The sequence below is a fragment of the Hibiscus syriacus genome, unplaced genomic scaffold, assembly GCF_006381635.1.
Source record: "Hibiscus syriacus cultivar Baekdansim isolate YM2019G1 unplaced genomic scaffold, ASM638163v2 tig00111166_pilon, whole genome shotgun sequence".
NCBI lineage: Eukaryota > Viridiplantae > Streptophyta > Magnoliopsida > Malvales > Malvaceae > Hibiscus > Hibiscus syriacus.
In genome coordinates, this window is record NW_024063008.1 from 1135622 (window position 1) to 1279649 (window position 144028).

At 34.3% G+C, this 144028-nt stretch overlaps 4 protein-coding genes, 1 non-coding gene and 3 pseudogenes across 7 annotated transcripts; 2 read left to right on the top strand and 6 right to left on the bottom strand.

Moving 5' to 3' along the window:
- Positions 1 to 272: 272 nt before the first annotated feature.
- On the bottom strand, positions 273 to 635 carry LOC120155292. The gene has a single exon (XM_039166855.1). It carries the CDS (start codon positions 633 to 635, stop codon positions 273 to 275), a length of 363 nt encoding a protein of 120 aa, XP_039022786.1.
- A 512-nt stretch (positions 636 to 1147) lies between these two features.
- LOC120155293 lies at positions 1148 to 12559 on the bottom strand (annotated as a pseudogene).
- On the top strand, positions 12001 to 19023 carry LOC120155336 (annotated as a pseudogene).
- A 3924-nt stretch (positions 19024 to 22947) lies between these two features.
- Positions 22948 to 42707, bottom strand: LOC120155295. Its single transcript, XM_039166856.1, has 5 exons — positions 42606 to 42707; positions 34965 to 35591; positions 33177 to 33812; positions 30233 to 32233; positions 22948 to 23016 (listed from the first exon to the last, which is right to left on the bottom strand). Exons 1-5 carry the CDS (start codon positions 42705 to 42707, stop codon positions 22948 to 22950), a joined length of 3435 nt encoding a protein of 1144 aa, XP_039022787.1.
- Positions 42708 to 91824: 49117 nt separating this feature from the next.
- LOC120155182 (ethylene-responsive transcription factor CRF2-like) lies at positions 91825 to 93463 on the bottom strand. The gene has a single exon (XM_039166765.1). The coding sequence runs from the start codon at positions 92904 to 92906 to the stop codon at positions 91902 to 91904; it is 1005 nt and encodes a 334-aa protein (XP_039022696.1). The 5' UTR covers positions 92907 to 93463; the 3' UTR covers positions 91825 to 91901.
- A 19874-nt stretch (positions 93464 to 113337) lies between these two features.
- Positions 113338 to 126446, bottom strand: LOC120155171 (ubiquitin-conjugating enzyme E2 28-like). Of its 3 annotated transcripts, none has more exons than XM_039166756.1 (5): positions 126433 to 126446; positions 115459 to 115539; positions 114744 to 114871; positions 113701 to 113805; positions 113338 to 113570 (listed from the first exon to the last, which is right to left on the bottom strand). In XM_039166756.1, the coding sequence occupies exons 2-5, from the start codon at positions 115526 to 115528 to the stop codon at positions 113427 to 113429; spliced, it is 447 nt and encodes a 148-aa protein (XP_039022687.1). In that variant the 5' UTR covers positions 115529 to 115539; positions 126433 to 126446; the 3' UTR covers positions 113338 to 113426. The 3 variants fall into 3 exon arrangements, with proteins under 3 accessions (XP_039022687.1, XP_039022685.1, XP_039022686.1); XM_039166754.1 differs by lacking the exon at positions 126433 to 126446 and adding an exon at positions 115678 to 115737; XM_039166755.1 differs by lacking the exon at positions 126433 to 126446 and adding an exon at positions 115678 to 115710 and having other exon boundaries at positions 113339 to 113570; positions 115459 to 115531.
- Positions 116055 to 116126, top strand: TRNAM-CAU. Its single transcript has one exon. It is a non-coding gene; the product is annotated as a tRNA-Met (tRNA).
- Positions 116203 to 118202, bottom strand: LOC120155172 (annotated as a pseudogene).
- Positions 126447 to 144028: the final 17582 nt, after the last annotated feature.

The window sequence follows — 144028 nt, forward strand, 5'->3', positions numbered from 1 at the left end:
CTAGTAAATAAATGATATAAAAAAGTATACAAAGGAAAAAATTATACTACCAAAAAAAAAAAGAATAATGGAACATCTTAAACAGTAACTCCATACATAAAGCAAAGTGCATCAGCTTGATTGTAACCCTAAAAGAGAATAATGCATCAGCTTGATTGTAACCTTAAAGATAAAACATGCATCCTAAGAATACCGACTATTTGATCGCATCGTCGTTATTCATATACATATCTAATATTTCTGTAAAATCGGCTTCTTTTATGCTTAGTGTATCAAGCACATGAAATACCGACGGTGGAGGCAGCAGTGAATATTTCCGATTCGCTTCTCTCGATAACCAATGAGTTAATCTCTGGCGAAAGCCCTCCGAAATCGATCTCGGGAACCTCAGGGATCGTGGTCAGTGCACCCGTCTTGTCGTAGATCACGTAGTACTCCTCGAGTGATCTTTGTTTCAGCCACAAAACCGAATGTCTCGAGCTTTGTCTGGACTTGAACATGGACTTGAAGAGTTTAACGATGGAGCGGGAGAATTTAGAAGGCTGCTTCTTGGAAACGGGTGGAGGAAGGGTAGTCGAGTACTCTAATGGAGGATGAGCTCCAGTGGTGTCGACGATAAATTCAGGCATAGACATGGTTTGTAAATGGAAAGCTGAGTCGAGTTGGCGTTTGAAAGATTTGAGTTCCAACGAGTCATAAGGAGTGTCACCTTTGAGCCGAGTTGAACGAAGGCCTTTTATAAATGGGAAGATCTGAGATAACAATTTACCATAAAAAATCCAAAAGAAGGAAAAGAAAGGAGATCGTTATAACGCTCACGGTCTCTTCATTATGGACCATTCAATTTGGGAGATTTTTTTTTTCTTTCTATTTTAAACATCTAATTTCGTTGCATTTTGCATGGTGAAGTAAAAGGAAACACACACACACACATATATATATTTTACGTCAGCTGTCCAAAGATCAAGCTTCATGCGTGGAAAAGAATACTTAAACTCATAATATTAAATAGTGACCATTAAATTGTGACCGCAACAAAATGTAAGGATAAAATCCTTTACTGTCTTGGAACATTGCTCCCTTCGATCTCAGCCCCATGCCACCCTGATGAAGCATTCCACAACATAAAAACATTTCAGCTGCTTAAACAACGGGATTGCTTCAGACTTGTTTAATGCTCTGTGCATATGATTTAATCAACCACATCACTGCTAAAGAGCTTGAAACTGGTGGCATCAAGAACCAACTTCCTGATCGAGGAGAAAGCGCCCATGATTCTGACGCCGGTGAAGACGACCATGATAAACAGATTGAACCAGTAGGTGAAGGACGAATTCGAGAGCTTGTGGGTCATGTTGTAGAGAAGCATAGGGAGGACAAATTCCAGTGGGATAAAGCCAATGGCGCCTACTGCTCCATTGATGTCACCAAAAAAAGGAATCATTGCAGCTATAAACCCACTGAATATGACATACAGAGTCTCAAGAATTAGCCTGGGGATGAGATTCCTCTTTGAAAACATCCCTTGGTTTACATCAGCTGTTTGCTGTTCCATGAGCTCATATGCAACTTGAGAATAGACCTTTGTTACATATATTGGAGAAATGTCAATGGAAAACAGAACTCGGATCATGCAAGATAATAATATCATACCAGGCCAATGGCGAATAGCTGCACAAGAATGAAACTAATTGCAACGCCAATAACCATTGGTGGGGCCAATGATGGTCCATCATCAGGCATTAGACTCTTGAGAATGTTTGAATGATGGTCCATCATCAGGCATTAGAAAGTGACAAAAATTACACTGTATAACAGTAGGAGTCCTTTAAACATCTTCTCTGTAGCAGGTGGAGCCAGTGTTGCCTGTATCAGAGACAATTTCGTTGAAACGAAAAACGAAGAAGCATCTGTGGACGAACGATAGTTCAAATTTGCTCTTTAGGAATTCGAAACTTACTTGTATTTCCGGAAGTATTCCGTTCCCGAAAATGGCAGCTATTATGGAGATAGAAGTGAAGGCATTAAACATCCGTGATGAACTATTAGATTCCAAAGAATAGTCTCTGTGAGGGGGACTTTTAGACAGACCTGATGAACTAGTAGAAGTTGTTTCGTGGTTCCATAGGACTTAAACACAAGGAAACTGAATTCAACTATGATCTTCAAACAACATGATTAAAAGATGGAACCAATGGTTTAAACACAACCTGTTCATGTATGGTTATTTCATATTCCGGTGGAAGATTACATATATGGACTGCAAGATATGTAGCTGAATGATCTGTATACCTGCGTGGATACAAGCTCCAACCAGAAGGAATGTGTAGCCCAAGCTGAGAATCAGAGAAGTAAAATTGAGGTGTATGAGGGAATGGAATGATGGCATCAGAGAGAGAACATCATCACCCCTGTTACTATTGCTATGAACTCATACAGTTTCAAGGATCCCTAGGGAGAAAGGTTCGAATACATGATCTTAGAAAATAACCTCAGTGACAAAAAATGCCTTATAATATACGATTTTAACCAACTTTTTTTGGATTTGCCAAAATGACCAATTAAATCGCAATGCGATCGATAATTCGCAACGCGATCTCCGGTATCGCAAATCAGTTTCCAGATTCGCAACGCGATTCTGACTATCGCATTGCGATTTTCCAAATTCGCGTTGCGATTTTCCTAATTCGCAATGCGAATACGTAAATCGTAACGCGAATTTAGAAAATCGCAATGCGATTACGTAAATCGCAATGCGAATCTGACTATCACAACGAGATTCTGACTATCGCAATACTGAATTTCAAATTCGCAACTTGATTTCTGAATTCGCAACAGGTTTTAGTTTCGCAACACAAATGTTTTGGGTATATAACTACGCAGCAGCAGCAACTCATAACCTAAATCCCTAAATCGTAACTCATTTCATCTCCATCTATCACTCTCTCCGGCGACATCCGTTCCTATATCCAATGAGATCCTTCCCCATCCGGCAACAGGTTTTAGTTTCGCAGCTCGTTTGTTTAGTAAATTAATTTACAATAATGAAATCATCTAATGTTGATCATGTTTGGATAGATTTGTGTTTTGGAGGATCATGGGAGAATGCTCATGGTGTTTTACAATATATGCCTTTACCCATGAATCTTCAACTAAAACTATCATTAAAAAAGTTAACTTGTGAAACTCTAATGTTACGTGTTGCAAATAAATTGAATTTAGAGCCCCTAAGTGGATTTAGGCTATTTTATCATAGAAATGATAAAGTTTATTTGTTAACCGACAATGAAGATGTTGAACGATTCATTGCTTACATTAGTGTTTCAAGTAATGATGTTACATTGTATGTTGTTGAACCTAGAAGTAGTGAAGTTGGGTCAGTAGCGGGTAGTAATCAACTAAGTTTTTCAACCCCAGTTTATGGTGCTCAAAATTTAATGGTTCCACCACAATTTCATCACCAAGCAAATATTGTTTCACCACATTTCCAATACCAAACACAATCTCAAAAACCACAACATTTCCCTAATCCAAATCCCAATCAACTTTCAGCACCAAATTTCGGTTTTCGTATTGACCAGTTAGACGATGATGAGCCAACAAAAAAATTGTGAGTACTAGTCAGTATTCGAAATTTGATCTTGGTCAATACCCGGACTTTGATCTTGGTCAATACTCGGATTTTGATGATTTTTCAGAAGAAGAAACAGACCCTGCGTGTAATGATTTTGATATTGGTCAATACCCGAATTTTGATGATGAAACAGCCGTTACCGAGAAAGATGTTGTTGATGATAATGAGGAGGAAGTTACGACTGTAAATGAATATGTTGAACATCCATTCTGTAATTCATATAACCCTGAAGAAGAAGAAGAAGAAGAAATCCCCAAAGAAAAGTCCCCGAAGAAAATGCCACGGGAGTATAACTGAAATATGCCAGAATTATTTCAGATACCGGAAGAAGAGTTGGTAAAGATAGCAGTTGATTGTTACACAAAAATTATTCGTATCAAGAAATATGATTGTTTTGATACAAAGGAAGACTTGAAGATAGCTTTGTATACGAAATGTGTGGAAGATGGCTATCAACTAAAAGTTAACAAATCAAGCAAAGATCGTTTCGAAACAAGGTGTATGATTGACAAAAACTGTACGTGGCGTATGATTGCAAAGAGGATAAAAGATTGCGAAATATTTCAAGTTAGGACTTTTATTGATAAACATACATGTTCAAGAACCCAAGTTTTTCCTCACCATAGACAGGCAAACAAAAAGGTGTTGGGTGGTTTTCTGGCTGAGTTAATGTTTTTGAATGACATGGTATATCGGGGACATGAAATTATGACTGACATGAATGCTCGGTTCAAGATTAGTATCTCATATTTTCAAGCTTGGAGAGCCAAATGTTATGCCTTGGAATTGTTGAGGGGGTCGCCAGAAGCATCGTTTGCCCAACTGCCGGCTTATTGTCACAATTTAAAGCTGAAAAATCATGGGTCGGTAACTCATATCAAAACAGATAGAGATGGACGCTTTGAGTTGTTGTTTATCGCCATTGGTGCTGCTGTTAGTAAATCAATATAATTTCGTTGACTCATTTTTGTTAGTTACATGCATTTCACATTTAAATGATTATATTTCTTGTGTATATGATTTTGTAGATTCGTTCGTTTATTACTTGCATGCGCTTAGTTATTATAGTTGACGAAACACATTTAAAAGGTCGATACCTTGGAGTAAACTTATTAGCAGTAACCATGGATGCTGACAATGGGATACTGCCAATAGCTTACAGGGTTGGCAAATATGAAACCTCTGATTCATGGACATGGTTTATGGGGCATCTTAGGGATTGCATAGGTCCTATTAGCAATCTGACAATCATATCCGATAGGGAAAACTCAATTGACAACGCTGTTAGAAGGTGTTTCCCAGATGCTTTTCATGGACTTTGTGGTGTTCATTTGTATAGAAATATAAAATCAAGGTCTGCTGGTATAAAAAATCACAAATGGACATACTGGAAGGCTGTAAAAGCTTATCGAGAAGTGGATTTTAATAAGCATATAAACTGTTTAAGACGTGTTTTGCCTCAGTGTGCTCAAACACTAGAAGATGTCGGGTTTGAAAGATGGTCAAGAGTACATCAACTTAGAGCAGATATGGTTTCATGACGTCTAATAGTGCAGAATCAATCAACGCTCTAAGTCGTCATTCCCGAAAATTACCCATTACTATGTTAATGGAGTTTTTTCGAGCCTCTATTCAACAGTGGTACTACAAGAAAAGAAACTATGCATGTATTATTTCTTTAAATTCGTAACTTATCATATATTTTACTAAGTATTATTTATTTAAATTTACAGGAACATTGGAACATCGTGTTACACCATGGACTGAAAAAAGATAACGAAAAGTGTTGTGAAGTCAACGTCATGGAGAGTTGAACCATGTTCAAACACTTTGTTTGAAGTACTGGATAATAACTTAAATGGGCTTGTCGATTTAAATGCAAATACGTGTAGTTGTATGAAATGACAAACATCTGGTTATCCGTGTGGCCATGTTATAAAAGTTTCTCTTCATCTAAACCAAGATGATTCAAGCGCATACGCTATGGATTGCTACACTACAAAAGTATATCGACAAACTTATTTCGAGATTGTCTACCCTATTCCACATCCTTCTGAGTAGGACATACCAGATGACTTATAAACAGTTTTGCCACCAGCCATGGACAGAAGGCTACCTGGCCGACCAAAAAGTCACGATCGTATACCGTTTAAGGGTGAAGAGAAAAAGAGATCGACATGTAGTCGGTGCAAGAAAAGTGGTCATACAAGGTTGACATGTGGATCACCAGTGCCATCACAATCATCTTTTCCTCTACCAAAATATGGATCCTCATCAAAATCTCAATCACAACCTGCTTCACCTTTTGGGACTGTTAACTTAGGTGATTTTTAAATGCAAACGTTGTATTATGTGTATATTATGTGTGAACTTTTAACATTTTCAGTTAGGCATGTATTAGTAACTTGAGTTTGAACATTGCTATGATAAGTTCAGTTGTTATCACTTATTAGACATTCATTTGACTATCGCAACGCGAATATGACTATCGCAACACAGAAATGACTATCGCAACGCGGAATTTACTATCGCAACGCGGAAATGACTATCGCAAAGAGAGAATCGCAATGCGAAATAAAAATCACAATGAGTGAATCGCAATGCGAAAATGAAAATCGCAACGCGAATTTAGTTTCGGGTTGCGATTTTCATTTTTGCTTTGCGATTCTCTCGTTGCGATTTTCATTTCGCATTGCGATTCTCTCGTTGCGATAGTCATTTCCGCGTTACGATAGTCTGTTTTGCATTCAACATAATACATATTGAAAATCAATAAATCAACTATTACATTTCAATCAATTAAACAAGCACAAATAATAATTATGTACACATCAATTAAACAAATCAACATTTACAAATCATCTTTTACAAATCAATTAAACAATCAAAAAATAATAATGAATTATTTCCTCATCAATTATTGAATCAACTTTTGCACCCATACATCCATTTCACGCAGCTCACTTCAGGATTAACCTGCAGAAACCAAACATTGAATCAACAACACTTTCTACACATCTAAAACCTACAAACATCAAATTATTGAATTCTAGCTACTTAACCAAACATTTTCAAACCAAAAAGAGTACATATGTTTAACAACACTTGCATTTGACTTACAAATTGTTTATGAGCACTTTCATAACGCGGATGCAGGTAGGCAGCGTCTCGCATATATCGCTCTAGCCATAAAATGCCGAAACTACAAGCCTACTGCACCTCTATCTCTATCGGTGGGAGGTAGAAACTGTGTACTTCCTGTCGTCAAACGCTTCAAGCACATGCATACGAGAGGACCACAATCCCCTATGGCTTCATTCGTTTGTTGTGGCGATGTCTCGTCTCTGATAACTGTAACATTGAACTTCTTTGGCTTCTTGTTTCCAGACTTAGTCCAATAATTAATTGCATCAAAGAATTTAGCCAAATGAGAGCTCCGTCCCTTAATAATATCTCTCAAATTAGACAATGATATGTAATTTATCATGCTGTCATATACTATTATCTTTAAGGATGGGAGCTGAAGCTCGACGAGAAGCCAATGAGTACGGTCCAAAACAGGGATAAACACCTACATCGAAATGTAATAATTCAAATTGCGCACTTATTTATGAACACCTTTAAAATATTTAAACAAATATACTAACCTTATCGACCTCCCACCATGCATGATAAAGTTTAGCTTGTCCATTAGCCAACACATATGATTCCTGTCGTTGATTCTTCAAGTGAACTACGTGAAAAGACGTCGACATAATTGTATATCGCGTTTTTTTATATTTTTCTTCAATTTCCTTACAATTAGAAGACGTGTCACCCATGCATCAATATGTTGTTTTACAAAAAAAGACATATATTAGTGAATTACATAAATTTTAAAAAAAATTAATCAAACTGAAATATAAGAAGAAATATAAGACTTACCTCACCAAGACCGTTCAATCAACAAATGCATATCATCGTTGAGTTTGTATATGTCAGCGTAACACCCTTGGCTCCGCTCATGTAGATAAAAATCAACTGCGGTCTTAGCCCAAAGGGTATTATCCAGAATTATTTCCGGTAGTTGTTTCCTCTCCACTTCATCTACCGGAATGGTACTGGCCGGTAACTTATACGAAAGCCAACAGTCATCCATCATGTCCGGCACGTGAGGGGGCTTCTCAATAATTCGATATATTACGCCGTGTGAATCGGGCTCTAGAATGTTGGGAGGGACCTCTTCAACGATGACAGTGGCCTCTTGAACGGTGGGAGGGGACTCTTGAGGGATGATAGGGGCCTCTTGAACGATAGGGGAGGCCTCTTGAACGATGACAGGTGAGTCGGGTTTTTTCTTACGGATTCTTCGTACTATTGGGGTGGACAAAGACGTAATGGCACGTGCACGCCGTCTGATGCGTGAACTCCGTCTTGCAAGAAAAGCCCGACGTAGAGTATCCACCTTAGCGGGCCACTAAAAATAAATTAATACATAAATCAGTAAATAAACAGACATGATATTAAACAGTGAAAAAAAGACAAATATATTTCAAACTTGCACGGTATTAACCCAAGTCATTATTATATCATTGTTCACAAAATGCATCAGATAACATTCCAGAAGTAAGCACTTATATAAACATTTAAAAGGACAAAATATAGGTTTAGTGCAGGTTCAATGACAACATAAAGAGTAGTAGTTTATTCTTGAAACTTAAATTTTCAACACTGTGAAGTTAGTATTTATCTTTTGGTTGAAGTAATGCAATTCATTCAAGTTTCAATTTGCAAATGAAGAATAGAATCTGAAACTTAAAATCGCAACGCGAAAATGACTATCGCAATGCGAATTTGACTATCGCAATGTGAATTTAACTATCGCAACGAGAGAATCGCAATGCGATTTTCATTTCGCATTGCGATTCTTTCGTTGCGATAATCAAATTCGCATTGCGATAGTCATTTTCGCATTGCGATAGTCATTTTCGCATTGCGATAGTCATTTTCGCGTTGCAATTTTGTTGTTGCGATTTTCATTTCGCATTGCGATTCTCTCGTTGCGATAGTCATTTTCGCATTGCGATAATAAACTATTCTTCTTCTGCAAATTGAAACTTGAATGGATTGCATTACTTCAACCAAAAAGACAACCAAAAACAAATACTAACTTCACAGGGTTAAAGAATAAACAGTTAAACAATATTGGAAGCAACCGAATGAATTTACTAAGCAATCTAAGTGAAATTACGAGTAAATTTATCATCAAGTTAAATATGAAAAATATTAAACTTACCTCGTTGCGTAGAGTATGAACCTCGTTCTATAACGATGCTACAATCTCACGTAGAGCTGCTACCTCACCACGTAAAGTAGACACCTCAACACGCCATGCACCATTGTCAACGCGTAAAGTACCGACCTCCTCACGCAAGGCATTGACCTCATTACGTAACTCCCCTAACTCATCCCGTGGAGGTGGAGAACAGGGAGATAAACGTCGTGGCATCTTTGCCAGTCGCCTATCATGAGGTGATGGTGGAGAAGAGGCTCGATGATGTGATAGAATAGGTGATGACTCTCGTTGTGGAGGTGTATATTCGGGTCGATCAGGTGATGGCTCTGGGTGAGGTGATGGCTCTCGAAGTGGTGGCTGCTCATCATCCGTGCCTCTGTAATAGAGTGTTGGCCTCCTAACAATATAAAAGCTCAAACAAAGTTAAACGTGTACTATTAATAACTTATTTATAAACATATGGTAGTATTTGTGTTAACTTACATTATTTATTGTAGTATACGGTAGTAAATCTTCCCATTGCTGCAAGGACCGTTTCCTCTTCCAGGAAATAGCCCTAGAAATATCATTAGAAGTTTTTAATGCATATGTCTGCATGGCGGGAAAGGCCTCAAATATCCAAATCTACAAACAATATAATAACAAACATTAGTAATTGTTAAAGAATTAATTATAATTTTGGAAACATTATATAAAAAATTATTACCTTAAAGGCCCAAATAAAGCCTGACAAAGTGTATTTGGAACCATCGCCACGCAAACTTTTCCGATCATTAAAGGCAGACGACAACTTATTCCATGTAGCTCTCCATAGATACGAACCCCACGGAAATAGGTTCAATGCATTTAGGTCCTCTACCAATTTAATTAGATCATTAGGAATAGGTTGTCGGGCCTCTCTGCCTAAAAAGCCGACTTGCAAAAGTATTAGAAGGCATACTCGGACAACATCGACGTCATCCATCCGAGTAAAACCATCTTTCTTATTCAATAATCTCGTCAAGTCTTCCACGTGTAAATTCGACTTCTCTGTTGACAGCTCAGGAAAAACCCGGGAAAACCATGATAGGCGGGTAATATGTCTAGTGTACCGATCTACATCATCGTGTCCGAAGCGTAGACCGGTGATTAAGCAAAACTCCTCCCGCCCAAAACACGTATACGCCGGTGGAAAATCAAATCATATCTCTTCATCACGACGTTGTATAGTCTCTGGTAGATCGCTAGTCACGGTTTGAAGAAACAGATGGGTCAACATAGCATCTCCACCCGGATGTTGTACTTTCAGCCATGGCCCGAAGCAAGTATCCTCAAATATTTTTCTTTGTGCAGGTGAAAGCTTCGACGCAATTGTTTTGGCCAGGCTTACTTTATTTCTTAAGGTCAATTGAGCCGAATAAAAGTTCTGCAAAAAAAAAATAAACATACCAATTTAGATATACCAAAAACTACACTGTGAAGATATGAACAATAAACATAAAGAGTAGTAGTTTATTCTTCAAACTTAAATTTGCAACACTGTGAATTTAGTATTTGTTTTTTGGTTGAAGTAATGCAATTCATTCAAGTTTCAATTTGCAGAAGAAGAATAGTTTCTGAAACTTTAAATCGCAACACGAAAATGAAAATCGCAACACGAAAATGACTATCGCAACGCGAATTTGACTATCGCAACGCAAGAATCGCAACGCGAAATGAAAATCGCAACGACAGAATCACATTGCGATAGTCATTCTCGGTTTCAAATACTAAAATTGAAAGAAAATTGAATGGATTGCATTACTTCAACCAAAAGACAAAACAAAGACAAATACTAACTTCACAGGGTTAAAGACTAAACAGTTAGCAGTATTGGCAGCAATCGAATGAATATAATAAGCAATCTAAGTGAAATGGTTAATCTATTATTGAAAACACCAGTAAACTTATCATCAATTTCAATATGAAAAACCTAATAATAATGCAAAAATTTCAAAACAAAAATAATTAAAAAAACTAACCCTCGGTGGTTGATTTGGTTGATTTTCCATTTCTGACCGTGAATAATTTCGCCGGAGATGGAGATTGATATCGTCGGAGATGGGGACTGATTTCGTCGGAGATAGGGACGGATGTCGCCTTAGAGAGTGAGAGATGGAGATGAGACTGAGTTGTGATTTAGGGTTTTAGGTTATGAGTTGCGATTACGAGATATACCGTGGACGGTTCAGTGTTCCTATATATTAATATATTCGTGTTTGAAATTTGAAAAAAGAATACGCGTTGGATACGAATGGCGCTATGTAAATCGCATTGCGATTTACGTATTCGCATTGCGATTTACGTATTCGCATTGCGATTTTCCAAATTCGCGTTGCGATTTACGTAATCGCATTACGATTTTCCAAATTCGTGTTGCGATTTACGTATTCGCATTGCGAATTAGGAAAATCGCAACGCGAATTTGGAAAATCACAATGCGATAGTCAGAATCGCGTTGTGAATCTGGAAACTGATTTGCGATATCGGAGATCGCGTTGCGAATTATAGATCGCATTGCGATTTAGTTGGTCATTTTGACAAATCTAAAAAAAATTAGTTAAAATCGTATATTATAAGACATTTTTTGCCACTGAGGTTATTTTCTCTTATTTATTTGATTATAATTACTTTTACACATTTTATCAATTTAATTTAAAAAATAACTATTGATATTAATAAAATTATCTAATATATTTTTACAATTATTGTTCAATTCAATATTGAAAAATTCATCCGTATTGAATTTATTTATTTTATTTTATACTAAATGCAAAAAGGACCCTTAAATTTTTAAAGATTATATAAATATAAAATATTAAAAATATTATTTATATAATATTAAAAAATAATTTAATAAATTTTAATTGAATTAAATAGTTCTTAAAATCAAACTCAATAAGGAGATCATGATTTTAGTAGTATAAAGTAAGTGTAATAAATATATTTAAAATAAAAGAATGATAGTAGAACCGTCAATCACCGACGTGGCGGGGCCAAATTCCAGTAACTTTTAAATTTTGCTTCTATAACCGAAGATATTAAATTTTCCAAAATTCAGGCAAAATTGCCTAATCTATTCAACCTTTTCGTTTCTTCAAGGGTTCTAAAATTTCTAGGGTTTCACGATTGTTATTTCTTTTGATCTCCAGCTTTAGTTTCTCTTTTTGTACTTCACGGATTGTGAGCTCTGCACTTGGGCGGGTCAAGTTCTTCGAGTTTTCAGTTCCAATAATTGGTGCGGTATGTTTTTCTTCTTCTTCTTCTTCTTCTTCTTCTTCTCTCTTTGCATCTTGTTTTAGTTTCCTTTTTGTTGCCAGGAAAAAAATGATGGACAAGATAATTAAGACTTTGAATAGAATAAAATAAGAGATGAAATGATCCTTACTTATTATTGTTTTTGCTGGGGATGGGGTTCGGAATTGGTTGAAAATAACGAAATAATTTAGAATTTGAAATTTTAATTTTAATTTTATGCGTTTTAGAGAAACGTTATTAAGTTTTAGGAAATTGGGAAATTGGTCCGTACCGTTAGGTAGAAGGAAAAAAATGGTGGTGGCTTTGCTTTAATGGAAGTTGTGGTCTGTTTGTGTTACCTTAGGTTTCGGAATTTCACGAATTTGATTACTCATTTACGCTCTTGCCTGTGTTTTTAGCAGTGGTTAGACGTTTTGGTTCTTAATTTCAACAAATGAGAAGTTAACTGGTTAATATGTGTACTTATTTTCCCATTGGCTACTCAAACTCAATACGTCAAGAAAATTGAGGAATTGCGTATCTTTTATCAGCCCATTTGGGCAAAATTTTAAACCATAGGAATATGCTATTGGCACTAACCTCAAGTTTGTGTTTTGATGATGACAGTTGCAAACATGATTGTGATGGTTTCTCACTAGGAAGCAATATGCATTGAAAGAAGAATATTTCATCGGATGAAGTTTGCAACTAAAGTATGGATGAAGAAATAGCTGAAGAAGTAGCTCAAATGGGTGCAGCTGAGGGGACTCACCTTCAGGGCAAAGAGGTTGACCAATTGGTGAAATCTGACAACTGCAACTTGTTGGTGTCCCAAGAAACGGTGATACCAGGTGACAGTAATGCTCTTGAGAGTTCATTCAGTGTTCTTGGAGATGTGTTGGAAGGTAAAAATGTGTTGGAACATGGGTGTACTAGCTCATGCACTTTTAATGATAACCATGACATGGTCGAGGAGTTAACTTTGGGAAATTATAATGGCTCTAACATACCCATCGTAGGTACATCGAATAATAGAGAAAGAATGCAGATGAGGCAGGGCCAGTGGCTACATCTTTATCAGGTAGGTGGATCAGGAAGTGGGGGTTCATGTGGCAACACAGACAATAGTCAGGCGATGCCAAGTATGCCACCGGAAGTAGGTTGTGCATCTTTTTCTGAATTTTTGGGTTATAAACCTTCGAGTGATGAGCGGACTCAAGCAACAGAACAATTGATGAGTGGTGAAAATAATGAGGTTTCAGGCAGTCGGCAGTCTGATCGAGGTATCAAGACGAAGATTATTTCAAAATCAGGATTTTCTGAATTTTTTGTTAAAACTACATTGAAAGGTAAGGGTGTTATATGTAGAGGTCCATCTCGTGATGCCTCTAAAGTTGAGCTTAGACATCAAAATAGCACGAAATGTACTGGACAAACTATGGTGGCACCTATTCCTCCAGTGAAAGCTGCTGGTAGTCCTGTGGTGGTTTCTAATACATCACTAATCTTGGGTAATAGTGTTGTTTTGACTTCTTCCAATGGGAACATAGTGCGAAGGGCTGGTGAGCACGATCATGATGGAATAAACTTGAGAGAGTGGCTGAAAGTTCAGTCTCATAAAGCAAAAAAGGCTGAGCGCTTGTATATATTTAGACAAATTGTGGACCTGGTTGATTATTCTCATTCTCAAGGGGCCATCTTCCAGGATCTGCAGCCTTCTTGCTTCATGTTGTTGCAAGCTAATCAGGTTAAATATATTGGATCAGGTGCCCAGAAAGGTCTTCTAGATTCTCTCTCGGATAAAGATTTCCCCCCTTCAGAAAACATTATGACTAGGAGAAGGCCAATGACGCAGGGGGTGAGTTCCGCAATTGGTCTTTGTGCTAAAAAGCAGAAGATCAATGAGAACCCAAACTTAACTCGGTGGCCTCTGTTTCATTCTAGATCTAAACTCAAAATTGAAACCATAAACACCCAATTTTCTCGCAATCAATCTAGTGAACATTGCCCAAATACACAATTTCGCAATTCTGGGAGCTCTCATTCTTCTATTTCAGCTAAGCATCAGTCTATGTATGTGAATGAGCAGTTGGAAGAGAAGTGGTATGCTAGTCCAGAGGAATCTAATGAAGGTGTTTGCACAATTTTATCAAATATATACAGTTTGGGTGTTCTTCTTTTTGAGGTACAGAAACCAATTGTGCTGATATCTTTTATCTGTTTTCTTATCTATTTTTGGTCTGCGTTGAAGAGATTGGATAGTTTGTGTTCATTCTGAAAAGCAATTTGATTGTTTCTTTCAGTTGCTTTGTCATTTTGAATCTGAGAGAGCACATGCTGCAGCAATGTTAGATCTACGAAATAGAATTTTTCCTCCAACTTTTCTGTCAGAAAATCTCAAGGAAGCTGGATTTTGTCTTAGGCTACTTTACCCAGAACCTTCTTTTCGTCCAACAACCAGGTAGTACAAACTGTTCATCGGTGCTAAATGTCAAGCTCTCAAATCTTATAACTGATGTTGCATATGGTGATTTTGAAGAAGAAATAATGCTAGTGTGTGAGATGGAGTTTTAAATGTACTAGTTATTAGACTATGATAATTATAGATATATATTGTAAACTAATATCTCTATAATAACCTTGGCATCTTGCAAAAAGCATGAGTGAGTCAGATGAACTGATTGGAGAATTATATCCTAGTTACTATTGGTGAAAAGAGAAAAGACTAGAAAAATAACAAACTATAAAAACAAAAATGCAGTTGTTAAAATTCACCTTAATAAGGCCCATCTTTGAAATCTGCATGGAATTAAATTCCAGGTAATGGTATCTTGATGAAACATTTTCTGTTTTGTTTTATATTCCTGAATCTTAAAGATCAATGCTATGTTACTATGAACTTGCTTCCTTTGTGCTTGGATTTCTAAATGTTAAGACCCTGATGTCCATTAATAATTCAGTATATGATTCTAAGTTTATGATTGTTGATATTTATCAGGGATATCCTACAATCTGAAGTACTTAGTGGATTCCAGGATGTATTTGCTGAAGAATTGGCGTCATCCATTGACCAAGATGGTGCTGAATCGGAGCTACTATTGCATTTCCTTAGTTTATCGAAAGAGCAAAAGCAGAAGCATGCCGCAAAATTAATGGAAAATATTGCTTGTTTAGAAGCAGATCTTGAAGAGGTTGAGAAAAGAAGGCACTTTTCTAGAAAACCTTCAACTTATTCTTCCGTTAAAGTGAGGGAATCTAGGCACCTTAGTAAAGAATCTCCAATTTCAGAGATGCATTCTAGTTTATACACCTTGTCCAGTGACAGTGATATGGGTTAATGAGAAATATAGATCAGCTTGAAGCTGCCTATTTCGCTATGAGATCAAGAGTCCATTCTCATGAGACTGGTGCTATGAGACGGCCAGATAAGGATTTACTGAAAGATCGTGAAAAGTGGCATTTGGCAGCAAACAATGAGGAAATACCAAATCCTACTGATAGCCTTGGGGCATTCTTTGATGGTTTGTGCAAGTATGCTAGATATAGCAAGTTTGAAGTCCGTGGGATAATGAAAGTGGGGAGTTTAACAACTTAGCAAATGTAATCTGTTCTTTAAGTTTTGATCGTGACAAGGATCATTTTGCTGCTGCTGGGATCTCTAAGAAGATAAAGATATATGACTTTAATTCACTCTTTGATGACTCTGTTGATGTACATTATCCGGTTGTTGAGATGCCAAACAGATCAAAACTTAGCTGTGTTTGCTGGAATAATTATATCAAGAACTATCTGGCTTCAACTGACTACGACGGTCTGGTCAAGGTTTGTATATCTTCACAGACTCGTGAGATTTTCTAGTTTAAGGAACTTTTGTTTATATGAATGTGATGAACTGAATGCATGTGGCAACTTTGTCATTAGATTGCAACTTGACAGAAGCTGCCTGTATCTTACCTGTTCTTACCTCAAAACTTTCGTTGTCATTGGTTCTTATGACATTTCCATCAAATCTCTTTAGTTCTAAGTTGGTTGAACTTCTAATAAATTTGGATCTTCTTTTTCTATTTCCTCTTGGCTATTCTGAAATTAGTCACTTTTCCTTATGCTACTGATTATAGCCTGTAGGTAATGATTGTTGCTGAACAGAAATAGTTGGACAAAAAACAGAAATCTATCACTTGACGAATTGAACTGTTCTAGTCCTTATGGATTTAGAAGCCAAGTGGATTAATACCTTGTCTAACACTACAGTACTTCACAATGACATCATATGTTATTTAACTTCTGATAGTAAGTTTAATCCAAAGCATCGTTGGACATAATTTTGAACCATAGGCTTTAAAATAATGGATATACAATTTGAAATCATGTTCAATGCTTCGGTGTTCGTGATGCTTTTGGAGGTTCATTTGTTCAACCCTGTGTTATACGGGGATACTGCTAGTGAATTTATTTTTTGATCTAGAAGTCTTATTCTTTTAAATAATGTTTGTGGGTTTAGCTTGTGGTATGTTGATCTTCTTATGGCACAATATACCTGAAATGCCAAGCTCTTTGCTCTTGGAATATATACCATTCTATTTTTGACGTGCTTTTTACGCAGCTCAGTCATTTCCTTATCTGTCATAAGCTATTCTATTAGAATTACATTTTAGTATTTGTCATGAAATTCATGCATGGCTCATTGATACCATTTGCTTGGATGAGATCCAGTTATGGGATGCAAGCACCGGTCAAGCCATCTCTCATTACATTGAACATGAAAAGAGAGCCTGGTCTGTTGACTTCTCTCAGGTGTATCCAACCAAATTAGCTAGTGGCAGCGATGATTGCACCGTGAAACTATGGAGCATTAATGAGGTATGTTCTTCCGTATTTTATGGCTTTCATAGCAGAAAATAGCAGGTACATCTTTCTCTAAAAACTAATCAACGTAGGTAGAGCGACAGACAGTATGAATGCCAATGCTGGATCATATACCCAGGCTAAGCTAAGCACACTGGTGCTAGACATACTCTAGCCCCTTGATTGTACATGCTTAGTTACTTTCAACACATCAAAGAAACAACTTGTACGAGAATGTCTACAACTCACTGCTCTTGTTGATAATTACTAAAACCATTTTCTTGCCTTGTGTGTCAGTTGAAGGCAATTAATAGGAAGGATTGCATATGGTCATATTTGTGCATTGGATGTTGCAATTCTCTATCTGTAACCCAATTGTTGATTAGAAAAAAAGGATCATTTGCTCATCGTATCATAAAAAAAAAATAAAATTAAGATTACAGGAAACTGTCCTTGTCTGTGTATGCATGTTGTGCAGGTGGGAAAACGAATGTAAACTCTTTTTGTTTAGATATAATGATCTGCCATCATTCAATGTGCCTTGAAAGAACTACTCAAAGTTCCCCAATTTTATGAAATTAACCTTCATCCCCCTCCTTTATGGGTCTAGAAAAACTGCTTGGGCACCATCAGGAACATTGCAAATGTCTGCTGCGTTCAGTTTTCTGCTCACTCCACTCATTTACTGGCGTTTGGATCGTCGGATTACAAACATATTGCTATGATCTTCGAAATGCCAGAGCCCCATGGTGCATTCTTGATGGTCATGATAAAACTGTGAGCTATGTGAAATTTCTGGACTCGGGAACTGTAGTTACTGCTTCTACTGATAACACATTAAAGCTTTGGGACCTTAATAAAACTAGTAGCGGTGGCCTGTCCTCTAATGCTTGCAGCTTAACCTTTCAAGGACATACGAATGAGAAGGTTGGCATTCCTTTTCTTAAAAAATAGTTTTCAATTGGAAGTTCTTATTAGATCTTGACTCTGGCAAGTCTTTTTGCTTTTTTGGTTTGGTTTGACTTTTCACTTGGTTCTCCAGAATTTTGTTGGATTATCCGTTGCTGATGGTTATATAGCTTGTGGTTCGGAGACAAATGAGGTATTAACTTAAGCTGGGTTTTCTTCAGCTTTTTGTGGGCAGGGAATGAGGGATCTAATATCACTTAACAAATGCATTATCTTTCTTTCGACTCAAGGCATTAACTTATTGAAATGTCATGTCCAGGTCTATGCTTACTATAGATCAATGTCTATGCCAATAACGTCGCACAAATTTGGTTCCATTGATCCTATTTCTGGCAAGAGACTGATGACGTCAACGGGCTGTTTGTATCAAGTGTTTGCTGGAGAGGGAAATCGGACATGGCTGTTGCTGCAAGTTCTAGTGGATGTATTAAAGTATTGCAGATGGTTTAAGGAGAAGGTTAATTGCTAAGTATCATCAATCACTGGCGTCATTTTTGGAATCTGAGGGTTCTGGAGGCCATCTTGGGGTTCAGGCAAATATGCCATGCATGGATGACTCGGTCTTCTCGGTGGCCCGTTGTAATAGGCTTTGGTGCATAGTTTATTCTATGCGGAGTAATGTGAAGCCGAGCTGGAGTTATGACTCCAGATTATCAAAATTAGCTAGAATCAGATTCCAGTTAAACCTTTTACAGGCTTAAGAATCCGGAATATCACACGCCTCCAGGGTGTTGAGATAGGGAATGGAATTAAAACCAGAAATATCGAATGCGAAATCGAGATTGAGATAACTCTTGTATAAGAGGCTTTCCATCATGGTGGTTGGAGAAAGTGGTATTAGCATGCCTTACTTCTGTTATTGATCCTTGAAACAAATGTGAAGCCCTTATAAGTTTTTTTTAATAATATAAATATAGAGCTTATAGGTATAATTGATGATTTTACTCAGATTCTAGGGAAGTTCTTCATTGAGATGTAACTAAGCATTCTATCACATTCTATGTAACTGATATTTTTACCTCTGTAAATCTGTATTTTTTTATGTGATGATTTGGCTTTTAATATCATCGTGCAGCAATAAGTTGTATATCTTTCTATCTAGGGATGGGCACGGGTGGAGCGGGACAGGTTTCTGGCCGCCCGATCTCGACTTGAAAATTTTATTAATGTCTAACTTGGACCTGTCCATAATTTTTACATTTTTTTTGCCTTGAACCTGTCTCGATTTGTAGACTCGACTCGAATATATTAATATTTTAAAAGTTAAAATAATATATTTTATAATAATATATTTATAATCATTTATTATATTTTAATTTATTAAAATAATTTTTTTATAATAATACTATATTTTTAATAATTAAATAATAAATTAAAAATAAAATATTTAAAATTTTAAATATATTATATATTTTTTATCGTGTCAAGTCAGGTTAATGATTTTTCATCTTAAATCCATGCCCGTCTCGGCCCGAACCTACTTAGTATATAACTCCTCGCTTCACCCTGAATCCTAAAAATTCAAAAATAATCCGCCCTTATAAAATCAGATTAGATCAAAACTCGTCGATTCAATTATTTTAGCCATCCCTATTTCTATCTTAACTTCAAGTAATCCAAAGCATTGCGTGCCGAGGAATAATGCATCATACACTGCTATTCGGAAGCAAATATCCTGTAAAAAGAGTTTATTGAGCCGCCTAGTGATGTTTTCTTTAAAAGTATTAGATTTTATCAATTACATTTGTAGGATGGGTATATTATTAATGATTAAAAAAAACATGCGCAAAAGGGTCACCTTTGCCTCTATTGTAGACTAAATTTTTCATTTTTGCTCATATCATATTTTCGTATCAATTTAATCTACTAAGTTGTTTAATTGCATCAATCTATATCATACCCTTAATTTAAAACCCTAAATTAATAACCCTAAACTATAACATCTAAACCTTAAACCTTTAACTTAAAGCCCTCAGTTTAGGGTTTTAAGTTAGAGGTTCTATGTAGAATGATGCAATTAAACAACTTCAAGGGCTAAATTGTTGCCAAAATACGATAGGGGCGAAAATGATAAATTGGATTCACTACAGGGGCAAAGATGACCCTTCCACCGTAAGAAAATTTAAAATAGATACTACATTATTTTCAGGGTTAATGATTAAGAAAATTTAAAATAGATACTTGTAATCATGTTTAAAACTATTCTACTTATTGCATTTAATTCTCCCCATGCTTATGTCCTATATTCAATGCATCGGCTGCTTAGTTTAAGATGAGAATGCAAAATCATAATCTGGCATTGAAGTTTCAAACACAGTTGAGATGAAACCAAAAACAAATTCGGTTCCATTGGATGTACCTAATTCTATCTTTAACATTTGTTTTTTGTGGGATCAGACCCTACTTATTAAATTCTAAGCTTCTGAACCCATTTTATTAATGTATTAAACTGTCATATTTTAGTATGAAAGAATTACCAAAGTCTTTGTGAGTTGTAATTAACTTGAACATGGGAGATTATCATTGAATGAAGGGCTTCTAACACCCCTTTAGAGTCCTTAGATGACTTCATCAACCACGAATACAATTATATATGTATGAAGATTTGAATTTGAATTTATATACCGAACATTGTTATAAATATATTAAGAAATTCGAATTTCTAACCATAACTTTAACGTGGAACGTAGGTCCATGATCTGACGATGACTCAAAATCAAGTTTTATCCTTCAAAGCATATTTTTGACTAAATTAATTAGGATAAATTATATTAGTAGTCAATGAACTTTTAGGATGTTTTCTTTTTGATAATCAAACTTTTAATTCGCTTTTATTACAGTCACTATCATTAGTCGTTAAATATTTTTCCTTAAAAAAACTAATTTTCCAAATTGACAATCGTTGCAAAAGTTGAACTTCCAATGAAGGGAATAGTCGTTGATTAATCTCAACAATGAAAAGGTTTCGTTCGACCAAAATATTAACATAGATTTATTTTAGGTTGATATAACGCTCAATAGTGTCGGGTCAAATAATTTTAGTTTTTAGTTTCTGTCGGAGCATCACTCTTTCATTGTCGTTTCTATTGTTGTTCAGTGGTTCCTCCGGATGAAAAGATCATCAAACTACTACTATGTTTCTTCTTTTTCTTTCATTAAGTTCAAACTTGTTGGAAAACCTTTCAATCTCCTCAAGCACTAAGTAAATCTTAATCAAAATTAAAAGTTAAAACTTTCTGATCTACCATTGTCAACCATCAGATTAGCTTGAAACTAAACTATGTTAATCTTTTAGCCGAATGAATCCTTCCCACAATTGGGATTTGATCGGCGACCCCTTCGTTCATCCAGAATTTTGCCTTGGTGGAGGCTGCAAATTTGAAACTTGAAGAGTTTTTTTAGGGGGAAAATACATTAACGTACCATATCAGCTCTCTTAACGGCAATTAATGACAGTGACCATAATGAAAATGAATTACAAGTTTTAAAAGTTTAGTGATAAGAAAATGAATGTGCCTTAAAAGTTCAATGTCTAGTAGTGTAGTTTACCCTTAATGTTATTATTAACAAGTTATATGATACCAATTCGATCTAAGAAAATCATGTAGAATTGTCAGACGTTAATCTTTTAGCCGAATGAATCCTTCCCACAATTGGGATTGATCGGCGACCCCTTCGTTCATCCAGAATTTTGCCTTGGTGGAGGCTGCAAATTTGAAACTTGAAGAGTTTTTTTAGGGGGAAAATACATTAACGTACCATATCAGCTCTCTTAACGGCAGTTAATGACAGTGACCATAATGAAAATGAATTACAAGTTTTAAAAGTTTAGTGATAAGAAAATGAATGTGCCTTAAAAGTTCAATGTCTAGTAGTGTAGTTTACCCTTAATGTTATTATTAACAAGTTATATGATACCAATTCGATCTAAGAAAATCATATAGAATTGTCAGACGTGCATTGAATGGCGACTCCTAGTGTCTATCATCCCCGTATCATAAAGCTGGTAAAGACAAAACAGAATCCAGCCTGCCTGTAGTACTGAGTACTCTATATCTTGAACCTTTCATTGCCTATAAAAAGGCTCAACTTCGTCATCATTTCTATGCACTAGCTTCAACACACTGGTTCTTCAAAGGGGGAAGAAGAAGAAGATGAGTGAAACAAGTAGCGCCAAGGTCTTGGACATGGGCAATGGGAAGCATCAGCAAGCATCAAGGAACGACAAGTATTGTTCCTTTAAGATGCCACTTCATTATCCCAGGTACAACAAAAGTGACTACGAGAACATGCCCGAGTGCCAACTCGACTGCCTGCTTCATCAGTATGGCCTATCTGTCAATGGAGATGTTAAGCAAAAGAGAAAGTATGCAATGGGTGCCTTCCTTTGGCCTTCTTAGCTTGAATAAAAATATTGTTGCCCACTTAACTGATAAAATACTTGGCTTATATATTATATAGTAGCTTTCAGTTGTTATCACTGTTGTATTACATTGTTTACTTTAATATAATGTTTAATTATCAGTAAGTACCAGTTTAATATAATGTTGTGTTACAAAAATTGTTAAGCCTTGTGTTAAAGATCGAACAAGAGACATTTTTGACATTTAACACAAGGATTAAGGCGTATATTTCTCATTATGAGGTTTGACATTAAATATGTAAGTTGTATCTTACCTCTTATACACTGCAGGTAGTGACTAACACAGTTGCGATTAAAGAAATCACTGTAAATAATAAATATAAAATGTTTGTTTACGTCATTCAGATCATTCTATGTGAAGTCTTGTTTATAGGGTAATTCATTATAAATAACGTTTTAAGCTTAAACTCGATATAAGTTTGTTGCATTTGTCTTTTGATACAATTACATATATCTTTCCTAATGTATATTCAGGGTCTACTTGTTTCGCTGAAAACAATGTCGAATAAAATATATCATTTAAGTTTAAACAAATTTATGTTTTACTCATTTCCCCGCGGTTGCAAGAGCAAACAAGTACAAAACAATGCCGATAACAGTTACAGCTTTCTGTAACTGTGTCAATATGAGCATAAGAAGAAGAAGAAAAACTCGCGCAAGACTGCTTCAAATATGCAGATAGAGCTTGACGATGATGCACATGAATGTTTCATAACACCCCCAGTTGTTTGATGGGTCCAATGTCAGAGACGAAACATGTGGTGTTGAAGCAGCCAATCATTGTCGTAACCGGTTTTCGTCCGGGCACGAAATATTAAATTTGGCGGGGAAATTGATGTGAATAAATAATTTTTAAAATAATTTGTGAGTCGCCATCGACCTTTTGGATCAGGTAGGTCAAATACCTAAAAATTATTTTTTTTTAAAAGAGTTTTAAAGAAAACACTAATAAAAAATGAACTGATCTGCGTTTATAACCAAAAATTCATTCTTTTTAATAATAAAAAGGGATTCGTGGTCGGTTACGTTTAGGGAAGGATTAGCACCCCTACAACGCCCAAAATTGGTACTTTTTAATTATAAATTGTCTCTATTATTAAAATTTTAAAAATTCAAAAATATATTTAATTTATAATTCTATTATTTCAAAATTATAAAAAATATTTATTTATTTAAAAATATCCAAAAAGAACTTCTAGGTGCCTTAAGACAGCTCTTTTCTTTGATATTGAGAAATATTAATTTAAATAATATTGTTTACTTTTTAATTTTTTAAAATATAAGAATAGGACATCCAGTTGTATTAAGACTGTCCTTTTCTTCGATATTAAAAATAAATATTTAAAAATTATTATTTATTATATATATTTATGAATATATAAAAATATTTAACCATATAATATAAAAATATCACTAAAACAATGTATTTTAAGCAGTAAAATGAAAACATATAAATAACTAAATTATAATAAAAATAAAATTAAATCTAATTCCTAATTAATCAAAATTATAGGGATTAAATATGTTATTTCTTTATTTAATAATTTAGTGACTAAAATAAAATGATCTAAAATTCGGATATAATAATAAAATAAATTAAAAATATAAACTAAGAATTAAAATATTATTTATTAAAATTAATGGATTAAATCTGTAATTTATCCTAAACATATTATTTTAATAAAAAGGACTAAAATAAATAAAATTAAAATTCAAAGACTGAATTAAAATTATTATAAATTCAGTTTAGTGACCAAAATGTAAAATTTACAAATACGAAGGACTGCGGACGGGGTTTAACTATTTCATAATTACGCGCATAGTCCTTCCCGAAACGACGTCGTTCGGGAAGGACTATAAGAGTCCAAATCGGCTGGCCCGAAGGGCCAGCCATTTCATTTCTTCCTTTTTTTTTTCTTTTTCTTAAACAGAGAGAGAGAGAGAGAGAATTCTCTCTGGCCTCTCTCTAGATTCCCTCACCGGAGGGAATCCGGCAGCCGTCTGCCGCCGTGAGTTTTGCCGCCGACCACCGCCGCCGGTCACCGTATTCGGTGGCCGGAAAAATATTTTTTATCCTAAATGTAGATCGGACCGTCCTAATGACGGTTCCGATGTTTTTTTCCGTTAAACGGCTCCTAATCGGAGCAAATCTACAATAATACCTTCGGCTTTTCGAAGTTTTGGTGAGATCCGGTGACGGTTGGGGCTCTCTGTTGACAGGGTAAGCTTTTTCCTCTCTTCTCTCTTTTTTCCTTGCTGCGTTGATGCTGACTGAGATCGTTGGTTTAGTTGTTGTTATTTTTTTTTCCTTTCTCTGTGTTTTTTTTCTTCTCCGTTTTCTGTTTCTGTCTCTGGTTTCTGTCCCCCGGTTTTTTTTTTTTTTCGCAGATGGGGTGGTGGCTTTTATAGCCACCACCGGTGTTCGTCTCAGACCGGTCCGAAGAGGGGGCCTTGGTGAGTCACCGGACTACCAGTGGTGACTCACCCCGTAGCCTTGCATGGACGGCTGGTATATGATTTTCTGGAGCCTTCATTCGGGACGTGGCAGCGGCGGAGGCGGTGAGGGCTTCTGGAAGCAGCAGCGGCGGCGCTGGGACGTGTACCCTAGGGTTTCCTCTGGCAAATGGTGGACCGTTGGATCAAAACAGATCCAACGGTTGAGATTGAAGATGGCGGCTGGCTAGATTAGGGTTAGGAAACCCTAATTGGAAACCCAAATATTTAGGGTTTCTGGTTGGATTTGGACCGGTTCTGGTTGGTTTGTAACTGGGCCGGTCCAATTGTAATTGGGCTGTAATTTATTATTTATTTAATATATATTTAATAATAATAATAATAATGATAATAATAATAATAATAATAATGATAATAATAATAATGATAATAATAATAATAATAATAATGATAATAATAATAATAATAATAATAATAATGATAATAATATTAATAATAATAAGGATAATAATAATATGGATAAAAAAAAAATTTAGTATCTTCAGCTGCCCCTCTTTGCTCATTCTTGTGTTAACAAGAATAGGGCAAAGATGAAAAGATAATAAAATTTTTTATCCATTTGACTTTACTTTGATCATAATGGAGATATTGAATAAATTCTTCTTTCTCTCCAAATAAGTTCTTCTTATTATGAACTTTCTGCTGGGGATGATGATGACCTCCTTTTTGTGATAGAGTCATTCAAAAGGTTGAATAAGCTCTTGATGAGTTCTTCTCATTATGAACTTTTTCTTCCTTCTTCAGATGAGTTCTTCTCATTATGAATTTTACCTGGCAATGTTGATCCATCAAATGATGAATTCAAGCAAAAGGTTGAACAAATTCTTCTCATTATGAACTTCTTCTTCCTTCTTCAGATGAGTTCTTCTCATTATGAACCTTCTCTGGCAAAAATAATCCATCAAGTGATGAATTCAGGTAAAAGGTTGAACAAATTCTTCTCATTATGAATTTCTTCTTCCTTCTTCAGATGAGTTCTTCTCATTATGAACTTTTTCTGGAAAAGATGATCCACCAAATGATGGATTCAGGTAAAAGGTTGAACAAATTCTTCTCATTATGAACTTCTTCTTCCTTCTTCAGATGAGTTCTTCTCATTACGAACTCGAACTGGAAAAGATGATCCACCTAATGATGGATTTAGGTAAAAGGTTGAACAAATTCTTCTCATTATGAACTTCTTCTTCCTTCTTCAGATGAGTTCTTCTCATTACGAACTCGAACTGGAAAAGATGATCCACCTAATGATGGATTCAGGTAAAAGGTTGAACAAATTCTTCTCATTACGAACTTCTTCTTCCTTCTTCAGATGAGTTCTTCTCATTATGAACTCGAACTGGAAAAACTGATCCACCAGATGATGGATTTGAGCAAAAGGTTGAACAAATTCTTCTCATTATGAATTTTTCTTCCTTCTTCAGATGAGTTCTTCTCATTATGAACTCGAACTAGTACTGTTGATCCATTGAATGATGGATTTAAATCTTTGCTAAAATCTTTGAAATTTCTGTTAAAAATTTAACAAGAATAAAAATGAATGAAAATGCATCTATTTTTGCAAATGCCTAAATATGATGCATGAATATTAAGTTGTTTGATTTCAGACTGGTGAATTGAGTATTTCTTCAATTGTAAAAACTCAATATATCTGTCTTCTTCAAATCAGAGAATCTAGCATCTTTGACAAATGTAGATGTAGATATAACGTCACAAAACCTCTTGAGAATAAAACTCAATAGTATAGGCTCTTGAAAAGCTTGCATTCAGGCAACATGTTGATTCTGATAACAACTCATCTGATTATGAAGTGACCTTTCAAGATGATTTCACAGATATCGATAGTTCTTCTAATACCGAGAAATCTTGAATTATGATTCTGATGAGGAGAATAACTGTTATACTTGACAAAAATGTGATTCTCAGAAGCTGAAACTTCAATAGCCCTGGAGAAATGTGGTCCAGATTCATCAATTGCAGAATTGGCAAATTTTATATGTGCTGTTCAAATGACTAAAAATGCTGACGTACTTCTTCCGGTAAAAGATGGGAAGCCATTATGTGATAATCCCAGTTACAAGCAAAGACGAAACTTATGCTATGATTTTTGAAAAGGAAGAAGCATAAGAAACTTGAAAATAAGCTTCTTAATGAAGATGATCATGCAGTTCATCTTTCAATTCCAACGATCAGTTCTGGGGTTCCTACTGAATCAGATCAGATAACTCAAAGAACACTTCCAGAAGATGCTATTGACACATTCATCTTCCAAATTCAATGATCGTTCTGTCCAACCAGATCAGATAACTCAAAGAACACTTCCAGAAGATGCTATTGACATTCATCTTCTAAACTCACTGCTTGATTCTGTTCAACCAGATCAGATAACTCAAAGAACACTTCCAGAAGATGTTATGGACATTCATCTTCTAAACTCACTGATTGATTCTGTTCAACCAGATCAGATAACTCAAAGAACACTTCCAGAAGATGCTATGGACATTCATCTTCTAAATTCACTGATTGATTCTGTTCAACCAGATCAGATAACTCAAAGAACACTTCCAGAAGATGCTATGGACATTCATCTTCTAAACTCACTGATTGATTCTGTTCAACCAGATCAGATAACTCAAAGAACACTTCCAGAAGATGCTATGGACATTCATCTTCTAAACTCACTGATTGATTCTGTTCAACCAGATCAGATAACTCAAAGAACACTTCCAGAAGATGCTATGGACATTCATCTTCTAAATTCACTGATTGATTCTGTTCAACCAGATCAGATAACTCAAAGAACACTTCCAGAAGATGCTATGGACATTCATCTTCTAAATTCACTGATTGATTCTGTTCAACCAGATCAGATAACTCAAAGAACACTTCCAGAAGATGCTTGGTTCTGTCTAATCAGATCAGATAACTCAAAGAACACTTCCAGTAGATGCTATTGAGCCCATATAAAAGGTTGGATTGTTTATAAACATGTACAGGAAGTGCCAAATTGACAGAAAGGATCTGTAAGGCTCTTGAAGCTTATGACAATGAGACACCTTCGATTGTCCAGAAGTATGTTCTTAATGAGTACTGAAAATGGAATCTAGTATGGGTTGGAAGGAATAAAGTTACTCCACTTGAACCTGATGAAGTGGAAATGCTTCTAGATTTCCTTAAAGACCATACACAAGGATCTGTATAGAAACGTATTTCCCAGTGATATCAATGTCTTGTTTCCTTTTGTTGGAATTAGTGCTGCAAAGATCACCTTCTATTGTCTTGGTATTTTTGAAAACAGATGTGTAAGAACTGAATGGTGATCGGTTGGAGCAATTTGATGAGTAGATTTGGCGGATTCGACCTCGTTGTTGGTAGCATGCCGTGTAACAATCTTGATGTTCATGGCTTTTAAGATGGTGATGATTTGCTTACTTTGTATTCTATGTATTCAAAAGTATTAATCATAAAATGATATTCAGAAATCTTTAAATTATTTCAAAATTATGTTAAGTCAATAGAAAAGAATAAATTGAATTTCCAAAAATAAATTGAATCTCAAATAAATTGAACTTGAAATAGATAGAATTGTATTCAAAGTTATGGCAAGCATAAGAATAATAAAAATTCAAATGTCTCAACAAATTATAAGCATAAGTATTTCTAAATTAATCAAGTTGACACAATTTAGAGTAATGATGTAAGCTTTTGTCTGGAAGATCTCAAACGTTGTTAAAATGCTTGTAGATGTGAAGTTTCTTCCAAACTATCAAAATCTTAAGAGAGTTCGATTGCCAGATGCCTAATATCAACCTGCATTTGAGCCGCCTTTTCAGGTTTTCAACTCAAATCCTTCCTTTGATTACAAGATGCCCTTTTCGGGTTTTCACCTTGACCCCCTTTTCTTTTTTCCCTCTTTTTTTTTCTTTTTTTTCTTTTTTTTTCTTTTTTTTTTCTTTTTTTTTCTTCAAGCATAATATTTCTTGACAGAATCTGAGTTTATTGGATTTTTCAGAATTTTTCCATCAATTTCTGCCAAGATCAACGCTCCTCCGGAAAAGGCCTTTTTCACAACGTATGGCCCTTCCCAATTAGGCATCCATTTCCCACGGAAATCTTTATGTATAGGCAAGATCTTTTTTAGTACTAGATCATCCTCTTGGAATTCTCTTGGATGTACTTTCTTATCATGAGACTTCATCATCCGTTTTTGATACATCTGTCCATGGCAAATAGCTTTCAATCTTTTCTCTTCAATAAGGTTCAATTGATCAAATCTAGCTTGGATCCATTCAGATTCATCCAATTTTATTTCTCTCAATATTCGGAGCGATGGAATCTCAACTTCAATTGGTAAGACTGCTTCCATTCCGTAGAATAGAGAAAACGGCGTTGCCCCAGTAGATGTTCGAACAGTAGTTCGGTATGCATATAGAGCAAAAGATAACTTCTCGTGCCAATCTTTGTAAGTTTCAGTGGTCTTTGTAATGATTCTCTTGATGTTCTTATTTGCTGCTTCAACTGCCCCATTCATCTTTGGACGATAGGCCACTGAATTTGCATGTTTGATCTTAAACTGTGCACAAAGTTCAGTCATCATTTTGTTGTTCAGGTTTAGGGCATTATCTGTAATGATCCTCTCTGGTAGACCATATCGACAAACTATCTCTTTCTTTATGAACTTGCAGACTGTGGATCTCTTAATATTGGTATATGAAGCAGCTTCAACCCATTTGGTAAAATAATCAATTGCCACAAGGATGAAGCAATGTCCATTCGATGCTTTTGGTGTGATTGCCCCAATGACATCTATTCCCCACATAGAAAATGGCCAGGGTGCTGTCATTACATGTAAAGGAGATGGGGGTACATGAATCTTGTCTGCATATATCTGGCATTTATGACATTTTCTTGCGTAATCAATGCAATCTGTGTACATGGTAGCCCAATAGTATCCATATCTCATTATTTTTCTGGCCATAGAAAGACCATTTGCATGTGTTCCACATATTCCACTGTGTACTTCTTTAATGACATTTCGAGCTTCGCTGGTATTTAAACATCTCAATAGCATTTGATCATTGCTTCTTCTATATATAATCTCTCCATCAAGAAAATATCCAGCAGCCATTCTTCTCAAGGTTCTTTTATCAATTTCCGATGCATTTGGTGGATAACTTTGATTTTTGATATATTGCAGGATATCATGATACCATGGTTTACCATCTACCTCTTCTTCCACACTATAACAATGTGCATGAATTTCATACACTTGCATTTTGATTGGCATCATATCAACTTTCTGAGTTGCCTGAAACATAGCAGCTAATGTAGCCAAAGCATCTGCCATTTGATTTTCTTCTCGAGGGAGATAATCGAAGGTAACCCTCTCAAATTCTTTCAATAATTCGAGGGTAAAATTTCGATATTCCAATAATTTGGGATCTTTTGTTTCCCATTCTCCTCGCAATTGATACACCACTAAAGATGAATCTCCATATATTTTGAGAAATTTGATTTTTCTTTCTATAGCTGCTTTCAATCCCATGACACAAGCTTCATATTCCGCCATGTTATTGGTGCAAAAGAACTCCAGTCTACTTGTAAAGGGATAATAAACACTTTCTGGAGAAATCAACACTGCCCCGATTCCTCGTCCCAAAGCATTAGATGCTCCATCAAAATAAAGCTTCCAAGTTGCAAATTCATCATTTGTTCTGACTTCTTCATTCATGGATATGCACAACAAATCTTCATCGGGAAAATTGAAGTTCAAAGGCTGATAATCATTTGATACACGACTGGCCAGAAAATCAGCTATGACACTTCCTTTTATCGCTTTTTGGTTGACATATACAATATCAAACTCAGATAATAACATCTGCCATCTAGCCATTCTGCCTGTCAAAGCTGGTGATTCCATTAAGAATTTCAAAGGATCAAGTTTGGATATCAACCAAGTAGTATGGTATAACATATATTGTCTGAGTCTTCGAGTAGCCCACACCAAAGCACAACATAATTTTTGTATTGGTGGATATCGAACTTCACAATCAGTAAATTTCTTGCTCAGATAATAAATAGCTTTTTCTTTCCTTCCTGATTCATCATGCTGTCCTAGTACACATCCCATCGAATTTTCGAAGACCGTCAAGTAGAGAATTAATGGTCTATCAGGCATTGGTGATACTAAAATTGGGGCATTGGATAAATATTTCTTAATAATATCCAAAGTTTCTTGACATTCTTCATTCCAGACTTCAGGATTGTTCTTTCGAAGTAATTTGAACACTGGATCACATTTGTCAGTTAATTGAGAAATGAACCGAGATATATAATTTAATCTCCCCAAAAAGCCTCGAACTTCTTTTTTTGTATTGGGTGGTGGAAGATCTTGAATTGCTTTGACTTTATCTGGATCAATCTCGATTCCTTTTTTGCTGACCACAAATCCCAAAAGTTTCCCAGAAGTTACCCCAAAAGTGCATTTTGCGGGGTTGAGCTTTAATTGATATTTCCTCAATCTCTGGAAAAGCTTCCTCAGATTTTGAATATGTTCTTCTTCCGTTCTGGATTTGGCAATCATGTCATCTACATATACTTCAATCTCTTTATGCATCATGTCATGAAACAAAGTTACCATGGCTCTTTGATATGTTGCCCCTGCATTTTTCAATCCAAATGGCATCACTTTATAACAGAATGTGCCCCACATGGTTATAAATGTTGTTTTCTCCATGTCTTCAGGATTCATTTTTATCTGATTATATCCTGAAAATCCATCCATAAATGAAAACCATGCATGTCCTGCAGTATTGTCCACCAATGTGTCTATGTGGGGTAATGGAAAACTATCTTTTGGACTAGCTTTGTTGAGATCTCTGTAATCCACACACATTCGAACTTTTCCATTCTTCTTTGGTACGGGAACAATGTTGGCTACCCATTCTGGGTATTTAGATGCTTGTAGGAAACCTGCATTGATTTGTTTCATTACTTCTTCTTTGATTTGCAACAACATTTCTGGCCTCATTCTTCTGAGCTTTTGTTGAACCGGTTTATATTCTGGATTGATTGGAAGCTTGTGTATCACTATATCTGTGCTCAAACCAGGCATATCTTGATAGGACCAGGCAAATATATCTTTGAACTCTTGAAGGAGATTTATCAATTCTTGTTTTATCTGGACTGTCAGAGTGGTACCAATTTTCACCTCTTTTATTTCTTCATCTGTTCCCAAATTCACAGTCTCAACCTCTTCTTTGTGTGGTAGAATTTGTTTGTCCTCTTTTTCTACCAATCTTAATAATTCAGTAGGAACATCACATTCCAGTTCATCTTCACAACCATTGATTTCTTCCAGACATATAGGCTGCTCTAAATTTATCACTGGATTAAATCTAGGAATAAACATGCTATTAACACTGTGACACCTGCAAATTTAAGTCGGACATATTTCCGAAAGAATATAGTAAATTTATGAAATAAATGTAAAAATGTAAAGAAAATGTAAAGAATGATTGCCATCTGAAAATTTTAAAGAAAGTTCCTTATATTTAACATAATTTCTTTTACAAGATAACAAAAAGTTTTCATATTTTTGAGCTAAACATAAAGATTAGTTCTGAATATTACTCTGTATTAATATTAAAAACTATGGGAAGATCTTCAGCGGTCCAATTGATGAGTGTTTCTCCAGGAAGACATGGGCGAATCCTATCCAAATACTTGCCAGTCTTGTTGTCATTCATGATCATGTTGACAAATAATCCATTCATAGCTTCTTCAACTATGGCTTGATCTTTCGTCAACTTTTCTTCTTTAAAGGCTTCAACAAGCTGCTGTTCCACATTAATTGTTCCCCCTGATCTGAATGTGGTCTTCAACTGTGGGAAAGACATGTGTTTCCAAAGGATTTCTCCCCCTTTCAATTTTGTCTTTCTGTCTTCACATCTTCTTTTCATCTCTTTGTTCTTTTGCTGAAAATTGGGCTTAAACCCTAGCCCAAAACGGTCTTTTTTCATCTTTATACTGATAGGAACTGAAATCCCTTGAAGATTCTTTCCTAGACCTCTCCCAGCTTTAGCTCCGATGCCTAAAGTTTGTTGTACCGTCATCTTGGTACAATCAGACAATCTGGGATATGGGATTTTGCTTCCTTCTGGAGTAAAGGTTGCATTTACAAATTCAAGAGCTCGGAAAGAGCATTCAAGAGCCTCATCATTGGTGTCGATATATGGAACATCGCTTGTTACAGACGCAATGATTTCTTCTTCAGCACTGACGCATATTAATTGTCCATCCACAACAAATTTCAATTTTTGATGTAATGAAGAAGGAACGGCTCCTGCTGAATGAATCCATGGCCTCCCTAATAGACAATTATATGTGGGGTGGATGTCCATTACCACAAAGTCAATATTGTACACGACTGGGCCAATTAACAAAGGTATTTCCATTTTCCCAAGCACTTCTTTTTGAGTACCATCAAATGCTCGTACCACATTCTGATAACTCTTCATGTGTGATTGATCCAGAGGCATTCTTTGAAGTGTAACTAGAGGCATCAAATTGAGAGCGGATCCATTGTCAATCAATACTCCTGGCAACACATGACCATGACAATGTGTCGTGATGTTCAAAGCTTTTACTGACCCCATTCCACCTTCTGGTATTTCATCATCTGTGAAAGTTATGTAATTGTCAGCGGCTATATGTCCCACAATTCTGTCAAGTTTATTGAGGGATATATCTTCGGGGATAAATGTTTGATTGAGGATTTTCATCAAAGCATTTCTATGTGCTTCTGAATTCATCAAGAGATCAAGAATAGAAATTCTCGCTTGTTGTTTGTGTAGTTGTTCAACCACACTATACTCACTATGTTTCAGGAATTTCAAAAATTCTTGAGCTTGTTTTTCTGTCACAGGCTCATTGAATGCTGGAAGGGATTCATCTTCAAATACCTTCTGAGGTATTGCCATGGCTTTTCCTTTTGCTTTCACTTGTTCTGAAGCATTGGATGTCTCAGGAGAATAACATCTCCCACTTCTTGTAAAGAAACCGACCTCGCTCACTGCTTCAGACGTCGATGTGGTACCCAAACTCTGTATTTTCTCTTCTGTTTTATCTATAGAAACAGATCCTCCTACCATTGAAACATTGGTAGTATAATTCCAAGGTACCCTGCGGGTATCTTTGTATGGAAATGGTAGAGGAGTGGTAATAACTACTTTTGGCTTTATTGGTGCAGGAATCACCGTGGATGATTTCACATTAATGATCACAGGATCATTTATTCTTTGACTTGGTTTAGAATCCTCTGATGAACAAATATCATTTTCTTTTTTTCCGGGTTCTTCTTCAAAGAATTCTATTTCTCTGTTGTTCATCAATTTCTGCACCAAATCCCTAAACTCAGGACATAGTTGAATTTTATGCCCCTTCTCCTGATGATATTCACAATAATTCTTGCCTTCATTCTGCTTTGGCCTGAATTGTTGTGGAATTATACCGGCTAAAGATAGTTGTTGGAATACCCAAACAAACGGAGATTTTATTTCAGAAATGTCAGTTTTTGCTTTCTTTCTGTTCTCTTCCTGAATTGCATTCACGTTTTTATCTCCATGATTTGGCAATGGATGATTTGATGCAGATGGTGTATTGAATTCCAGCTTCCCAGTGTTGATCAAATTTTGAACCACCCTTTTGAATGCTAAACAGTTTTCAATGGAATGACCCGTAATTCCTTCATGGTAAACACAGTGTGCCTTTGTATCATACCAAGGAGGGAATGGTGGTTGCATGGGAACCAAGGGATAAGGCCGTATAACATCTGCTTTTAACAGTGAATCATAGATCTCAGCATATGGTACGGGTAAAGGTGTAAAAGACAACCTTTCATTTTCCTTTCGAGATCCTCTGGAATCTGCTCGATTAGTGTTTGTTTCCTCTTTCTTAACTCTTGGCTGGGTTATTGTAACACTTTTCGATGAATCCTTGCTGTAAGAATTGGCATTGTTGACCTCATTCTCCTTTTTCCGGTATGTAGGTCTTTTGGAACTAGACCCATCATTTGATTCAATCTTGCCACTTTTCAAGACATTTTCAATTAATTCTCCAGAAATGACCAAATCTGCAAAATTTCTGGTTGCATTCCCCATTAAATGGTTTAAATAAGGAGCCTTCAATGTATGGACAAACATCACTGTGGCCTCTTTTTCTGACAAAGGTGGTTGAACTTGGGCCGCAGTGTCACGCCATCTCTGGGCATACTGTCTGAATGTTTCATTATTCTTTTTCTCCAAATTTTGGAGAGTCCATCTATCAGGGACCATGTCTGTCACATGGCGGTACTGCTCTAAAAATGCTTTAGCCAAATCTTTCCAAGATCTAATGTTGGCTTTGGTCAATTGAGTATACCATTTTAAAGCCGGTCCTGTCAAACTATCCTGGAAGCAGTGAATTAACAATTTTTCGTCTTTCACATACCCTGCCATTCTTCGACAAAACATAGTAATGTGGGATGAAGGGCATGTAGTACCATTATATTTATCAAATTCGGGAGCTTTAAACTTGATAGGGAGGATTAGGTCTGGAACCAAACTCAACTCACTAGCATCAAACCCATAGAATGATTCAGTTATTTCTACAGATTTCATTCGTTCTTCTAAGCTCTTGATCTGTCTGGTCAGTTCTTCATTTGCTTTTTGTTTCTCATTCAGCTCATTCAAATCCGGGATCAAATGATCAGTATTAAGATCCCCTATTTTCACATCTGATATAAGCGGATTTTTGCTTGAAGATGCAGGATCCACTTGTTGATCTTCATGTGGTTTGACTTCTTGTAATGCAGATGTACGAGCATTGATTTGTATAGGTGTAGTACCAGAATGATAAATTGGTTCTGGTGGAAAACCTAGAGGATACATAGGATCTTGGTCAAAAGATACAGGATTTTCATGCATTTTTCCACTGATAGCCTGCCTTTTAAACATGTCCTCTATCTTCTTCATCATACTGTCTTGTGAACTTGCAATACTGGCTTCAATTTTTTCCAGCTTCATTCTCATTTCCTCTTGTTCTTTATGATGTTGTTCCTCAATACGCTGTATTTTATCCTCCATAATTCTCTTAGTAGATTGTCTAGTACCGTAGTGATGTAGTATTTCTCTTTTGGCCAGAGTAACTGCGATTGAAAAATCTTTTAATATTATTTTTTCAAATTTTAATTAATGAATTTTAACTTAATAAAAATAATAATAATTCATAGCGAAAATTAATGAAATGAATGATGAATGTATGCAAAATGCATGTATGTAAAAACATTGATCCCAAAAAGTTAACTGTCATAGAACAACTTTCATCGGCATACAAAAGTTTCTTTATAATAGTTCAGAACTACAGATAAGGCATAGCTTTCCTATTAAGCTCTATAATTTCTTTCATTAACCATGACACCTTCTTTCCACATCTAGAAACTGGATCAACTTGATGCTCAATTATTTTGGCTTCGACAGCTAGTTCCCCAACATATCTGGCAACTTCGCTCATTTGAACCATGGCCTCGAACACCATATTGCTTCTTTCTTCACTTCTTTCGACATAGAACTCAGTTGACTTTTGCCATTGTTCATTTGTTCCTTCAAGAGTCTGCTCTAACTCAGTGATCCTGACTTGACAATTGTGCAGAATTTTTTCAAGATCTCTAATGCGTCTTCGCAGTGAAGCATTTTCTTCATTACTTTCTTTGAGGTCATTAGGTCCTAGACGAACCTTTTCTTGAAACAATGATTCCTCAAGTTGCAAAATGTAAGCATTAAACTCTGAATTTTTGTTTCTAGACTGATCCAGATCTTCTTCCAGTTTTGTTCGTGCTTCTTGCGTTCTTTGATTAAGCTTCTGGATCTGAACATCTTTGTTTCTGCATCTTTGCATCCAATTGTTAGCCACTTCTTGTTCTACCTCAAGTCTGGTGTTGAAATTTTTTCTTTCTAATTCCCATTTTTCTTTTTCAATATTGGATTCTTCCATCTTTTGGTCTCTGACTTCAAGCTCAGCAATCAACTGGTTCATTTCAGATTCAAATCCCTTGAACATGATACTTTTTTCGCTTTCAAATTTAACAAAGATGTCATTCTTCATCTCTTCTAAATCTTTGGCTTGATCTCTTTCTCTTTGCATTTCATTCATGATCTCACGGTGCTCAGCCTTGTGTTTTATAATTCGCTCTCTTCTGTCGACCTCAAAATCTTCCATTTTTTGCTTTCCTTTTTCCAGGCTTTTGAGTAGACGGCTATTCTTTCCTTTCAGATCTTCAACTCGTCTTTTTTCCATGTTCAATTCTCTGGTCATCTGTACCGTCGATTGGCTGGGTCCTGATGCTTTTCGGGATTTATATAACTCCTGATAATCTTTCTGTAAGGCTCTGTACTCATCCTCACCTTTTTCTTTATCTTTTCTCAACATTGCACATTGTGATGAATGAAAGTCAATGTCAACCCCCAACATAGCTTTATCTTGTCTCATTTGCTCTAATTCTTTCGACCAGTCTTCTCTTTCTGTTTCAAACTCAGCTCTCAGAATTTCAATCTCTGATGGAACCACCTTGATGCGATCATCCATAGAAATATCCTCATTTTGATCTGGTAGAGGAATATTTTCATTTTTCCTGACAGATCTCCATTCTTCATAATCAGGAGTTAACATTTCTTTTGCTGCTTTAGCTCGGATGCAAAAAGTTGTTTTCCAAGCTGTAACGGCTTCCATGATGTTTCTTTTATAATTTTTGCTGTGGAATGCAAACTCAGATGACTGTAGTCCAGCAGTGACAGGTACAAATTGACGACCTTCATACTGTCTTATAACCAGAAGTGGTGCATATCCAATTCCTCCCCATAATCCAAGCAACATTATCCAGTTGTAATCACCACATTTGTAAAAGAATTCCCTTTGGATTTGCCACGGGACGCGCCAAACAACGTCATTGCTTTGCAGATTTCGAAAGGCATTAATCCACATATCTTTCTTAATTTCTTTCGGCCATTCCTGCTCTAGAAATTCTTTTAATGGTGAGTAATCCGTATTAAAGCGTCGGTATGAAACCTTTTCTGTCCTCCAGAAATGACTACGGATCCAAACATATAACAACTGGGTACACCCTGAGAATCGTCCACCTCCTATCCTTCTGCAAGCATTTAACGATCTGAAGGTCTCTGCTAGGATGGCAGAAACAGGATTAATCTTTTTCGATAGCTGTTCAAACAAGTCTACCACTGCAGCTTCAACATATCCCAATACCTTTGGGAAGATGACCATACCATATATACCCAGAGCAAATAGATCGAATCGTACTTTAATATCTGGATGGCTCTGAATAAGTTCTCTGATGTTGGTCCAAGCAATGCCTTCGCTTTCGCCTTTTTGTTTTGTACGGGATGCTACCCATTCTTCTCGTACTCCGGCAATTTTTTCTAATTTAACTCGGAAGGGTTGAGTTTTAATTGACTTTGAATAGATTCGATTCTCCAAAGCCCCTTCGATATGTAACAAAATTGTGTATTCTTCAATAGTAGGGACCAAATCCTCCTTATTGAAAGTGAAGCAATTGTACCCTGGATTCCAGAATTGAACTAGGGCTCGGAGTAATTCATCATCAACTTCTACATAGAGCAGATATGGGATGTCTCCATAAGTCTGATAAAACTGCAATTTTTTGTTTGAATCCCAACTTTCCCAAATGCTTCGCAAATCTTGCATATCATTTCTTTTTAATGAAACTGGAGCATAACTGGCCAAGTCAGATACATAATCATCCTGCAGGCTGTCTCCTTCTTGTCTTTGTAAGTCTTCAGCCCACTGCCTTACTTCTGAGTTTAGAATTACTTGACTTGAACACTTTTTATCCATAGATGAAGGCTTTCCAATGAGACAATTAACACAAGGATCAATGTCTTTTATCCTGTATGATGCAATGCAAACAGAAAAATAAAGAACACACAAAAAGAAAATAAATTAGTTTACATAATAAAGAAATTTAATAATAATATTTACATAAATATTCTTTATTTAAACATGCTTTTCTGAATTTAAATAATTTAAATAAACATGTAATTTAAACAATAAATAAATTAACAGAAAAGACAGAATTCATTTCTCCTGTGTGTACACCTATTTTGGACAAAATTTCGGCATGACTTCGAATTGGAAGAGTTTCTAAGGTTTTTTTTATATGCAAGGTTTCAGATCTAGGAGTAAAAGGTACCCGAATTGTCCTTGTTAATGCCCCCTTGGGTTGCTAACCCTCAATCCTAGTCCATTACAGACTAAATTGGATCGAGTTCAATTCGAGGGGATACATTTCTCTATGCATGACACGGAGAATAAATTCTCACGAAGACATAGAGCATATGAACCCAGAAAGTTACTTGCTAGGTCTGACACGGAGAATAAATTCTCACGAAGACGTTGCTTTCACTCTCACTTAAAAAGGACAACTCAATTATAGAGCTTTATGTAATGCAATGCAAGTGTTGTGTGTGAGGAGAAATGTTCAAACCTTAGACAGAAAAAATAAATACTGAAATAAAATACTTGCAAATAAAATAAAACATATAAATATTATAAAAATAATAAATAAATAAAAATTTGAAAAGAAAGAATTAAAAATTAAATATATAAATTTTTAATTAATAGAGACAATTTATAATTGATTTTTTTTTTTAAAGTTTGACCAGGCTCCCCAGCAGAGTCGCCAAGCTGTCGTAACCGGTTTTCGTCCGGGCACGAAATATTAAATTTGGCGGGGAAATTGATGTGAATAAATAATTTTTAAAATAATTTGTGAGTCGCCATCGACCTTTTGGATCAGGTAGGTCAAATACCTAAAAATTATTTTTTTTTAAAAGAGTTTTAAAGAAAACACTAATAAAAAATGAACTGATCTGCGTTTATAACCAAAAATTCATTCTTTTTAATAATAAAAAGGGATTCGTGGTCGGTTACGTTTAGGGAAGGATTAGCACCCCTACAACGCCCAAAATTGGTACTTTTTAATTATAAATTGTCTCTATTATTAAAATTTTAAAAATTCAAAAATATATTTAATTTATAATTCTATTATTTCAAAATTATAAAAAATATTTATTTATTTAAAAATATCCAAAAAGAACTTCTAGGTGCCTTAAGACAGCTCTTTTCTTTGATATTGAGAAATATTAATTTAAATAATATTGTTTACTTTTTAATTTTTTAAAATATAAGAATAGGACATCCAGTTGTATTAAGACTGTCCTTTTCTTCGATATTAAAAATAAATATTTAAAAATTATTATTTATTATATATATTTATGAATATAAAAATATTTAACCATATAATATAAAAATATCACTAAAACAATGTATTTTAAGCAGTAAAATGAAAACATATAAATAACTAAATTATAATAAAAATAAAATTAAATCTAATTCCTAATTAATCAAAATTATAGGGATTAAATATGTTATTTCTTTATTTAATAATTTAGTGACTAAAATAAAATGATCTAAAATTCGGATATAATAATAAAATAAATTAAAAATATAAACTAAGAATTAAAATATTATTTATTAAAATTAATGGATTAAATCTGTAATTTATCCTAAACATATTATTTTAATAAAAAGGACTAAAATAAATAAAATTAAAATTCAAAGACTGAATTAAAATTATTATAAATTCAGTTTAGTGACCAAAATGTAAAATTTACAAATACGAAGGACTGCGGACGGGGTTTAACTATTTCATAATTACGCGCATAGTCCTTCCCGAAACGACGTCGTTCGGGAAGGACTATAAGAGTCCAAATCGGCTGGCCCGAAGGGCCAGCCATTTCATTTCTTCCTTTTTTTTTCTTTTCTTAAGCAGAGAGAGAGAGAGAGAGAATTCTCTCTGGCCTCTCTCTAGATTCCCTCACCGGAGGGAATCCGGCAGCCGTCTGCCGCCGTGAGTTTTGCCGCCGACCACCGCCGCCGGCCACCGTATTCGGTGGCCGGAAAAATATTTTTATCCTAAATGTAGATCGGACCGTCCTAATGACGGTTCCGATGTTTTTTTCCGTTAAACGGCTCCTAATCGGAGCAAATCTACAATAATACCTTCGGCTTTTCGAAGTTTTGGTGAGATCCGGTGACGGTTGGGGCTCTCCGTTGACAGGGTAAGCTTTTTCCTCTCTTCTCTCTTTTTTCCTTGCTGCGTTGATGCTGACTGAGATCGTTGGTTTAGTTGTTGTTATTTTTTTTCCTTTCTCTGTGTTTTTTTTCTTTTCCGTTTTCTGTTTCTGTCTCTGGTTTCTGTCCCCCGATTTTTTTTTTTTTCGCAGATGGGGTGGTGGCTTTTATAGCCACCACCGGTGTTCGTCTCAGACCGGTCCGAAGAGGGGGCCTTGGTGAGTCACCGGACTACCAGTGGTGACTCACCCCGTAGCCTTGCATGGACGGCTGGTATATGATTTTCTGGAGCCTTCATTCGGGACGTGGCAGCGGCGGAGGCGGTGAGGGCTTCTGGAAGCAGCAGCGGCGGCGCTGGGACATGTCCCTAGGGTATAGATACCCTAGGGTTTCCTCTGGCAAATGGTGGACCGTTGGATCAAAACAGATCCAACGGTTGAGATTGAAGATGGCGGCTGGCTAGATTAGGGTTAGGAAACCCTAACTGGAAACCCAAATATTTAGGGTTTCTGGTTGGATTTGGACCGGTTCTGGTTGGTTTGTAACTGGGCCGGTCCAATTGTAATTGGGCTGTAATTTATTATTTATTTAATATATATTTAATAATAATAATAATAATGATAATAATAATAATAATAATGATAATAATAATAATAATAATAATAATGATAATAATAATAATAATAATGATAATAATAATAATAATAATAATAATGATAATAATATTAATAATAATAAGGATAATAATAATATGGATAAAAAAAATTTAGTATACATCAAGTATCTTGTTTTGGATTTCGATAGCTGAAAATCACCAGCAATTGGTAGACCAACATTTACTGGTTGATGAGCTCAAAGTGCTTGTGTTTCGTGAGAACCATAACTAGTGTGAAATCCAAAGTGGATAAGAAGGATCAAAATCCACTTTTAAAACAAAAAAAAAAACTTGATTCAAGTTGCCTGCCATTGGTTTCATAACTTTCATGGTAAATGACAAGTAATTTAGGTACTTAAATTCATAATTTTTCGAATATAAAAGAAACGACCCCAACCCTCTAAGATTTAAAATAGAAAAAAATAAAACAATATTCATTGTGTTCTTAATTAGATGGGATAGTGGAAGATACAAAGTTTAGTCATAGAGAATCTTCACACAAGATAATGATTGTTGGCATTTGCCGGCTTTAACGACCGATTCTAAAGTGCAAACGTCTTAGAAAATTCATCAAACTGCAATTCGGTTATTTAGATAAAATGAAAAAAAAAATCTCAATTTAATTAATCGGTTTTAATAATAAAATTTATTCGATTTATTCAAATTTAATAGTTGAATCAATTTTTCGATTAATGATATATAAAAAAATTATCCAAATTTACTCTGAATATTATATTAGCTACTGATACTAATTTTATGAAAGAGAGAATAAGAAACGTATAAGAAGAAAAAGGTTAGAGAAGTGAAAAGAGAGCACATGGGGAGGACTCAGAACCGAAACAAGCAGTTGGAGCCAACTAATGTCACAGACTGTCGCAAAAGAAAAAGAAAAGGCTGAAGTTGCAGAGGAAAGGAGGGCCAGGAAAAAAGAAGCCATCTCACATGAGGCTGTTAGGGTGACTCAGACTCGGTTACCCCAACATACCCCAAGACCAAAGCTTAGCTTAACCTCTTACTAAACCTCCGAAACATGTGCTGTTCTGTTTCTTGATCATGTCCCAAATTCTATCTTATTCCTATGTTTTGTCTCCCTCTCCTTATAAAATCATCCCCAACCCTTTCTCTCATTTCGTCCTCACATCATCAATTATATTCAAAGCTTTCTCTCTTTGTATGCGAGGCTCTCCTGTGGCATTGCAGGGGTGTCTTTGAAAGGAAGAATAATGGGAGTTTCTTTCGTGGCTGTTTTAACAGCTCTTGCTGTTGTTGCTATGATTGCCTTGCCTGCTGCTGTTCAGGCTCAGCCCTCTGCTCCCGCCCCTGCCCCCACTAGCGACGGTTTGTTCTTTCTCTCTCTGTGTGTTTTCCTTTAAGAGATGGGATTTTGCCATTTGATTTACTGATGGTTTTTGAAACAGGGACGTCTATTGACCAAGGGATTGCGTACGTGCTGATGCTGGTGGCACTGGCGCACACATACCTCATTCACGCTGCTGATCTTTGCTTCACCTTTTGACCCCCACCATCTCAAAATGGGAATGGGATGATGTTGCAGGGGGAGAATGTTGTGTAACCATGGCTGTACCAAAGGGTTAGAATTAGGGAATGATTTGACTTGAGACAAATGATTGTTGTACCTTTTATTCAATGTTTATAATGAACATTTTTATGTTTGCTCTTCTTCTTCTTCCACAATCTTCCATTCGTGTTATCCTTTAAACTTAAATTTACAAGTAGACGAGGCAAACCCTAAAAGGGTAAAATACACTCACATCATTTTATTATTATTTCAATTATAAATCATTCGATTAAAATATTACTACACACGTATTATTTTTTTCGATGTTTTGTTTAATTTGGTATAATAATGAATTTAAATCTTAAAATTTATATATTATATCAATTTGATATTGATTCAAAATAATTTATTAAATTTTGGCAATTTATATTATTTTTTATCAATTTAATTATTTTTTATAATATTTTCAAACTAAAATTTTTTATTAAATCAAAAAAGATATAAAACGTCAACAAGTTAATGTTAAACTATTATTATACTATGAAAGTAATATTAAATTATTATCTTACAAAAAATAGAAAACTAATACATTTCTTAGAGAAGAACAATTAATCTAGGAGAATAATAAAAACTAAATTTATTTTAAATATAAAAATAATTAAATTTATTGAATTATTTTGAATTAGGATCAAATTAATTAAAAAATTATGTTTTAGGGATAAAAACGATTATTATATTAGATTGTGTAATAATTTTCTCAACTAATGACTTATTTGTGATAATATTTTAATTTAGTGATCAACATTCCATGATCTATTTGTAATTGTAACAACCTCAGACCGATCGGGTGACCTGATCCGATCCGAGCTGTCACATTAGGGCCACCATAGCGACCCACAGTAAAAATTCAAGAAAAATTAATTTTTTTGTTAAAACGTGTAAAATCATAAAACAATTCATGAATAAAATACAAGTTCAGAAAACCATTCATATATTACAAATAGAATTAAATCATACAAGTTCCAAACTCAATATATAAAAAAATCAGATGTGACCTACATGCCCTCTAATTACACATTGTATTGTACTATGCAAGCAAAGTCGAAGGAACTCCCAATACTGAAGTTGTTAGCTGCACTGGATCGATTCTTTTAACCTGAAATGGTGAGTAAAGAATGAGCTTTGGGAAGCTCAGTAATACAAAACTACCTAATGATGTTGAATGACATGCAGATAAATGACAAGCATAGAATTTCATTATTGATTCAAGCTTCTACAGGTTTTTGTGATGAGCTGAGGTTCCACTGCTATTTCTTCAAGTAAAAGAAATGAAGCGTACAGTTCAGAGAAAACATTTAGAGGACCAGGTTCAAGAGATTAAAAATAAACGTCTAGTGCGTTCCCTTAAAACCAGAATAAAATGTAATCATAGTTTAAAAATAATAGTAGTTTATTTCGGTAAACATGTTTTTAAAATCAATGTAGTACCCTCCACCCTCCACCGATATGCAGTTTCCCAAAAATGTGAATCTACCTAAAGGAATACCTTGGGGCCCTAGAGTCTACTCAAGAAATATATTGGGGCCTCAAAGCCTACCCAAGGGAAGCACCTTGGGGCTTGAGAGCCTACCCAAGGGAACATCTCGGGGCCTAAAAGCCTACCCAAGGGTCATGTTAGGTCTGTAAGGATTTACCAGCTTGATTAGAGCTAAACCTCCATACTTCAACCTACCCAAATGATGTCCTAATAAAACAATTCAAGTAGCAAGTAGTAGTTCCATGATCCATACATTAGACATATTTCATTTTCCAATAAAACAAGTAACCAATAAATCAATATATCAATCAGTAAAAACAATCGTAAATCAACCAGATATCAATTTATAATTTCAATACAAATAAAACGATCATATAGCACATATGAAACACACTAGAAGACTCAATTATTTCTTAAAGGTAATTGATCGTTATCAAGAAGGGAAACGTAGAATTTTATGTAGATTGATCGATTTTAGATATGTGGATGCTATAAAAAGAATTCGATTACTAACAGATCTAATCAGACATTAAGAAATTGATGCTTCAGGGCCATTTAGGATTTTATGTGCATCAGAAAGGTATTTGATAACCTTACATCAGAATCATTTAAGGTTTAGATATATTTGGAAAAAGTTAGCATTCATATAAATATATCAAGAGGGATTCCATTACTTGGTCTGCTCAGGACATTTTCGACATTTTAATCCCTGAAGAATTCTTGGTAACTTAATCCAATAATAGTAAACGATGATTTAAGATATCCAGGATTCATGTTGAATTATCTGAATTTTAAGTCATATCAGACTAATCAGATCCCTACAGTATAATACACATTAATAATTCAGACCGAGACCCTTCACAATATTCTGTTTTTAATACTAATTGCACTAGATGTACCGATCACCTTCAGAATCATCATAGATCAATTCTCAAAGAAACAAATAAGTATTATGATGGTATTATTTATTTATGTATTGTATCTGTTAGAGTATGCCCAAAGACCAATCATATGATGATTGTAATAATACTTTTATTTACCAATTTTATTGAATAAAGGCATTGCCACTATTATTTTCAGTTATATATATGTGTTTAACATAAACTGGAAGATAATAAAGTCCATATAATGACATAATTTTTATTATTAAAAGATCCCTAGTCAAGTATTATTATGGGCATGGACAATAATAATACGCTTAAGACTAACATGTTATTGATTGATGACAACGAGTTGTCATTGACATAGAGATGTCGGAATTGATACATGATTATATTGTTAGAGAACAATGTATTGGATTGACCCACCATGAGCATATGTCTTGGATTATTATGTGACAGTCATAACATTGCTCATGGTGATGACTATATGTATGATCCTCAGACTTGAGATCAATACTATCCCAACATGTATTGTTGTATATTTTGATGCAGCTAAACAAGCTCCGTAACTGGTTGCTCTATAAAGACTGTTATTGAATATATCTCAATATATGTAGTGGGTGTGTATGATTATGTAACACCCCCAACTAGTATCCGACCCAAATACGAGTCTGAGGTGTCACATTGACTTTTCAAACTTTGACACTTAAAGAAAACAGGGAAATTTAAAACTTTCATTAAAATAAAAGTGGTTTATTTACATGGATTGACCAAAACAACCAAAATCGATCAGAGCATTCATAACTGACACTTTACTTACATGCCAACATACTATACACGACAAAATACATACTTTATCAGTTACTTCTGATCTGATCCGCTAGCAGTGCTGCTGTTCTTGCCACCCTATTTTCGCTCTTCCTGATTCTTGGTACCTACGTGTAAATCACTTACATGCTAAGTCACAGACTTAGTGAGGCATATCATAAAAGTATGTATTCACATGTATAACCATGAATTTATGAACATGCATTTTTACCATGAATCAGGACATTCCAATGGTCATGTATCGATTACACGATAACATATATGATGATAACATATATGATGACAACATGTACATATAACACATACATTCTCATACCAATTTCACTTTAATTTATCTTTGAATTGCCCATGTACATTATTGAGAACAAAGGTATGTGAGTACATAGAGGTTGTGCACTATGCTGTCACTACAACTCGTATAATTCCCTCAAGGGGCACTGAATATTTGTCCCGAAGGACCACTGATTGTTCCGAAGAACCACTATGTCCCGAAGGACCACTGATAATCCCTCGACTCTTGGCATGCCAATTATACCTATAGCTCTCGTATCATATAACATGGTCTTAAATATGAATACATTTCTCATTTTATATCTCTTTCATCACTTTTCATATAAACACATATAATCATTTTCATTAATCCACATACCTGGATTATTTCTCTTGTAATGGCATTCGTTCCCATAATATCATATTGAAGCATAAGGAATTATGCATGAAATCACTATAAAAATAATACATGTATGCATGTACATGAATATTAAATCATGAATTCAACTATCAGAGATAGACTTATCATAAGTCTTATCGCTATACACTTTAACTAGAAAATGCACTCACCTTGGCCTTGCTTGTTTCGACTTGATCCTAATCCTTTGTTTGTTTTGGAACGAAATTATGTTCTTTATCTACATAGTAATACATTGATACTAATTAGTATATTAATTAATATATTCTAAACTATCACTCTTTAGGCTAAAAAGAAAGCTATTTCCAACTTTTAATGAAGTTATGCATTGATGTACTACACCATGTATCGATGCATCCCTTGACAGGTGCATCGATGCACTACCTATGCATCGATACATCAATGGCATTCGATGTTCATTTATTTGAGAGTACATCGGCACACTTTGAAGGTGCATCGATGCACTCAACCCAGAAATGCCATTTTCAACACGAAATTCACCCCTTTCCAACACAACTCTTCTTATTTCACTTCCTTTAAGATTTCTAACTCGCATACATATGCTTACACTCATTACTACTCAATAATCACTTCTTTAAACTTAAAATTCAATCTTCCACATAGAATTCAAGAATTTCACCCAAATTCCAACATGTTCAAAATCTAATTCTAACTCTTCATCTTCCTTAATTAGGTAGATGACAAGTCAAATTCAACTTCTTATTCCAATTATAGACTCTATTTCGAAATTTCATTCAAAAACTCCAAATCTTTAAATCCTTCTACACTCTTCATTTTGTTGTTTTACAACAAACTAAGCTTTCCTTAAGCTTAATTAGCATCTAAGGAGCAAAACCAAACTTAAATTTCAGCAAACAATTAGCTTATGAAGAATCTCACCTTTGTTATAAGTCTTCACGTTTGGGAGAAAAGAAGAGAAGAAGAGAACTCTAGAACCTTTGTTTTTCTTTCCTCTCTTTCCACGTGGAGCTGATATATATATATATAAATCCCTTCTTAATTATTTTCCTTGCCAAAAGACCATTCTATCCTTCTATTCCTTATTCCTTGCAAATTAACCCTATATCAAATTATAATACTATTCAATTATTCTATTTTAATCACCAAGTTCTAAAATTTTACAATATAGTCACTAACTTGTTATTAAGGCTGTTACAAATCTCCCCCTAAAGAAAATTCTTCCTCGAATTTTCATTGCACGAAGAGATAGGGGTATTGAATCCTCATATCTTCTTCACGCTCCCAGGTTGCTTCATCTACTTTGTGATTTCTCCACAATACTTTGACTAGTGGAATAGTCTTGTTTCTTAGTTGCTTAATCTCGTGAGCTAAGATTTTAATTGGTTTCTCTTCATAAGTCAAATCCAGTTGAACATCAACCTCTTCTGGAGTCACAATGTGAGAGGGGTCAGATCGATACTTTCGAAGCATTGAGACATGGAAGACATCATGAATCTTTTCCATTTCAGGTGGAAATGCCAATTGATATGCCACTGGTCCCACTCTCTTTACAATCTCATAAGGTCCAATAAACCGAGGATTCAACTTTTCTCTTCGACCAAACCTCAAAATCTTCTTCCAATGAGACACTTTGAGAAACACTTTATCTCCAATTTGATATTCTATCTCTCTGATATATAACTCAGCATACTTATCCATGGAAAAGTCAACTCGTACTGGAATAAAATGAGCTGACTTAGTCAATCTATCTACAATAACCCATATCGAATCTCTTTTATTCAGAGACAAAGGCAACCCCGTTACAAAATCCATTGTTACATTCTCCCATTTCCATTGAGGAATAGACATTGGTTGCAATAATCTTGACGAAACCTGATGTTTAGCTTTGACTTGCTGACACGTTAAACATTTGGATACAAATTCCGTAATGTCCCTCTTTATTTCAGGCCACCAATATCGACTCTTGAGATCCATATACATTTTATTTCCTCCCGGATGCATAGTCAATGGACTACAATGAGCTTCCGTTAACAAGTCTTTCTTTAACTCATCATCATCTGGAATCATTAACCTCCCTTGATAATATAAGTTTCCGGTAGCTTTCACTTCATAATCCGTAACCTCTCCATTCTTTATCTGCTGTAGTTTCTTTGAACACTTTTCATCTTTAGCTTGCAATTCTTTAATTTGATTTAGCCATGATGGCTTGAGAGTCAATTCCGCACATATGGCGCCGTCTCCTCTTAATGATAGTCTGGCATCCAAAGCTCGTAATGATGCAAACGTCTTTCGACTTAAGGCATCCGCTACCACATTCGCTTTCCCTAGATGAAAATCGATCACTACATCATAATCCTTTAAAAACTCCACCCATCTTCTCTGTCTTAAATTTAATTCTTTCTGAGTCATCAAATAATTTAAACTCTTATGGTCCGTATACAGGTAGCATCGCTCGCCATACAAGTAGTGACGCCAGATCTTAAGAGCGAACACTACTGCAACCATTTCCAGATCGTGTGTTGGATAATTCTTCTCGTGCGGTTTTAATTACCTCGATGCATACGCTACCACTTTGCCTTCTTGTATTAACACACATCCCAAACCTTTATGAGACGTATCACTATACACTACAAAGTTCTTGTCAGACTCAGGTTGAATCAACACTGGAGCTTCTGTCAAGACCTTCCTCAGTCTTTCAAAACTTTCTTGGCACTCCGGAGTCCATACAAATTTTACCTCTTTCCTCAATAATTTAGTTAGGGGTAATGTTATTATCGAAAAGTTTTTAACAAACCTTCGGTAATAACCAGCTAACCCCAGAAAACTCCGAACTTCTGACACATTCTTTGGAATTCCCCACTCTAAAATAGCTTTGATCTTTTGAGGATCCACTCAAATTCCTTCAGCAGAAATCACATGTCCAAGGAATGTCACTTCCTTCAACCAAAATTCACATTTGGAAAGCTTGGTAAAAAGCTTCTTTTCTCTCAAAGCCTGTAAAACTGTCTTCAAATGCGAACTATGCTCTTCTTCCGACTTCAAATACACTAATATATTGTCAATGAATACCACAACAAATCGATCCAAATAGGGTTGAAATATTCGATTCATAAGATCCATGAAAGCAACCGGAGCATTCGTAACTCCAAACGGCATCACAATAAACTCATAATGACCATACCTCGTTCTGAATGTTGTCTTTGGAATATCTTTATCTTGAATCTTCAGTTGATGATAACCAGAACGTAAATCAATCTTCGAAAATACTGAAGCTCCCTTTAACTTATCAAATAAATCGTTAATTCGGGGGAATGGATACTTGTTCTTGATGGTCATTTTATTGAGTTGCCTATAATCAATGCAAAGACGCTTGGATCCATCCTTCTTTTTGACGAATAAAACTGGAGCTCCCCATGATAAGACACTCGGTCTAATAAACCCTTTGTCTAATAATTCTTGTAATTAGATCTTTAATTCTTGTAACTCTTTTGGGGCCATTCTGTAAGGTGACATGGCAATAAGTGCAGTTCCCGGCATTACTTCAATCTGAAATTCTACCTCTCTTTCTGGCGACAAACCCGGCAACTCTGCAGGAAAAACGTCAGAAAACTCTCTGACTGTAGGAATTTCTTCCATCCCCTTCTCTTTCGCTCTCACATCAAGCACACTTACAATAAACCCTTGACATCCCTGTAGCAATAACTTCTTTGCCGACATCACTGATATTATATTAGCCAATGGGTTCCATCATTCACTAAATACAATAACCTCTATACCTTCTGAACTTCTCAATGTTACTCTTTTCAGTCTACAATCAACATTAGCATAGTAATGATATAACCAAATACATCCCCAGTATCACCTCAAATTTGTTAAAAGGTAATTCTATCAGATTACCATATTGACTCGAGCACTGTGTCCTAACGGGTTAGTCACTATTACATCATTGCTAGTAGATTCTAACGGAATATTCAATTCTTTCACCAACTTACTACAAATGTAAGAATATATGGACCCCGTATCAATCAATACAAACATATTCTTGTCATACAACTGAAAAATACCTGCTATGATTTCTGGGTCATCTTTATCCTCGCTAGTCCTGAGATTATACACACGAGCTGTATAATGTATTTCTTGCAGAGCTGACGACTCTGTTTAACTTCTTCCTCTGCCTCTACCTCTCTGTGTAGCCGAGGCAGACCTCTCTGGCTGAGCAGATTCACCCGCTAACATGGGACAATCCTGAACAAAATGTCCAGTGTCCCCACATTTAAAACAGGCTCCAGAAATCATCCTGCATATCCCTGAATGGTTCATTCCACAATGTGGACATTGTCTGACTTGGCTCGGGTTAGATCTCCCAGCTCCAGATCCCACTGATTGTGTCTGTCAACCCCTCATCTGATTTGATCCCCTTACAGAGGATGCAACTGACTCTGATCTCACTTGGGGTCGAGGACCAACATCTCTGCCCCTTTTTGATGGTACAACACTCGATGATGCGCACAATCTTTTCGAAGTCTGAACTTGTGAATCCCCGAACCTCTCATTTTAAGCTCTTTCTAGAGCTTTAGCATGGTTCACCACTTCTTGAAATGAGGATAGATTTAACACAATTAACATCTCTTTCAAACGAGGACGTAATCCCTCCACAAACCAATCGCAAACATCCTTTTCGGTAGGGATCAACTCCGTAGCAAAACGACTCAACTTGTTAAATTCACATTCATACTCATAAACTGTACGATTCCATTGCTTCAAATTCATGAAATCTTGCTTCATTTGTCGGATGAACTGATCTCCGATATATTTATATGTTTGAACTCTTCTAAGAACAAGGACCAAGTTACTTGATCATCAGACATTCTCAATGTAACGTTGGTCAACCAAATCCTTGCTTGCCCTCTAAGCAATGAGACTATTCCGTCCAGCTTTTCTGGATCGGAACAATGGAGTCCCTCAAGCATGATTTTTACATCATAAGCCAAAGATCCGCAGCAACAGGACCTTCTTCGGCTTCACCTCTAAACTCTGGTGCTCCTAAACCCTTCAACTCCTTTGCAACATTCATTCTTGGAGTTGAAGTAACAGAAGGTTGAAAATGCGCCAATACCGCATTCAGTGTTCTGAAGAACACATCTTGATCATTTACAGGCACTCTAGAGGGTGTCTGATCTTCACTCTTCCTGGCCAAGGCAGGTGAATTACTACCTTCAGCGGGCCTATCATCTCCCGCTTCACCTTTAGAGCTACCATGTACGGACATCTATAAAAACATACTCATATCATTCTATCAGCAAAACAACATACTTACTATTATATCAGATCAGAAGTTTTCACTATTTTGTTGGTATGTATACTTTATAGGACACTCTAGACTTCGGTTTATGTCGAGAATCGACTAAATCGTAGCTCTGATACCATTAAATGTAACACCCCAACCACTATCCGACCTGAATACGAGTATGAGGTGTCACATTGACTTTTCAAACTTTGACACTTAAAGAAAACAGGGAAATTTAAAACTTTCATTAAAATAAAAGCGGTTTATTTACATGGATTGACCAAAACAACCAAAATCGATCAGAACATTCGTAACTGACACTTTACTTACATGCCAACATATTATACACGATAAAATACATACTTTATCAGTTACTTCTGATCTGATCCGCTAGCAGTTCTACTGTTCTTTCCACCCTATTTCCGCTCTTCCTGATTCTTGGTACCTACATGTAAATCACTTACACGCTAAGTCACAGACTTAGTGAGGCATATCATAAAAGCATGTATTCACATGTATAACCATGAATTTATGAACATGTATTTTTACCATGAATCAGGATATTCCAATGTTCATGTATCGATTACACGATAACATATATGATGATAACATGTACATATAACACATACATTCTCATACCAATTTCACTTTAATTTATCTTTTAATTGCCCATGTACATTATTGAGAACAAAGGTATGTGAGTACATGGAGGTTATGCACTATGTTGTCACCACAGCTCGTATAATTCCCTCAAGGGGCATTGAATATTTGTCCCGAAGAACCACTGATTGTTCCGAAGAACCACTATGTCCCGAAGGACCACTGATAATCCCTCGACTCTTGGCATGCCAATTATACCTATAGCTCTCATATCATATAACATGGGCTTAAATATGAATACATTTCTCATTTCATATCTCTTTCATCACTTTTCATATAAACACATATAATCATTTTCATTAATCCACATATCTGGATTATTTCTCTTGTAATGGCATTCGTTCCCATAATATCATATTGAAGCATAAGGAATTATGCATGAAATCACTATAAAAATAATACATGTATGCATGTACATGAATATTAAATCATGAATTCAACTATCAGAGATAGACTTATCACAAGTCTTATCTCTATACACTTTAACTAGAAAATGCACTCACCTTGGCCTTGCTTGTTTCGACTTGATCCTAATCCTTTGTTTGTTCCGAAACAAAATTATGTTCTATATCTACATAGTAATACATTGATACTAATCAGTATATTAATTAATATATTCTAAACTATCACTCTTTAGGCTAAAAAGAAAGATATTTCCAACTTTTAATGAATGTACGCATATGCACTACACCATGTATTGATGCATCCATTGACAGGTGCATCGATGCACTACCTATGCATCGGTGCATAAATCTCATTCGATGTTTATATTTTAAACGAGTGCATCGATGCACTCCTTATGCATCGATGCACTCCTTATGCATCGATGCACAATGGCATTTGATGTTTATTTATTTGAGAGTGCATCGGTACACTTTGAAGGTGCATCGATGCACTCAACCCATTAATGCCATTTTCAACACGAAATTCACCCCTTTCCAACACAACTCTTCTTATTTCACTTCCTTTAAGATTTCTAACTCACATACATATGCTTACACTCATTACTACTCAATAACCACTTCTTTAAACTTAAAATCCAATCATCCACACATAGAATTCAAGAATTTCACCCAAATTCCAACATGTTCAAAATCTAATTCTAACTCTTCATCTTCCTTAATTAGGTAGATGACAAGTCAAATTCAACTTCTTATTCCAATTATAGACTCTATTTCGAAATTTCATTCAAAAACTCCAAATCTTTAAATCCTTCTACACTCTTCATTTTGTTGTTTTACAACAAACTAAGCTTTCCTTAAGCTTAATTAGCATCTAAGGAGCAAAACCAAACTTAAATTTCAGCAAACAATTAGCTTATGAAGAATCTCACCTTTGCTATAAGTCTTCACGTTTGGGAGAAAATAAGAGAAGAAGAGAACTCTGGAACTTTTTTGTTTTTCTTTCCTCTCTTCAACGTGGAGCTAATATATATATAAATCCCTTCTTAATTATTTTCCTTGCCAAAAGACCATTATATCCTTCTATTCTTTCGTCCTTGCAAATTAACCCTATATCAAATTACAATACTATTCAATTATTCTACTTTAATCACCAAGTTCTAAAATTTTACAATATAGTCACTAACCTGTTATTGAGGTTGTTACAGATTAAGATAGAATTTGTCCTTCCTACATAATAAGAAATATATCACAGGCCACTTGATTGAGTAAGACTAAAAACGCATGGCCATGCTCGAATAAGTTTATATGAGATATCATAAACTATTCATTAATTAAAGTCTACTCTAGATATCAAGAAACAATAGATGGGCTATACAAGTGTGACTATTCCAATACTTGTGTCTATTCTAGATATAAAGGACATAAGAATGTAATACATAAAAGAGTTAATCACCAAGATGATATGTCGAATCATATTTTCTTGTAACTTAGGTGACAATGATATATTGCTAGATGTCACTCATTGTATGTAATATTAGAATTGTTTTAATAATTACTGTTAACGTTACAAGAACCTACAGGGTCACACCCTAGGATTGAAACGAGCAAAGATGTACAATTTGTTGTACGATACTAAAATATATCTAGAGTTAACTAAGTATATGTTTTAATAATCCTGAATATTTAATTTTAATTAATTAAATATATAGATTTAATTAATTTGAAATAATAAAATCCCTAATAAGATTAGGGTAACCTGGATATAAAAGGATTATTAAATTCTAATTAATTAAATATAGATTTAATTAATTTGAAATAATAAAAGCCCTAATATGATTAGAGGGTAACTTGGCTATAAAATGGTGTGTTAGGTCTAGCAGTCGTTTTGAAGAACACACACAAAAACCTTCAGCCATTTTCTCTCAAAACGGTTTTGGGGGAAAACAAAATTGCTCTCAATTGGGTGAACTGAGTAGAGGCCGAGACGTTATTTCGTTGAGGCTTACGATTTGAACCGATCTACACCAACAGTATCAGTATCAAGAATGATATGCATGTATGGGTCGTGCTCTATAACCTTTAGGGACGATACAACATATAAGTTCATTGGTATTTCTAGAATTTATCCAAAGACATTCACTTATTCCAAGTCGTTAGGATATTTAGGTCACTTGAGCACTCGAGGTTACTTCGGTCATCTTAGAGTTTAAGGTATTTCAATCCTTTTAGGGTTTAAGGATATTTCAATCGTTTGAATATCAAAGGTTATTTTAGTTATTTCGCAGCTTGATGACATTTCAGTAATTCTTTTCAATACAAACATATGAATTTTTTCTGGTAATTTGGACAAGTATGTCATTTATGGGTTATTTTTCGCTTTCAGGGGCAATCTTGGTCATTTTATAGTACAACGGCATTTTTGTAATTTTACTCCATAGAGTTATTTTTGTAATTTCTTAACCAAGTATTCTTGGCATTTAACATTTAAAGAAATTAATCAGAATTTTGGATCTTGAGGTCAATTTATTTACTAACTAATCACTGAACTTAGAAATATTTTCGATCGATCTACCAATTTCTTTTTGTTGAAAATATTTTGATGTTTCGATATAATAAATTAAGTTAAATGACTTTTAAGATTTTACAAAAGATTTTCTAAGTATATTCGATATAATTATTCAAATATCAAAAATTACTCCAAGTCTTTCAAAGTTCATTTTAATCCTTACTAAAGTGTAAAAAATATGTTTTAATCTTTTAAACAAATTTACAAAGTATTTCGAGCCTTAATTGAGCCAAAAATCATTTCTTAATTAATCTCAAACCAAAATGGGCAGATTGCCCAGAGGAAACCGATTCCCCCCTTAATGGTTTGGCTCCGAGAAATAACAGATTGCTTGGAGGGAACCGATTCCCCCCAGGGGGTACCGATTCCCCCTTGTATAACGATCGAAAAATTTGAATTTTTACACTGCAGAAACTGATTCCCTATGAGGGGGTACCGATTCCCCCCACGCTCCAAGCTGGTTTATTAATTATTTTCACACAACAATGGCTCTATTAACTCCACCAATCCCAACGTTCAGAAGTGATCCAAGGAGTATTTAAACAAGCTAATAAGCTATTGATCAACAACAATTAACAAGAATTGAGAGAGAATCAAAGAGAAAGCATCAAACTCATTGTTTGAGCACTTCAAGCCTATTTTTCATTCAATATTCATTGTGTTTTCAAGAACACCATTTGTGCTCTATTGTATTTATCTTTGAGTGTTCTTTCTTTGTTCTAGAATTGTGCAAACAATCTACCTTGTGAGGTTTTCCTTGTAAGTTTGCAAATTTGTGTATTTCTCTTTGAAAAAGAGTGTGCTCAAGAATTTGGGGTATAATTCTTGAGGGAGTTGTAAGGTTACTCTTTGTCCTCAAAAGAAAGAACAAATTAGTGAATTTGTTGGAAAATCCTTAGTGTGGATAGCTAAGGTAGTGGACGTAGACTTTGGTTGAGAAAGTCGAACCACTCTAAATCGTTATGCAAATATTTTCAATTTTCTGCAAAAGCTTCCACCAAAATTTTTATTGCCAATTCATCCCCTCTTGGCCAATTCCATCGATCGATTAACTCAATAATTGGTATCATAGCCTCACTCATTTGAAGGTTTAACCACCTCTTGAGTCGATTCGGGAAGAGTTAAATCGATAAAAATGGCATCTGCTTCCGGTTCATTCTCTATGGAAGAATCCATACCAATTGACGTGCCTCCACACTTCAATGGAACAAATTATCGTCGTTGGAAGAAGTTCATGATGATATTTATCCAAGAATTTGATATGGAATCTTGGATGATGATCGAGAAAGGATATTCTTCTCCTACGAAAGGAATAAGATCCTAATGTATACAAATGATTTTATTCTTGTTCAAATGCCAAGGAGATGTGGGATAATCTTGAGGAGATCTATAGAGACAAGGAAGAAGAAGAACCAATAAATGTGATGTCTCTATTAGCTTTCACAAAGCCAAAGGTATCTTCTAACTCAAATAGATTAAATTCAAAATCTTTTAATGAGTTACAAGATGCTTGTGATGAATTATTTTCGGAGTTTGAGACCATGAACTCCAAATACAATAAATTGATTTCTAAATTTATAGCTAAAAATGATATTCTTTTGAAAGCTAAAACAGATTTAGAAAATCAAAATGAAATGTTAAGAAAAGAGTTAGAGCTTTCAAAAATGAAATATGAAAACTTTGAAAAAGAAATTTTCAAATTAAACAAACTTTTTCTAGAAACGAACAATGAATTTTGAAAATCAAAATGAAATCTTGAAGAAGGATTTAGAGCTTTCAAAAATGAAATTTGAAATTATTGAAAAAGAAAACTTTGATTTGAAAGTTAAGCTTGATTGTTTAACAAAAGAAAAAAAAGATCATTTTAAATAATTTATCTAGTTTAATAATGATAATATGTTCACATTGTCATTATCATGGTCATAAGGAACATACTTATCCTTTAAAGAAAGGAAAATGATTTAAAATTAGACAAGAATGGGTTCCAAAAGGAACAAGAGGCATTGAAACTAATGTTCAAGGATCCAAAGTAATTTGGATACTAAAATCTACTTAAATGTCTCTTGTAGGTGTGTGGGAGCAATGGTGATGAAGATGATGATATTCAAGATGCTCTAGCCACACATGAAAAAGGAATGAGTAACCTCTAAACTTAATGTTATTATTTTATTTGGTTGTTTATTTAGTTTATGCATGCATGAGGGTTTAAAATGTTGAATAATTCTAAATGATTATGTTTTATCTCATGTATGTTGAAAAATATTGTATGATGAACATAATAACTTTTGGTAATGTTTTATAAACTTTAGTTCATCATATTAATCTTTGGTCAAAATTGTTTTTAAAATGTAATTGCTATCTCTTTAACAATTCATATCGATTTTTCAATAACTTTGGTTTTGCAAAATTTTGAGCTTAAATTTTTCTTAATGTTTATGCATGGATCTTATTCTTTAATATTATAAAGTTTTAATGCATAACATTTTCAAAAACTTTATGCATAAAATCTTGATTATCGACATTGCATAATGTTTTATTTGTGAATGGGTTAAAAGCATAATCTCTTGATAAATGAATTTAATAAAAGATACAATGTCTTATTTTAAATTAATGATTGCAAAATTGATTGACATTGCATCCTTTTTTATTATTCTTATTGGTAATAGAATAGGAAACATTTACATGGTGCATTTAGATTCTATAGATATGACTAATTTATGCCTAGTTACTAAGGATGAGCATGATAATTGGTTATGGCATAGGAGACTATGACATGCTAGTATGAGTGTTTTTGCAACGAATAATTCAAGGAGATTTAGTAAGAGGGTTGCCAAAGCTAAAATTTGATAAAGATAAAATTTGTGATGTTTGTGCTAAAGGAAAACAAATTAGAGCTTCCTTTAAGTCCATTAATGATGTATCAACTAGTAGAGTATTACAATTGATCCATATAGATCTTTTTGGGCCAACTAGAACTACTAGCTTGGGTGGAAAACAATATGCATTTGTATTGGTAGATGATTATTCTAGATATACTTGGGTTCTATTCTTAAGTACTAAATATGAAGCATTAGAAAAATTCATCATGTTTTCAAAAGTAATCCAAAACGAAAAAGGTTACTCTATAACTAGTGTTAGGAGTGATCATGGAACTGAATTTCAAAATATTGGATTTATTGAATTTTGTAATTCTAATGGTATTAGCCATAATTTTTCAGCACCTAGAACCCCCTCAACAAAATGGAGTTGTTGAGAGGAAAAATCGAACTTTAGAAGAAATGGCTAGAAACATGCTTTGTGAAAACAATTTGCCAAAATATTTTTGGGAGGAAGCCACAAATACCGCTTGTTATGTTATTAATCGAGTAATGATTAGGCCTATATTGAAGAAAACTCCATATGAACTTTTTAAAAATAAAAAGCCTAACATTAGCTATTTTCATCCTTTTGGATGTAAATGTTTTGTTTTAAACAACGGTAAAAACAATCTTGGCAAATTTGATGCTAAAAGTGATGAAGGAATTTTTCTGGGTTATTCCTTAAATTCTAAATCTTATCGAGTATTTAATAAAAGAACTTTAGTTGTAGAAGAGTCTATACATGTTGTTTTCGATGATAATCTCATTCCGATGAAGGATTCTTGTGTTAATTATGATGTAGGTATTATAAACATAAATGACATTGGACATGACGTTGGAGAACCATCATCAAAGGAAGAAACGAAAGATGAGGAAACTCAAGATCCTCTCGAGAGTACAACCATTGAAGAAAGGGAAGTCTCTTACCCAAGGGAATACAACTATGTCAAGGATGGTGAAATAATAGGTTATCCATCCAAAGGGGTAACAACTCGATCTTCTCTTAGAAATATTTGTAATTATGTTGCATTTATCTCAAGCATAGAGCCTAAGAATATTAAAGAAGCATTAAATGATGAACATTGGATTATGACTATGCAAGAAGAGTTAAATTAATTTGAGAGAAGTAAAGTATGGACATTAGTTGAAAGGTCTAGTAATAAGTCTACTCTAGGTACTAGATGTGTATTTAGAAATAAGTTTGATGAAAGTGGCAATATAGTGAGAAACAAGACTATACTTGTTGCTCAAGGGTATACTCAACAAGAGGGCATAAACTATGATGAAACATACGCTCCCGTAGCTAGGATTGAAGCAATTAGAATGTTATTAGCATTTGTATGTTTCAATGAGTTTAAATTATATCAAATGGATGTTAAAGGTGCATTTTTAAATGGTTTTATAAAAGAAGAAGTGTATGTGGAACAACCTCCTGATTTTGAAGATTCAAAATTTCCAAATCATGTTTTTAAATTAACAAAAGCACTTTATAGTTTAAAAGAAGCTCCTAGAGCTTGGTATGAAAGATTGTCAATTTTTTTAATTGAAAAAGGTTTTTTAAAAGGGAAAGTTGACACTACATTGTTTTTAAAGCATAAAGGTAAAGATTTATTAGTAATTCAAATTTATGTTGATGATATAATATTTGGTTCTACTAATGATGTTCTTTGCCAAGAATTTTCTAAGCTAATGCAAAGTGAATTCGAGATGAGCATGATGAGGGAGCTCTCATTTTTCTTGGGACTCCAAATCAAAAAAAGAAAAGATGGCATATTTATAAATTAAGCTAAATACGTCAAGGATATGTTCAAGAAGTTTGGACTGGAAAATGAGAAACCTCATGTCACTCCAATAAGCTCATCAACAAAACTTGACAAAGATGAAGAAGGTAAATATGTGGATGTTAAATTATATAGATCAATGATTGGTCCAATGTCGGAGACGAAACATGTGGTGTTGAAGCAGCCAATCATAACATCGAGAATCTTGTTTTGGATTTCGATAGCTGAAAATCACCAGCAATTGGTCGACCAACATTTACTGGCTGACGAGCTCAAAGTGCTTGGGTTTCGTGAGAACCATAACTAGTGTGAAATCCAGAGTTGGATAAGAAGGATCAAAATCCACTTTTAAAACCAAAAAAAAAACTTGATTCAAGTTGCCTGCCATTGGTTTCATAACTTTCATGGTAAATGACAAGTAATTTACGTACTTAATTCATAATTTTTCGAATGTAAAAGAAACGACCCCAACCCTCTGGCAAAATTTTCGAAATAATGTTATCGAATTTTTTATTTAACGATATAACGTATTCTCAAGATTAATTGCTCAAATAGGGTGAAATCTACAGTGTTGGCCGTAGGTCGCCATGCCTTCCGGGCGACCTTCCAGGCATCCGAGGCCATCCGACCGAGGCCATCCGAAAGCATCCGAGGCCATCCGAGAGCATCCGAGGCCATCCGACCGAAGCCATCCGAACGAGCTATGCGAGGGCAACCGAGCGAACTATGCGAAGGAATCCGAGGACAACCGAGCGAGGGTAGGTCGCCCGGAGTACATGGAGTGCAGGGGGAGAATAAGAAATTATCCAAATTTACTCTGAATATTATATTAGCTACTGATACTAATTTTATGAAAGAGAGAATAAGAAAGGTATAAGAAGAAAAAGGTTAGAGAAGTGAAAAGAGAGCACATGGGGAGGACTCAGAACCGAAACAAGCAGTTGGAGCCAACTAATGTCACAGACTGTCGCAAAAGAAAAAGAAAAGGCTGAAGTTGCAGAGGAAAGGAGGGGCAGGAAAAAAGAAGCCATCTCACATGAGGCTGTTAGGGTGACTCAGACTCGGTTACCCCAACATACCCCAAGACCAAAGCTTAGCTTAACCTCTTACTAAATCTCCGAAACATGTGCTGTTCGGTTTCTTGATCATGTCCCAAATTCTATCTTATTCCTATGTTTTGTCTCCCTCTCCCTGAAGATACTAATTTTTTATTCATATTATTATTATTAATATTATTATTATTATTATTATTACTATTATCATTATTATTATTATTATTATTATTATTATTACTATTATTATTAAAAATATTAAATACATATAAATATTATTAAAAATAAATAAATAATAATAAAAAAAATATAATTACAGACCAGTTACAATTGGACCGGCCCAGTTACAAACCAACCAGAACCGGTCCAAATCCAACCAGAAACCCTAAATATTTGGGTTTCCAGTTAGGGTTTCCTAACCCTAATTTGATCAGCCGCCTCAGCTCACAGCCGTTGGATCTGATAAGATCCAACGGTCCAGATGGTGCCAGAAGAAAACCCTAGGGTTTGATACCCTAGGGCCACGCGGCGTCGCTCCAGCTTCCACGCGGCTGCCGACAGCCCTCGCCGCCTCCGCCGCTGCCACGTCCCAACCAAAGAATCCAGAAGCTGGAATACCAGCCGTCCACGCCATGGCTACTCGGTGAGTCACCACTGGTAGTCCGGTGACTCACCGAGGCCCCCTCTTCGGACCGGTCTGAGACGAACACCGGTGGTGGCTATAAAAGCCACCACCCCATCTGCAAGAAAAAAAAAGGGGAGACAGAAACCAGAGACAGAAACAGAAAACGGAGAAGAAAAAAAACACAGAGAAAGGAAAAAAAAATAACAACAACTAAACCAACGATCTCAGTCAGCATCAACGCAGCAAGGAAAAAAGAGAGAGAGAGGAAAAGCTTACCCTGTCAACGGAGAGCCCCAACGTCACCGGATCTCACCAAAAAATTCGAAAAGCCGAAGGTATTATTGTAGATTTGCTCCGATTAGGAGCCGTTTAACGGAAAAAAACATCGGAACCGTCATTAGGACGGTCCGATCTACATTTAGGATAAAAAATATTTTTTCCGGCCACCGAAGACGGTGGCCGGCGGCGGTGGTCGGCGGCAAAACTCACGGCGGCAGACGGCTGCCGGATTCCCTCCGGTGAGGGAATCTAGAGAGAGGCCAGAGAGAATTCTCTCTCTCTCTCTCTCTGCTTAAGAAAAAGAAAAAAAAAAGGAAGAAATGAAATGGCTGGCCCTTCGGGCCAGCCGATTTGGACTCTTATAGTCCTTCCCGAACGACGTCGTTTCGGGAAGGACTATTCGCGTAATTACGAAATAGTTAAACCCCGTCCGCAATCCTTCGTATTTGTAAATTTTACATTTTGGTCACTAAACTGAATTTATAATAATTTTAATTTAGTCTTCGAATTTTAATTTTATTTAGTCCTTTTTATTAAAATAATATATTAGGATAAATTACAGATTTAATCCATTAATTTGATAAATAGTATTTTAATCCCAAGTATATTTTTAATTTATTTTAATGATATTCGAATTTTATATAGTTTTAAATTAGTCACTAAATTAATAAAAATAAGAAAATAACATGTTTAAACCCTATAATTTTGATTAATTATGAATTAGGTTTTTAATTTTAATTTTACTATAATTTAGTCATTAATTTTAAATGTTTTCATTTATTTTACTGCTTTTAAATATATCATTCTAATTGTATTATATATTTTAAATATTTTTACTATTATTATATAATCATAAATATATGATAAATAATAATTTATATTTTTTTAAATAAATTATTTTAATATTTTTTCAATATCAAAGAAAAGGACAGTCTTAATACAACTGGATGTCCTATTTTGATATTTTAAAATTAAAAAGTAAAACAATATTATTTAAATTAATATTTATCAATATCAAAGAAAAGAGCTGTCTTAAGGCACCTAGAAGTTCTTTTCGGATATTTTTAAATAAATATAATTTTGAAAATAATAGAATTATAAATTAAATATATTTTTGAATTTTTAAAATTTTAATAATAGAGACAATTTATAATTAAAAAGTACCAATTTTGGGCGTTGTAGGGGTGCTAATCCTTCCCTAAACGTAACCGACCACGAATCCCTTTTTATTACTAAAAAGAACGAATTTTTGGTTATAAACGCAGATCAGTTTAATTTTTTTAATTGATGTTTTCTTAAAACTCTTTTAAAAGATATTTTTTAGGTATTCGACCTACCTGACCCAAAAGGCCGATGGCGACTCTCAAATTATTTGCAAAATTCTTTATTCACATCAATTTCCCCGCCAAATTTAATATTTCGTGCCCGGACGAAAACCGGTTACGACAGCATATTTGCTGCTTCTTCCTTTTCCACAAATCATAGCCCAAGTTTCGTCTTTGCTTGTAATTAGGGTCATTACATATTGCTTCCTATCTTCTATGAAAGAAGTGCGTCAGCAGCCTTAACCAGTTGATCAACATGTTGCATGTGTGCGGACTTTTCAAGAACCTGTACCACTGTAAATGATCACCTCACTCAGAAGAGACACATATCTGAGACATTTCTGTCAGAATGATTGAGCACTTCATAACTTTGTGACAATATGAAGAGAATTCCTTCAGCTACTTGACAACACGGCTGTTTAGTGACACAGAAGAGAGTATTCAAGATAAACAGATTTAGGGCACGAATAAAGCCGCAAATACCCACCACAGTGCATTGTCAAAATTGGACCTAGTGGGGATCATGATATTCAAGTTAAACAGACGTTGAGAGTGAATCAGAAGCAAAATGTTGGGGCATCTTGAAAGCCCATTTTAACCAGAGATAGAATATTGGGGTATTTCTGAAGGCTCACAACAATATGAATATTTGGGCATTCTTGGAGGCTCATCTCAGCAAGAAGTAATGTTGAATGCAGTTTTTAACATCTTTATCAGCAAATGTTGGGGCATTTTAAAGGTTTCTTCAGACAGATCTGTGTGGGGCATTTTGAAGGCTCAGATTAACAAGAAGCCAATGCTGGGGCATGCTGAAAGCCCTTTTCAATTAGAATCAGAAATGTTAATGTATTTTGAACGTTTATATCAGCAAAATACTGGGGCATGCCAAAGGCCCACACCATCATGTGTTAAAGATCATTGACTTGAGCAAATAATTTCCAATGAGACAGAAATGTATAAAGAATGAAAATGGTAAAACAGTGGCAGTCGAGCTAACTACACATAATTGCTTCGTTCATCAGGCAGTTGCATTAGGGTCATGTTGTTGAACAAATATCTACTCAGCAAGTATGGTTTCAAATACCCAATCTTCTTAAACCATGTATCACATGACAGTGTGTTCTTTGTTAAGATACATCATGGTTGCATGAATAAAGATGGTCCCCAGGAAGATTATTTGATCCAGGGTTCAGTTCCTCAAGATCTCAGCTTTGAATTTTGCATTATGTGTGTTGGTGATGATTGAAAATAGCTTTTTGAGATTCCTGACAGTTAGTTTCAATCATACTGTTGAGGTTATGAAGCTGTTTTTCACATCAATTTTTGCTTACTTGATGACATTGAAAAGGGAGACTCGACTCACTTATATTACTGTTATTCCCGTTATTACTGGGGTTATCATATTCAGCCAGGGTGAACTGAGTTTTCATCTATTTTGGTTTTATCATGTGCATTTCATCCCCAACAGCAAGAATTCCATGAACTCCCTTCCGTACATGGATCCTATAGCTGAAGTGTTTCTACTTTCTACAATGCTCATTACAGAAGAAAACATGATCAGTATTACACTTGCCCTTGCCCGAGATGATATCAAGATCAGTTGGTATCTCTTATTCAATTCGATACTAGCATATCTTGTGAATTTGAGCAACTTTTTGGCCATACCAATATCTCATTTGTATTCCCACTGAGTTTTGTTCTTAAGTGGTCTTGTGACATCATACAAAAGCATCATTGACCAGAAATCCGGGCAGAAGCCACAGGAAAGGATGAATGTGTTGTCAAATGTTTTACGAACATCTGAGTAGAAACTACAACAGGATGAATGTGTTGTCAAACGTTTTACGAACCAGTGATTATGATGCTGAACCAATGTTGTAACCATATGGTATTTCCATTTATTGATCCAAGATGAAGTCTGTCTTCTCCAACCAAGGTTAGAAGCGAGATATGATGAAGATTTCTTTCCACAAAAGGGAAACTGAAATTTTAACAACAAGAAACTAGTGGAGCCAACTAAGGATGAACGACAGGTTGTTGTTAAGCATCTCGACATGATATGGTCCAAGTTACTTTGTTCGATATCCAATTAGATATGGAGACATGAAAGGAATTAGGATAAATCCTCCTTGTGATATGTTTCAAGAGTCAAATCAGAACATACATTGTTCTCCTATTTAATCTCTGCTGAGTTTGGCATATCTACATCTACACTCTTTAAAGATGATAGATTCTCTCTTCAAAGATGATAGATTCTCTTTTTAAAGATGATAAATTCTCTTTTCAAATATGAAAGCTTTATGGGATTTCTACACAAGTCCAAACAAATAAAGTTGGTTTTATCCAAGACAAGATGGGGCATCAAAGTCATAGCTCTGACTATAGCAAGAGTTCCACAAGTGAAACAATTCTTCTGAGACTTTCATGAAGCAAAGAAGACATAAAGATACAAGTTGATCAGATAGTTCTTCAGAAATGCAAGCTTGATAGCATAAGTCGCTACACTGATATCCAGAGGTGACCCTGGCAATAAATGATGAAGTGGAGGAAAACCGAGTTCACCATTTTGAAGTCAAATGAAGATTGCATCAACATTCATGCATCATATTTAGACATTTGCAAAATAGGAGCATTTTCATTCATTTTATCCATGTTGAATATTTGACAGGAATTTCAAAATTTTAGCAAAGATTCAAATCCATCATATGATGGATCATCTTTTCCAGAGAAGAAGGAAGAAGAAATTCATAATGAGAAGAATTTGTTCAACCTTTTGTTTGAATTCATCACTTGATGGATTATCATTGCCAGAGAAGGTTCATAATGAGAAGAACTCATCTGAAGAGGAAGAAGAAATTCATAATGAGAAGAATTTGTTCAACCTTTTGTTTGAATTCATCACTTGATGGATTATCATTGCCAGAGAAGGTTCATAATAAGAAGAACTCATCTGAAGAAGGAAGAAGAAGTTCATAATGAGAAGAATTTGTTCAACCTTTTGTCTGAATTCATCACTTGATGGATTATCATTGCCAGAGAAGGTTCATAATGAGAAGAACTCATCTGAAGAGGAAGAAGAAATTCATAATGAGAAGAATTTGTTCAACCTTTTTTTTGAATTCATCACTTGATGGATTATCATTGCCAGAGAAGGTTCATAATGAGAAGAACTCATCTGAAGAGGAAGAAGAAATTCATAATGAGAAGAATTTGTTCAACCTTTTGTTTGAATTCATCACTTGATGGATTATCATTGCCAGAGAAGGTTCATAATGAGAAGAACTCATCTGAAGAGGAAGAAGAAATTCATAATGAGAAGAATTTGTTCAACCTTTTACCTGAATTCATCACTTGATGGATCATCATTTCCAGAGAAAGTTCATAATGGGAAGAACTCATCTGAAGAAGGAAGAAGAAGTTCATAATGAGAAGAATTTGTTCAACCTTTTACTTGAATCTATTATTTGATGGATCATCATTTCCAGAGAAAGTTCATAATGGGAAGAACTCATCTGAAGAAGGAAGAAGAAGTTCATAATGAGAAGAATTTGTTCAACCTTTTGTCTGAATTCATCACTTGATGGATTATTTTTGCCAGAGAAGGTTCATAATGAGAAGAACTCATCTGAAGAAGGAAGAAGAAGTTCATAATAAGAAGAATTTGTTCAACCTTTTGCTCAAATCCATCACTTGATGGAGCAGCTTTTCCAGAGAAGTTCATAATGAGAAGAACTCATCTGAAGAAGGAAGAAGAAGTTCATAATAAGAAGAATTTGTTCAACTTTTTGCATAATTCTATCACAGAAGGAGATAGATTAGCATCAGCCTTTCTAGAGAAAGTTCATAATGAGAAGAACTCATCAAGAACTTATTCAACTTTTTGAATGACTCTATCACAGGAAATAGGTCAACATCATCCCCAGCGGAAAGTTCATAATGAGAAGAACTCTTCTGAAGAAAGAGAAGAATTTATTCAACATCTCCATATTAATCAAGTGAAGAGGAGATGGATGCAATCCACAAGAATGAAAATTATCTTGAAATTGGGGCATGTTACCCAATCAACATGTTATTTTGAAAAATAATGAGAAAACGATTTCCATAGTTTCTCATTTCAATCTTTTCTAAAAATGAAATTGTTGAAAAGTAAGAAAACGATTTCCTTAGTTTTTTACTTATTAAACTATTTCCCTCATCTGTAAGCCCTTCAGTGCATGATGTTTCCAAAAAGCCTTCGGGAGCTTTTTTATGTTTTCAAAGCCTTCGGGTCATCTGTAAGTCCTTCAGTGCATGATGTTTCCAAAAAGCCTTCGGGAGCTTTTTGATGTTTTCAAAGCCTTCGGGTCATCTGTAAGCCCCTCAGTGCATGATGCTTTCAACATTTCCATATTACTTAAAATAAGCCGAATGAAAAATTATTGTTTTTCTCGTCTTTGCTTTATTCTTGTTAACACAAGAATGAGCAAAGAGGGGCAGCTGTAGACAATAATTTTTCAGTTCATTTTATTATTATTAATTATTAATTTATTATATTATTATTATTAAAAAATATATATATTACAAACCCATTTTACAAGATTCCCGAGCCCATTTACAATTTGAAGCCCAACAGTGACCCAAATACCAGACCCCTACCCAAATGGAAACCCTAAACTAATTTAGGATTTCAGCTAGGGTTTTCAAACCCTAGCCCCCAGCCGCCGTCAACATCATCAGCCGTTGGATCTGGCAAGATCCAACGGCCCAAAAGGGATCCAGATGGGAAACCCTAAGGTTTCTAACCCTAGCAGCCAGCCGTTTCTAGATGCTTCCAGCCGCCTCCGATGAGTCCAGGTGGTCCAACAGCTGCTGCCGACACTCCAGAACGTCACGAAGCTACCCACGTTGAGCCCTATGGTGAGTCACCACCATAGCTATGGTGACTCACCGGGCCTTTCATCTCTGGAACCAGTCCAACGAGAGCCTCGGTGATGGCTATAAAGCCATCACCCCACCTGCAAGAAAAGCAGCCAGAAGGACAGAGAGCAAGCAAAGAACAGAGACAACAACCAACAGACCAGAAAGAGCAACAAAGAAATACCGAACAAAAAAAAAATAATAACAACCCTCAGCAGCAAACAAAACAGAAAGAAAGAAAGGAAAAAGAACTTACCGAGGAAACCACGCGGTGACCGGAGACGCTACGTACCGAGGAAACATTCGAAATACCCGAAGGTATTTCTTTAGATCTACTCCGATCCAGAGCTTTTTAGGGCAAACCAAGGCCAGATTCGGCCTTGGAAGGTTCGGGTCTTTATTTTGGGGTCTTTATTAAAAATCCGACCACCGTATATGGTAGCCGGCGGCGGTGGTCGAGACCAAAGCACGACCGTCGACCGGAGCTCCATTCCCTCAGATGAGGGAATTGAAGAGAGAACCGAGAGAGAAAATGTTAAATTCTCTCTCAGTTAGAGAGAAGAGGAACGAAGAGAAATGAGGATGCTGGCCCTTCGGGCCAGCCGTTTGGTATAATATAAATCCCTCCTCAAACGACGCCGTTTTGGGGAGGGACCCTTGTGTAATTTTACATACGGGTAAAACCCTTTCCGTAGTCATTCAAGTTTTATAAAGTTACATTATGGTCACTAATATCAATTTATGAGCCTTGTAATTTGGTTTTCTAATTCAGTTTTATTATAATTTAATCACTGCTACATATGTATATATATCCTTAGTATAAAATACCCTATTTAGTCCCTTAAGCTTTAATATTTTTTATTTTGATCATTAATTAAATAATTAAGGCTAAATGACAATGTTAATTATCATATTTCATAACATTATTAATTAGACCATTTAATTTTATTAGATTATAATTTAGTCCCTAAGTTTAATATTTTCATTTACAAATTTTATTTTTTTTATATTATGTTTTTAATTGTATTTTAAACATTATTTAATCATATGTTACCTTTATATATTTATGTTCATATATATTTAATTATCATTACTATTATTATTATTATTTTTTATTAATTATGTCAATATATATAGTCTTAAATATATATAATATTCATTTATTTATTCTATTTTCCTATTTATAAATTTAATTTTATAAATTACTTTTAAGAAAAATAATCATATTTTGATATTTATTTATTTTTAATATCAAAGAGAAAAGTTGTCTTAAGATACCTAGAAGCTCTTTTCTGATATTTTTGAATAAATAAATATCTTACTATATTAAAATAAAAGGTTTTTGATATTTATTTTTAAATATTAAAGAAAAGAGCTGTCTTAAAACACGTAGAAACCATTTTCTGATATTTCTAAATAAGTAAATATATTATTTATGTATATTAATATATTTTCTTAAAATTATTTGAAACAAATAGAATTATGAATTAAATATATTTTTGAATTTTTAAATTTCCAATAATACAGACAATTTATAATTAAAAAGTACCAATTTTGGGCGTTGTAGGGGTGCTAATCCTTCCCTAAACGTAACCGACCACGAATCCCTTTTTATTATTAAAAAGAACGAATTTTTGGTTATAAACGCAGATCAGTTTATTTTTTTATTGGTGTTTTGTTAAAACTCTTTTAAGAAAATAATTTTTAGGTATTCGACCTACCTGACCCAAAAGGCCGATGGCGACTCCCAAATTATTTTCAAAACCATTTATTCACATCACTTTTCCCGCCAAATTTAATATTTCGTGCCCGGACGAAAACCGGTTACGACACTCCCCTTATAAAATCATCCCCAACCCTTTCTCTCATTTCGTCCTCACATCATCAATTATATTCAAAGCTTTCTCTCTTTGTATGCGAGGCTCTCCTGTGGCATTGCAGGGGTGTCTTTGAAAGGAAGAATAATGGGAGTTTCTTTCGTGGCTGTTTTAACAGCTCTTGCTGTTGTTGCTATGATTGCCTTGCCTGCTGCTGTTCAGGCTCAGCCCTCTGCTCCCGCCCCTGCCCCCACTAGCGACGGTTTGTTCTTTCTCTCTCTCTGTGTTTTCCTTTAAGAGATGGGATTTTGCCTTTTGATTTACTGATTGTTTTTGAAACAGGGACGTCTATTGACCAAGGGATTGCGTACGTGCTGATGCTGGTGGCACTGGCGCTCACATACCTCATTCACGCTGCTGATCTTTGCTTCACCTTTTGACCCCCACCATCTCAAAATGGGAATGGGATGATGTTGCAGGGGGAGAATGATGTGCAACCATGGCTGTACCAAAGGGTTAGAATTAGGGAATGATTTGACTTGAGACAAATGATTGTTGTACCTTTTATTCAATGTTTATAATGGACATTTTTATGTTTGCTCTTCTTCTTCCACCAATCTTCCATTCGTGTTATCCTTAAAACTTACAAATTTACAAGTAGACGAGACAAATTCTAAGAGTGCGTTTGGTTCACGGAATGGAAAATTATAAGTGGGAATATAAAATTATCAGGGAATAGGATTACTGTGAATGTTGTATTTTATGTTTGGTTGGCTTAGCAGGAATGTAAGATTACAGTGTTTTGTTAAAGGAATAAAAAATTATTGAAATGTATATTTGACCAAATTTTTCTTATTATATATTTATTTTTTTAACAAGTTGAAAAATATTTATATATTTTTTAAAAAAAAATTAAATTCATAAAATTTATATAATTTTTTTACAAAATTGAAAATATAAAAAGGTTTAATGAAAGGATAAAAAAATTTTTAACCCCTGAACTTCATATAAAATTTTAATTATAGATTTTTTTTTTGTAAATCTAAAATAGTTTAAGGATAAATTTGTAATTTAACCTTCGTAGAATTTTTATTATTCAATGATAGAAAAATGATATTTAAAAAAATTAAGGGCATTTTAATCCAAAATGTCGGGAATCCAACAATACCTAAGGAAATGGAGGTAATGACATTCCTAGTAATATACCCTAAAAAATTCACTATTGATAATCTTACATTACCGGGAATGAGATTCCCAGACTAACCAAACGGGGGAATGTGAATTACATTCCCATGAGAATCTCACATTCCCCCATCCAAACATCCCCTAAAAGGGTAAAATACACTCACATCATTTGATTATTATTTCAATTATAAATCATTCGATTAAAATATTACTACACACATATTATTTTTTTCGATGGTTTATTTTATTTGGTATAATAATAATTTTAAATCTTAAAATTTATATATTGATATTGATTCAAAATAATTTATTAAATTTAGCAATTTATATTATTTTTTATCAATTTAATTATTTTTAATGATATTCTCAAACTAAAAAAATTTATTAAATCAAAACAGATATAAAACATCAACAAATTAATGTTAAACTATTATTATACTATGAAAGTAATATTAAACTATTATCATACAAAAAAAATAGAAAACTAATACATTTCTAAGAGAAGAACAATTAAATTAGGAGAAGAATAAAAACTAAATTGATTTTAAATATAAAATTAATTAAAGTTATTGAATTATTTTAAATTATGATCAAATTAATAAAAAATTTAAGTTTTAGGGATAAAAATGATTATTATATTAGATCATGTAATAATTTTCTCAGCTAATAACTTATTTGTGATAATATTTTAATTTAGTGATCAACAGGTCATGATCTATTTGTAATTGTAACAACCTCAGACCGGTACAGGTGACCCGATCCGAGGTGTCACATTAGGGCCGTCGGAGCGACCCACAGTAAAAATCCAGGAAAAAATAATTTTTTTGTTAAAACATGTAAAATCATAAAACAATTTATGAATAAAATACAAGTTCAGAAAATCTTTCATATATTACAAACACAATTAAAATCATGCAAGTTCCAGACTCGATATAAAAAAAAATCAAATGTGACCTACATGCCCCCTAATTACACATTGTACCGTACGCTGCAAGCAAAGCCGAAGGAAGTCACAATACTGAAGTTGTTAGTTATACTAGATCAATTCTTTTAACCTGAAATTGTGAGTAAAGAGTGAGTTTTGGGAAGCTCCGTAATGCAAAACTACCCAATGATGCTGGACACACAGATAAATGACAAGCATAAATTTCATTATTGATTCAAGCTTATATAGGTTTTTGTGATGAGTTTAGGTTTCACTGCTATTTCTTTAATTAAAAGACATGAAACTTGCAGTTCAGAGGAACCGTTCATAGGACCAGGTTCAGGAGATTGAAAATAGACGTCTAGTGTGTTCCCTCAAAATCAAAATAAAATGTAATCATAGTTTAAAAACAATAGTAGTTTATTTCAGTAAACAGGTTTTTAAAATCAATGTAGTACCCTCCACACAAACATCGATATATAGTTCCCCAAAAGTTCAAGCCTACCTAAGAGAATACCTTGGGGCCTTAGAGCCTACCCAGGGAATATCTTAGGGCCTCAGAACTTACCAAAGGGAAATACTTTGGGGCCTGAGAGCCTACCCAAGGGAATATCTCGGGGCCTAAAAGCCCCTACCCAAGGATCACCTTAGGTCCGTAAGGATTTACCAACTTGATCAGAGCTGAACATCCATACTCCAACCTATCCAGATGATGTCCCAATAAAACAATTCAAGTAGCAATTAGTAGTTCTATAATCCATACATCATGCATATTTCATTTTCCAGTAAAACAAGTAATCATTAAATCAATACAACAATTAGTAAAACAATCGTAAATCAACCAGATATCAATTTATAATTTCAATACAAATAAAACAGTCATATAACACATATGCAACACACTAGAAGATTCAGATATTTTTTAAAAGTACTTGATCGTTATCAAGAAGTGAAAACGTAGAATTTTTGTATATTGTTTAGATTTCATATATGTGGTCCCTATAAAAAGGATTTGATTACTAACAAATCTAATCAGGCATTCATGAATTGATGCTTCAGGACCATTTAGGATTTTAGGCGCATCAGAAAGGTATTCGAAAAACCTTACATCATAGTCAGTTAAGGTTTAGATATATTTGGAAAAAGTTAGCATTCATATAAATATATCAAGAGCGATTCCATGATTTACAATATCTATGATTTATATTAAATTATCTGAATTTCGAGGCATATCAGACTAATTAGATCCCAATAGTACAATACATACCAATAGTTCAGACTGAGATCCTTCACAATATTCTCTTCTTAATATTAATTGCACTAGATGTACCAATCACCTTCAGAATCATCATAGATCAGTTCTCAAAGAGACGAATAAGTATTATGATGGTATTATTTATTTAAGTATTGTATCAGTATCAAGAATGTTAGGCATGCCTAGGTCGTGCTTCATAACCTTTAGTGATGATACATCATTTAAGTTTATTGGTATTTCTAGAATTTATCCAAATACATTCACTTATTCAAGTCATTAGGATATTTAGGTCACTTCAACACTCGAGGTTACTTCGGTCATCTTAGAGTTTTAAGGTATTCTAATCCTTTTAGGGTTTAGGGGTATTTCAGTCATTTGAATATCAAAGGTTATTTTAGTTATTTCGTAACTCGATGACATTTGAGTAATTCTTTTCAATCCAAACGTATGCATTTTTTTTTTGGTAATTTGGTCAAGTATGTTCTTTCTAGGTTATTTTTTACTTTCAGGGGCAATCTTAGTCTTTGTAGACACCTGTTTTTGACCGGGCTTAAAAAATATCATTAATGTTATTAATATTATTATTATTATATTTATTATTAATAAAATTATTACACGTGCTTGCAGGCCCAGTTCCAGTTACAATTCAGTCCAGATTACAAGTTACAAATGCAACAAACTGGATCAAGACCCAAATTTGGCCCAATCAGAAATAATAAATTAGGGTTTTAAACCCTACCCTAAACTATCATCCAGTCGCCGCCTCCAACAATGACAGTGTCACCACCTCTGAATGCTCCGACCACTGAATGAAGCCATTACCGACGAGCCACCGGACCACTGAAGATGCTACGTCATTACATATATCAAGCAGCAACCAAAATCAGAACCAAATCATACATCCACTAAACAGATTTTAAAATTTCAAAAATTAGGTATTCTTACCTAATATATCCTACCACTACTCAGTGGAAAAACCACCAAAGCTCCATTATAAATGGATGCATGTAACCATTCGGGAAGAGAGGAGGCATTCACGAACAGGGGGTGATTCGAACAGAAAAAAAAGAAATCAAAGGGGGCACTTAAAAAACATATTGAAAAATAAAGAAGGAAGGAGGGAAGAGCTTACCGAGGAGTGGTTCGTCGGGGTTTGTGGAACACCAAAAGTCGTCAAGTCTCAACATTTATTCGAAAGGTACAATTGTAGATCTACAAATCTAGGAGGGGTTTTTGTGTAAACTAGGTTGAGATTTGGTTTAAGGAGGGAAAGACAATTTTTTTTATAAGGGTTAGGTCGCTCCGACCACCGTAAACCACCGTGCGCCACCGCGAGTTGCCGCCGGTGAATGGTGGTCTTCCACCCTCCTCGATGAGAGTTGAGAGAAAATGTCTCTCTCTCTCTCATCCTTCAGTTTTAAAACTAAATGAAATGAAGTGTTTAGCCAATTTTTGGCTTTGTTTTAGAGTTATATAGCATATCCAAAACGACGTAGTTTTGGAAGAGGACTTGTTTGTAATTTTATTGTGGGTTAATTGCATTTAAGAGGTTTTCGTGTTTTATATGTTTATTTTATAGTCACCTAACATGTTTTATTTATATTGTATTTCACGCATCATATTTTTAAATAGCATATTTTGGTCACCTTAATATTATTATATGATTTTCGTATATATTATAAATTGTTATCTTGGTTTATGAAATTTACATTTTAGTCACTATTTTGTATTTTAGAATAAACCTTAAATTAGACTATATGTTTTAATTACATTATATTTTAGCCCTTAATATTAATGGATTATTTATATTTTCAATGCTAATACTATTTAATATTTTTAAATTTTGGTTTTGATTTATTGTTCATTTAGTCTTAATTATTTTGTTTTTGTTAAAATGAAATATTGTAATTATGTCATAAAATTAGTTATATTTTGCTCCCATTATTACTACACATATGTGCATATTATATTATTATATTATTATATATGTTCTATTCATGTAAATTATTAGTATATAAGGATCATGTATAAGAATTAATAGTTTTTTGTTTGAAATTTTGTTAATTTTGAGATTTTTTCAAATTAAGAATTTTTTCAAATTAATTAATTTTATTTAAAGCAATTAATTAATATTCAATAAATGGATCATAATTTAACTTGATATTCGAAAGGATTTCCACCATTACGATAATATGTAAGCGAAATAGTACCAATTTTGGGCATTATGGGGGTGCTAATACTTCCCCTCGCGTAATCGACTCCCGAATCTATTTTAATCAAATCTTTGGTAAACGCATACCAGCTTTTGTCTTAAAAATGATTTTTCTTAAAATTATTTTTAAAAGACATTTTTTAGGTGTTCGACCTACCTAACCTAAAGGTCGATGACGACTCTTTTCAATTTAATTCAAATTAATTCAAAATCACCGAATTTTCCAAAATTAAAGTCCTAACTGTGTTTAAAACAATTAAACGATTGTCACACCAAAAAACGGTTACGACAGCTTGGCGACTTTGCTGGGGACATTTTTAGAGAGTCAAGCTGTAAGTCGTTTATACATTGTCATTGTGATGAAAATTATGAGTTCGAGTTTTTAGTTAATTTATGATTCATTTATTGAAGTTTGTAATTGCTTCATTTTTTGTTATACTAACATTTTGATTTTTGCTTTCAGATCTCTTCAAGTTTTTGTCGAGTGGTTTCATTTTTCTTTTGAGTCAAAGAGCTGAATGTTCCTCCTCACACACATCACGGGTATTTGCATACCATAAGCTCACTTACGAGCTTTGTCCCTTTTAAGTTGAGATGAAAGCTTAACCTACGTGAGATAATTTGTTTCTCCGCACGGGTTTTAGCAAGTAATCTTTGGGGTTCATATACCTTATATATACGTGAGATAAATTGTTTCTCCGTATGGACATAAGGGAATGTATCCTCTCAAATTGAACTCGATCCGTACGAGCCTATAATGGGCTAGGATTGAGGGTTTGGTAGCCCAATGGGGCACCAATATTAAGGACAATTCGAGTACCTTTTTCCTCGTTAGAGCCAAAACCATGCATATAGTGAACCGTAGAACGGTCACCCTAGGTATAGACATACCAAACCTTTGACGTTAGTAGGTACCCAAATTAAGTGTACACAAAGGAGGAGTGTTTCTGAACCTTTTTTATTTTCTGTTGAATAACAACATGTGAACTAGATACCATGCAGTTAGGATCATTTCATTGAAAATAATTATTTCGGGTAGAAAGCATGATTGCGTAGGATCGCTATCTAATAAAAGCATGATCGGGTAGATATCATGATTGAGTAGGTGTTATATTTATCTTTAAATAGCATCTTTTAATTTTATTGATTATTTCGCCCATACTAATTTATTTCTTTTCTTTTGTATATGTCATTTTTTCGTCATTCTTTGCATTGTATCATTTTTGCATCTTCACATTTGCATTTGCATAATCATAATGAATAAAAGAAAGGTGTTGATTAAACCGAGTAATCATCAGATTAGAAGAGCGATCATTGAAATGGAAAAGAGTTTTCATAACAAGGAAGAACCTAATCCAGCGATTCTAGATTGATCTAAAAAACACAAAGGGTAAAAAGATATAATATTTCTGGGGATTTCATATCACAAATGATCACAAATGTCAATGTCAGTCTCAAGCAAGAATGATCTACAAGAGCTGATAGAGATTTGGGATATTTAGAGAATAATTACCAAGGATAAATTTCACAAGAAATATGGTGACATGGTTTATCTCCTCTGCGTAAAGATAGATGATTCGTTGTTTAAAGCTCTGGTCTGATGCTGGAATTCCGCATACAAATGCTTCACTTTCAAAAGACAAAATTTGACACTAACAATAGAAGAGCACTGCTCTATTTAACTTTGAAAGCCTTCAGGTGGATAGAATTCATTACAGACTTCTGAAAGTCCAATCCTTCAAAAGCAAGCTTGTGAAGATTACGAGTAGAGTTGAAGATTGGATAGTAGAGAACATCCAATAAATGGTAGAAAGTGAGTGTTTTATGTGGCATTGTCTCAAAAAGGTGATACTCGAGTGCATAAATGAAGATAAGAGATTAGACATATTTGATCGGCTATACATGGTCTAGTTCTTAAATACTTTGCTACACGTGGATACTATTATTGCAGATTTCTTGGACAGATTAGAATCTTGCACCGATTGTCTTGGCAGAGACTTTTTGATTCTTAAATGATCGCCATAGATTGGAGGGAAGGCGATTCAGAAGTTGCAATTAACTACTCATCATATGGATTTAGAATCATTTCTGGAAAGAGGAAAAAGTTATTGGGATCATGACTGAGATCATGAAGCTAAATAAAAAGACCAAACCGCATTCACAGATTGATCTTTCTTGTAAAGATGAAAGTTCTTTTGTAAGAATGAAGCTCTTTCTAAGAATGATTACTTTTGGAAATCGATACATTTTGCATTTGCATTCACATTTTTACGCTTGTATTTACATTTTCATTTTTTTTTTGCATTTGCATCTTTGCATAATTATATTTATAGTTTCAATTTTACATCATGCATTTGCATTTTAAATGCATTCATTCATTAAAAACACTAAAAATAATATAAAATATAATTTCCAATCATTGTAGTTATTCTGGCATTCACCTCACACCCGTACGGTACTTGGAATACAACTAAGAAAATAGAGGCAAGAATGATCCAACTTGAACAAGAACAAAAACAAGCTCAAGAAGAAATGAGAGAGATATTAAATAAGATGGAAGCATAGATAACAAACTCGCAAGCCGATCTATTACAAAGGATCGAAGATATATTTAAGAAACATGCTACAGGTGGAAATCCTGTGGATGACCAACTAATGTCATCCGAGGAAGACCCCATACATCCACCGGGTTTCACACCTGTTCACATTCCTGAGCATATCTCTGCTCATCAAGGAATCTGATCACCACTCTGCTTCACTTTTCAGAACCCATAATATAATGCTGGAGCTTCATTCCCCACTGATTGTCCTACTGCTTCTGGGCTGAAGCCAGGTGAACATTGTGTTAATATTAAGGTCCCTGGCCAAAATGAATTAGCTGAAAATGAAGAGATTCTCCAAAGAATGAAAGATATAGAAAAGATGGTAAAATCCAAGGAGATGATCAATGCATTATATGGGAGTGACGCAAGGGATCTAAGCTTGGTTCCTGACCTCACATTACCCCCGAAGTTCAAAGCACCAGACTTCAAAAAATACAACGGGAGCACTTACCCATTGGCCCACCTCATCATGTTCTGCAGGAGAATGACATGTTACACTGAAAACGAGAAGCTTCTAATACATTGCTTCCAGGATAGTCTGACTGGAACGGTGGTCAAATGGTATAATCAGTTGATAAGATCTCAGATCAAATCATGGAGAGATTTGGCACGAGCATTGTTGGAGCAGTATCGTCACGTCACTAACCTAGTACCTGACAGGTGGACATTGTAAAACATGGAAAAATGGCACAACGAAACCTTCAGGCAGTACGCCCAAAGATGGAGCGATATGGCATCGCAAGTACAACCACCATTGCTGAAGAAGGAAGCCACGATTATCTTTGTGAATACCTTGAAAGCTCCATATTTGGGGCATATGGTAGGAAATGCTACCAAGAACTTTGCCGACATGGTCATTTCTGGGGAATTAATCAAGAACGCCATTAGAAATGGCAAGATAAGAGGCTCTGACAGTACTGACGTTAAGAAAGGAGCCGATGCCAATACAATGAGTTCTTATTCAGCTAATCATTGGGACAAACCTTATAAAATGACCCGAGAAAAGACCCCTATTAGTAAAATTCTGGTGATATATGAAGAGTTGCTCCCAGTACTAGTTGAGAAGAATCTCGTGACTTCAATTAGGTCTAAACCGAAAGAACCTCCATTTCTTGAGGGGCATGATGCTAATGCAGTATGTAGCTACCACATGGGAAGCTCGGGGCATACTACTGAGAATTGTGGGGCATTGAAGCGCAAGGTTCAATATTTAATCGATTCAGGGGCATGGACATTCAAAGAATGATAGGGCATTCTGATGCAAAGTGAGAAAAATCATTGCAGCCACTATGAACTTTTGATGAACTCACATATTGTCTTGTTTGAATTTCTTTTCTTTCTCTTTTCGTTAAAAAGTTTGTAAGTCACTTTACAATCAAACATTTTAAATGCTACATTCTGAGGTTATAAGCAATGAGTAATTTTCAGACTCAAAATTCTTTAAATATCATTTTGATTAGAAGCTCTTTTAAGAGTCAGAGTTATAGATCTTTGACAAAATGACAAGATTGAAAACTGATAAAACAAAGACCCTTGACCTTACCATAAATAATACACTCGAATTCCATACCCTTCTTTTGCAGGGACCACTTTAGCCCTTCTCTTCTCATGAGGAAATGATCAAAAGGCTTGGCATTCAGGTATGAATAGGAGCGGACAACATGGGGCATCTCTTATGTATGACATTGCAAAAACTTCCTAGACTATACTTCTGTTGAAGACGTTCAATGATGATTATGATCTTTACGGATGAAATAGTCGAGTAGGTGAACCTGGTTTGGGTCAGTTGCTTGGAAATTGAACTCTAACGATGAGATTTTCTGACTTTCAACAACACCTAGACTATAACAGGTTTTTCTTGACAAGCTTAAGAAATTGATCTGTATATTCATTTTATATTATTATATATACAATAAAGCTTGAGCTGTCCCCCTAGAGCAATTGGTTAAACGCCCCGGCTTTATGGATAGAATTCAGCTAGCCTGATAAAGGTGATTATATTATATGTATACAATAAAGCTGAGCTATTCCGCTAAAGCAATTGGTTACAGAGGAAACTCAAAAGCCCTGGCTTTATGAATAAATTATATTCAAACCATGACCTTGATCGGGTACTTGGCAATTCGGTGTATGCTCCACTGTGATTTTCAAGTCAAAGACTTTGTGATGAGATGAACCCTTCAGCTGGCCTGATAAAGGCAAATTACAATAAAGCTAATTTCAGCTAGCCAAACCATGGCAAATTTTTTAAATAAGGAGTTTCGGTAAAGATGGACTAAGGGAGTTAAGGAACACCAGTTATAGTCAATTTCACACGAGCACTCAGAAATTTCATTTTTAGATCGATATTTCTGCACTGCCTTGGTTAGAGGAATTCTATGAAGCTTGAACAAAGATTTTAGAGAACCGAAACAGAAGTGTTATAGAAAGTCTAGTGATTGATTATACTAGTTGCATCATTTTGTATGCATCCGATTAAAATGCCAAGCCAAAGAAGATGGACATGTCATAAGGTTCACATGGACCAAACAAGAAACAACATTTCGATGATTGAAACCTTAGAAACTTTAAAGAGCTAACCTGAAACCAACCCATCAATTTTGACACTTGTCAAAGAGGTATAACTTTGAAAGATTAAAAGAGTTGTTGATTCTCTTGATATTTACTGAACTCATGTTCTGTGATTTGTTTCAATTGTGAGCCTAAAAGAATGACGTTTTTCTTAAACGAACTTTTTATATTTTTAAAATAAAAAGAAAGAAAACATTTTCAAATAGGATAATCTCTCTGGAGAGTTTAGCCTGGAAATTGACAGAGGTCCCTCAAACCTAGACGCTCAAAATCAGAATTTGGGGTAAAGAATTTGAATGTTAAGGAGCCAGGAAAGTAGATGTTTACAAAGAAATGTGATGGTACACCTTGGTGTGAGAGAATAATGAAGACGAACAGATCAAGAAGAGAACCAAGATTTCTTGAGCACCTTTTCGCTGCTATTAATCAAGAAAAACATGCATTACACCTACATGAATTTGCATCTTTGCATCAAACATTCATTCATGATAGTTGCATTCAGCTATATTTTACATATCTTTCAGGAAAAAATGAGAGTAAAAGACAACAAGACATCCTCAGCAAAAGGGAGCAATCATATTCAGATTCAACATTTTCAAACAAATTTTGTCTCGCTTGAGATAGTCTCATTCAATACGGAGGATTTATCTCACTTGAGATTGATTTTCTTAAAACAAGATTTGTCTCACTTGAGATGATTTTTACTCAAAAGAAGAATTTTTCATTTGGCTCAAGATTATTTTTCTTAAAACAAGATTTTATCTCGCTTGAGATAGTTTCTCTTGAAACATAAGATTTTATCTCGCTTGAGATAGTTTCCCTTGAAACATAATATTTTATCTCGCTTGAGATAGTTTCCCTTGAAACATAATATTTTATCTCGCTTGAGATAGTTTCCCTTGAAACAAAAGATTTTATCTCGCTTGAGATAGTTTCCCTTGAAACATAAGATTTTGTCTCGCTTGAGATAGTTTCCCTTTAAACAAAATATTTTGTCTCGCTTGAGATAGTTTCCCTTGAAACAGAAGATTTTGTCTCTCTTAAGATAGTTTCCCTTGAAATATAAGATTTTGTCTCTCTTGAGATAGTTTCCCTTGAAACAGAATATTTTATCTTGCTTGAGATAGTTTCCCTTGAAACATAATATTTTGTCTCGCTTGAGATAGTTTCCCTTGAAACAGAATATTTTGTCTCGCTTGAGATAGTTTCCCTTGAAACAGAAGATTTTGTCTCTCTTGAGATAGTTTCCCTTGAAACAGAAGATTTCGTCTCTCTTGAGATAGTTTCACTTGAAACAGAAGATTTTATCTCACTCGAGATTGTTTTTCCTTTAAACAAATTTTGTCTCACTTGAGACAATTTCCCTTGAAACAAATTTTGTCTCACTTGAGATAGTTTCCCTTGAAACAAATTTTGTCTCTCTTGAGACAGTTTCCCTTGAAACAGATTTTATCTCTCTTGAAATAGTTTCCCTTGAAACAATAAATTTTGAGAACATTTCCCTTGAGACAGTTTCTCTTGGAACGAATTTTGTCTCCCTTGAGACAGTTTATCTTGAAACAAGTCTTTGAGACAAATTTCCCTTGAAATAAAATGTGTCTCCCTTGAGATGGTTTTTCTTAAAATCAACTTTGTCTCGCTTGAGACAACTTTCCCTTGAAACAAAATGTATCTCACTTGAGATGGTTTTTCTTAAAACCTACTTCTTCTTGCTTAAGACAGTTTTCCCTTGAAACAAAATTTATCTCACTTGAGATGCTTTTTCTTAAAACCCTTGAGACAATTTTCATTCGAAACAAAATTTATCTCACTCGAGACAGTTTCTCTTAAAATAAGTTTCTTATTAATTTTCATCAAGTGTAAATTTCTGATAGGAATTCAAAGAGACAACAAAGATTTCGTTTCACGACTTCAGCAAAGAATCAATCCATATTTTTCACCATTGAAAGAAATGGATCTCAACAAAGATTCGAGAACCTTTGGGTCAATACCTTCGGGTACTTCAAACATAATTATTACTGACACATGGTAATATTTTGCAGGTCTAAAAATTTTCAAAGAGAATATAAACAGATCAACATTTTCAGTACATAGTTCATAATGAGAAGAACTCATCCAGGAAGCATAAGTTCATAATGAGAAGAGCTTGTTCGACCTATCACTCGATTCACGGCATTTCGAATCAGTGATGCCTCGCATGAGGATTTGAAATTTCCAATGGAGAGTTCATAATGAGAAGAACTCATCCAGGAAGAATAAGTTCATAATGAGAAGAACTTGTTCGACCTATCACTCGATTCATGACATTTCGGATCAGTGACGCCTCGCTTGAGGGATTGACATTTCCAATGGAGAGTTCATAATGAGAAAACTCATCCGACAGATGGAGAAGAAGTTAATAACGAGAAGAGCTTGTTCGACCTATCACTTGATTCACTGCATTTCGAATCAGTGACACCTCGCTTGAGGGATTGACATTTTCAGAAGAGTTCATAATGAGAATAACTCGTTCTAAAGGAGAAAGTTCATAATGAGAAGAACTTGTTCCTTTCGATTCCATAACAGAAAAAGGTGGATCAACATTTTCAATGGAGAGTTCATAATGAGAAGAACTCATCCGACAGAGGGAGAAGAAGTTCATAATGAGAAGAGCTTGTTCGACCTATCACTCGATTCACGGTATTTCGAATCAATGATGCCTTGCTTGAGGGACCAACATTTCCAGAAGAGTTCATAATGAGAAGAACTCATTCAACAAGGAGAAAGTTCATAATGAGAAGAGCTTGTTCCTTTTGATTCCATCAAAGAAGGAGGTGGATCAACGTTTCCAATGGAGAGTTCATAATGAGAAGAACTCATCCAAAGAGGAAGAAAAAGTTCATAATGAGAAGAACTTGTTCAACCTTGCATCATTGTTTCCAATGAAGAGTTCATAATGAGAAGAACTCATCCACAAGAGAGAAAAAGTTCATAATGAGAAGAACTTGTTCAAACCAACAACGAAAGAAGACCGGACAAAAACTAGTTGTCTTTTTCATCTTTGCCCTATTCTTGTTAACACGAGAATGTGCAAAGAGGGGCAGCTGTAGACACCCGTTTTTGACCGAGCTTAAAAAATATTATTAATATTATTAATATTATTATTATTATTATTATTATTATTATTATTATATTTATTTTTAATAAAATTATTACATGTGCTTGCAGGCTCAGTTCCAGTTACAATTCAGTCCAGATTATAAGTTACAAATGCAACAAACTGGATCAAGACCCAAATTTGGCCCAATCAAAAATAACAAATTAGGGTTTTAAAACCCTACCCTAAACTATCATCCAGCCACTGCCTCCAACAATGACAGTGTCGCCGCTGCCGAATGCTCCGACCACCGAATGAAGCCATTATCGATGAGCCACCGGACCACTGAAGATACTGCGTCATTACATACGTCAAGCAACAACCAAAATCAGAACCAAATCATACATCCACTAAACGGATTTTAAAATTTCAGAAATTAGGTATTCTTACCTAATATATCCTACCACTACTCAGTGGAAAAACCACCAAAGCTCCATTATAAATGGATGCATGTAACCATTCAGGAAGAGATGAGGCATTTACGAACAAGGGGTGATTCGAACAGGAAAAAAAAGAAATCAAATGTGGCACTTACAAAAAACAGATTGAAAAATAGAGAAGGAGGGAAGAGCTTACCGAGGGGTGGTTCGTCGGGGTTTGTGGAACACCAAAAGTCGTCAAGTCTCAACATTTATTCGAAAGGTACAATTGTAGATCTACAAATCTATGAGGGTTTTTTGTGTAAACTAGGTTGAGATTTGGTTTAAGGAGGGAAAGATAAATTTTTTTATAAGGGTTAGGTCGCTCCGGCCACCGTAAACCACCGTACGCCGTCGCGAGTTACCGCCGGTGAACGGTGGTCTTCCACCCTCACCGATGAGAGTTAAGAGAAAATGTCTCTCTCTCTCTCATCCTTCAGTTTTAAAACTGAATGAAATGAAGTGTTTAGCCAATTTTTTGTTTTGTTTTAGAGTTATATAGCATATCCAAAACGACATAGTTTTGGAAGAGGACTTGTTTGTAATTTTATTGTGGGTTAATTGCATTTAAGAGGTTTATGTGTTTTATATGTTTATTTTATAGTCACCTAACATGTTTTATTTATATTGTATTTTCACGCATCATATTTTTAAATAGCATATTTTGGTCACCTTAATATTATTATATGATTTTCGTATATATTATAAATTGTTATCTTGGTTTATAAAATTTACATTTTAGTCATTATTTTGTATTTTAGAATAAACCTTAAATTAGACTATATGTTTTAATTACATTATATTTTATCCCTTAATATTAATGGATTATTTATATTTTCAATACTTATACTATTTAATATTTTTAAATTTTGGTTTTGATTTATTGTTCATTTAGTCTTAATTATTTTGTTTTTGTTAAAATGAAATATTGTAATTATGTCATAAAATTAGGTATATTTTGCTCCCATTATTACTACACATATGTGCATATTATATTATTATATTATTATATATGTTCTATTCATGTAAATTATTAGTATATAAGGATCATGTATAAGAATTAATAGTTTTTTTTTAAAATTTTGTTAATTTTTAGATTTTTTTAAAATTAAAGAATTTTTTCTAATTAATTAATTTTATTTAAAGCAATTAATTAATATTCAATAAATGGATCATAATTTAACTTGATATTCGAAAGGATTTCCACCAATACGACAATATGTAAGCGAAACAGTACTAATTTTGGGCGCTGTGGGAGTGCTAATCCTTCCCCTCGCGTAATCGACTCCCGAATCCATTTTAATCAAATTTTTGGTAAACGCAGACCAGCTTTTGTCTTAAAAATGATTTTTCTTAAAATTATTTTTAAAAGACATTTTTTAGGTGTTCAACCTACCTAACCTAAAGGTCGATGGCGACTCTTTTCAATTTAATTCAAAATCACCGAATTTTCCAAAATTAAAGTCCTAACTGTTTTTAAAACAATTAAACGATTGTTCCCGCCGAAAAACGGTTACAATAGTCTTTTTATAGTACAAGGACATTTTTGTAATTTTACTCCATAGAGTTAATTTTGTAATTTCTTAATCAAGTATTCCCTAAATTTAACCTTTAAAGAAATTAATCAAAATTTTGGATCCTGAGGTTAATTTATTTACTAACTAATCATTGAACTTAAAATTATTTTCGATCGATCTACCAATTTCTTTTGCGAGTTGTCTGATCTTATACAGTGTTCTGCCTTTATTCCATATTTAGTTTGAGTCAAATGATAATTAAATACACCTAATTGACCAATAATTTGCATTCATCTTTTTACCAATTATCAATGAGTTTTGAAAAGCATACAAAAGGTAGTAGAGTATTACCTCAATTTACGAGCCACATCAGTTAACCAATTAAACTCAATTTGATCACCCTCGAACTTTATTTCCACGTCCCATAATGTCTCGGATACATGTAAAAACCAATTACATTAGAAACGAAACTTAAACATGAAAATTCATATTGAATCAGGAGATAAAATATCGAAAAACAACTTATCGAGTTTGAATTTGGAAAAACGAACTTCGAATTCGGACTCACGACATTGAAAAACATATAATATGACTTTTCGAAAATTATGACTTTTTTGTCAAAGTCAACGGTCAATGGCCAGGTCAAAGTCAACGGGTTAGACCGATTCGGGTTGACTGTCAAAGTCAACGGGTCAGACCGATTCGGGTTGACTTATGCCAGTTTGAGTTGACTCAAATCGATTCTATGAGATTCCAAGACAAGAGATGAGCCCCACGTGCACGTGACGGCGACGATTGGGTCAATTTCGACGATCCAATCACTCCAAATACATTACCCTATGACATACGAAGAAACCGACAACGGTGGAATGACCCATTGGTTGGGTTTTTCTCATAACAACACGAGGAGTTCGACAACATAGGCGGTGAGGCGAGTGAAAATTCGGTGTGGCCGAAAATCGTCAAAAATCAAATGAGAGCTTTGGTTTTCCGTTGAACCTTCAATGAGATCTCCACGACGAACGACGATGAGGCTCGGTGAGTGGGTCATTGGGTTATGACAAAGGAGGGAGACGCTTCCACGGGTAAGGGCAGTGACGGTCACCGGTGAGTCTCGGCCGAGATCAATGATCCTTCGAGCGTCTCTTCCCTATTTTGCGACGAACGATGATTGATCTTGGTGTTTAATGGTCGGTGACAGGGTCACGAGACGGTGGCCATGCAGTTGGAGGTGGTGTTGTATTCCATCGCTGGCCGGAGGCAACTGGACGGCATTGGGACTCGTCGGTGAAGAACATATTTGGGGGACGATTTTGCAAAGGTTAAAACATTAGGGTGATTTTTCTAATGGAAAAAGAATGGGTTTTGGCCATAAAAAACTGATCTAAAAACTTAAAAGGTATTTTGAATATTTTAATACCAAATAGTTATCTATTTTAATGGTAGAGGCACGGTTACCCATGTTGTAGCACGTGGGTTCAAAACCCTACAGCCTTGTTTCATTCATTCATTTCTTTTTAGCCAAATAATGATGGAAAAATCAGGCTATAAGTCCTTAAACTGTTCAGAGGCCTACAAGCAACTCAAGATTAGACAAAATTTTACAATTTGATCCCTCGAATGAAAATTAAAACAATTTAATTTGAGCTCTAATTATTAGGGTGTGACAGTAATAATATTTAAATTTAGTGGTTAATAGTTAGTGATCTATTTGTAAAAATATTTTAATTTAGTGGTCAAATTTTAACTTTTGGAATGAAAGAAAGATAGTGACCCATTTATAGTATAACTAAAAATTGAGTGACTTGAGGTGCATTTTACCTTATCCAAAATGACGAGCCCATGCTTGTGTTTTCCATAGAACCGATCCACAATGTTTTGTGCAACCAAATCATGGGTATTGCAACCTAAGAAAAATGGGCCTCTATTGCATGGATCGGATTTTTACAAAGTTTTCCTTAAAAATGCAGCATCTTAAAATTCGTTTTTCACAATATTAAAAAATTACAAACATAGACTTAGATTTTCCTAAACTAATAGATTTTCCTAAACTAAGGTTTTCCAGAGTATATAAATTCAACACGTTTGCACATATTAAAGAATTTAGTTTAAAAAATATAAAAAAATAGAATGAAAACAAATAAAAGATCCGACCGTAAAAAACAAAAGAACTAACCTTACGTAAAATTTAAGAAATCAAACAAAAAAAAACTATATAATACCCAAAAGCAAAAAGGAGAAAGAATTGATTGTTGTGTTGTAATTTAAAATTTAAGTGGCCACAGCAGGTGCCAGAAAATTGAGACAGCCATTATGTTTAGGGTACAGATTAGTCGTGGAAATGCAAACCAAGTGCAGAGCATGGGTGCTTGTAACTACAAATTCACTTCATAATTGTGACCATTCTATTAAGTATCTTCAACTCAAATCATACCTTTTATAGGGTGTTTGAAATGTAGCACTGACTTGAAGATATTTTGGTTTTCCCCGTATCCGTGATCGTATTCTGTAGAATCTCAGTGTTGTCGGTAGGTGAAATAGACATCCCCTTTGCTCCGCCCCGACGGCCCTACCTGCGTGCCTGCTTTTCCACACACAAACACAACACTAGTGCCATTATGTATGGCCCTCTCTTCAACTTGCGCATGGCTTATGGGCCTCGAGGAACATTTTGATTCACACTATCTTTACAAACTAGGAAGAGACGGATTGAGGATATGGTAAAATAGAAGACATTTTAATTTAAACGTACAAATATCCCATACATATTTCATGCGACTCCCTCACCCTCCAAACATCCTCAATACACACCTTTGTACTCAATTTTAATTTTATAATTCGTATTAGTGGTTATCTTTATAACACAAACTAAGTGATCGTAATAATTAAATGGATAGTTGTTATTTTTAACAATTTTGAATTTAAACACGACCACTTTAAAAAATATTTAAAAATATTTTAAACATATATTATTTTATAATCACCCGTATAATAATAAAAAAATCAGCTATATAATAGTAATAAAGAGGGCCAATAAATGACGGATTAGCATGCTTATGTGGATCCACGAACACTTATCCAAAACGGAGGGTCCAAATTGAGCGGATGAGATGGGGAATATCGCCGGGGAGCGTGCGACCACGACCATATCACAGCCGTACCACTCAGAACAGAAAATAAAACAGTGATGGCTGAGCTGGATGAATTTGGTGGGGACCAAGGTTGGGGCTGCAGCTGCTGCTGCTGCCTAGGCCGATACTACTTGCACGACTTACACTGAAACGAGAAGATTGGGAGGCCGTTAAGCTGACAGTACGTGTACGGCCATGATTGAATAGCCGTAAGAAGGACCTGCCGAATAACGAATAAGATCTTCTGGGGTTTTCTTTCAGGCGTAATGAACGAATGTGTAAAAGTTTTGGAATTTCGTGACTCTGCACCCTTTGGTTGTGTGGCTGCCTTTCCTTGCCCTCTTATTTGCTCTAATCACCAAGAGGCACTCAAGCTTGCCTTTTCCTTTTCTTCAAATTTCCCTTCCATAAAAATTATGTTAATTCTATCAAACGTCATGCTAAAATCTAATGCCTCCAAATTCAATCCTTATCTTAATTTTGTCATTAGTTTTATATTTTGGGTTTGAACACGAAGTCTATTGAGATGTTTGAATATTCATTGTCAAATGATTAAGAGTATTTTAAATAGATATTATTTAAAAAATTGAAAAAATATTTATTATAAAAAATTATCTAAACTATACATCTTTTTTTCATTTATGAGCTTAAACTTTTTCCCGGTTAATTCATGTGTCAAATGTTACAAATGTTATTATTTTAAGTGTATCGGTTGTAACGACCGTTAAATTTTTTTTTCGTTAAATAACATATGTCACATTTATATAATTTAAAATTTTTAATTTTCAAACAAAATTAAAAAAAATATTATATTTAGAAGAAGAAAAAACCTTAAGTTTTAACGCACATTGTGTATAGGCATTTTTTATATTAAGGAAAAAAGCACTTGGGGAATTAAGAATGTATTGTCATGTTAGGAAAGTTGGGTCTGGGCGCAGTCAGGTGTGCGGCAGTGTGATGTTTCTATTTTGGAATAACGACAATTTCTATTTAATGAAATTTCCGGTCTTCTTTAACAACGATTAGCTAATGTTTTATGGGATTCAGGTTCAGGCCATGGTGACAAATTATTTTTCTGGGTTATGATGTTCAAAATCTTGTTTCATTTGTACTGCTCTCCAGCTGACATTTCACTATTTTTCATCAGACCATCGAAAACGGGTTCAATCACTTGGAATTTACTCGTCACATTCTTGCACTTGTAACTAGTGGATGTTATCATTCACCAGACGCTAATATCTTACAATTCAAGCTTTGACGTGTTATTTCAAGAACACGTTATGAACAAGTGTTGCCTGATGTGCTACATTTCACCAACAGACAACGCACTAGGAGAAAGGTTCCCAGGAAGCTGAAATGCACCGACTGCCACCACACTCGTCAGCCGCCGGACCTTTTCTCTTCGAACCTCCTTATGTGAGATTCTTTGATTTTTCTAACAAATATATAGTATCAAGAACCGACTCAGACATTAAGTTTAGAATTACAAAATTCTAAAATTACGAAATTATATTATTAATGATATGTAGAAAAAAGATTTAAATTATAAAAAATATTTTTTTTAAAATGTGACTGTAGGTAGCACTCCCATCAATCTATTCCCGGTCTTAAAGCTATAAAGTTCAATGTAGTATTGATTGGGGATTAGTGGGTGAAGCTGGTATGATATGATATCTTTGTGTTGTATGTAAAACGTGGAAACAATGAATACAAATCCACACTTACCAAAATCCTTTAATTTCTTCTTCCATTCACCTCCGGAGTGGCTTAACAAAATCTGTTTTTCCTTGAAACGGCTATAACTGAAATCCCCCTTGCCCACCGTGTTCCACCACGTGTCATACAAGTTGTTTACCCTAAATTTGATTTACTACATAATTATCAGACCAACATTTTTACCAGGGAAGTTGAATAATTACATGCACTTGGAAAGGCAGTAAGATGTACCCAATTTTTAATACAAGACAGAGCAAAGAACACGTAGCCGTCACCATTACTGTGACGGAGCTGTTTACTATTTTTACTACATTATTTATCTTAAGCTATTAGAGGGATTTTCATTGAAAAATATAATAACCAAAACAAAATTTGCACACGGAAAATGAAAAAAAAAGTCAATATTTTTCAGTTCGGCCGATGTAAAAATTGCCGAGAAACCGGCATTACACAAGGGAAAACAAAGAAACGCTCTCTTAAATAGCTAATAGAGGATCCGACCCGAACAAATCCTCGATATCTTGGAAATGGTCATCAACATGATGGAAGCCACCAAATCCAAACTCGAAACCACCGTCCCCGAACTCATCATTTAAAAAGCTTTCGTGTAAACTCGTATTATCGTCGAAAAAATCGGGCACCGAACAAAACATGTCACCGGGAAACAAAGAGGAATAGTCGGAGATATCTGGGAAGTTTTCTCCCGATAAGCAGTCGTCGACGACATCTCGAGGATCGCTCTCGACAACGGGCCGTTCTTTGACGCTTTGCGAGTCGACTTCGTCGACTGAGAGTGAGTGGCAGCGAAGAACGGAAGTTGGAGAGCAGGGATCAGTTTTAAGAGATTCTTCCTCCGAGATGTAATCTGAGTTGGATAACGGTTTTTGGCTGGCTTTATCTTGAACCGACCGGTTCTGTTGGGGAGTCGAAAAGTTGGTGAGCGCGTCTGGTCCACGCAGCTGGATAGCCGCGGTGTCATAAACCATTGCTGCCTCTTCGGCAGTGTTGTAGGTGCCTAACCAAAGCCGTACACGTCTTAGAGGGTCTCTAATCTCAGCCGCCCATTTCCCCCATGGTCGTTGCCTCACTCCTCTGAACTTCTTTCCCGCCGGAACTCTTGCAGGCGCTTTACCTTTACCCTCAGCAACAGACGCCGGCCTTTTTCGAGGAGCTCTGGACAACGATAACGATGGTTTACTTCTGCCTAGGACGTCGTTCTCAGTGGGAGATGATGACTTGATAGTTATCTCGTTAACAAATTTCTTGACTCTGTTCCGGGAACAAACTCGGGTTCTCGGTCTTTCTTCTTCTTCATCATCGCTAGAGGAATCAGTGGCGTCAGCATCAGTAACAGTAATCCGAACGATTCGATGCTTCATTTCTGGCTGATTTTCGAGTCTGGCATGTAACAATGGTGAAAAGGGCTTGGTTTGATTGCGGTGCTCTGTGTATTTGATTGAAGGAACAAGGCAAGTATCCATTTTTTCACAATCTTCGTTTTGGGTTCTCTAGGTTTTCAGATTCTTTCACTTCTCACTGAGAGTAATAGTAGGGAGTAAAATAAAAAGAAGAGATTCCTTTAGAACAAGACACGAGGAGAATAAAGGGTTGAAAAGTTAAAAAGCTGAAAGAAAGAACACGTTAAAGAGAAGCTTGATATGGAGAGAAATCCAGCATTAAGCGGTTCAAAGGTATTCTCAAAAGTTGATCAAAGGAAGATAAATTTCAAGTAAAGTGGTAAGATAAAAGGAGAGGGGAGAAAAAGGAAAAGGAAAAGAAATTTTTGTTGTTAAAAGTTGCAGAAGAACACAAGAGAAAGAGAAAGGCACCGCAAAGCAAATATCTTCAAGGGAAAAGGGGTAGAGAATGTCCCAAAAAACCACCGGACAGAGCTTTTCTCCGTCAATTAACAGAGTAAGAACTTAAACAAGATTACTCACAGATATTTCTCGGGGAAAATCTCTTAGAAAGGAACTTAGGAAAATAAGAATGAAAGGAGACGGAGAGGACAAGAGCGCTTTTGAAAGATAAGGAGATAGTAAAGAGAGAAGAAAATGAGGCAAAGTTCTGAAGTGAATACCGAAAGTTGAGGTATTTTATAGGATCCCAAGCCAGCCGTAAAAAAGAATAATAAAAGAAAAAGTTTCAGTTTTTAGTTTTTACTAAAAAGCTATCGGCGATTTGAAATCCCGGCACCGGAGAGATATTTCACGAGGCGCCGCATAATTTGATAGTCTGAGATATTGACACGTATGAGTGGTCCCCGGTAAGCGGGAAGATCCAAGGAGAAGGATGAACCCGGGGAGGCTGAGTCAGCAAAAAGATAAATTCTCGAAATCAGGGATTTTATGTCACGTGACACCGGACACTCGGGTCAGTCCCAAGCTTTGACTGAATAGAATATTAACAATTTGTTAATTAATAAATTTTAACACCCCCATTAATTACCTATCCTTATCCCTAAATAATCTATTCTACAGTTACACCCCCTTCTTTAAAACATTTTTAACCTTCCATAGGCATTCTCGTCATTTACAGAAAGCCGTTATACAGCTGGTAAATTTACAATTTTACCTTTTTAAAAATCGATTTTACAGCTGGATCAACGTGGCAGGCAACCTCGAACTCGATGCTATTTCGTTTTCTCTGTCTTTTATTACAATTCTTTTTTATTTTTTACTTATTTAATGACCGGAATGCTGGGTGCCGACTGTAAAACTGTGGAGCTGTTTCGGTGTTTTGTTTCATGCGGATTCAAGAGCAGTAATATTGACACGTGGCTTGTGATTAGAGCCAACAATCGGTTTTTCAAACGGTAAATATTACCCGTAAGATGGCATGGGGTCCTGTTACCACGATGGTAATGAATTGTAAACTAGAATGTTCTTTTTGAATCATTAACGGTAGGATTAATAACTAACTGATATATAATAAGAAGGATCTGATTTATCTCTTGAAACAAGTGAAAAAACATCTGATGGTGAAGAATCAAACAGAGAAACTTGATAGTAATTAGGAGTTAGCATCTTCGTTGAGCGATTTGTCACTATATTACATTCACGTGAAATTCAAATGATCTCCATACTCCAAGTATGATTATCCATGGAGGCAATAGCTTTTACCAAGAGGATAGGACTATAGTCTGCATGTGGATCAAGAATTTATTTAACATCTTTAATATTATCGGATTGCATTTGAAGTCGTTCAAAATTTTACTTTTTGCTTCTTATTTATCATGAAGAAATTTATTAATAGCATACCAAATACTTTATATGCCCTAATTATAAATATACAATGAAAATGTATAGTAAATTATCAGTATATTATACGTATTTTCTTCTCTTTAGTGTGAGGTGAAGTTTTATTTTGTCAAATTTTATGAGAAAGTTTTTGAAATTCATTTGAAAAACATACCAATAACAAACTATAAAAACGAGGTACATGGTACATATGGTAGGTGTGTCTACATACATTTTCCTACACGTGCTTTTGATTTATTATGCTTTACGATAGGAAAAAAAGGAAATCAAAGAAACAACATATTGGAAAAAAAGTTTTAAAAAAATAAAAAAACTAAAAAATGGAAATATTATTATTTTTGTTTATATTTCAAATATATATATATATTAAATATTTTTTATACTAATAAATTTATAATTGGGTAAACTACATTTTGGCGGTCATTGGATTTTTAAGACGACTTCACTTTGGTCATCAAACTTTTAAAACTTGCATTACAATTGTAAAACTTTTAATTTGTTTTGATTATGGTAAATGTTGTTAGTTGTCCTTGAGAAATACTGGTGTGACATATTAAAATTTTATTTTCAAAAAGATTCTAAGGTTCCAAATTTGTAATCGTCATCATGACCAAATTTTCGATGAACAGAGTAGTTAACAATCAATCCTAATAGTGGGAATGATTTGTCTGGCCAAAAGATTAATATAGATTGATTTCAAGTTGATGTGATAGTTGACAATGATAAACCAAGGTGTTTTAACTTTTAATTTATATTAGGATTTACTTGGAATTTGAAGAGATTGAAAAGTTTTCCAAAAGTTTAAACCAAATGAAACAAAGAGAAGGATAAGAGTAGTTTGGTGATTTTTTATCAGAGAAATCACTAAACAATGATAAAAAATGGCAACCAAATGAGGAAGTGATCTAATAGGCTAAAGCGTTTCAATTCATCATTGCTAACCATCAAATAAACTTGAAACCAACTATGTTAATATTATTATCAAGCAGAACCTTTCTACTGTTGGGATTAGCTAATTATTGATTTGTTCATCAAAAACTAAACTTTTGTAATATTTGTTAATTTGGAAAATTAGGGGTTTTAGAAGCAGAAAACTCCACGTCAGTATTTTCCAACGACAATTATTGTAATGAAAGCGAATTTAAAATTTAATGACTATAATGAAAGTTTTAAAAGTTCAGTGAGTAAAATAAAGGTAACTTAAAAGTTTGGTGACTACAAGTGTAATTTACCTTTACAATTAAATTTAATATTTTATTATTTGATTTGAATTCAAACTAACTCGAGGTAAAAAAAGTCTTGCTGATCGGATTGAAATGCTAACCATATATATATTCGGATATCGAATTGAAAGTGAATTTAAAATGTTTACATATTGAACATATAAAGTGGTTTCATTTGTATAAAAAATATTTTCTCTAGAGATTTTAGATTCGATCAGTTGCATTGTAAGGTATATGTGCATTGTCAATAGATTAAGAAATTTCTAAATAGATATTATATTGTAATCACCCTAGATAATTAAAAAAATGTTTACAATTTAATGTTAAAATTAACTAGATTGATTGTTATTTAATAAATTTTAGATGAAAAAAAGTAACGAATAAACAATTTTTAAAAAAAATTAATTGATTAATTAATAACCTACGTTACCGAGGAACTGTTACTAATGTAGCTTAAATTATTTAAACTGAAAATGGCAATAAACACGTTGAAAAACAAGAACCGAAAGAGAAATAAGAAAAACAGACGAACAATCCATAAATGTCTTTATAGAGAAAAGTGTATTGAGATACAATTATTTGAAGAAGAAGAAGCTGCATTGGTATTTGGTAATTGGAAATGACAAGAATTAGAGGCAAAAAGACAACAAAAAAAAAGGAGCACAAACGATGTAGGTTTCTTGGAAAATGGCTCCTTAATTAAATTCAGCTCTAATAAATAGAAGCAAGAACGTCAAATTCGACAATAATGCGTGGATGAGTTCTTTGGTCCAAAGAATTATGTATTTATTTATAATGATGATAAAAGGTTTTATATTGCATGTTTTTTGTTTTATTGGATCGACCTCAAACTACGAAAGCTTCCCTTCGGTTCCTGTAATGTTGAATGCAAAAGTCAAATCAGCACCATCCCCTAGATCTTGGATTCATTTAACACTTCTATTTCATCACATATACAACATAACATAATATATATCCCTACTTACAACAAAAAAAAAAACCTACCATGGCTCCTTTGTAATACCCCAAATATTATGCCAGTGACTTCATTAAAAAGATTCAAAATTTGGAGGATTAAATTGAGTAATAATAAAAGATAGGAAATGATTGGAAAAGTGTTTAAGACCAATTTGTATAAATGAATGAATATAGAGAGCACTTTGGTCTTATAAGAGATAAAATGAATTTAAAAATATATTAGGGATTTTAAATAGGAAGAAAGAGGAAAGTAAAGCATTTTTTCTTACTCTTCTTCTTCTTCACGATGGTCTGCCCTCCTCTCTAGCATAAGGTAAATTTCCCTTAGCTAGTGTTTCATTTAAATTATGAGTTGTTTTGGTAACATTAAGTGATATATATGCTTAAGGAAGGATTAGATGGGATTAAAATAATAAGATAAGGGAAATAATGGAGATTTTTTAAATTGGGTTTTGAAATGATATGTTAATATATGAGTATTTATTGATGTTTATTGGTAGAATTAACTTGTCAAAGTAGTAAATAAGATATTAGAAGCATTGGATGAGTTTAAAAACAAGTTAGAAATTTTGGTGTGATTCTTAGAATCCAATGATCATGAAGGGTACTAGATGTTTTAAGTATTAAAGTGAAGGAATGTTAGTATGAATAGTTAAAGAAGAGTTTGATAGTATTGTATGGTGTGATTATAACAAAATTTGAACCCATTTATGTAAAAATCGGGTTAAAAACTGGAAAATTTGGGCAAGGGTATCGGTACCGAAGAACAGTACCGATACTATAGGCTAAAATGGAATGAATTAGCTAAGTAGTATTGATACTGATTGAATCAGTATCGATACTGACGAGGTAGTATCGATACCATGGTAAGGGTATCGATACCAGGCAATATCGAATCTAAAATCGGTATCGATACTATTGAGCTTGGAATGACCAATTTAGGTTGAAATTATTATAGAAGGTTAATAATATATACTATTGAATAACGTTTGAGTATAATTGGTAGGAAATATACTAACAATTGATATTGTAAGTGTCGTTATTTGGATGCTTGAATAGATCAAAATCAAGCTCACGAGTCAAGCAAAACTAAAGACAAAGGCAAAGTACCGGAGTGATCAACTTTGCGTTTTGGATACATATCGAGGCAATCCAGGTGAGTGCACTTAATTGTGTAACTATATGTTGTACTGATCATATATGTATGTGGTGATTACCAAATAGGCACTAAGGGTGCATTTCACGGAACTCATCCTACGTGGATGAATAACCGTACATGTACTATGTGTGCAAAACCACAGAATTCATCATGAGTTGATGAATAACCATACATGCACTATGTGTGCAAAACCACGGAATTCATCATGAGTTGATGAATAACCGTACATGCACGATGTGTGTAAAATCACGGAATTCATCATGAGTGGATGAACTACCGTATAGGCACTACGTGTGCATCTTAATAAATAAACATGAATAGGAAGTTGGTAAATTACCATGTTAGCACTAAGAGTGCAAATGTATAAAGTTTATAATAAATTATAAATAGTTAATTGATATTATAAATAGTTATTAGAGTAGAAACTAGTCCAAAATAAAAGAATAATGGCCTAACTGTGCAATTGGTAGAAAAGTGTCAATTATGCCAGTTAGATGAACAATTAAATACTGATGAGTAAAAGATGAAAGGTCAAACACTGTGTAACACCCCAATTTAGGGGGCTAAATTTTAGAATTTTAAAGTGGTGAATTTAATTTGATATTTTGGAAGAAATTGAGTATTAAATTGTAAAATCGTAAAGTAGGCAGACCATTTTAAGAAGTGCAGGAAGTTCAGTGGCTAAACTTATAATTTAACCATTTTTCTTTAGGAGAGAATTATAAACTCTCTCCTCGTGCTGCAGATTGTATTTTTTCCAGTTTTCCTCCTTCCCTCAATCCCCTTTGAACTCCGATCTACTCACCGTCTGACCTTCTATCGATGAACCGAAACCACCTTCGTGTTCTTCGTCGACCGAATAACAAAACCCTTCAAACCTTTCGTTATGAATCGTCGTCGTTCATCGTTAATTTCAGTTGGAAGTATCATCGGTTTTAACTCGATTTCAGTTGGTTTTTCGTCGATTCACGATGATCCAGTCATCCGTTCACGACACTTCCCGCACCATTGTGTACCTTGCATCGTTCCGAGTCTACAGGTGTTCTCCGTTTCTTCGTCGTCACCGACACGTGGAGGGGTGAGACCGTTAAAGTTTCTGACGTTTCGGAATCGAGCTCTCCGCCGTTCAAAATTGTGAACCGGGCTTGGTAAGTGCCTCAAAATGCCTTAAAATAATTTTTACGAATTTTTTCAGGAATTTTTTGACACCGTATCACTGTTTACGCACTGCACGTGCCACCCCCTAGAGTGGGCATCGTCTGGGTGTTAATTTTGTAATTAATTTCTGATTGGGTGCTATTTGTGTAAAATTCAGGTGTTAGTTTCGTAAATATTTACAGAAGATGGCTAATTTTGTAATTAATTTCTGTTAGGGTGATATTTCTATAAAATGATCGACTATTGACCGTTGACCTGTGTTGATCGTTGAGCGGCGTTGACCACAGTTGACCAAAACTCTGACCGGCGTTGACCGGGCATTAAACGACCTTTGACTTTGACCGAATATACCTATCCTGACATTTTCGACGTTCTGAGTCTGGTTCCGCATTATGTTTTTCGAAATTCAGACCCGAAGGCCTCGAAATTGCCAGTCAAACCCGTTGACTTTGACGAAAAATTCAAAATTTTTAAAAAGTCATATTTTACGTTTTCTATGTCCCGAATCTATTTTTGGGGTCTGTTTCGCCAAATTCGAACCCAATAAGTTGGTTTTCACTGATTAATCACTCGATTCGATCCGTTTATCGCAATTAAGCTCCATTTTTTATATAATTTAGATTGATATGTATCTGAGGAATTATTGGAAGTTGAATTAAAGATCGAGGGCATTCAAATGGAATTTTATGGTCGCTCAATATGGCACAAAAATTGATGTAATACATTACTACCTCTTTATGTTTTATAGAACATGTTGGTATTGATAAATGCATGAATGGAAATGTTTGGTCTCATATTTGTAATTAATGAAGTTCTACACTTGATACGAATGCGGTAGAACGTAGGTAACTGAATATGGCTCAGATGACTATTATAAGAAATTGGAGGACAGTTGGAATTAATTTACAAGTTCTAGAATTAAGTGATAAAGGAATCAACTATGGATATGTAGATTATAATTTATCTCATTAAAGGTACTTAGATGATAAATTATGAGAATATTTCGATTAGGTACAATTACGAAATTACCCTTATATTGCAAAATGACAAGAATTTTCCCTGGAAGTGGATTAATAAATCTGAAAAGACATATTGATCTGATAAAACTATTGATGTGCATAAGAAATGTTAGTTTTACTTGGAAATTATGGATAACTGATTTTTAAACCCAAGAGGGTTTATACAAGATTCTAGAAGTTTGTTAAGGAATCATTTCAAGATCAGAGAATGTTCGAGAAAGCAATTAACCATAGGATCTCTAAATTATAAGTATGCTCGTTAAGAGTTAATATAGAAATTATATGGTTAAGAAATTACGAAAATGTCATTGAAAGGTAAAAATAGACCGAGTTGACCCTGAATGAGAAAGTACTTTGGGGATTTGTACTTAGCTCAATGAATTACAGATTTAATTGTTAAGATCATGCCTTTGTACAGAAAATTTCCGATAACCTGTTGGTAACTTCTGGGAAGACGATCAACCTGAAAATCTCTGAGTTAAGAATAAATTATCGAGTGTGCTCTTTTGTCAGAATTGTTTGAAAGGTCTGGAATATATGATAAGTTGGAATTAAATAATAAGACAGAATGGAAGGAAATTATTGAAATACACCGGATCTATAAAATGACCAGAATACCCCTGTAATGAAAATGATCCAAGAATATCACCAAGCTTAGGAATGATGGGATATCCTCGAGCTCTGTAATGATTGCACACCAGAATGACCAAAATACCCTTATGGACTATACTAAGTAAATGTCTTGGATTAATTAAGGAATCCAAATAAGTATAGGTTTTGGACTACCATTAAAAGTTATGAGACACAACTTAAGTGAGCCGATCAACTTCAAAGATATGTTAGTACCTGAACGGCGTATATATTACTTGAATTCGTATTCGTCTTCTCAAGTGTGACTTGATGATAATTTTGGAAGTATTCAACTCAGTTAAACTCTATATTGCATTTAATATTAAGAAGTGGATATTCATTAGACAAATCAACTACGACTATCAAATTGAATTGAACAGAAGTACAATATATATCTGAATTTCAGAAACGTCTGAATTACTATGAAAAACCCTGAAGTAACTGTAAATGACTTGACTAATAAATGAACTAAGTAACCTCCAGGACTGAGGTTTAAGTAAGAGATTGGAATAAGTTTGGAAACTTGAATGAACTTATGTGATGTATCATCCTTATGGATTATAAACCATAAATCAAGTACGTCGGTATTTCCTGGTATAGTTTAAATATGGAAATGAAATAAAAACCATTAGAATATTTGTTCGTCTCCTTAAGATTTGTTCAGTGATGACTTAAAAGATGATCTACGTATAAGAATATTTGGTATTAAAGAGTAAATACCCTAGAAGGTTAATGAATTGACAAGTTGACAAGTATTAGTTATGGGAGCTATTCATCTGGAGTTATTCGATAATCCGAGTAATTGACATAGATTGTAAAGGTCCTGAACCTTCATTTCTTCCTTATCAACTCAAGTCTCATTCTGAATAACTGATGATTCCACCAGTTATTGATATCTTCCAATAGTGATTATAAATTCCAGCATTCTATCGACATATTGAAGATATGTGTTTCTCTGCTTGATAAGATTATCCAGTACCTTTGAATAATATTTGTAAACCCTAGTGTGTTCCCTAATCATATAAATATTTTATCTGATTTCCGACTTGAATTTTGTTCTGATACATTACCTGAATTCTATTCTAATTTCTGATATGGATTCTGTTTTGATATTTGTTCTGAATTCTGTTTTGATTTCTGATATTTCCGTTTACGGAGGGAACATGTTTTAATTGGGGGGTATTGTTGAAGGAAGTATTTCTGCAGGTTCCTCGGCTTTGTGCTCCCTTACAAGTTGTGTGGGTTGGGTGTATAGTTCTGGGGAACCTACATATTCTGTTGTGAAGAGATGAGGGTATATATATATATATATATATATATATATATATATATATATGTTTTAAAAGATCTGTATTTTTTACTGGTTTTACGGGGACACACTAGATAACCTATTATGATCTCCTGAACTCAGTTGTCTGAAATATTTCTTTGAACTGAAAGCTCATTGTCCGTTACCATCTGAAATACCAGTAGGATTTCCGCTCAACATAAAGATTTGTAGATGTCTGAACCGATAAGAAAAAATATATGTTTATCAGTATCAGCACGTTCATCAACATCATCTGGTAGTTCTGTATTAGTGAGCTTTTCGAAGCTCACTTTATTCTCACCTTTACAGGTTAAAAGAATCGTACCATTATATCTATCGACATCAGTAAGGGAGTTCTTCCGGGGTTGCTTGCAGAGTACATTACATGTGATTAGGGGGCATATAATTGTATTTTGTTTTATATATGAGTTTGAAAATCTGTTTTTTTTTCTGCAAAATGATAAAATATTTTATAAGTTACATGTTTTAATAAAAATTTTAAATTTTTTGTTATTTTTACAGTGGGTCACTCCAATGGCCCTAATGTGACTTCCCGAATCAAATCGGGTTACCCGCATCGGTCTGAGGGGGTTATATTTAGTGGTATCAAAGCTATGGTTGAGTCAAATTTCTTTTCAAAATAGACCGGCGGGTTGAATTTCAAAAAGATGTCTGATCAGTACATGCCCCTAGACTACAGTTGTACTCTTTGAGCCGTAACTCCAAGGTTGAGTCCCTATCTATAACGAGCAAACATAAGCTTTATCCGTTAAGACTCTAAATTTGCATAAGGAAATACCAGTAACGTCTATTTGAATTCTGTAAAGTACCTCACGAGCCATGTGAAAGTTACTCATCTGAGAAATTCTGACCTGACTCCAGAAATGAAATTGGGAGATGCTATCACTCTATGATTCTATTCTCATGACTAAGACTGAATTCATTCCTCAAGGAAATTTTTGTTCGGATTCTTTGATTGAAATTAGGAAAAGTTCTTATAAGAATGTATACTCAACTGGTTAATGATTAATGGAGGATCCATATTTCTATAAAAGCTACGTGAAGATATGGAAGAATTGATGGAATTTTCATTTCTGCAATTCTGTGACATGAATGAATTTTGAGGACAAAATTCTTTTAAGGAGGGGAGAATTGTAACACCTCAATTTAGGGGCTAAATTTTAGAATTTTAAAGTGGTGAATTTAATTTGAAATTTTGGAAGAAATTGAGGATTAAATTGTAAAATCGTAAAGTTGGCAGACCATTTTAAGAAGTGTAGGAAGTTCAGTGGCTAAACTCATAGTTTAACCATTTTTCTTTATGAGAGAATTATAAACTCTCTCCTCGTGCTGCAGATTGTATTTTTTCCAGTTTTCTTCCTTCCATCAACCCCTTTTGAACTCCGATCTACTCGTCGTCCGACCTCATATCAACGAGCCGAAACCACCATCGTGTTCGTTGTCGACCGAAGAAAAACCCCCCTCAAACCTTTCGTTATGAATCATCGTCGTTCGTCGTTAATTTTAGTTGGAAGTATCGTCATTTTTAACTCGATTTCAGTTAGTTTTTCGTTGATTCACGACGATCCGGTCATCTGTTCACGACACCTCTCGCACCATCATGTACCTTGCATCGTTTTGAGTCCATTAGTGTTCTACGTTTCTCCGTCGTCACCGGCGCGTGGAGGGGTGGGACCGTCAAAGTTTCTGATGTTTCGGAATCGAGCTCTCCGTCATTCAAAATTGTGAACCGAGCTTGGTAAATGTCTCAAAATGCCTTAAAATAATTTTTAGAAATTTTTCCGGGAATTTTTCGACACCGTATCATTGTTCATGCGCCACCCCCGAGAGTGAGCATCGTTTGGGGTGTTAATTTTGTAATTAATTTCTGTTTGGGTGATATTTGTGTAAAATTTGGGTGTTAGTTTCGTAAATATTTACAGAAGGTGGCTAATTTTGTAATTAATTTATGTTAGGGTGATATTTGTATAAAATATCACCCCGAGAGTGAGCATCGTTTGGGTGTTAATTTTGTAATTAATTTCTGTTTGGGTGCTATTTGTGTAAAATTTGGGTGTTAGTTTCGTAAATATTTACAGAAGGTGGCTAATTTTGTAATTAATTTATGTTAGGGTGATATTTGTGTAAAATGGTCGACTGTTGACATGTGTTGACCGGAACTTTGACCGGCGTTGACCGGGCATTAAACGACCTTTGACTTTGACCGAGTATACTTATTTTGACGTTTTTCGACGTTCTGAGTTCAATTCTGCAGTTCGTTTTTCGAAATTCGGACCCGAAGGCCTCGAAATTGCCAATCAAACCCGTTGACTTTGACGGAAATTTCAAAATTTTTGAGAAGTCATATTTTACGTTTTCTACGTCCCAAATCTGTTTTTGGGGTTTGTTTCGCCAAATTCGAACCCGATAAGTTGGTTTTCACTGATTAATCACTCGATTCGATCCGTTTATCGCAATTAAGCTCAGGTTTTTATATAATTTATGTTGATATGTATATGAGGAATTATTGGAAGTTGAATTAAAGATCGAGGGCGTTCGAATGGAAGTTTATGGTCGTTCAATATGGCACAAAAATCGATGTAATACATTACTACCTCTTTATGCTTTATAGAACATGTTGGTATTGATAAATGCATGGATGGAAATGTTTGGTCTCATATGTGTAATTAATGAAGTTCTACACTCGATACGAATGCGGTAGAACGTAGGTAACTGAATATGGCTCGGATGACTATTATAAGAAATTGGAGGACAATTGGAATTAAATTACAAGTTCTAGAATTAAGTGATAAATGAATCAGCTATGGATATGTAGATTATAATTTATCTCATTAAAGGTACTTAGATGATAAATTATGAGAATATTTTGATTAGGTACAATTACGAAATTACCCTTATGTTGCAAAATGACAAGAATTGTCCCTGGAAGTGGATTAATAAATCTGAAAAGACATATTGATCTGATAAAACTATTGATGTGCATAAGAAATGTTAGTTTTACTTGGAAATTATGGATAACTGATTTTTAAACCCAATAGGGTTTATGAAAGATTCTAGAAGTTTGTTAATAAATCATTTCAAGATCAGAGAATGTTCGAGGAAGCAATTAATTATAGGATCTCTAAATTATAAGTATGCTCGTTAAGAGTTAATACCGAAATTATATGGTTAAGAAATTACGAAAATGTCTTTCAAAGGTAAAAATAGCCCGAGTTGACCCTGAATGAGAAAGTATTTTGAGGATTTGTACTTAACTCAATGAATTACAGATTTAATTGTTAAGATCCTGTCTTTGTACAGTAAATTTCTGATAACTTGTTGGTAACTTCTGAGAAGACGATCGACCTGAAAATCTCCGAGTTAAAAATAAATTATCGATGGTGCTATTTTGTCAGAATTATTTGAAAGGTCTGGAATAGATGATAAGTTGGAATTAAATAATAAGACAGAATGAAAGGAAATTATTGAAATACACCGGATTTGTAAAATGACCAGAATACCCCTGTAATGAAAATGACCCAAGAATATCACCAAGCTCATGAATGATGGGATATCCTCGAGCTCTGTAATGGTTGGACACCAAAATGACCAAAATACCCTTATGAACTATACTAAGTAAATGTCTTGGATTAATTAAGAAATCCAAATAAGCATAGGTTTTGGACTACCTTTAAAAGTTATGAGACACAACTTAAGTGATTCGATCAACTCCAAAGATATGTTAGTACGTGAACGACGTATGTATTACTTGAATACGTATTTGTCTTCTCAAGTGTGGCTTGATGATAATTTTGGAAGTATTCAGCTTAGCTAAACTCTAAATTGCATTCAATATTAAGATGTGGATATTCATTAGACAAATCAACTACGACTACCAAATTGAATTGAATGGAAGTACAATATGTATCTGAATTTCAGAAACGTCTGAATTACTATGAAAAACCCCAAAGTAACTGTAAAGAACTTGACTGCTAAATGAACTAAGTAACCTCAAGGACTGATGTTTAAGTAAGAGATTGGAATAAGTTTGGAAACTTGAATGAACTTATGTGATGTATCATCCTTATGGATTATGGACCATAAATCAAGTACGTCAGTATTTCCTGGTATAATTGAAATATGGAAATGAAATAAAGACCATTAGAATATTTGTTCGTCTCCTTAAGATCTGTTCAGTGATGACTTAGAAGATGATCTATGGATAAAAATATTTGGTATTAAAGAGTAAATACCTTGGAAGGTTAATGACTGGACAAGTTGACAAGTATTAGTTCTGGGAGCTATTCATCTGGAGTTGTTCGATAATCCGAGTAATCGACATAGATTGTAAAGGTTCTGAACCTTCATTTATTCATTATCAGCTTAAGTCTCATTCTGAATAACTGGTGATTCCATCAGTTATTGATCTCTTACAATAATGATTCTAAATTCCAACATTCTATCGACATATTGAAGATCTGTGTTTCTCTGCTTGATAAGATTATCCAGTACCCTTGAATAATATCTGTAAACTCTGGTGTATTCCCTAATCATATAAATATTTTATCTGATTTCCGACTTGAATTTTGTTTTGATACATGACCTGAATTCTGTTCTGATTTCTGATATGGATTCTGTTTTGATATCTGTTTTGAATTTTGTTTTGATTTCTGATATTTTCGTTTACGGACGGAACATATTTTAATTGGGGGTATTGTTGAAGGAAGTATTTCTGCAGGTTCCTCGGCTTTGTGCTCAGGGCCTTACAAGTTGTGTGGGTTGGGTGTATAGTTCTGGGGAACCTACACATTATGTTGTGAAGGGATGGGGGTATATATGTGTTTTAAAAGATATGTATCTTTTTACTGGTTTTACGGGAACACACTAGATAACCTATTCTGATCTTCTGAACTCAGTTGTCTGAAATATTTCTTTGAACTGAAAGCTTATTATCCGTTACCATCTGAAATACCAGTAGGATTTCCGCTCAACATAAAGATTTGTAGATGTCTGAACCAATAAGAAAAAATATATGTTTATTTGTATATGCACGTTCATCAGTATCATCTGGTAGTTCTGTATTACTGAGCTTTTTGAATATCACTTTATTACTCACCTTTGTAGGTTAAAAGAATCGTACCAGTATATCTATCGACATCAGTAAGGGAGTTCTTCCGAGGTTGCTTACAGAGTACGTTACATGTGATTAGGGGGCATGTAATTGTATTTTATTTTATATATGAGTATGGAAATATGTTTTATTTATGCAAAATGATAAAATATTTTATAAGTTACATGTTTTAATAAAAGTTTTAAATTTTTCGCTATTTTTACAATGGGTCACTCCGGTGGCCCTATTGTGACTTCCCGGATCGGATCGGTTACCCGTATCGATCTGAGGTGGTTACACACTGTTGAATAAAGGAATAATAGACTAATTGGGCATTTGACAGAAAAGTGTCAAACATGCAAGTTAAGTGAAAAGCTAAATACCTTTGGGTAAAAGAATAAAGGAATTATAATGTAATATAATATGAATGGTATATAAGTGATACGAATGGATGGTATATATACTTAGATATATATATATAATGTACAACAATGCATAGCTAGTATGAAGGGATGTTTTAAAGGAGAACGTAAACATAACATAATGGGCATGAAAGGTTACCTAAATGAAAATACAAAATAGTGTATTAACAGTATTTAAGGTTCCACCATAGTGATTATAAAAGATACATGATCAATTAGCACATTAATGCAATACTTGTATAGTAATTTCACATTTATTGTACACAAGGCAAATAAAGAGAAAAAAAAATGGAAAACATATAGAAAGATAAGTATGATGGTATGAAAGAATTATGGTTTAACTGAGAAGGGCTTAACTGGTCCTTATGAATGATTAAATTAAATCCTTCATTCATTATTCATAAGATAATGTCGTATAATTGTAATATCCTTGCAGTATTATGTCTCACTAAGTAAATACTTAATGTGTGTTGATTTCACGCGTAGGTCAAAGCAGAGATTAGTCAAGTAGGGAGTGTCGCAGTAGCATCAGATATCAACAATTAAAGTTGATCCTCATCAGTAACGGTAAGACAATCATGTTTATTTTGAACAATTGCTGGCATGTAATCAAATTTAAAGAAAAATGCTTTTGAATGTATATAAAGTGGAATTTTGGTAGTATATTTCGATGATTGTTTTATGATTGAATTTAAATGTTTTAATTTAAATTTTTGAAACAAACTTTTAAGGGTTTTCAAAAGAAAAATTATTTTAAAAGTAATGTGACATCTATATCTCGTAATACAGAAAGGTATACGGGAGATGAGTGTTACATCTAAGAAAAATTGTTTTTTTTTTAGATTTTGTTAGTAGGCGACAACAATAGTCTTGGTGTTAGTTGACACTGTGGATTTTTCTTTATTCTTTATTTTTATCTTGCATTTTTATTTTCTAATAATTTTAATTTTACGATATGATTTTCTCTGTTTTCATGGCAAGTTTTCTTGTCTTTTGAAGCATTTTTCAGTTTTATTTTCTAGTCGTTTGGTCCTTTTTGTCGTTTATTTTTCTCGTTGTTGGACTTGACGTCGACGCGACTGATCAAGATGGCGCTAATTTGTTATCCCGTTGTTCTTCCATGTTTTGGACCCTCAAGTTAGATTTGGATACACAACATGCATTCGTATATGGTTTTCTTACGATGCTTGGTTTTGTTTTACGTTTTTCGGTAGTCTTTCAATAATTTTATCATCTATTGTGGTTCGTTTGTTATAGTCTTGTAGCAGTCAAATTTGTTCATATTTACCTAATGTTCAAGATTTTTTGAATGGATTTTTCATCTTTGCATTGTATGGTCCATATATGATTTTAAGTGGTTAGATTTTTGTCTCAATGGTTATATAATAATATTCTAATTATATGTTTAGCTTACGATTCTAATTGTAAATCCTTATCGTAATTTTAGATTTTTTTTAAAAAAAAATTAGCTATTTTTATGTAAAAAAATATAATTAAAGAAAAAGCTATCTCTAAGTACTAGGTTTTTATTAATTGATAATCATAATGCGTATGATATATAGATACCCAAAAAAGGGGGAGGGGAACAGATAAAGAGGGGTTTATATGTGATATTTAGTCTAATATGTGTGTTATACATGCATTGCACTTTATCTTTATTTTAATTTTTTAATTATCGGAGGTCTTCCACGGAAGCTGCTCTCAACCTGGAGTTGGGGGCAGCCTACTATCCTACCTCCCCTTATCCCATTACATATGAGAATAGGGTTTTGTTGTTGTTGTTGTTGTAGTAGTGACATATAATATCATCTTTTAATCAAATCAAATTAAAGAAAAATGTTCTACCTATGATGGGAAGAAATCGAACCTTAGCTCCCTTGCGTATGAGTTTAAGTACTCAATAACTAAGTTAGGTTAGCATTTCATTATCGTTTCACTAAATTTGATATTGGTAATTTATTTTTAGAATAATTTTTAGTTTATTAAAAATATATATCTTACAAATATAATTGTTTGAATTTAAATTTTTAAAAAATAATACTTTTTTATCACTAAAGTTAGTCAATGAGTTCCTTAAAATTATATTAAAAAATTAATGTTTAACCATTAAATTAATTTGTGCAATTATTTTATGTTTAATCAAACTAATATTTAATTTAAATTATGATTAATTTTTTTCTTCATTAAAAAATAAAATAAAATAATTGCTTGTTTTTGTAAAAACAATACTATATTAATGAAATTAAATTTGGTTAATAATATTATTTGGTTTTTACCAATTAAGAGGATAAAATCACAAAATTAATTTTTAGACTTTTTTTTTTTAATTCTAGATTAGGAGGAGTCTATGAACTTTAGTTGAAGCCCTCAAGACCTGTACGGCAACTACAATAAAGGGACTGGATGAGGATGGTGGTGAGAGGAGATGAAGTGCATCGCTACTATCACTATAAATTATTACTCACTATTATTTTTTATAAATTATATCAATTTAATATAAAAATAGATAAGTAATAGAAATTAATTATGTAATTATATTATAATTTTTAACTGTTATGTCACTTTATCCGTTAAATATTAATGATTAGAAGCTTGATTGAAAGTATTAAAATAATTAAACAATCTAATTAATAAAATTAATAGATAAACGATAAAGTTATTTATATTTAAGTGGTCACGACTCACGAGTAAACTTCGTGGTGTTAAAAGAATATTATTTTCGGAAGATTTGTAAAATTGTTGCAACTTATAATAGCTTATAAGAAAGAAGAAAAACAATTGGGAGGTTTGAATTTGAGGAATGTCCATCTCAACGTGTTTTGTTATTTTATAGAAACATTGATATCAATCAACATCAAATTGGGTTTGCAATTCGCAAATTTCACATATCACAGTCATGATTCACGACACTTCCTCACCTCTCAACTTGAAACTTGAAAAATGAAAGAACACATGTAAGAAAATAAAATAAATGTTGGCTTTCATATGATAATGACGGTCCAAATTTAGTTTTATATATGATCTACTGATCAATATTGCTTGGTTAATTAGGATCTAAGATAACATAGGATATTTTCTTAATATGATTGTTCTATTTTGATAGTAGCTAATATAACGTATCAGATAAACTTGTTAAAGTTTATGTTGACTCCTAAACATGAACATTAGATCAATAAAATTTAAAAGTTTTTAATAATCGGGCTTAATTTAAATATAAAAATACTCTAATAAGGGATCGATATAGTGAGTGAGATTAAGAATATAATATTTAATCTAGTGAGATGAAACATTATGTACTTTGAACTTAATGAGTGGTATCAATAATAAAACGAATAATATTTTCTTTAAAAAAATTAAATTTAAACAACTACTTGTATGTTCACATGATATGTATATATCAACAACATGTTTAGAAAATATCATATTGTCATCAATAACTGAGATAATCGAGTAGAGAACAACTTGTCATCCGTAACTTCTGTCTTCATTAGGGCACATTAATTAAGTAGGGACTTATAATTCTGAATTAACAGTCAACTTGAGAACTAACACATGCAACAACCTTTGGTCTCGGTCTGGTGTCCAACTTATTTAATGTGAGATTCTCAAGGCAGGCATGAACTGAACCCGAGCCACCTAAGCTCGTCCTTGCCACTCATCCTGCCGTCCACCGGAAAACATGCTACGAGACCTTAAATTTAGGGTCTCTGAGTCAGAGGTTGACCTAACAATTTATATACGTTTTAATGTATCATAATGGTGTTTAAAATATTATAAATTTCATATAATTTTGTATATATTTAAATAGTTTATTTTAAACCTAACCACAAAATGGAACTCACATTGCCCCATATGGTCATATAGAAAAAGAAAGTATAACTAACTGAGATACATGCAAGTAGATGTCATTTGCTTCTTCTTTTTTTATTCCTTCAATTTTTAAATATTGATTTTTATAATACTTAAATATCTCTTTTTTATCCACATGAAACAAAGAATTATTAAACAAATGCATGCAGGGGCAGGGCATGGTTTGACTCCTTGCTTTCTTCGTTATCGATGTCTCTTTCCTTAAACATCCCCGTGAAAGATGTTAACCGTTGCAAGAGTATTTTATTATATAGAGTTTTCCATCATCAAAGTTGGTCCATGAAAATATTCAGTGATATTCAAGTTTTGGTTCTTTATAATATTTATAGAGTTTTTATTTATTTGAAGAATAAAAAAATATTATTTATCTTATAATTGATAAACTCCCAACACAGGATATCGTCTTCTCAAGATGTTTAGTTCTGAGATTTTGTTTCTCTTTTATCAAGAAATCTCTCATGAAAAGTCTTTGAAATATTATTCTTGAATCGTAATATGAAACTTTGAGTATATGATAATTCGAAGGCTTACTAAAAAAATTGAAATTCGTTCAACAATAGTAATTGATACTCAACTAAATGGATGAATTCATATTAACAACTTATATAGGATGATATTTATGGTGAACTTTTGAAGAGCCGTTAAAATAAGAAAGGATGGACATTGGACAATGCAGGAGACATTAGACGGATGTGAAGTGTTGGACTTAAAAAGAATGGAAGATGAAAATTAGGAGGGTGTTTGTCGATCGAAATGAGTGAATTGAGTTGCAGCATATCTCCAACGTACGGTGGTTTTTGTTTATTTATGTAGAGAATACATTGAATGAGGGAGTTTAAAATTTTGATGAGTAGTGAGTTGGGAGTGTCAGGTGTCGCCCCCATTCAGCCGTGATAAATTTGATAATGAAATAACTACGGAGAGAAGGAAATCCTCGTTACCATTATGACAGTGACTGAACACAGTTAAAGTAGATTATGTGGGGGTGTCTGTTTCTGAACAATTCAGAGCCAACCCACCACAAACACTAATAAATAAATCTAGTCAGGATCGTACAATATAAAAGGCCGAAGAAAGGTCAACCGTAATTAATGTTGAACCCACAAGATATTTACTTTTACAACTTCACAAGATTTTTTTTTCTTACTCACCAACCTCTCATATTGATTTAATATACGTCATTAGTATTCTTTATTTTACATATTTAAGATTTTTTTCTCTTTTAATAAATTTATTATGGAAATAATAATAAAATTTTATACTATTTTACAATTTTTTATGTTTCTCATTTAAGTTTAATTTTATAGACATTTTTCTAATTGATATTTATTTTAATTTTTTCTCATGGAATAGATAGGATATTGATATAGCGATTCATTGTCTTTTTAGATAGTTTTATGTTGAGCATATTTTTTTAATTGACAAGTAATTTTGATTATTTTTAACTTATTAATTTCGATTCTTTCTAAAGATTTAAGTTTAAATATATTGAATAAACCTATTGAATATTTTTTTTATAATTTTTTTTTTATTGTTTGAGGAGTGTGGAACCTGCAAGCTTCCATGATGTCGGCCTAGCCTGATAAAGTTCACGGCTTACACGTTTAAGCCGGATTTGAAGCTGCTGAACCGGGTTTCAATTTTGCAGAATGAAAATGAAGGGATGAGCAATTGAAAACAAGAGGGTATTTTGAAGATAATTTCCATACAAATATAATCAACACGGTAAATGTGTTTTAAGGCAGGCTAGGTTCACTAAATAAAGAGGATCCAGATGACACGTTGACTCTTTGATTTATACATTAATTTAAAGACCAAAGCCCGAACGGAATGAAGCCATTCTATTGCATACATACCAGCATATCAACCCATAGCATACTTCTGGGTCCAGCTCCGAGCAGTCGTTTCGTAGTTGCTCCTGTCGGTCTTGTACATGTGAGCAATCTCGGGCACCAATGGGTCATCAGGATTTGGATCCGTTAAGAGTGAGCAGATTGAGAGCAAGACCTGGAGTCATAACAAAAATAAGAACATGTCTCATATCTAGATGACAGTAAAACCAAGGCAAGCTAATGTTACATGATAATAAGAAAAAGCTAAATTAGGGTGACCAGATATGGTGAATTGAACAAATAGCCTTGGATATGGTGAGGGCGGGGCTCCATTGCTCCTTCAAAATATCAAGGCAGATGCTACCATTGCTGTTAATATTAGGGTGAAAGACCTTTGTCCTGAACGAAACCTAAATGGAAGGGAAAAATTAGTTAAGAAAAACTACTAAGTGGCGGTAATGACAGCTGCTAAACAAGCATGTCATAAGGAGACATTAAGGTCAGAAAAGCATGAAATTTAGCAGAGTCTATCTCAGCATAGACAAATCATCATCCACCAGTTACCATAAATTTCTCTTCAAAAATAAGTTTGATGATATTGTATATTTAATATATGAACATAGACATTATCAAATAAAATTATAAATATATTCTTGTAGCGTCCATACACTATATTTTGTTTAGCCAAGAGGTATATAGTAAATGTGAGGAGCCATAACAAAATATCCATATGCGTGTAACAGGGAAGGCTTTCCTGATACTGCTTAGTAAAGTATAAACAACAATAAATCATGTACAATTTGGCACTGAAAACCACCTAAAAATAACCATTACATACCAAACATGCATGTGCATAAATTTATGCCATATGAAGATTAAAAAAGAAAATAATTTGCAACATAATAAGATAACAAAATCTAGAAGTAATCAAGTGGAAAAAGCATTTACTCATTTCGATGCAAAGCAATATTTGCACAAGCCAAAATGGCTAAATAACATGAAGGCTTTAAACATTTATGCAATTACATATCACCGCATAACGTTGAAATAAAAAATGGGAAAAGGCAGGAGCATACACCACATTAGGAAACAACTGTATCAGATTTTTGAGGAGATAAAAGTCATGTCTACAACAATTGCACATAAAATGATAAAAAAATTGGCCTGAAGTACATGCAGCACTATGCTATCTTCTTCCATATGCTTAAGAGACATCGTGGCATGTTTTTAGAAAATAAAAGACGATCAACTACAGTTTAATACATAGCCAAGAAAGGTACAAATACAAAATATACAGTGAAGCGGGAAAGAATAAAAACTAAAATGGTTAGGGAATACAATCAAGCACCTTGGGTGGTTTAAATGGATAGTCTGGAGGGAAATGAATGGTGACTAGAAACACTCCACCAGTATATGGACTGTCTGGAGGACCCATAATAGTTGCTTGCCAATGAAACATGTCTTCAGCAACAGGACCTGATTCCATCAATTAGAAAAAGAGGTAAAACAACAGTTAGATGGAATACCAGATCTGCAAGCGACATCATCAAAATATTTTTCTAATAAAATCTCACATTTGCCTTCAGAAAATATAACATGTTGCACTCCTAAACTATTTTAGAACATTTAACAGAAATGGTGATGCAATGCCGAGTTCTTACATGGACATAATGCAATACTCGGAAGGCCGGAAGAATTCTTCAGCAAAACATGCTAACCATTTCCAAGCAACTTGAATTAAAGTATAACTAATTCGAATGAAAGCCTACCTAATAAACAAAAAAAATGGATATGAATAGTTTGAACCAATGAAATCATCATGGTCAAAAGTATACCCCCAATAATTAGTATGAATACATTGTTTACAGTTCATAATTCAAACAAGCAACAAATATGATCTAATTTAATGATTTAGAAAATAAAAACAGAAAGCATATATAAAAAAATCATTAAAAAAACGAAGACAAAAGTTTCCTGTAAACAAATAAAGATGATGAGAAAAAGCACAAGAAATAAACAAAACGAGGCGCGAAACAGGGAAAAAAGAGACAGAATAATCGAACCTGCGCCGCCAGAGGTAGGAGGATCTTTCTGGAGATCCTTGAGCTCCTTCAAGATCCGCTTTGAAGCCATCACCTAAAACCCTAAAATAAACAATTTTTTTTATTGAAGTAAAAGAAAAAGAAGAAATTCCAACCTATATCGCTTTCCCTTCAACGAAGGTAGATTGGAAAACATCAAAATTGAAGAGGCAATTGGTGAAATTGGAGGGAAATAAGTACCTGCGAGATCCTCCTGTCCTGCGCTGTCGTGGGTTATAGTCGCTGAAAATAGCGTAAGAAAAAGCAACCGTAGGAAAAATAATTTCATTAAAAACAAAGGTATAATACCAAAATCAGTCCCTTAACATTTAACTGATTAATCATTTTAATCCTTATTCCTTTTTAACAATTTAGCCAGTATCATTTTAATTTTGGTCAAATTAATAAAATTTAATGACTATTTTGTTTTAACACATTTTAGTCCTTCATCCTATTAATTTGTTTTTGCTACCGTCTCAAATATTGACGCGCGACCTCGTTCAAATGTCGGAGTTTCTGCTTATAGTAATGACTTGTAATTTTAATCTTAAAAAACTTAGTCAGACCCATTCCCAACTATCAGAGTGGCGCAGCGGAAGCGTGGTGGGCCCATAACCCACAGGTCCCAGGATCGAAACCTGGCTCTGATAATATTTATGTTTAGCTGGTCGTTATTTTTTTGCTTCGTTTCTCCAGGTAATGATTAAATGCATACCGAAAAGGCTCTAAAAAATATCTATTCTAATCACTTCTTTTTGCAACATTGTCAACTTTCATTTCCATAGTCCATCACACATACATTTTGTAGTTAAAAGAACAACTAATGTCACTGCTAGTCTGCTACTATGGAGAAACACTAAAACAGATCTCCACTTCCAGGAATTTACAGTTCCATGATCACTTGGGAGGCACAGACAGTGATCAGGTCTCTTATTATTAGCCTACCATCATATAAATAATTGAATACAAAGTAACAGATTCTATTCTTCTAGTTGAACTAAGGGTTTTTTATTTGCATTATTCGTCGTCCTTAACTTGAAGGGACAACCGAGAGTTCCAGACGTCCAGTCCATTCCTCACCTGTCTTCAATGTTATTGATTTTTCAACTGCTGCCCCCATTGACACAGAGCATCTGTTTGTATTCTTCATCCCCAAAATCAGCTATGGCTTTGGATTTCTTCTCCCATAGATTCCATACACCTGAAGAAATGCAAAAGAACTTAACATCAAGGCCGGTGTTTTTGGTTCGCTCATGCGGATGCCATTCATTAACACATGTTTAGATTGAATTGAAGAGGTTTCAAAAACTTAGCAACATCTGGAAGGCCTTCTTTCCGTATAAAAGAGGTCTGTTTTCTTTCGTGGTCAGATATCGCTGTGACATCTCTTGAGCCAAGATAAACTCTATCAACCTGCAATTTGGAATGCAATAATTAAGGCTTAAACATTTACTCCATCTACATGCAAAATAGTTTATCGACTGAACCACAACACTTCGAGGGTTCCAAATTTCGAGACATTCAAAGGAGGGCGCTTTACCTCGGATTCAAATGTTAATGCATCTCCTTGTTCGGTGAACCGCTCCCTTTGGCATAGGTTGTCAAGATAGTCAAGAGTCTCCAATCCCTCTATCCTCACTTCACTGTTAATTAGTATACAAGAAAGAATATCCATTAATGTCAAGAGCTTAATGTTTCCTATTGATTGAACGCGCTTTACTTTCTTTACCATGAGTAAAATTCGAGGAGTAATGGTCAAAGGACTTGAAAGATAGAAATATATGTACCTGATATCAGAGACGGAGAAATATGTGTGATAAGCAATTGAGAAACTAAAAGGCTTGGAATTGATGTTCCTGATTCGTGATATCAAGCTTAGATTTCCATCTGTTGTCAAATATACTCGAAGCGAAATTCGAAACTGGAAAGGTATAAACTAGTAATCAAAATACATACATAATTAGAAATAAACAAGTTTTATAGCGGAAGATAACTATTCCTAATCTTATATAGGCCTCACCTGTGTGGCCAGATCTTCAAATCATTTGGCTTTAGAAGTAAATCGATATAGGCCTTTCCATTGTTATCATTTGGATGCAAAGGTGGTGGATTCTCATCAATGATCCAAGTCCTGTTCCGGGCAAAACCGTGTTGCTCGAGTGATCCTCGCTGACCAAACTAACAAATTCAAAAGAAAACACATCAACCAGATGCATACAGACAGAGAAAATTGATGCATATAAGCACTGAATCCTAAATACCTGTGGGAAACATATAGGTATCCCTCCTCGAACCGCATACGGTGGCTTTAAAATTGCCTGCAACACAAAAATTGGGTCAGATGACAATACAAATACTATGACTTAAGACTGCAGATTTGAATGTTACCTTGCTACTTGTGAATAGCAATTCTTCACCTCAGTCGGTCCTCCATGAAAGAACCTGTCCTCCATGCAAGCTAACCTGAATAGATTGCAGTTTGATCGAGAGGGTAAATGACAACTAGAATCAAGCATCTACTGAGTTTTAAATTGTTCTTCAACCTGTTCAATCAATATTCCAGATACCTTAAAAACAATGTAAAAGACTAGATTACAAGTTAAAAAGATTCTGACCCTTGCAGATGCTCCTCGAGAATTCCGAAGCAGAACCTGATCAGTTCCATTTCTATCCTTTGTGACTTCAACAGCTGCCCCAGAATTATTCATAGTTACACGGTAGTAAGGACACGTAAGAGTAACGATATCTCTTTCTGTTATATCTTAAGAGAAAAAAAACAAAAGTTCTTTATAAACAAGCAGTTGCAAGCAGTTGCCAGTGCCCTTCACACATTCTAGTGAAAAAATCCAAAATTTTCTCGTGAAAATTCCAACTACTACTGCAACTGCCTCAAAACAGGACAAAATTCAAGGGGAGGGAGAAACTAAAAAGAAAGAAAAAAACCCTAATCTAGAACAACTTCCCAGACAACCGAGCTGTCTTAAAACTTGAAAGAACCGACCAAAATCGGTTTCAGAGACAACCAAAATTATTGTTGGACTCGTTCTATTCTCCAGACAAAACCGTTTACGATAGAAACAGTTTAAAATTGTGTAGGGAAGTTTGAAAGCAGGGAGAAGGAGGTCAAGTCAAGAACAAATGCCAAGTTCTTTGGAGAAAGATTTGTCTGCAAATTTGAGCTTGACCTTTTCGTTTAATTTGAAGGCTCGGATTTTTGGAAGAGATCATATGGGTGATGCTGAGGAAGGCGACTGACTCATTATTTAATTAGCATTTATGTGATTTTTTAAGGTAAAAGTTTACGCTAAAGGGACAAACTTTCGGCTTGGATCGGTGGTGGTGGCTTCCAGACATGATGTAGACTCTACTGTCTGAGCCTACGACCCTGAATATAACTGAATTAACGACCCACGAAAAAGTATTAGTAAACAGAATATTATGTTAAAAGAAGAAAAGAAGCTAGGAAAGGAATGATTTTCTTATTCTTAGTGCTGCAAACAACCCAGATTCAGTGGATTTAAGTTTAACTGAAAGAATAAAATCTTAGGGGTTTCTTTATTTCATTCCTTGCTTGTTTTCAACAAAATCATCATTAATGGTAGGGAAAGTTTTGAAAGTCGAATCAAAACCAATCTTAAAATGGGTGGGTTAGGTTAGTCCAAGGTAGGTTCTTTGTTTCTCTGTTGTTTACAGTGAAAACCAACGTTTGATGTATCAAACGAAAGATGACAATGTTGATTACATTTGAGTGGTTAGTAGTTACTAGTTAGATGCTCTTTGATCAAAGTCTAAATTTTGAATTTTATGGATAAAAGAAAGATAAGTTTAGAAAATTTTGATTCGGTTAAGAGTTCAACTCGAATTATTTTTAATATAGTTAGAATTCACATGACCATTGCATGTCGGTCGTATTAAAACAAAGACAGTTTTATATATAAAAAGATAACATGCCAAACGATGTATTGCATTGAAATTTGAAGTCTTTTTGCTCCGGTTAGTCTAGGGTGTTCACCCTATTGGCTAATGCCATCTTTGGGCAGAAATCTCATGCCTTGTAATTCAAGGTCAAGAAAGATCAACCAGTGGCAGGGCTTTGTTGCAAAGATCACTTCTTTTCAGCATCAAGTTCATATTGATTCAGCTTGACATCGATCTTTAAACAACTAATTATTCGATCTAATTGAGTCTAGTGACAAAATTCGAGTTAACCGAGTTTACGAATATCGTTTTATTATTCAAATGTTAAGTCGAAACAAATGTATTTGTTCGAATTTATGTTCAAAAAACAATCAAATTACTTAATTAATGACCAAAACGAAATTTTAATCTTTAATTTTCTTTATTATTCAAAATTTATAAATCAAATTTAGCTCGAAATTAAAATTCTAAAAAGATTTTGAATCAATTCAAATAATTAAAAGTTAAAATATAAAATTTTAGTCGGCTACGCCATTTTGTGGGTAGAAATCACGTGCCCCATTACAGAGCATAGATGCTGTAGACACCCGTTTTTGTCCGGGTTTTTTTTTATCGTTATTTTATTATTATTATTATTATTTATTATTATTATGTTTATTAATTACATATTACATATTTTACAGGCCAAAGCCCAATATAACAGGGCCCAGCCAAGGCCCAACCAATACCCATCACTCAGCAGCCCGATTGCAAACCCTAACCTTAGGGTATCAACATCCCAGCGCCGCACCAACATAGACCATTCGATCTGGACCCATTCAACGGTCCAGATCGATGGTAAATAGGGTTTCACAACCCTAAGCCAATCCAGCCGTCGTGCCTCTTCAACGTTCCAGTAGCCGTTCAAGCCAACAGCCATCAAGCCACTGCCGCCAGTGAGTTCCAGTTTCCCAGTCGACGAGCCATCGTCGAAAGCTTCCCGAGCCGATCAGAGCCCATCCCTCAAGCAGTCAACAGTGACAACATACCAAATCAATCAGCAAATCAGAGAAAAAACCCAATAAAAAAACAAAAATAAATCTAAATAAAAAATCCCTATAATCCCGAAAATCCGGGATTCAATCACCCTAAATCAACAACCCATAATTTCCCTAAGCCTTAGGTACCATTATCACCGAAAGAACCCTTAATAATCCAACAGGGCAACCATAATGGGGGGAGAGGATTCGGTGAGAGCAACAGAGGGGAGAACGAAAAGAAAAATACAGAGAGAGCTTCGGGTGGGGGGCTCGAAACAAAGGAAAGCTCGAGAGGAAATAGAGATAGAGTGAGAGGCTTACCTTGGATTCGGTCCGGCCGTTGATTGCTTCACCGGAGCAGAGGACTTTGTGGTCAAAGGGGACCCTTTCGTTTATTCTGCGTCCCGTGGCCACCGGTTCACGGTGGTCGGGACTCTGGGCCGCCTCGTGCGATGAAGAAGCTGGGAGAGCTCTCCCCTGAATGCTTCGGTATTACTGCTGAGGGAGAGAATGAAACCAAATGGGAATAGGGTTTTCTAAACCCTAAAACAAGGCTTATAACTTGTTTCCAATACGCCACCGTTTCAAGGGTCTGGGTACCCGTGTTTTGCAAGCATGGGGTAACTACAGTTTAGGTCCCTTCTCCTTTGTAATGCTTTATTTAAGTCATTTAATGAAATTATCATTGTTTTATTTCGAGCCTTTTAGTTTTTAATGATTGCATTTCAGTCATTAATTTGTATATTATGTTTGCTGATATTATAATTCGGTTGTGATATTTATATTTACTTCGTTTTAGTCACTGTTGCAGTTTATTGGGCATTTTCCTTTGATATTCAGATTTGGTCATGAAATTTGCAAATGTTATATATTAGTCACCGTTCATGTTTTATATCATATTTGTCTATATTTGATTCTGGATTTAATATTTTCAAATATTTCAATTTAATCACTGATCCCATGCATTTTATTATCTTTACTGTTATTTGAATTTGGTCACCATATTCGTATATATTCTATTTTAGTCATTGTTTGATGTTTGGTTTAATTACTTGGTGATCTTTTATGTTTATGTTTATTTCATTTTAGTCCTTACTCTTTTATATTACTACTTTCGTTAATGTTGGAATCTGATCTCGTATTGTGTAATTATTTTATTTTAATCACTGAATATAACTTTGCATTTTTTAATTTTTGGCTTCAAGTTCTAATTGCTTTTATTTTAGTCATTTTCTGTTTTTTTAATATATTTGGTTTAATGTCTATTTTATTTTCTTTTGTTTTGGGCATCTATGTTTCCTTGTTTATATTTTAGTCATACTAATGTATATTATGTCATTTTTGTGGATACTTGACTTTGGTCCCAATGTTTGTAATAGTTTCATTTTAGTCTTAAGTCTTGTGTTGTGATATTTTGTAGACGTTTGAATTTAGCCATCATATTTGCAAATGTTCTATTTTGGTCACTGTCTGACATTTTATTTAATTACTTTTGATCCTCCATGTTTCTGTGAAATTTCAATTTAGTCATAAGCTTTACTTTTAGGGTTATTTTCACTTCTAGTATTTGACTGTTTAATGTTTGTGATATGGGCTCTAAATTATTTTTATTTTTTATTTAGTCCTTTAAATTTCGGTTAGTGCTATTTTGGTCCATTAACTTTCTGTTTTTGCTGTTTAGCCTCCTAAGTTTCTGTTTATATTATTTTAGCCCCTTAAATGTTTTTATTTATTTTGGTTTGTAATATTTACTAATTTATTTTTAGACATTTATGTATGGATGTGTATTTTACTCATTAGTTAATTATTGGATTATGTAAATAATGTTTTTAATTTCTTTAATGTAAATATTATTTTGTATTTCCAATTACATTTATGTTCATTATATTTTTATCTATATATGAAATATTCGACTATATTTTCAAGAACACGTATGCATAAAATGGGCGTGGAAAGTACCATTTGGTCGAAGTGGTGCGATCCGATACGGCATTTTAACGACATAGGAACTTGCAACAAGTCGAGTATATTTCACTAATTAATTAAAATGATGCAATGTGTGTTATTTTAAATAGTAATTTATTTTATGTAAATGTCAATTTCAAAATTTGCATTTGTATTCAATTCACATTTTAGTTAATCAATTTATTTTGTTGTATGCAAACGTCAATTTTATTTATATTCGATTCAGTTTATCAAGAGAGAAATATTCTTTATGGATGAGAAATAGTCGAGTTAGCTTTCCCGATGGAGGATTGCTAATTTCGAGATTTCTTTTCGAGTTAAAGAATTTTCTCTAATTATTTAATTCGAAGCAAATTAATCAACGTTCGATAAATAGATCATATTTTAACTTTATATTTGATTTATAATTTCCACCATTTACAACGAGGTGTAAGCGACACAGTACCAATTTTGGGCGTTGTGGGGGTGTTTACCCTTCCCTGCACGTAACCGACTCCCGAACCCATTTAAATGAATCTTTGGTAACGCAGACCGAATCTTGTCTTAAAAAAATGATTTTTCTTAAAATTGTTTTAAAAGACGTTTTTAGGTATTCGACTTACCTAACCCAAAGGTTGATGGCGACTCTTTTTAATTTTATTCAAATCAATTCAAAATCACCCATTTTTTTTTCAATTTAAAGTCATAATTTGTTTTTAAAAAATAATATTTAATAGTTTTACCTAAAAATTGGTTATGACAGCTTGGCGACTCTGCTGGGGAGCTTTTTTTAGAGAGTCAGGCTGTATGTCGTTTACACATTGTCGTCTTAGTGGAAATTATAAGTTTGAGTACATAGTTAACTTATGATCCGTTTATTGAAATGTTTAATTGCTTCATTTTTAATTATCATACTAACATTTTATCTTTTTGCTTTCAGCTCTATCCAAGTTTTTGTCGAGTTTTTTCTTTTCATTTTGAGTCAAAGGTAGGTATGTTCCTCCTCACACACATCACTCGCATTGGCATAACATAAGCTCTAGACACGAGCTTCGATCCAAATTAGTTGGGGTGAATGCTTCACTCTCGTAAGAATTTATTCTTCGTATGAGTTTTAGCAAATAACCCATGGGATACATACCTTATACCTTCGTAGGGATTTATTCCTCGTACGGGTATAAGACAGTGAATCCCCTCGAATTGAACTCGTTCCGTTTGAAACCTGTAATGGGTGAGGATCGAGGGTCTGGCAGCCCAAGGGGGCACCGACATCAAGGACAATTCGAGTCCCTTTTTTCCGTTAGAACCGAAACCATGCATATAGTGAACCGTAAAATGGTCACCCTAGGTATAACTATATCGAATCTCTGTCCGTCAGCAGGTACCTAAAATAGGTGTACACAAAGGAGGAATATTTCTAAACCCTTACCTTTTGTTTTAAGTTTGTAGAATATATTTATTCTTTTAGAATAAAAGCATTCGAACTAGATACCATGCAGTTAGGACCAATTTCTTGAAAATAGATCATTTTGGGTAGATAGCATGTCCGGGTAGGATTGTTATTTAATTGAAAGCATGTTTGGGTAGATATCATGACGGGGTAGGTGTTATATCCATCTCTGAATTACATTTTTATTTGTATCAATTATTTTACATATACTAACTTATTTTTCTCTTTTGTTTGTGTATACTAACTTATTTCTTCTCTTTTGTTTGTGTCATTTTGTCATTTGCATTGCATTGCATTGCATCATCATAATGCAAAAGTGTTGATCCGTAAGGGGATATTCGAGAGAAAATTTTCACAAGAAGAGATAAAAGTTTTCAATCAAGCGATCGCATACACAGACATGCATCGAGGGCTAAAAAGAAGTCTAGAGTACAAGAATGAGATTTTCTCGAATATCGTGCACCATTCGAGACTGATATGATAATCCACTGATCTAAGGAGTAATCCAGCAGTAGATTCTCATCCACAATTATTCCATCGTTAACCATCAGGGAGTGAAGCACAAACTTCAGCATAGCCTAGGTATTAATGGAGTTAGTTTACAGAGCATTGAGGGGCATCGGTTCCAAGTACAAAGATCCGAGACGAAGCAGTGAGCTCGAAGATCGTGCATCATTCAATACTGAGATGATGATCCACTGATTCAAGGAGTAATCTAGCAGTGGAGTCTTATCTACAATCATTTCATCGCTAGTTATCAAAGAGCGACACACCGACCTCACTACCACCGAGGCATTAACGGAGTCAGATTACAGAGCGCTTGAGGGGCATCATTATTGAGGACGAAGATCCGATATGAAGCAGTGATCCATTCTAGGCTCACCATCTAAGCGAAGACATGTCTGTAAAGTGGACTGTCTTGTAATGTGAAATTTTTTATCTCTGGTGGGAATTGTTCTACGGTATTTATCGTTAGGATCAATATTTTTGCATCCGCATTTGTATCATTGCATTTTATTCAACATTCATTTAAGCATTGTTACGTGCATTAATCATACCTTGTGGGAAACTTTGAGGAAGCGCTTCTAACTGTGCAACTGCATTCACACAATATTGAAAATGGATGCAAAATTTGAGGAATTGAAGAAAGAGCTGAACGAGAGTTTTCAAAAGTTGCAAGCAGAGTGGGAGGTTAGAATGGAGTAGATGCAAAAGACCACCGTGGATCGTATCTTGCAAAACCAAAAGGACATAGTTGGCCAAATGGTAGCAAAAATGGCTGAGCTTAACCAAGGAAAATGCAGAGAGAAAATTTCCTTGACCCGTGAAACAGTTGAATGTGTGAAGGCACAGGCTAATTCACAACCACTTATCTCGTCCAACAGGATTCCTAGTCACCAAGCGACGAGAAGAGCCAAGAACGAGATCCCAGAGAATTTGAAACAGTGGTGCAGAGAGACATTTCAGGGAATGAGAGGACAAACCTCTCACAACGGGATGGATGCAACAGAACTAGTACTAGTTCCCGACTTGGTGCTCCCGCCCAAATTCAAGATGCCCGAGTTTGAAAAGTACAGGGGAACCAGTTGCCACAATGCCCACCTCACGATGTTTATTCGAAGGATGACTGGATACACTAACAATGATCCGATGTTGATCCACTGTTTCCAAGATAGTTTGATTGGACCCACTTCTAGGGGGTATAATCAACTGAGTCATACTCAAGTCCGCTCCTGGAGGGATTTGGCTAGTGCTTTTCTGGGCCAATACAAGCACATGATTGATATGGCCCCGATCGAACAATGCTTCAGAATATGAAGATGAAGAATTATGAGAGTTTCCGACAATATGCTCAACGATGGAGGGATGTCGCATCTCAAGTGCATCCACCAATGACTGAAAGAGAGTTCATCACTCTATTCATCGATACATTGAAGTCTCCATATATCGACTACATGATAGGGGTTGCCACTAAGAGTTTTTCTGACATTATCACGTGTGGAGAAATGATCGAAAGAGCAATCAAGAATGGCCAGATAGGAGGCACTAGTCATTCCGACAATGAGGAAAGAGATGATATTAACATTAAAGGATCTTATCTAGCTAATATGGGGACCAAACCTCATAAGGCATTCTGTCACATCAATCCAATCCCAATGACATATGAGGAATTGCTCCCAGCTCTAATTGAGAACAACCTGGTGATTCCAGTTCAATCCAAACCAAGAACTGACCCATATCCTGAAGGCCGTGATATTAATGCCATATGCAGCTATCACATTGGGATCTCAGACCTTCCGCTGAGAACTGTAGGACACTGAAGTGCAGGATCCATAACTTGGATTCAGGGCATGTACAATCGAAGACATTGGGGCATTGCATCTAACACTTGCATCCATAGAGATTGTTTTGTTTGAACTCGTTTTTGTTCTTTCTTCAATATTTGCTTAAATATTTTTAATCTTTGATGACTGAAATGATGCTACCTTCTAAGGTTAAATAATTGAACAAATTTTAATCTTGAGTTCTTTGAATATCGAATGAATTACATATTCTTTTAATTCTTCAAGAATTATAGATTTTTGACATATGGCAAGATTAGACCTATTTTATCCTGTCTAAAACCCTAAAATAAAATCTCAATTTTTACCCGAAATAATTCCTGGTCACTACAAAATAACCAATTTTTGACATTCTATCTCTTTGAGACCTTGAAATATTCTTTTCGACCTTGAAACATTCCCTCTCTTTGAGACCTTGAAATATTCTCTCCACCTTGAAACACTGTATTTATTTTTTTTAGACACAAAAGTCCTACCCATACCTTTCTTTGAGCCAATAAAGTCACCATCGTCTTTTTAGACGTAAAACCAACATTTTCTACCAATAAAACCTACAGACATTGAGTACAAGATGTTCACTTGAACATAAACCTTCCTACAAAGAAGACACAGTGTGGGGCATCTCGCATCAATTTTCTGAAGACGAGCATGAGCAATTGAGACATGTTGAGAGCAAGAAGCGAAGAGAAAAAAATAGAATTCATTCAAAATAGTTCTATCATGCATTAATTACTGTTTTCATTTAAATAAAAATTAATCCTGAAAATCTATCCCCCTGGGGATACCTCTTCTGCAAGGACTTCTGTGTATGAGATGATGAACGGCTTTCTTTCTTTATCCTTTCACAAAAGGACAAAATATATCCCTTGTGTCCCCTTTGAGCCTGAATGATATTTTCTTTTGATTCAACCCTAACCAAGGATCACCCTCCACACTGGGGGGCAATGTGAAGGAAATCTGAGTGAAGAAAATTGATCCAAATGAGATACCGAAAGGTGAACCAGACGCAGAGTGCAAAGATCAAACCAAAGAAAAAACAAAGAGCAAAGAGAAAAATCAAAGCAAAAATCAAAGAAAAAGCAAAGAACAAAAGAGGACAAAGAATACAGACAAAGAGTCTCCTGACTCAAATGACGCATTGAGCTTCAAACCGTGAGATTAATCAAACACAATCACTCTAGAATCACTTGACTCGAAGATCATAAAACATCAAGAGAAAGACATGCGAGTAGATTCAAATTGAGCAAGGCAAGATTGAAGGCATCAGAGTTAATTGATCCTTGGTTCAATCACCTTAAAACACATGTTTGGGCCTTTTATCCCTTTCTTTCATAACCCTGAACCATGACCTACATTACGTGCCTTACAAGTCCCTTCTAATCATACATGGATTTCTAAGCGGAAGAGACTATCCTCATATTTCATCCCGCCTATCAGGATTAATATTTTACTTATAAAGGTTTTCTAAAATCTTTAATGCATGATAGAGAAAAATAACTAAGGGGGGTTCAAGACGTAAAATTCTGAGTAACGTCTTGAAACCAAAGGAGGATTCGAGTTGAAAACCTGAAAGGGCGGCTCGAATATGAAGATTATTACATAGGAGACGATTGCACAAATCCCTTGATGAGGCATCACACAACATGAATGAGAACATGAGAGTTGGGAGTCAGAGAACACTTCCAATAACTGAGTATAGAAGCTACTCCATCAGATCAGAGAACATCAAATAAATGAGAACACTATACTTTTGACCAAAAATAACCACTTGAGACTTTTTTATCCTTCCTTACTTAACCATTTCTCAAAGATAACATTGATCTTGACACTTGTCAAATAGCTATAATTTATTGAAGGATTAAAAGTGTAATGAATTCTTTGATATCCAATGAGCTCTTGTTCTATGATTTGTCAATTGTGAAACCTCAAAAGGGGCAATATTTTCAAATCTTTTGATTAAACATTTTTCAAAACTATTGGTATTTTCAGACTTTTGAAAATAAAAGAAGAAGAAAAACATTTTCAAACAAGATAATCTCTCTGGAGGCGTATCTTGGAATTCAAAAAATATCTATCTGAAGCTCAAGATTGAAGCTGGGGCAAGAGAAGCTAAATTTTAGGGCAAAATTTGATGGAATAAACAAATGGTCTCAGGTCAAGGTTTGTAAGAGTACACATTGGTGGAAATACGGACAAGTTGAATCAATGATAGAGTGAAGACTGCTCTCGCGATCATTCTCCTTCTAGATCGAGAAAAGTATACACATACATACATACATACATACACATACATACATGATACATAAAATTTAGATCAAACATTTATCATCATGTGTATTAAAGACATTTTTCTCCTCACTTGAGGACAAATTCAATAAAAAAATCAAATAAATTTCATATTGACATCTATCATAAAATCCAATATAGTTAGTCAAAAATGCATCATTCTGATCTTTTCAGGAAATAAGAGCTCGGAAATAACCAGATGTTTTCAACTTGAAAGAACAATGCAATCCACATATTTGGCTTCCTGAAGTCAACAATCAGATCTTCTGAAGACGTTTCCTCAACATGCAGGAATCAATAGACAAACTTTGAGCTATTGAGATTATTTTCTTTAAAAAAATATATAATAAATAAAGTGGCGTCTCACTAGAGATAGTTTTCTTAAAAACAAATTTTATTTTGTCTCGCTTGAGACAACTTTCTCTTTAAAACAAATTGTGTCTCGCTTGAGATATTTTTCCACAAATTTTGAGAATTTTAAAACAAATTGCGTCTCGCTTGAGACATTTTTCCTTTGAGATACAAATTTTGAATTTGATTCACTAAAAACAAAATTAATCTCACCTTATATTGTTGTTTCTTTCAAAACAAATTTCGTCTCGCTTGAGAACTTTTCCCTTTGAGATCCAAATTTCGAATTTGTTTCACATTAAACAAAGTTGATCTCACTTGAGATCGTTTTCTCAAAAACAAATTTTGTCTCATTTGAGGCTATATCTTAAAGCAAATTTCATCTCGCTTGAGACATCATTTTCTCTCATAATACAAATTTCAAGGTTGTTGTACTTAAAGCAAAATTAATATCACTTGAGATTTTCAAAGCTGATTTGTCTCGCACGAGACAGTTTTCCCTTTTAACAAATCCTGAAATTGTTTCATTTGAAACAAAATAAACACTTTTGAAAACACCCTTGAGATTATTTCCATATAAACAAAATCGACAATATTTGATTCTTTTAAAACGATTTTTGTCTCTTGGGACAGTTTCTCTTGAAAAAATCTTTGAGTTTGTTCCCTTTGAATAAAAATCTTGGAGTTTGTTCCTTTTGAATAAATATCTTTGAGTCGTTTCTTTTGAAAAATCTTTGAGTCTATTTATTTTGAAACAAAGTTTTGTCTCTCTTGAGACAATTTCGTGAAAAATCTTTGAGTCTGAAACAAAGTTTGGTCTCTCTTGAGACAATTTTGTGAAAAAAATCTTTGAGATTGTTTCTTTTGAAAAAAATCTTTGAGTTTGTTTCTTTGGAAACAAAATTTTTTCTCTCTTAAGATAGTTTCTTTTGAAACCAAAATCTTTGAGTTTGTTTCTTTTGAAACAAAATTTTGTCTCTCTTAAGATAATTTCTTTTGAAACAAAAATCTTTGAATCTGTTTCTCTTAAAATAAATTTTGTATCTCTTGAGACCGTTTCTTTTGAAGTAAATCTTTGAATATGTTCATTTTGAAAATCTTTGAGTTTGTTTCTCTTAACAAAATCATCTTTGAGTCAATTTCTTTAAAAAAAAAAAACAAATGTTGTCTCTCTTGAGACGGTTTCTAATGAAAAAACTAACTTTTGAGACTTGTTTCATTTGAAACAATTTTGGTCTCACTTAAGATGAGATCCCTCTTTGAGTCTGTTTCTTTTGAAACAAAATTTTATCTCTTAATGACAATTTCTTTTGAGAAAAATCTTTGAGTTTGTTTCCTTTGAAACAAAATTTTGTCTCTCGAGACAACTTCTTTTGAAAATACCCACATTTGAGATCGTTTAGACAATTTCTTTTAAAACTACCCACCTTTGAGATTGTTTTTATTAAAACAAATTTTGACTCTCTTGAGGCAGTTTCTCTAGAAATACAAAATCTTTGAGTTTGTTTCACTTGAAATAAAACCATTTTTGAGTCGTTTCACTTGAAACATTTTCTATTGAAGCATTTTCTCTTAAAACAAGATCATCTTTGAGTTTGTTTCTCTGGAAACAATGTTTTATCCCTTAAAACAATTTCTTTTGAAAAATCATTGAATCTCTTTCTTTGGAAACAAAATTTTGTGTCTCTCGAGACAGTCTTTGAGAAAAATCTTTGAGTTTATTTCTTTGGAAATAAAATTCACCATCTTTGAATCGGTTTCCCTTGAAACAAAATAAACATCTTTGAGATCGTTTCTCTTGAAATGAATTTTGTCTCATTTGAGCCAATTTCTCATGAAACACCGATCTTTGAGAACGTTTCCCTTAAAAAAAAAAAAAAAAAAAAAAAAAAAAAATTTTGTCTCGGTTGAGACAATTCCCTTTAAACGCCCGTCTTTGGGTTGTTTCCTTTGAAACGAATTTTGTCTCTTTCGAGACAGTTGCTTTGGAAAAACTTATCTTTGAGTTTATTTCACTTGAAATAAAGCAAATATCTTTGAGATCGTTTCTTTTGAAACGAATTTCGTCTCCCTTGAGACAATTTTTATCAAAATCCAATCTTTGAGTTTGTTTCTATTGAAACACATCTTTGAGTTGGTCTCCTTTGAAACCATTATCCTAGAGATAACCAGCCGTCCTCATCACGTAGGAACCATGTTATCACCTTTAGATGGCCAGAACTCTTCATCACGTATGAGCCGTGTCATCCCCAGACCAGATCTCCTCATCACGTAGGAGCCGTGTCAACCATAGATAACCAGCCGTCCTCATCACGTAGGAACCGTGTTATCACCTTTAGATGGCCAGAACTCTTCATCACGTATGAGCCGTGTCATTCCCCGACCAGATCTCTTCATCACGTAGGAGCCGTGTCAACCATAGATAACCAGCCGTCCTCATCACGTAGGAACCGTGTTATCACCTTTAGATGGCCAGAACTCTTCATCACGTATGAGCCGTGTCATCCCCAGACCAGATCTCCTCATCACGTAGGAGCCGTGTCAACCATAGATAACCAGCCGTCCTCATCACGTAGGAACCGTGTTATCACCTTTAAATAGCCAAGAACTCTTCATCACGTAGGAGCCGTGTCACCTTTAGACGACCCAAACTCTTCATCACGTATGAGCAGTGTCGTCCCCAACAACCAATATTATCCAATTTCTATGTATAAATGGAAGAGAACTAGACAAAAACGTGTTGTCTTATCATCTTTGCCCTATTCTTGTTAACACAAGAATGTGCAAAGAGGGGCAGCTGTAGACACCCGTTTTTGTCCGGGTTTTTTTTTATCGTTATTTTATTATTATTATTATTATTTATTATTATTATGTTTATTAATTACATATTACATATTTTACAGGCCAAAGCCCAATATAACAGGGCCCAGCCAAGGCCCAACCAATACCCATCACTCAGCAGCCCGATTGCAAACCCTAACCTTAGGGTATCAACATCCCAGCGCCGCACCAACATAGACCATTCGATCTGGACCCATTCAACGGTCCAGATCGATGGTAAATAGGGTTTCACAACCCTAAGCCAATCCAGCCGTCGTGCCTCTTCAACGTTCCAGTAGCCGTTCAAGCCAACAGCCATCAAGCCACTGCCGCCAGTGAGTTCCAGTTTCCCAGTCGACGAGCCATCGTCGAAAGCTTCCCGAGCCGATCAGAGCCCATCCCTCAAGCAGTCAACAGTGACAACATACCAAATCAATCAGCAAATCAGAGAAAAAACCCAATAAAAAAACAAAAATAAATCTAAATAAAAAATCCCTATAATCCCGAAAATCCGGGATTCAATCACCCTAAATCAACAACCCATAATTTCCCTAAGCCTTAGGTACCATTATCACCGAAAGAACCCTTAATAATCCAACAGGGCAACCATAATGGGGGGAGAGGATTCGGTGAGAGCAACAGAGGGGAGAACGAAAAGAAAAATACAGAGAGAGCTTCGGGTGGGGGGCTCGAAACAAAGGAAAGCTCGAGAGGAAATAGAGATAGAGTGAGAGGCTTACCTTGGATTCGGTCCGGCCGTTGATTGCTTCACCGGAGCAGAGGACTTTGTGGTCAAAGGGGACCCTTTCGTTTATTCTGCGTCCCGTGGCCACCGGTTCACGGTGGTCGGGACTCTGGGCCGCCTCGTGCGATGAAGAAGCTGGGAGAGCTCTCCCCTGAATGCTTCGGTATTACTGCTGAGGGAGAGAATGAAACCAAATGGGAATAGGGTTTTCTAAACCCTAAAACAAGGCTTATAACTTGTTTCCAATACGCCACCGTTTCAAGGGTCTGGGTACCCGTGTTTTGCAAGCATGGGGTAACTACAGTTTAGGTCCCTTCTCCTTTGTAATGCTTTATTTAAGTCATTTAATGAAATTATCATTGTTTTATTTCGAGCCTTTTAGTTTTTAATGATTGCATTTCAGTCATTAATTTGTATATTATGTTTGCTGATATTATAATTCGGTTGTGATATTTATATTTACTTCGTTTTAGTCACTGTTGCAGTTTATTGGGCATTTTCCTTTGATATTCAGATTTGGTCATGAAATTTGCAAATGTTATATATTAGTCACCGTTCATGTTTTATATCATATTTGTCTATATTTGATTCTGGATTTAATATTTTCAATATTTCAATTTAATCACTGATCCCATGCATTTTATTATCTTTACTGTTATTTGAATTTGGTCACCATATTCGTATATATTCTATTTTAGTCATTGTTTGATGTTTGGTTTAATTACTTGGTGATCTTTTATGTTTATGTTTATTTCATTTTAGTCCTTACTCTTTTATATTACTACTTTCGTTAATGTTGGAATCTGATCTCGTATTGTGTAATTATTTTATTTTAATCACTGAATATAACTTTGCATTTTTTAATTTTTGGCTTCAAGTTCTAATTGCTTTTATTTTAGTCATTTTCTGTTTTTTTAATATATTTTGGTTTAATGTCTATTTTATTTTCTTTTGTTTTGGGCATCTATGTTTCCTTGTTTATATTTTAGTCATACTAATGTATATTATGTCATTTTTGTGGATACTTGACTTTGGTCCCAATGTTTGTAATAGTTTCATTTTAGTCTTAAGTCTTGTGTTGTGATATTTTGTAGACGTTTGAATTTAGCCATCATATTTGCAAATGTTCTATTTTGGTCACTGTCTGACATTTTATTTAATTACTTTTTGATCCTCCATGTTTCTGTGAAATTTCAATTTAGTCATAAGCTTTACTTTTAGGGTTATTTTCACTTCTAGTATTTGACTGTTTAATGTTTGTGATATGGGCTCTAAATTATTTTTATTTTTTATTTAGTCCTTTAAATTTCGGTTAGTGCTATTTTGGTCCATTAACTTTCTGTTTTTGCTGTTTAGCCTCCTAAGTTTCTGTTTATATTATTTTAGCCCCTTAAATGTTTTTATATTTATTTTGGTTTGTAATATTTACTAATTTATTTTTAGACATTTATGTATGGATGTGTATTTTACTCATTAGTTAATTATTTGGATTATGTAAATAATGTTTTTAATTTCTTTTAATGTAAATATTTTATTTTGTATTTCCAATTACATTTATGTTCATTATATTTTTTATCTATATATGAAATATTCGACTATATTTTCAAGAACACGTATGCATAAAATGGGCGTGGAAAGTACCATTTGGTCGAAGTGGTGCGATCCGATACGGCATTTTAACGACATAGGAACTTGCAACAAGTCGAGTATATTTCACTAATTAATTAAAATGATGCAATGTGTGTTATTTTAAATAGTAATTTATTTTATGTAAATGTCAATTTCAAAATTTGCATTTGTATTCAATTCACATTTTAGTTAATCAATTTATTTTGTTGTATGCAAACGTCAATTTTATTTATATTCGATTCACAGTTTATCAAGAGAGAAATATTCTTTATGGATGAGAAATAGTCGAGTTAGCTTTCCCGATGGAGGATTGCTAATTTCGAGATTTCTTTTCGAGTTAAAGAATTTTCTCTAATTATTTAATTCGAAGCAAATTAATCAACGTTCGATAAATAGATCATATTTTAACTTTATATTTGATTTATAATTTCCACCATTTACAACGAGGTGTAAGCGACACAGTACCAATTTTGGGCGTTGTGGGGGTGTTTACCCTTCCCTGCACGTAACCGACTCCCGAACCCATTTAAATGAATCTTTGGTAACGCAGACCGAATCTTGTCTTAAAAAATGATTTTTCTTAAAATTGTTTTAAAAGACGTTTTTAGGTATTCGACTTACCTAACCCAAAGGTTGATGGCGACTCTTTTTAATTTTATTCAAATCAATTCAAAATCACCCATTTTTTTTCAATTTAAAGTCATAATTGTTTTTAAAAAATAATATTTAATAGTTTTACCTAAAAATTGGTTATGACAGATGCATCAGGTGGGGGATTGAAATTTATGAAAGACACTCAAAACTCAGACCCCACAGAAAGCACCATAAATAGGTAGTCAATGAAACCATGAAAATCGAACACTTTCGAACATATGGATTGAGTCTAACCAGTGGGGCGTGTTGGGTTTTATTGACTTACCCTCTTCAAAAAGATGGAAACGCTTGTCATTCATGGAAACTGCCAAGACCTTGTTTGACATGATTAACATTTATGCAAAATAATCTTTTTTTCCCTTTATTCTCTTTTAAGTATGCATTATTAAAGGTAGAGGTGTTCGCTCCTCGAAATTAATCGAATTAACAGATCGGATTGTATTAGTTTGATTAAAATAATCGACCACATAATTAGTTTGGTCAGGAAACATATATTTTTTTCTTCAATATTTGGTTAACAGTTAATTAACCGAAATATAATATATTTAATATATTATACATTTTAAATACATTTTAAGCTCAAACCCATTAAAAATTAAGACTCAATTATTTTTCAATCACACTAGACTCATTAAGTTGTCAAGACCTAATTAAATTTTAGGGTAAAGTACACAAATGGTCCCTCGACTATAGGTGTTGTTTTGTTGAGTCCCTCTAAGTTATAAAATGGTCCTCAGACTATATGGAGTTGCTTTGTTGAGTCCCTCGACTATTAAAAGTTACAAAGTGTTCACCCGACTATCCATTATGTTTCAAACTCATCATTTTCTATTAAAAATTGATGGAAGTCTGACCTGGACGTTAAACTGTTGACCGATATATGATAAATATAATCTAATAATCTCAAACGAATATCATATCTCAGTCATCATGTTAACGTCCAGTTTAGATGACCGTTAATTTTTTAACAGAAAAAACGAGTTTGGAACATAATGAATAGTCGGGTGACCATTTTATAACTTTTAATAGTTGAGTGACTCAACAAAACAATTCCCTATAGTTAAAGGACCATTTTGTAACTTTTAATAGTCAATGAACTCAACAAAGTAGTATCCTATACTCGGAGGATCATTTGTTTACTTTATCCTAAATTTTAACTCAAATAAAAAAAACACCTCTATTGAACTCAAATTAATCTAACTAAAAAAATTACAGAAAATTTGACCGAATTAACTAAATTTTGTTCGCTTCGGTTAATATTGAAAAAAATCAATTTGATTAACTATGAAATATTTTTTTATTAACTCAATTAACAAAAATTTAATCGGTTCAGCTAACGGACCGGCTGTTTTAACACCCTTAGTTAAAGGCCTTGTCGCTTCAATGAGATTTCATGTATACTTTGGGTAAAGTTCATTTAAGTTGGAGATTGAACTTGAAATTTAAAATTTCAAGACACGAGTTTTTTTCTTGTCAAACTCGTGTATTTTTTTTGAAAGAAAATAATCGGGTCTCGTTAAAAACTTCCTCTTAACTCATACGAATCAATGCTCATGCGATACAGCAGAAGGGGAAAAGAGTATCGTAAATATTATTCAACCACATCCCAAACGAAAGCACCAACAGGAATCACTAAAGAGTTCTCAAAACAGAAGGGCAAAACCAAAAAAAAAACACCAAGGAGCTAGCAACAATGGGCAAAAAGTCAAACTGAATAATGACATGGACCTAAACACCAAACTAAAATCACAAGCATATTTGGGTTATAAGAATAATTTTAGTATTGGTTCCAAGCAACAATCAGAAATACAAATCAAAAGGTTTTACAAAAACTTATAATTTTTTCTTTTATTTCAAAGTATATATCTATTTTGAGCTTGATAAAAGAAAATATTTCGAGTTATCAAGTTTAAATAAAAATAATATAATAAATCTTTCATAGGAATCGGTCTAAATTAAAATTTCAAATTCTAACTTATAAACATTAGAAAACACATGCTAACAATCTCTTGGTCTAATAAATGTTTATATAATAAGAGAGATAAGGGTAGATGAAAGGAAAGACTATGTTAAAATCTATATGAATAGAGAGGTTAAATTGTTAATGACTCAGGTTGGGTCAGTTCTTCAATCGATTTGATTTAAAATGTATATTTTTCTATATAGATTTAATTTGATTTGGGTTTAAAAAAGTTTTATCTTATTCGAAATTCGATCCAAATTTTAGGATAGAAACCTGCCTCCGACTCGATCTGACTCAACTTAAATATATATACATATAATTTTATTTTTATTCGGAAAAATAGAAAGATATTATTGTAATTATACCTATATACATATAAAATTATAATATTACCTCATATTATATCATAATTGTTTTTAATCCTAAATTCGAATTTGACCATATCTCATTCTTTTAAAAAATCTAACATGATCCAAATCTTTTTTTTATAAATAATCTTATAAAATCAAATCTGATCATAACACGTTAAATTAGGATCACATTATCATCCCTACTTATGAAAGGGAGATAGTCATCAAAATGGTCCCAATAAAGGAGAGGCAATCAAACTCGACATGGAGAAAATGTATGACCGAGTTGAATGGAGTTTTATTTTTAATGTTATGTGCCGATTAGGATTTGATCCTCGTTTTGTGAACTTTATTATGACATGTATTACCACTGTCACATATTGCTTGCGCATTAATGGAAATGTTTCAGGATGCTTTAGACCGAAGCTAGGTCTTAGTCAGAGGGATCCGCTTTCGTCGTACCTTTTCCTTTTCTGCACCCAAGGGCTCTCGGCTGCCCTCCTCTCGGAGCAAAATCACGGCAGAATTAAAGGCGTAAGTGCCAGTCTTCGGGGGCCTCAGATTAACACCTTTTTTATGCGGATGAAAACCTTCTTTTCATCAAAAATTCGGTCCAAGAGGCGTGAAGGCTTAAGCTGGTACTTGACGAGTATGAAGCCGCATCAGGTCAAAAGGTTAACCTTGACATATCTCTGGATTATTTCAGTTCCAAAACAAAGGCCTGTGACAAACAATTGCTCACCTCTACCATTGGCGTTAGAGAGGGGACCAAACCATGCCACTACTTAGGACTCTATTTGATCATTGGCAAGAATAAGACGGAAAGGTCACCAAACGGATTAGAGGATGGACCAAAAACTTGTTGTCTACAGGCGGGAGAGAGGTTTATCTTAAGGCGGTTGCGCAGGCCCTCCCAACCTACTCCATGGTTTGCTACCTCATCCCAGAGAGTATTGTGAACTCTATTATTTCTAAGATGCGGATGTATTGGTGAACTGGAAAACAAAAGCACGGTTGGGTTCACGTGGCTTGGTCGAGAATCTGTCGCCCAAAGAGAATTGGAGGGATGGGTTTTAAGGACCTAAAACTGTTTAACTATGCTTTAATGGGGAAGCAAATTTGGAGACTCCTCCACCACAATCATTCGATGCTGTTTAAAGTACTGTCTGCAAAATACTTTCCAAATTGAGACTTGCTCAACGCGCGAAGAAAGGAGAAATCCTCTTACGTTTGGAACCGCCTCCATCCAGCAAAGGAGAAACTGAAAGGTGGCTTTCATTGGAGGATCGGTGTTAACAGTAACGTTCCCATGCACGCGACTCGATGGTTAGGGACTGACCCGTTTCTTTTTCATCCACTTATACTGACTGCCAGTCGAACCCCATTAAATGTAAGGATTTTATGATCCCCAGGGAAGCAAAATAGAACGCCACAATTCTAACATCCAAATATCAGATACTGACCAAAGTGTAATATGTTAAAATTTTGTGTCTAACTTGGAAAATTAAAAAGTTCAAGGATTTAATTAGAATATCTATGTGTAGGATTTAATAGCAAAGAAGGAAGGATGGAAGAGCATAATAGTCATTTGATAAGAAAATGAATTTTTAATTCATCCATTGGATATTATATATCCTCTTGGAAGGGAAGAGAATAGGTAAAAGAATCCAGAAGTCTCTTCATCTTTCTTCCTCCTCCCTCCATAGCTAAGGTAAGAATTCTTCCAGTTGCTCATTTTTTGTAATTTATGAGTGATTTTTACTCTTGGAATATTAGGAAAGCTTGTGGAAGTTTAAAGAGAAATAGAAACTAAAAGATTTACAAGTTACGAGAGATTGAATAAAAAGGGTTTTTAAGTGATTTGATAAGAACGAGTTAATAAATGAATTTTGAAGTGAAATTTGGCTTGTCATAAGTTGAAATAAGAAATCTAAAGTGTTAGAAATGGATTTAAAGCATGTTGAATTTGTGGTAAGATTCTTAGTTTCAAGTGATATTATGGGAATGTGGACGATCAAGTGTGTAAGAGTAATATAAGTTAGTTGTTATAAGTGTAGTTAAGTTTGAAGGCTTGAGAGGAAGTCATAATGGAAGGTTTAAGGGATTTTTTGTCGGATTTTGAGTTGGAACGAGTAAGTTTTAGCTAGAGGTATCGGTAATGGATGAACAATACCGATACTTCAAGGCAAAAATATGTGATATCTTGATCTGGGTATTGATACTGGATGAACAGTATCGATACCATAAGGTAAAAGTGGATGAATTCTTTAAAGAGTATCGATACCGAAGTAGTAGAATCAATACTAGGGGTATCGATACAAATGTTTAAGTATCAGTACCATTTTTAAGAACAAATTCCAGAATGTAGAAAAAGTATCGATACTGAAGTAAAGTATCTATACTACAATGAGTAAGTATTGGTACTGTACTTGGGGTACCGATACTAATGAGAATGAAATTGTGAAACAAATGCTTCATTTAACTTATGTTATTAAGGATTGATTATAATGATTCGAGTTCTGATATTTATACCAATTATGCTATTGTGTAGATATCGAACGAAAGCCAATTCTGGACAAATTGAAGATATAAGATTGATCAAGTGAGAGATAAGAGTTATAGATGTTGCTTTGACTAGTGAGTCCAAGGTGAGTGCATACAATTATAATATATGGTGACATGGGAAATAAGACTTGCGATGAGTCTATTTCCAATGTTTTGATTTCATAATTTTATGAATAATAGTATGTTGTTTATATGATTTCTAGGTGTACATGAATATAAATATATTTGGTATCTGTTATTATGTTACATGCACTGTTATACATGAGCTATGTGTTATATGTTATCCTATGCGTTACATGATCTATATGGATATATGAGAAAATGATATAAGCTATGTGATACCGAACTACGTGAACATGCGATATAAGCTATGTGATACTGAACTACGTGAAAATCTAAAAATGTGAAACAAGATATTTGTCAATGGTCTAGGTGGATACATGCCTATATGATAAGCTATATGAAATGGTATAAATATGAAATGGTATAAATGGTAAAACCCATAAGTATGTGATGAGAGAGCTAAGAGTAAAATTGGCATGCCAAGAGTCGAGGATTCTACGCAGTCTTTCGGGACAATTCTATATGGTCCTTCGAGACATTTCTACGCTGTCCTTCAGGACAATACTATGTGGTCTTTCGTGACATTTCTATGTGGCACTTCGGTGCAATTTATACGAGTTGTGGTGACAACATTTATGCACACCCTCAATGCACTCACATACCTTAAGTTCTCAATGAAGTACTATGGGCTATTAAAAGAAAAATATATAAATGAATAGTGAATGATAATGATAATGATAGTGATAATGATGATGATATGTATATATATATATATATATATATATATATAAAAGTGCTTTCGTTATATGATGTGTTCCATGTTTTCTTTACATGATTGCATGAAATGTTTAGAATATGATTAAGTGATGTAATGTTTTATTATATATTTTATATACCTCACTAAGTTAACGACTTGTGAGTGTTTCACACGTAGGTTTAGAGAAGAAAGAAGAGCAAAGCTAAGCAAGTCAAGATAACATTCTCTTTCAGAAGATCAGATCAGAAACTAATTAGATTGTAGGTATTTTGTTATACTGAGTATGGTTGGCATGTAATTAAAGGTTTGAATTGTAGATGCTCTGATCAGTTTTGTAAATGAACTTTACTGTGTTTATGTAAATTATTAAGTATTTTATTTTCAGTTGGAATTTGAATTTTCTTTATATACTTTGATCAAGGGATTCCACCATTTTTATATAAATAAAAGTTTAAATTTTAACTATCTTTTAAAAGTAAATGTTTTGAAAAGTCAATGTGACACTTCAGATTTGTATCCGAGTCAAATAAGGGTTGGGGGTGTTACAACAATAGTCACCAATGTTTTCACCGGTGAGGACGCAACGCAATATCCATTATTGGCTGCCCGATCGCTCCCATTGATGGAGACTGCCTGGTATGAAGCAATCACAGTTCAGGGACATACAAATATAAAATTGGGCTACATATGGTTGCTTAAAGAACTCCAAGAAGAAAGGGACTCGACTAAGATATCAAATATATTTATTGTTATTTACTCATTTTTTTCGTTTGGATATTATTTATTTATCTTTATTATGAGTTTATTTTGGACAAGAGCTTATTGGATTAATTAGCCCAAAAAGTAGCAGATTTCGATGGTCAGTTAGCCTTTTGAATATTTAATTGGAATTTACCTGGCATAAAGTTTAACCATAAAATGAACCAGAAGTACAAGACTTAAATATTTATTTTTATCTTTTGTGATAAACCTTTTTTGTTGGGATTTTCGTAAGCTCGAATCGATAATCGGAACGGTTTACAAATAGGGGTCGGAACGGTTTTGTGTTTAGGGAGTAAGGAGATTGAAAGATAGAGAATTGCACAGCGATTTATAGTGGTTCGACTTTCTCAACCAAAGTCTACGTCCACTACCTTAGCTCCTCACCAAGGATTTTCCAACAAATTCACTAATTTGTTCTTTCTTTTAAGACAAAGAGATAACCTTACAACTCTCTAGTTTTTCTGGGCTAAACTAGAACCTTTCCCCTTTACAAAAGGATAAGAAATGTAAACAAGAAAACCTCTATAAGGTAGGTGTTTACAAGAATTAAGCTCACAAGAACAAAATATTTACAAGAGAAAGATGAAATAATAATGAAAAACTCTTCTCTTGTGTTTGATTGCTTGGATAGTTGTTCTCTTACTTCTTCAAGTGTCTTTAACTTGTATTTATAGCTTGGAATTTGTTTGATGTCGTATATAACCGTTGGGGATGTTTTGTAGCCATTTGGGGATGATTTTTCTACTAAAAAAGGTTGCCCATAACATGGTGCATCGGTGCACTATCAAGGTGCATCGATACCCCTTCATTAAATTCAAATAAACTAGCTGTTGCAGCCTTGGTGCATGGATGCACAACAGGGTGTATCGACGTACTAATTGCATTTGAAATGGAGTGCATGAATGCAGTGCATGGTGCATCGATGCACTAGTGGCAGGTGCATGGATGCACTGCAGGGGTGCATGGATACACTGTAGGGGTGCATGGATGCACTGCATGGGTGCATGGATGCACTTTGACACCCTTTAGCATTTTTACTCAAATCCGAATTTAATGGACTTTGAATTATTTTTGAAACCTTTTTAAAACTTTGAATAAATTCAATTCAAGTCCAAAAACATTTTGCCTTAAATTTGTTATATCGAAACATAATTCAACAATCTCCCCCTTTTTGATATAACAAAACATTTAGAAAATTGTTTTTGGCAAAACTCCCCCTTAATAAAATGTTTAATGAAAAAGATACCAATTGTTAACAAAATGATATCAATTGTTACCAATTGTTTGAAAATATATGAAAATGTTAAGCTCCCCTTTTTCATTAAGAAATTGAATTTTGCAAACCAAACTTCTCCCCCTTTTTGTTATATAAAAAATAATTCAATCTTTGAAGTTCAAAATAACTTTGGAGAGTAAGTAGTAAATTTGACATTTTAAAACTTATTTGAAAAATCAAAGCCCCCCTCAATAAATGCATTCCAAACAAAATTTTGCTTTAAGAACTTGACACTTAAACAAAATTGAACTTCAACAAAGAATAACAAACATGTTAGTAGTAATGAAATTCAATATATCCAAGTCTAAAATACTTTATGCGATATTAACTATTGAAATTAAGTGCATATGCATAAAGTTTTCCAAAAATGTTATGCATTTGAAAATTTTGATATCAATTGTTAGAGATATATCATTTTCATTTAAATCACATGCATAAACATTTAAATTTAGGTCAAAAATTTAAAATTTGTAAAATCAAAGTTTTTGAAAAATTGATATAAATTGTTAGAGAGATATCATTTGCATTAAAACCCATTTTGACCAAAATTTCATTATGATGAACTAAGAATTATGTAAAATCATTAAAATGTTCATCATACCAATTGTTTTTAACATACATGAGATTAAAACAAAACATAACCATTTAAATCCAAAACTCATGCATGCTTAAAAATAAAAGAGCAACCAAATAACCAAAATTAAAAGCAATAAGCTTAGAGGTTACTCATTCCTTTTTCACGTGTGGCTAGAGCATCTTGAATATCATCACTTTCATCAACATTGCTCCCACACACCTACAAGAGACATTTAAGTAGCTTTTGGTATCCAAATTTCTTTGGATCCTTGAACGTTAGTTCAATGCCCCTTGTTCCTTTCGGAACCCATACTTGCCTAATTTTAAAACGTTTTCATTTCTTCAAAGGACAAGTATGTTCCTTATGACCATGATAATGACAATGTGAGCATATTGTCATTATTGAACTAGATAAATTATTTAAAATGATTTCTTTTTCTTTTGTTAAGCATTCAAGCTTAACTTTTAAATCAAAATTTCCTTTTTCAAAACTTTCAATTTTCATTTTTGAAAGCTCTAAATCCTTTTTCAAAATTTCATTTTGCTTTTCAAAATCCATTTTTGCTTTCAAAAGAAAATTGTTTTCTTGTTTATATTTTGAAATCATTTTTTTATATTTGGAATTTATGGTCTCAAATCCCAAATACAACTTATTATAAACATCTTGTAACTCATCAAAAGAATATGAATTAAATTAATTTGAGTTAGAAAATACCTCGGGCTCTTCACAAGCCATTAAATACACCACCTTTGTTGGTTCTTCTTTCTTGTTTCCATGGATTTCCTCGAGCTTATTCCAAAGCTCCTTGGCACTTGAACATGAAGAAACTCCTTTATAGATTTCAGGACCAAATGCACACAACACCATGTCCATGGCCTTGGCATTAAATTGAGCTTTCTTCTGTTCTTTGTCACTTTTCTTCTTCTCCTTCTTCTTTAGAGAAGAGTAGTCGTTCTCGATTATCTCTCATGCATCAAGATCATTGGATTGGATAAATACCTTCATTAATTTCTTTCAATTACGATAGTTGACTCTATTGAAGTATGGAGGCTTGTCCGTTGGTAGGTAATTTTCCATGTGG

Excerpts from the sequence above, each read along its gene's own strand:
- LOC120155295 (XM_039166856.1), bottom strand. The coding sequence starts at position 42,707 with ATGGCTTCTTTTTTCCTGGCCCTCCTTTCCTCTGCAACTTCAGCCTTT. Across the intron at positions 32,234-33,176 it reads GCGTCAGTGCTGAAGAAGAA|GATGTTCCTACTGAATTATT; the intron begins ATCATTGCGTCT and ends GAACTGGAATGT. Across the intron at positions 23,017-30,232 it reads ATGCTTTGGCTACATTAGCT|TTACAGAAAGCTGTAACTGT; the intron begins GCTATGTTTCAG and ends ATATTGACACAG.
- LOC120155182 (XM_039166765.1), bottom strand. The coding sequence starts at position 92,906 with ATGGATACTTGCCTTGTTCCTTCAATCAAATACACAGAGCACCGCAAT.
- LOC120155171 (XM_039166756.1), bottom strand. The coding sequence starts at position 115,528 with ATGGCTTCAAAGCGGATCTTGAAGGAGCTCAAGGATCTCCAGAAAGAT. Across the intron at positions 113,806-114,743 it reads ATCCATTTAAACCACCCAAG|GTTTCGTTCAGGACAAAGGT; the intron begins GTGCTTGATTGT and ends CCTTCCATTTAG. Across the intron at positions 113,571-113,700 it reads CCGCCCTCACCATATCCAAG|GTCTTGCTCTCAATCTGCTC; the intron begins GCTATTTGTTCA and ends TTATGACTCCAG.
- LOC120155292 (XM_039166855.1), bottom strand. The coding sequence starts at position 635 with ATGTCTATGCCTGAATTTATCGTCGACACCACTGGAGCTCATCCTCCA.